Source organism: Anser cygnoides, chromosome 14, assembly GCF_040182565.1.
Source record: "Anser cygnoides isolate HZ-2024a breed goose chromosome 14, Taihu_goose_T2T_genome, whole genome shotgun sequence".
NCBI classification, from domain to species: Eukaryota; Metazoa; Chordata; class Aves; order Anseriformes; family Anatidae; genus Anser; species Anser cygnoides.
Window position 1 is genome coordinate 6,656,315 of NC_089886.1, and position 130,828 is coordinate 6,787,142.

At 41.0% G+C, this 130,828-nt stretch overlaps 1 protein-coding gene and 2 long non-coding RNA genes across 3 annotated transcripts; 1 reads left to right on the forward strand and 2 right to left on the reverse strand.

The window, feature by feature from the left end:
- Positions 1-9,140: 9,140 nt before the first annotated feature.
- On the reverse strand, positions 9,141-18,898 carry NMUR2 (neuromedin U receptor 2). The gene is made up of 4 exons (XM_013175748.3): positions 17,822-18,898; positions 12,706-12,790; positions 11,679-11,804; positions 9,141-10,740 (listed from the first exon to the last, which is right to left on the reverse strand). The coding sequence occupies exons 1-4, from the start codon at positions 18,539-18,541 to the stop codon at positions 10,481-10,483; spliced, it is 1,191 nt and encodes a 396-aa protein (XP_013031202.3). The 5' UTR covers positions 18,542-18,898; the 3' UTR covers positions 9,141-10,480.
- A 19,977-nt stretch (positions 18,899-38,875) lies between these two features.
- LOC136786399 (uncharacterized) lies at positions 38,876-44,317 on the reverse strand. Its single transcript, XR_010824948.1, has 3 exons — positions 43,655-44,317; positions 39,545-39,645; positions 38,876-39,011 (listed from the first exon to the last, which is right to left on the reverse strand). It is a non-coding gene; the product is annotated as an uncharacterized lncRNA (long non-coding RNA).
- Positions 44,318-53,570: 9,253 nt separating this feature from the next.
- LOC136786372 (uncharacterized) lies at positions 53,571-65,895 on the forward strand. Its single transcript, XR_010824878.1, has 3 exons — positions 53,571-53,621; positions 55,843-55,997; positions 63,850-65,895. It is a non-coding gene; the product is annotated as an uncharacterized lncRNA (long non-coding RNA).
- Positions 65,896-130,828: the final 64,933 nt, after the last annotated feature.

Sequence of the window (130,828 nt, forward strand, 5' to 3'; positions counted from 1 at the left end):
TTCCTCTTTGTTTTGTCAGTTGCTGCAACTTAATTAAACTTGGTGACAGCTTCTGGAAGAAAAGTGTTGAAACTCCCACCTGGACATCCGATCTAAAAGCCTATCAGTCCTTGATATCCAAAATACACTGGAAAGAAATGCAGTAACTTCATTGCCATACCCCAGAGATCAGTGGCACAAAATACTTGGCACGGATCTGGAGAAGTCTCTCACCTTGCCCATTATCTGTGAATGCAAATGGAAAAGAAAACGTGGCAAGTAGCACTTCATCCCCATGCGAGCAGAGGCTGCCCTGGTACCCAGAGAAACAACTGATAGGACTGAGAGCAATGTCTCCACTATGGAGGACAAAAGCTCGGTGCATACTCCAAGGTCTTCTCTCTACGGGCAGAGGGAAGGGAGCAATATTATATTTGGGGTGGCTGGCCAGAAGGTGGCCTGAGCTAGGTGGCACCCAGGTGCTTAGAAGTATTGAGGTTTATTGTACAGGAGTTTCCATGCAGAGTTTTCATTAATTAAGAACACGTGTATTTTTCAAAGAAACTCTGGGGGTCTGAGTATGCTGATAAGTTTCAAAGAGGAAATTTGAAGGGTAATTTGGAGGGTGACTGGCAAGACATGAGGCATTTAGAGAGATGAATTCCCAGGAAGGACTTTTAGAAAATACACTTGAGAATGAAAGAGTGATTCCACCAATCTGCTTCATGCATTTATTTAAATTTATGTTATAAAATGAAGAGCAGAAGAAAGCCAAAACTTGCACTGATGATTTTTCTTCTTTTTCCCAACCTTCCTTTATTTATTAAATTGCTCTGCGTATACCTTCCAAAGGACTTTTTTTTTTTTTCTTTCCCACCTCACTGTTTATTATGGCTTCATCAGCCTTGAAATGGGAGCTGCAGGCAGCTTGATAAATGGATTGAAAAGCTGCTTCTGCCAGAATCAAACAAAGAAACAAAACCCAAATACCCATAAAGCCTTCTGTTTTCACATTTCTAAAACAAGTACTATTTCCCTCTGAGCTTCATTAAAGAATGCACCCATATCCCTCAGTGTTTCAGCAAAGGGGATTCTTTATCCAGTTGTGTCCAGGGCAGACGTTCATTCCTGGGTCATGGCCAGGACTCAGCCTGCATCAATGAGAGAGGGAGACAGAGACAGTCTTAGGAAGGCTGAGCAAATTTTGACTTCAAAATGTACTTGGCAAATCAATGGAGCAAATCAGACAAGACATAAAAAGTTGGGTCCTGCTCATAAAGATCTGTCCTGCGTCTATACAGCTGTATTTTTCCTAGATGCTTTCTAAATTTTCTCTTTCTTTCCAATCCTTCTTTAAATATCCAGGGCTAAATATATCCCCGATTCAAACCTTTTGTCTTCTGCATGCTTCCACCAAGTTCCAACACTGGCCCAGCCTGCCAAAAGACCAGAGCTTCATCTACTACAAAATGGCAGAGGTTTGTGTTTCTTTCATTACTGCCTTCCTTTTACCTCTACATGCAAATTTGGTTAATATGCAAAGCAAATAATGTGAGAGCTGCTTTGGCCTAAGCTCACTGGTATGTAATTTGCCCATATGGATCACCCTGAGAACAGTGCATCCTACTCCCCTAACACAGCATGCAGCAAGACGGCAGCATCCAAGGGCTGATGCAAGGATACCTGATATAAAAATGGGCTCTGCCAAAGGCAACATTCTTGGTGTCTCTGTTGCCATCCATTGCTTCCCTGCCTTCTGACCGTCTGTGTCATCACTGGGCTGGTGAAGTCCCAGGCTGTTTAGGGTCACATCTTCCAAATAATGTTTCCAGTGCCATGGCCATGCTGTGGACTTATTATCAAATTATGGAAAGCCAATAATAACGAGTTGTTGCAGTGGCCCTACCCTGTCTCCTTTTTTTCCATGCACTCCAATCCCTCTCAAAAGCATTCTCGCTTCAGAAAGACCTTTGCTTGAGGTAGGAGGTGAGTGTGAGTGACGAGGGACGGAGAGACTGAGACAGCCTTTCTCTTGCTGGAAAGATGTGGCGTGCACAAGGCCGTGCAGACAGGAATACTAATGGGAACGAGAGGCAGGAGATCAGAAGGTACCTCGACCCTTGTGATTCTCCGGGTGTTTAGAATGCATGATTGCAGCTTGTTTAACACCAAAGGATAACTGATCAGTCACAGAGGAGGAAGCCGATGGTGGGGATCAATATTTCTATTGCTGTGCTGGAAAAGGAATGGCTCTCTATCTCTTACAGCAAAGCAGAAGAAATATGTGCTTAAGCCTTCTTATGGTTGTCCTTTTCGGGGCCAACAGAGGGTTTGTTCAATGCTGGCTGTCATTTCAGCCATGAGCTGCAGTGAATGAGTGTGGATGATGCGTATCCCTCACTCCAGATGTGGCCTGACGGGAGGCAAGGCAGGACAGCTCATCCTTGATTTAGAGAGGAAAAATAAATCACCGTGAAGGTGAAATAAGGAATATCTGGGCCCCAGACAGGTGGGTAGAACCAGAGGAGATCACAACTGAGCACTTCCATTTTCTATGTTGGCCATACCAATACATAGTTTTTATGTAAATCTAAGAGTTACTAATTCTTGGTAGAGACAGAGCTGAGTTTTCACAGGCATCTGTGGGATTCTGCAGTAAAAGCACAGATTCTTTTTTCAGATTGTTTTTTTTTTTTTTTAGGGGGGGGAGGAATCTGTTTTATCAAAGTGTTAAACTGGAGAAGTTTGTTTCCCATCAAATATTTGTTGAGCTGTTCTTGGACTGTCTAACAGCAGTGGGAGGAGGTGACTCTGTGAAGTAAGGACCCTGGGGTTCAGCATAAAAAGTCTTATTTACTGGCTCTGGCAAGGAACATAGTTTTGGAATAGGTATGGCTGGACTTGTACTTGTGTTGGTCCTGCATTAGTATCTCATCCACAGCATGCAACCTGTATGCAATAATGATGCCGCTGAGTTTATCCACTGGATACTTCTGACCATAAGGGGAAAAAATAATAATAATAAAAAAAATGGGATGGGTTCTCTCTTGAGGCATCGTTTGCACCTCACGCGTGGATCATTTAGGGTCCCGGTTGCTGGAAATCACAGGGCACCCCCTGCCTCACTCCCCGGGCAGGCTTTCACGGCACAAGAGTGACCTCCAGTGGGCACCGACTGGTGTCGTTGGCCTGTAGATCAGGGAACGGTGTGTACAAGTGCTCTTTGGAGGCTGCACATACAGATTTCAGAGCAGATATCTGCTCCTTGCCTTCTTCAGACCCTTCTGACCTAAAGGTCTTTGGCTGACCGACTGTGCAAGTAATTTGAGGCCATCCCAGACTGAGTACATCCAGTATTCAGACTCAATAGGACTGAGGTTTAACTCAGATTTGCACCCAGGGCAGATTCCAATTGGCACAGGCGTTGAAACTGGGCACTTCGTACCCATCAGAATGGAGCAGGAAGAGGTGGCAAGATTGCAGGGCCCTTGGTCCCTGCACGAGAGAAGCATTCGCCAGGCAGTTTGTGAAGTTGACTATCGTAGAGCTCAATGATTGTGATGAATTTTGGCAGGCTTCAAAATGGCTAGATGGAAAGCCCCACTTCCCAGCAGCTCAGAAGAAAGGCAGGAGCTGTGAGCAACGGGGAGAGGTCTCTGGAGGGAGCGGGACGGACCCATTTGAGCTGCTTTCCCAGAGCTTGCTTAGCATAGGCCAAGGCCCCCATTTGCTGCTGACTGGAGGGCTGTTTACCAAGTGCACCTCTGGTTTTGAGAGAGATGAAATCTGTGTGTAATTAAGTTAATTTGCGTTATACATGGGCAAAGATAATGGGCTGGAAATCACAAAGGAAGAGTAAGAAGGAGGCAAAGAGATTGCTAAGAAGCAGAATCTGTTTTACTAAGTTCCCCCCCAAAAAAAATCGAAGAAACCATTTTTAGGAGCTGGGTGGCTGAGTGATGGGTCAGACAAACCTCCAGCCTGGAAGTGATTGTTATACCAAGAGTTCAGGAGAATTAGAGAGATGGGGGGAGAGTCATCACTTGGGGAACTGAGAAAGACAAAAAGGAAGAGGAACATGATTTTGTTCATGGGTGATGGCTGTGACCAGTGCAGTTTACTGGCAGGACAGTGACTTTGGGATCAGCAGTGATGTCCTGAGCCAGACTTGCCTCCTGGTCTGAGGAAGCCCTGTGATGCCCTGAGCCTCCATTGAAAAGTGCTCAGAGACATACAAATAAGGAGCGAATAGCACCATGCCTTGCTTATCAGAGATCAGCAGCCGTCCCCTCCTGAAGCACAAAGCTTTTACCTTCTCCAGTATTTGACCCTGGTGAGAGTTCCCACTGGAGTCAAGCTCCAGGGTAAAGACTTAGTGCTGTTTCTCCTTGGCTTTTAGAAATGATATGAAAAACAGCACATTCAAGCCAAAAGGGGGAGGGAAAAGAGGACTGCAGAAGGGGCCAGAATACTTAACATTCAGCAAAGCATAAGTAAATAGACAAGTTATGATCAATGAGTTTGTCTGAATTTGACAGAGCTTTCCTGCAAACATGGGGGAGGGAAGGGGGGCGAAACATTCCCCGCCAGTGTGAGCTGTAATAAGGGACCTGCTGTTTTCTGATTCTCACTCTCTGTGAAAATTGAAAAGGTTAGCCAGGTAATTGAAATCGGGACTGGAATACAAATACGGTGTGAAAACCCTACAGCTGGCAAATAAAGTTGCAGGGGAAAGAGCCAATTCTCAGCAGAATATTTTAGCGGTAAAAAGATGGGGGCTGCATGGCTGGGGGGAGAGAAGGAGGTTTCTTCAACATACCTGCTCCCTGTGGAAGGGAAGAGAGGAGAAGAAATGAGACCTGGAGCAACCAGATGGAGGCCAACACTTGTACAAGTGCTCCTTGTTGTTAATGCAAGGGACACTGAAAAACTGGAGTGAGCTAAGGCTGAATCACGGATGGCAGTCACCGCTGCCACGCAGAGTACCAAAGTGGTCTTACATTTTTTTTTTTGTTTTGTCAGGCATTTTTGAATTTTGAAAATTTGTCAGGTGCTGTGTTAGGCCCAGCCTTGGGGACAATTTTTTGTTATATGCAGAGATTGAGCAGCACATGACTCAGCTCCTCGCCTCGGGGATGAGATGCATAGGCAAACGAGATGCAACTGGACTGATGTCAACTGCCTGGTCATCTTTGCCATCTGCAGGAACCCGGACTGATTTGTGTTACTTTGTGGTGGGAGCAGGGAGGTGGATGGTTACTGCAAAGCAGCTGGGGAATGGTTCCTTGCCACCCCAGCACGCGTTGTGTGTGCCTAAGTCCTGGTCCAAGGCCCTGCCCTTGCTGCTGTAATGGCAGTGTGTAAGTGTTGGTATTTCTGTGGGCTGTTTTCCTGCAGGAACGGGTGAATTGAGCTGGGAGGAAACATTGCAGGGCTTCGGGGAAGCGATGGAGAAGAATTCACATTCAGAGAAACCATCTGCCTGTAATATTTCCCACCAAGCCAACTAGCAGCAACTCCAGCATGTATGTGTTTAAATAAACAATAACTGTAACTCCAAGTTCCTGGACTGGTGTTTTATTTCCTTCCTCCCAGAAAGGCTGGGGAGTGCTTTTATTTCCCCAAACCGTGACGCTCTTCTGAGCTTTTGCTGCAGTTGCTCAACGCTGCCCAGCCCACCTGCACTGCAGTCAACAGCAGCCTGAAACGACTTCCCTTTGAAGCCTTTCCATGGAGTTTAGGTACCTATTTGTACATTCTGTGGCAGGCCAGATATATTTCCTGCCCTTGCCAGCTCCTACAGAAGTAAGGAGAGGAATGTGCAAGCTCGCACATGGGACAGTAGTTGCTTCTGGAACACTGTCTATTTTTTGGCATTTAAAAAACCCCTGCATTCATACCAGCAGAGCTGAACTAAGCCTGCAAACAGGGTTCTCTCCATCTCAGAGAGGATGTGGAGGATAGATCCAGCTCTTCATAAATCCTCAGCTTGCGAGAACATGGCTTGGGCATCCCAGAGGCATCAGCCCTCAATCAATGAATGACAAGGTAGGTGAGCCCCCTGAGGATGCTGGTCTCATCTGTCCCACTGCTTTGCCATGAGTTGGTTGTTAGCCATTTTTTTTGCTCATTTGGAGCACGATTTTCTTAGTGAGTCATTTCTAAGGGGATCTCTTGAGCCCTAAAGAAAGAATACAAATTGGAAGGGACTGAAAAACACCTGCTCTGCAGCCACCAAAACCAAGAACATACAGCATTTCAAGGTGATCTGCACCTAGCTGCCTGGCTTTGCTTTGCAAGACTAGAAAATATACATAAAAACTACCTACAAAACACTTAAGGTAGTTGGCTGAAATAGGTCAGATAAATTGATTTTAGCACAGCTTTTTTTCCTCCTTTGACTGTAAAGGGAATCCAGGCTTCCTCTGATGGAGCTCTTCGTGTAGTAGACATCTGGGTCTCTTCTGGAAAACCCATTTCTAGCCAAAAAAAAAAAAAAAAAAAGCAAAAGGCAATTCCTCTGGGAAGGAGCTGTGCTGCATCTCAGAGCATAGTATAAGCGGAGAAGATATGAAAAAGTTATTTGGACTTTTACAAGAAAGACGTCAGTGTCTCATTCATGAATTAGCTGTGCTGGTGGGAAGCAAATTACTTCAACAGTTCTCATACTCCTAAAACAAACATATCTTTAAAAATTAAATGGATTTAAGATAAGTTCCCTTAAAAACAACAGCTGCAACTTTCCAGTGCTGCACAAAGTCTAGACAGTAACAGCCAGTCTTCCACTTCTGATGGTAAATGAGTTGTGTCTGGGGCAACAGCAGGCTAGTGACTAGCCGAATGTGAAAGCAAAGGAAATGTGGAAGAAAATTAACAACCCTTGACTATACAGATGAAATTCTTACACTTGGGTCCATGCCTATTTTACACATAGTAAATTCTTTTATTATTATTATTATTATTATTTAATTCAGGCAAATTGGTCCTGAATTATGCACAAGATAGTCACTGTCTTTTTGTGGGGGAGTCCTCACAGTGCATGCTGGCCCCCAACAACCCAAAAAGTGTTTATTTTCCTGGACAGTGAAATCTGCAAGGCCCAAACTGGGGAATTCTCTGCAGAAGCTCTTTCAAACCTCTTTTATCCCCCAGCTCCCTCTGAAGGACTTTTGCCATCATTACATCAGCTTGGACCAAATTCTAAAACCAGATTTTAATTCTTGTGAGAATGTTGTTTAATTCATTGTCCTTTCCTATTTTTCCTCCTCAGTTAATTATAGAAAGTAAAACTCCGGATTATTTTTTCTATTTTTGTAACTATGATTTTCCCTAGTTTAATTTCCATCTGATACGGAAATGCTATGGCCCAGCAATTTGCTATATATTTGCTACTTTGTGGAAATCTCCATCTTTTGCTACTCATGTAAAATCAGAAGGAGAAACAAGAGACATAAGGACTGTTGGAGGATAGACTAGACATAGGAAGAGAGACTTCAGTAAGTTTATTTTCATGTTACACAGATGCATATAACCAACCCTGCAGCTGAAGTGTATGTTTAGTTTTCCTGACAAGCCATGGTTTAAACACTTGAAAACACGGCAGTTTCCAAAAACTCTTCATATAAAATTAACAGAATTGTCTTCTCACTGTCATGATGGTTTTTTTTCAGTACTGAACTTGTCATTAGATCTGAGTACCACTCATCAGCAATGCAGGCAATTCTTCTCTAAGAGCTTCCTTGCAACCCATTTCCAACTGTCCATGGTTTGTTCGCAGTGCTGGAGCAGTGCCCCTGCACTCTACAATTTCTTCTCACACACTCACATGTTTCCCAGAGCGAAAGCGAGACAGAAAAATAAATCAATAGATAATTCCACCTAGGAAGTCACGCCTGATTTCAAATAAATATATTTTCATCATACCAGACCACTTTGGGGGAAAAGTGAGTTGTTGGTCTTGACAATTTACCAGCATTTTTCAGCACTTGGCAATGAAAGCAACTAAATGTACAAATAGAGGAGTATCCTGGGCATTCATGACATATCTATCCATCTTCCCATTATTTTCGTGTTTGTGACCAGCTTCCAAAATTCAGACAGGTAAATAACAGAGCAGAGTGATAAATAACACACTCAAGCACTGACCTTTTGGGAAGAAAAGCCTCCAGTGGACATTGAATACACGTTAGGGACAAAGCGCATTGACTGCCCTTTAGGAATCCTCCCTCAGGAATGAGTTGGGTACTGAGCTGTGCTAGCTCAGGGCATTCAACCTCAAACCAGCACGCATTTTATTCACTGCCTTTATTTTATTTTTAAATAGAATTTAGCGGAATTTTGACATGTCAGTAACATCTTCAAACAATGTTTGGCTTGATGCAAGACTAAATGGTTTCAGTTTTGCTTTTGGTTTTTGGCCAAAAAAAGCTCAATAATCCGTGGTTACCGCTGTGACCTCTTTTGACTGATGCCAAATTAAATGTGCTAAAAACTCCTTATAGGACAAAAAGAAGTCTTTTATGCTAGTTTATTCAAAACTGAAGGTAAGTTCCTGACCATCTGATTCTCAGTATTTCTTTTTCAAAAATTTCCTCTCCATGCATATGTTTTATCCCCAATTCTTCCTCTTCCTCCCAGAGCCTTCTGTCTTACTTAGGAACAAAAGTGTGACCATTTTGTTTAAGATCAGACATTATCATCACCCTGCAGCTCCACATCCCAAGCTTGCCTTCAGGTCTGTGTGCTCACCTGCAGGTCAGAGATGCATTTAAGATAGAATCATAGAATCGCAGAGGGTGGCAGCACTCACGGACAGATCTGTGCCCCAGTACAGGTCACAATCTGGTCCTAAATGAGTAAGATGTATTCAAAGAGCCGCAGAACCTCGCAGAGGAATGTCTCTATCATATGGGGGGTGTGCATGTCAAACTAGACTCTCTCTTCTCTGGTTTGGGTGTCTAGGACAGCAGAGGGGAAGCTGTGTTTTCTGTGGCTCACAGCTGGGATGGGAGCAGAACCCTCTGGGGTCAGCCAGGGAGTTACAGGGGTGATGTACAGGGTGAGGGGGAAATCCCACAAAGCCTCTGCCCTGGTGGTCCCAGCCCCTCACTGGGAGCACCGCACCCTGAGCAAACTGGGAGAGCCAGGGCCTCAGCAGCATGCAGGCAGCCAGGCATGGCTGGGGGGAAAATGCTCCTTATGGGGTGGTAGAGAGAAAAATGATAATGCGAGACCGGTTACAGATGTAAATGCCACTGATATCACTGGAGTGTCCACATGGGGGTGGCAAAGTGTTTCAGCTATGTCTTCAGGGAGCAGGAGTTGTCTTTTCTCTCCAGGGCCCTGTGTGTATCTGCTACCTTCTCCTCGGTTGTTTCTCAAGAATGCAGCTGGTGAAATGGGTCTGGCAGAAGACAGGGGCTGAAATTCCCCTTGAGCTGCAGGAAAAGGGGACTCCAGCTATGAGACCTCCAGGTCTCACCTCACCCTGGAGACTCATCAGCCAGAAACACAAGAAACTGCTGCGAACTGCAGGGCAGGGGCATACAGGGACCTACCAGTACGTGGTCAGACTCAGCTCAGATAGATGGACAAAAATAAAATCATCTGATGCACAGGATAAACCAGCAGAGGCTGCAGACCTTTGAGGTTCCCTGGGAAGTTATCCTCTGCTAGCTTCATTTTGCACAAGGCAATATCCTCAGCCTCCAGTAATACAGACAGATTTGTGGCATGCACATGCCAGTTCAGTGCTTGTGAATATTGTCAGCCATAGTACAAGGAGGTACAGCAGAGACTTTGAGACTTTTTTGAAATAACCCACTAGAGGGCATTTTTTTGACAAAGCCGTGCAAGGCATCAGTCACCATCCTCCACCCCAACCCTTACCTAGCTCAGAAAGCAAAAGTTTGCTTTGTGTAACTTTTGGTTCCTCATTCTTCTGGCCTAGAAATAGTGACTGCTGGTGCTGGTGTCTGAGGTTTACCAGCTCAGCTCAGGGCTCATTCGTGTCCACTTGATCATATTGCCACGAGAGGTTTGCAACAGACACATCTCAAGATCACGGGCGAGAGAAATGAGAATGGCTTCCCTAAAGCCAGAAGTGGGCAGACAAGGCTTGTCCAGAAAGCTGCCCCAGTTCAAGTTGAGTAAAAACTGACGTTCAGGCTGGTGCACAAAAAGGCCATTTGGTAAGATTTGGATAAGCTGTGTCTCGTGTGCTGGCAGCATTGGGAGTGTGTGCTGCTTTTGTAAAGTAGGTCTCTGCTGGCAGAGCTTGCAGACAGTGAGCTGAGATTTCCAGCCCTCCTATTAGCTTGAGGGTAATACAATGCCTCACAATAACCTACTAATTACAGTCTCCTCATTCATTTATTCATTCATTCATTCTCTGAGACACAGTCTGTGAGCTCTTCTTTCTGAAATTGGTCTTTTAGGACTGTCTCCTCTTTTTATTTCCAGAATAAAAACTTCCCTCTCGCGTGGGTCACAGCGTGGCAAGTCACAGGCCGGTGGAGAGTTGAGAACTGCTGACAGAGGTCCTGTGGGTGCCAGGGACACTTGTGTCTTCAGCAGAGTCTGCGAGGTTGTGGTCCTCAATCACAAAGATGCTCTGCTGGGCAGGAATCTGGCTGGTGGGGTGCTTAGGGGCCCAGTGCCTGCAGCGAGGAGAGATGACGCTGAGAAAAGCCAGCCTGAAGCGCTGAGACAGCAGGTTGTAGATGATGGGGTTCACGGCAGAGCTCAGGTAGAAGAAAACACCTGGGAGAACAGGGGTGGGGGAAAGGAGAGAGAGACCTCGTTTGTGGGTGGAACAAAGCCAGAAGAGGAAAATCTCATCATTGCCAGTGCTGCTCCACCAGGCCTGGGCAACAGCGCATCAGGACAGCCAGCACCCAGGCGGAGGCAGAGGCACGTCTCGCCAAGGCCAGCTCAGGCCCTGCAGCTCTCAGGGAGGGGACAGAGGTAGGCAGCATCAGCTGCAGCCCGCTATCTCCAGCTGTTCAGGATCCAGCTCCTCTGAGCTGCACCGACCTGCCTCCAGCCCTCATCCCCCAGCGGGATTTGCACGGCTGGTGACCCATCAGAGCTGCCAGAAGATAACTTCCAGCCGAGGGAGCTAATTCCTTGCAACACCCCAGGACAATTGCACGAGATTGGAGCTGTCTGAGCTGCAGAATGGCCGTTTTCAGTGTTTTCCCGTGACATACTGAAAATAAGATTCCTCCTTGAAAAAACCCTCATTTGATGGTTGGCTGGGCCATAAATTCTTGGTTACATCACCCAGCTCTGGGTAGCAGGTAAGTCTGTTGCCTTACCATTCGATAAGGTTTCCTGTTAGCTTGAGAGCCCCTCTGGAGGATGATGCCTGCTGTTGTGTATTCATTAGAAACAGCTGAATGACAACAGCATTCATTTCTGAGCACTTCCAAGAAATAAAAACAGCTGGTAATGATACATAATATCCTTTCTTTTAATTTTCTTTCCTTAATGAATATTCACACAGCTGTACTGGACAACATCTTGAAAGTTGCAGAAATTTGCATCCAATCTGAGAAACAATTATCATCGCTGGCTACCAAACTCAAGAAACCTTTTATGCATGCCTCATGTCACCAAAAAATAGATGACTCCATCAGATAAAACACTCACAAATACATTTTTGCCATCCCCATGCAAGAGGAAGAAGAGAGCCTTACCTGACACCACGTGAATTAAGTTGAATATATTAGCCAGAGGCTCAGTCCATTCCACCACAAAGCTGAAGAAGAGCCGATCGATATGGAACGGGGCCCAGCAGACGGCAAAAACCATCACGAGGACAACTAGCGCAGAGAAAAGGGAGAAGAAAAACCAGTCAGCTGTGTAAGGACAGGGTTCACAGAGCAGAGCCAGTTCAGAAAGCTGGAGGAAACAGCATGAAAGAAAAAAGTTTGCTTCCATGCACAGCGAGGCCTCTGGTGACTCCATTAAGGACTCTTGCTAACCTGTTCCAGGTGGGTCCTGTGAACATCTGTGGTTGTGGTCATGGGGCACAGAAAATCAGGCTGATCTCAGAGCAGAGTTTCCTAGCTCAGAAGGTGACTTAAGCTGCCTAAAAGAATAATGCTGTTGGATGAAATATTGAAGGTGATTTACTTTTCCAGCATAAACATCATCTCGGTAACAAGGTTTACTTCGTCTTAAAGACAGCCCTAAATTTTGAAGTGTTGCAAGTGCTTTCAGGGTAGCTGCAGCACCAGCTCTCCAGAGTGCTGCATAACGAGCGAGTCTGCCTGGGTCCTACTTTTTCTTGGGAAGGTTTTCATGGTGAAGTCAGTAGCAGGTGACAAGCATGGCTTGACAGGACCTTCTTTTTCATGAGCAGAGCCTCTGGTGTGATGCATTACAAACACATGAAACGTAGCTCCTGGGAGCCAGGGCAGCACAAGAGACGTTGTTTTCACCCTGAGAAAGAGGGCAGCAAGAGCCAGTTTTGGAATGAGGGATAAAACTTAAGGTGGTGTGGTAAGGACAAAGATTTGCCTTTGAATCTTTTGACTGTCAGCTTTCACAGCTACTCCTAACTCCTGGATACAATGCTTGGACCTGGTCACTATTTCACTAAAGTGTTAGTTTAGGAATTAACTTCAAAAATATTTTTATATATACATTCCTCAACTATATGAGATTTACGCGCATGCTCTTGGCCATAGTAAACAGAACACAGAAGGCACCACTACTTACACAGCATCTTGGTGACTGATTTTCTGGATGGCCTCTGGACATTCACAGACATTTCCTCCACTTCCAGAGATTTGTCTCCTTTCAACTGGCAAAAGGAGGGAAGCAGAAGAAGAGCTTAGATAGGAGATGACAACTCCACCACACATGTTGCTTTTGATATAGCTGTAGTTTGAGTTTAAGAAGGCAAAATTTAAGGCAACTCAGGACTCATTGAAAGAAATCTTTGTTTAAAATTCAGTTTTAGTCTATACTGAGCATTGAAGCCTTACATTCATAACGATCAGCAGACTTATGTATCTGAGACTGCATACTAACAGCAAATTAAGATTTCCATTCCCCACTCGTCCTTTCTCAATGAGTCAATATTTGGTTCACAGTTTGTGTTCAATTTCAACATTATTTTGTCTTCTAGCAAAATATTGGTTGTTTTTTTATTTTCCTGAAAGGGTTCCCCACAATTAAGCAAAAAGCAATGATCCAAAAAAATACCCCAGAGAGGCCTTAGTGAAACACAGCTGTAATCACTGGAAAAAATTGTGTAGAGTTCAAGGGAGTTCGTTTCATGCCCTGAGTGTTTGGACTAATTGATATTCAGTCCATCTGATGAACAAAACCCATATATGCTCTATTGCAAACAGACAGTGCACATGATGTACACAGATTCAAACACACTATGCTCAAATACATTTATTTTATTTTATTTTATTTTATTTATTTATTTTTATTTTATTTTATTTTATTTTATTTTTTATTTTATTTATTTTATTTTATTTTATTATTTTATTCTTTTCTACCAGTTTTCCCTGGACTTCTAAAAAAAAAAAAAAATGCTTCCCCAATATGCTTAAGGTGAGAGCACTGATGCTTTGCTGATGAAGAGACCGTGCCAAGATAATCAGGACAAAAACACTTTTTTTGCTTTGATTATAAAAGGAGTCATCTATAGAGACTGCATAATTGCGTCCAGCTTCTTGAAGTGAGAACTGCTGATTATCCAACAACTTCAGAGTAATGCCTTTTTTAACAGAGAGAAATTGGAAAAAATCTTTAAATTACATGGGAAAGAATATCAGGAATAAGGGAAAAGATAAAAACTAATCTGGACTTGCAAAACTCTTATGAAAACATGCTAGTTGTACTATTTTCTTCCACATTTTGTACAGTGATTTTCCTGTTTTTTGATTAACTGTATATACATATATATATATATATATATATAGTTGTTGTTAAGTAATTGTAACCCTGATCAAAGAGACTTTCTTTCAGTGCTCTCTTTATTCAGAAAACCAATAAAGGAGAAACACATATAAATTGAATTATATTCAGTTATAGTGCATTTCAGCTTCCTGTGTTTTACATTATAACCTTTTGAGACTTTAAGTCATAGCCACTGTTGCTTAAGGAATAAAATCAGCTGATTTGTAACACGTCTAGTGATAAATATCTGCTCAGATTGATTAAAATCCTTAGCTTCCTTTCAGTGGTTTTCAGTCCCCACAGTAATTTATTCCAGGAATATTCCAAAGCCTCATTGAATACAGTTCTCTGATGCTGTAATAAAACTGAGACATGTATCTTTATTTTTTACCTTTCTCCTGTCATTTTGATGTTGTTTTAAGGTTCCTCTTTAGCCTCAAGCAATAACACATGGGGGTGTAACTGGTAAGAATAACTCAGCAATTGCAATTTGAGAAAATAATGAGTTATGGCGAAGAAAAAAGAAGAAGAAGAAGAAATGAGTTTATGACTAGGATTGTAGCTTCAGTCCATGCCAAGGGTATGACAGAAGAAGTCCTGCCAAGATAATGGTTTTACATCCCTGCAGATGCGTGAGACTAGATAGGATTGCCTGGAGATGAATGCTGCCCCTTCACTGCAAGAGAATTAAAAGTGTCTGAAGCAACAAGCTGAAAATTAGTTTTTTCCCCCACATCGTAATTAGCTACAGCGTTTCATGCTCGAAATCACAAGGCAGAGTGAAATTAGGGCCTCACCTATCCCCAGGCAAACACAGTGAGGCAACTCAGCAGAAGCAGGACAAACTTTCTCTGTAAGTTATGTGACCTGACACAAACAGTGATCAAATGTTTGCTCCAGCTGATGGAAAATTTGGTGTTTAAAATCCACATGGCTTGTGCAAAGGCATGCAAATCCCGAGTGATTTGGCCACTGCCACCCATCTGCTGAGCTGCCATTGCCGCACTCTTAGCTGTCCCCCTTGCAAAGGAAAAGGTGTCAGCGGGCACAAGGTGTGCAGAACGACCTCCATGGACAGAGGACAGACCCCTCCACAGCTGTGCTGGGCTCTGCATGAATTTGCCAAAGGCAGCCACTGTCCACAGCTGATCCTGGGTTTAACAACTGAGTATTTTATGGGGGCGTGAGAGGGAGGCAAGATAGAGTCTGATGAGAAAATCAAGATGAATTCTACACTCGAGTATAAGTTGTCTGAATTCAAAGACAGTTAACATAAAGTTTTTAATGTGCCCAATGTGTTACCCAGGGCAAGTGGCACCAAGGGAAGTGTTGGACTCAGGAAAACTTTGTCTAGGTGAGGTCAGTCTGGTTGCACCTGGTTACCTAGACCCCCTTCATAGATAACTTGTGTAGGTGGGATAAATAGGTCTTGGGCTCTCCACACTCTCCACTGACTGTAAAAAATCCTAGATAACTCTAATATGATTATTAGACTGCCAGAGATAGGCCCCCATTCCTGTCTCCTTTTAGAAGTCAGCTTGAAGGAAAGGGTCCAGGCCCCTGCCCCAAATCCTGCTGCAGCACAGACTGCTGCTCAGGCAATGCAAGCCCGTCTCCTCCATCAGCACCATTGGGATTAGCTTCTCCATGGAGCCACTTCCCCATGAGCTCACTGAAAAAGAAGAGCTGGCATATGACACATTTGTTGCCCTCTCATAGCTGCTTAACATGTCACGCATGCCTCCTTCTGTATTGCATCCTGAGGCGCTCACTCCTGAGCACTGGCAAAGCTTGAAAAAGAAACTTTGTCAAGAAAATTCCCTTTCTACAAAGCTTGCTAAAGGTCATGCCGCTGTTTGCCAAATTGGAGCTGTTGTACAACCTTTGGATCAACTCTGAGCTTTTGCACTACAGTCTAAGAGCAATACAGGGCACTCAGGAGATTCTGGAGTGTTGCTGAAGCTTCAGAGATTTCATCAACTGTGAGTAGATAAAAAGTGTCTTCTCTTGAAAATTATATACACACATCATTCTTCTATCATGTCTGTTGGAAACAAAAAAAAAAGAAAAAAGAAAAAAGAAAAAGAAAAAAGAAAAAAGAAAAAAGAGAAAGAAAAAGAAAAAGAGAAAGAAAAAGAGAAAGAGAAAAAGAAAGAGAAAGAAAAAGAGAAAGAGAAAGAGAAAGAAAGAAAAAGAAAAAGAAAAAGAAAAAGAAAAAGAAAAAGAAAAAGAAAAAGAAAAAGAAAAAGAAAAAGAAAAAGAAAAAGAAAAAGAAAAAGAAAAAGAAAAAGAAAAAGAAAAAGAAAAAGAAAAAGAAAAAGAAAAAGAAAAAAAGAAAAAGAAAAAGAAAAAAAGAAAAAGAAAAAGAAAAATAGAAAAAAAAGAAAAAGAAAATTGCCTAGCACGACTTGGAATGCAATGCAGGTATATCAGGGATGGGCACCGTTTAAATTTGGAAGTAGCAATTGGATATACAGAAAAGCAGAGGTATAAACAATAAGTATTGCCGACCTCAGGAAAGACAACTTAAACAAATCTGTGACTATACAGAAATTCCCAGGTAGCAGGCCTTGTTTGGCACCCAGCTTCTCTTCTGGGGTGGGGATTAAGAATTTCTTGTGCCACAAATAGAAGTTATAGCAGTTTTCATACTTCTTTTTATTTGTTTGGGGGTTCCTCTTTTTTTTTTTTTTCTTTTTTTTCTTTTTTTTTAAACAGCTACTAATTTCAGCACACACACACAGAGGTCTTATTTTGCAAAATTTTCATCAAAGAAACAATGAACCTATGCAAAAAGCCTGCAATAGCTACTGAACTGTGATATTGCAATAATTTAACCCATTCATTGCTTCAAAGATCTGTGTGCTATAGACTTCTGGAAGTTAATCCTTGTGGTTTTTCCCAAGTAGGGAAAAATTGTTTTTCTACAGTTTCAGATAACCGTAAATATCAGCCAGCACAACAAAATGATATATGAACTAACACAGAACTGGTTGAATTTCTTGCACGTTACTTGGTAAGTTAATCTGTTTCTCCAAGCATATTGCACCCCTTTCTTGCTCTATGATCACACACAGCTTTTTAAACTCTAAATTATATTCAGTGTAGTGAGATAGGCTTTATATTTTCAAAATGCACTTACTGTAAGAGAATTAAAAAGAAAACACCATGGACTCGCTATGATTTGCAGTGCATTGCTGGGCTACTTAGGTACGTAGGTTAATAATACCGTGATACTGTTTGTTTTATCCCTGTATTTAAATAATAATACTTGATAAAACTAGTCCCACTTTCTGAAGAGAGCACGAATGCGAACTCTAAGGTAGCATCAATCACTGGTGAAACTGTGCCTTAGTTACATAAAGAAAAGACTGCTGAAATTGCTAGCTGCAGCAATAAGGTAGCATTTCAGTTCATGACAGCTTTGTGAGTTTTAACAAGTGAATATTATCACCCTCTCCAGGGAAGGAGAAAAATAAAGCAGCGTAATAGAAACTCTGTAGTCACAAGAAGAGGGAAAACAGAAAATATACAAGATTCAATCAGCGGCCTACTCCTTTTATTCTTTTCACATTTTCCTTTTGGTCAATTTCTAGTCTCTACCACAAAGTTGTAAATCTCTGAGAGGCTGGAATCAATCTACAGAGTAGGATATTTAAGTAACGTTCAAATGCAAGCAGCAGTGATGGTAATTTTTTTAAAAAGATCAGGGTAAAGTATTGCAAGCCATAGCTACATTCATTTGAGAGTAGGATAACAGCAAAGAAGGGGTTAAATCCAATATTTCTAGGGTTTGAAATACTTTTGCTTTTTGGGGAAAACAGATGGACAAGAAAAAAAGGGAAATAATTTAAAAGACTCACACAAACACAGAAGCAAGAGGTAAAGAAACACTGAGCACAGTCAGAGCAGGACTTACTCTTAGCCCCATCAGATAGTACAGCACACTTATGACCCCCATGGGCAGCACATAGAAGAGAAAGGACGTGATCTGGACGATGCAGTTGTAGATCCACATGGGCATGACTACGGTGCAGGTAGCAGAGCCAGGGACCAGGGTGCCGTTGGGGAAATACTGCAGCATGATGCCGTGGGTGCCCGTGTTGGGGAGGGCAAAGAGGACAGAGAGGACCCAGAGCACCACGATGGTCCTCAGGGCACGCTTGCGGGTGCTCTTCAGCTTGGCACGGAAGGGATGGAGGATGGCAACGTATCTCTCCACGCTGACCGTGGTCACGCTGAGGATGGAGGCGAAGCACACTGTCTCAAAGAGCGCTGTCTTGAAATAGCAGCCAATGGGCCCGAACAAGAAGGGGTAGTTGCTCCACATCTCGTAGACTTCCAGGGGCATCCCGAAAAGCAGCACAAGCAGGTCTGAGACAGCGAGGCTGAAGAGGTAGTAATTGGTTGGTGTCTTCATGTTCCGGTGCTTAAGGATTACCAGGCAAACTAGGAAGTTACCTACCACCCCAACAACGAAGATCAAGGTGTACACCAAAGCCATGGGCAAGAAGAGGTGGCTCCTTTTGGGCCCACATAGGAAGGCTAAGTAATCCTCGGTGCTGTTCAGGTACCTCCTGAAGCGTTCTTCATGCAGAGCCAGGTGGTTAAACCAGGAGGTATTGCTGGTCCAGGCCATCACCGGACCTTCTGAAATGCTCCACCACTGCAAGCCAGTCTTCTTTGAGTTTCCCTGTGCTAGTTCACTCACTTTTTTTTGCAGGGGTGGGAGGGGAGAGGGGTTGTCTTGCCAGACCTAGATGCACAAAGCCACCGAGAGATGTGAGTGAGTGTGCTTGCCTGGCTTCGGTTGTGTGTTTGCCGTCGGAACAGCTGTTCCCCTGCGAGGAGTCCCTAAGCCAGAAAGCCCCTCCTTTCGCACATATTCATTGGCTCACTAAGTGCATTAGATTATAGAGTAAGAAAAGAGGTTCTGGCTACTTGCATCAGCTCCTGTAACAGATGCGCTCACAGAATAGGAAACGTGGGATTTGGAGAGCTGGGAATCTGAGATATAGGATGAGAAGCTTGCTGCAAGATGCTTGCATTTGTCAGAGGGTGGGAAATCAGACACACAAAAAAAATATATTAATACTACACAGTTATAATCCACAAGCAGGAAAAAAAATCCATCACAATTTTATTTTTCATATCCCTGCTTATTTTTATTCTCTGTTTTCTACGACAGCGAATACTTGGAAACAGAGTGATCTATAGAAAGCCAACCTGTTTTTGTAGTCATGCATGTGGAATTAGACAACTATACTGTTTCAACCTTTTTTAAAATATTGTATTTTTTTCTCCTGATACCTGACATAGGATTTTAACTGCTCTTCTTAGTGATATCAAAATATTTTTTCCCACTTCTGTTTTGTAAGGGAGCGTTGTGTCAAAGTACATACAAAATTTTCATTGAGGGTTGACAAAAGGGGCTGATTGGAGGTTTGAGAATACTGGAATCTGATCCCATGTTTTAGATAGCCTTGTCTGGAGAATTTTTCTGAAGACCATATTGTTTCAAAAACATATTCAGTGCCTCCAGGATTAAGTTTACATGAATTCTTATGAATACTTATTTCTACCTGAACGAAAACTATTCTGCAAATGTACTTTCTGAGCCAAAGAAGTGTATGATACAAGGACGATGGCTGTGTCACAATAGATCATTTATCTACTGATTAATTCTTGATTCTTTACTGAATTTCTCTAAAACAACAACTACAACAAAGTTTCAAAGTGCATGGGTGTCTTTTGAGAATCAGAAAGTTAAGCTCTTTGAAATCAAATAAGTGCAAAAGCTGGTGTAGTGTAGGGGACTTTGACTGTCAGCCTGATGTGCAATTTGCTCAGTACCTCTCACTAGTTCTCTCTTTTGAGTCCCTGCTCAGCTCCCCCTTGAATTGCTGTAAGATTTTACACTCCTAAACCAGGACTGTGTATTTTTAATCATCCAGAAGCAAAAGAACTGTCCTCTTGTCTGGCATCTCCTCCAAAATCCTGACAGAAGCAAGCTTTCTGAGGAAGATGGAAGCTACTCCACTCTAGGTGGCTTGACAGCAGAGCCCACAGAAAAACTCTTCTCTTCTGAAGACAGAAAAGTCTTCAGAATTTTAGTTGCCTTAGATCGTGCCTTCTTTGCTCCTTCCCTCTTTAATTTCTAGTTTAGTTGTAGTTCAATAACCTTGAAATAAATAAAAAAAAAGATACTGCTGTAGTAAACACAGATTGCCTCCAAAAATAGCAGCAGTAGGCAAAGAACAAGGGTCTGTTCCCACTGTGGCATATCCAACATGTGTAGCTCTGAGGATTTTTTGTTTTACTCCTGTGCATTCATTTAGAATATTAGCAGAATAATACGCCACATGAACTGTACTAAAAGACAGAAACATGTCTCCTGTGATAACTTTCAGACCTGCTGAAATTATCTCACACACAAACTGTCTCCGTCAGAAAGAATCCACTGATTTATTCCTGCATTGCACCGAAGCATTTTGTTTAGCAGAGTGCTAGGGTTTATTGGATCGTTGAGCTACAAGGGTGCTCCTTAGACCTGTTTCTCCCTTCCTTAGTGATGCAGCTGAACAAGGTTCCTTGCATTTCAACAACATCAGAATAATGTGAATTTGATTTTGAACTACTACTGGCACAAAAGGTAGGAACAGGGAAATCCTTAGGAGGGCGCCTGGTTGCGACAGGCACAGAGGGATAGGAGAGGATATCTATAAACCAAAGAATAATTCTAGCTCTGCATGACTGGAAATATTTTATTTTTACAAAGGAGATGGAATATAAAAATAGATTTTTCCTTTTGAAAGTATTTTTTTCTCTGTAAAGCATGCTTCATTGGTGCTTGCTGTTCTATACTCAAAGGAAGATGGCATGTTGTATGCTAGTCACAGAAATGTGCAGCTTAAAGTAATAATGATGTAATTGATGTAATGCAATATTTACATTAATGTAATGTTTTTTATGTAATATATTTACTTGCAGTGTACTATTTGGCAACATAAAAGCCAGACAAGTTTTTTTTGGCACGGTAAGTCCCAGTTCTAGTCTGAGTGTAGCATTATCTCCTTAGGGATTGCCTATGTCCTCATGCCTGGGGTATTTCTCTTGCCACATTTACTCAGTGGAGTCTTTCCCTTATCTGATGTAAGAGCACTACGGTGCATTGCTATATTCCATTAAGGGCAGTACAGTGCACATTTAAGAACAAGTAAATTCAAGTACCTTCATGTTTCCTAAAGCCCTTGTAGGAGCACTCATTACTGACTCTATATTAGGTCAGTAAATAGTGAGCAATTTTTTGTTTTAGGGAAAATTGAACACATTCATCAAAAGAGACAGAGAATGATAGAGGTAATCAAAAGTATAACAAATGTATAAATCCTCTGTGGGTCATGCTTACAGAGGGATATATTTTGAAGAAATATGGTCCATTATGATGGTCTAATCTGAATATTTGCTCATCTCAGAGCATAGAAATTTATTCATGCTAAACAAACACTTTTAGATATTTACATCTGTGTGGTGAGGCAGAGGTTCTTCATCCAGCTTCAAATGTTCTGGCAGTGGGATTGGAAATAATATAGTTGTGCTCCTGCCATGCTGTGCCACACTAATTAATTCTGCTGATTATCTGAGATGCAGTACTGCACTGATGTGCCTGGTTGGCATCCTGGGCCTAAACTGATCTCTCTGAGCAGCACTGGGATGTTGCTCAGGGTTTGCAAGAGAGATGCTCACTGTACACCCTTAGAAAGCCATTCTGCTTCAGTGAAAGGGTTTGAAGAGGTATGTATAGGGTTTGCCACAATCCTTGGCAAAACAGGTCCACTAATTCTTATTGTCAGCAATTACAGTCTAGCACTTCATTTCTGATTTCCATCTGCAGCCATCAGACTCTGTTGTTTCAGCAGTTTCACCCTCTCTCCAACTTGCAGGTACTGAAGGTAGATGCAGAATCTTGTAGAAATTCTGCCTGTGGGGACTGTTATCCAGCTGGCCTGAGCTGGTTTTCCCTAAATCCTTTCTCAGAGCCCTTAGAGCTGCACATGGAGCCACCGAGCTCTGTGCACTGCGAGTTTAAGCTCAGTCTCAGTCCTTTAAGAACTTGTACCAACTATCTCTGGCCCATAGGGATGCAAAGAAGATGATGCTAATTAGAGGGCACATTACTGGTAGGCAGAAATGTTAAGCTGTACTACGTTGAATATCTTAACACAATTGATAGAAAATTATCACTCGATTTCCCTTATAAATCACTGAATTATAATTAAAGTTCGTTGATTGACTCTTTTTTACTTTTTTCTTCTCTGAATTGTTTGGTTCACTGAATTAACAAGAGCGTGAGTCCATGTTTTTCTAAGTATTCAATACAACATTCAACATGCCACCAAATGCATAGATATACTCTGTATATTTTCTCCCCTGACAGGCTGGAGGAGGGAGCTGCGCTATAATAGTAGCTGGGTATGCAGCAGCCTTTCTATGCCTTATTGTAAGTCATTTTGCAATTATCTAGGCTCTTAGCAGTCAGCTTCTCCATGGCTGTGCATGATATCTGATAGTCCCCAGGATATCAATCAACACACACAAGAAGTGGATTTCGTGACTACAGTGGAAATAGTCAGGAGCACACCTCTTTGCCAGGAGCAGCTGGCAATCTACCTAGGCACTGCAGACACAGGCCACTTCAGCAGTAGAACCCATTTTACCTAACTTTTTGTCATTAAAAACAGCAAATGAGTCTATGCTAATTTTTTAGGCTTTTACTTTAGTCAATAATGGAAAGGAGAACTTCCAGAAAGTGATTTGTTCTAAACCAGAGCACAAGATAAGTAAGAGATGTGAAATGGAGGAGCTTGTTGTTTTCTGCTATTGTCTGCAGAGGGAAGGTGGATAATAAGGTTTAACAGCAAGATTATTAAAAGCCAAGATGAATTTAGACCCCATTTTTTGCAGTCTTATCCACTGTCCCTTGAGGACTGGCCTTTGCAGGGAACCATGTTCAGGGTTTGTCTTGGAGAAGGTGTTGGGGCAGCCAAAAACAGGGCCAGAGAGCAAGCCAGCAAGGGCAGCCCAGGGCTAACAACCACTCCCTGGTCCTCTCTTACCCGGCAGGATGGATGTACCTACTGAGATGACTTTCAGAAACTTACTGCTTTGTTAATGATAGAAATTAGTGGGAATGGTGCCCTTTTAGTAAGCATTTTGTGTGTTGTTGGCGTGTGTGCTCATGCTTTGAAGAGCCAGTGGGCAGCATGTATGAATTTAGTGCAGGCTTGATGGGCAGGTGAGCAGCAACAAGAGCTGAAAAAGAACACTGATGCAGAAAATCTTGTCGTACTGAGTGTGTCCATCATGGTGAAGTGACTCGGATTTATATGGGGAAAGATGAAAGGATTGTCATGGCAGAAAATGTATTGAAACTGCAAGCACAGTGCTGAATGACTCAGATTGACTGAGTCAGGAGGGATCTGATACTACAAGACTTATTTACGCAGGAAGAATCAGATTATTCAGCATCTCTGGCATTTTGCATCCTATTACAGTATTGATACTCCATTGCAGTTTCTTCTTCCTTTGATTTATACATTGCTTTGGAGAGCTCGACTCACTTGATTGTCTGACCCACAAAACACTTATCTAGTTTCTTTTTTTTTTTTTTTTCCATGATGTGATTCATCAGTATTATTTTTCAGCTCGCATCCATTTGGCTCTTCTTCACCTTGGGATTTGGGCAAAGATTTTTCTCCATTAAAGAAAAAAATCTACACTATATCATAGAGTCTGTATCAGTCATATGCACTGATGAGACAGAAGGAATCACAGTGATCAGTCTTATCACATTCAAAGAAATACAAAACATTGACGCATTGTATTATTGGAGTTTATAGAAAGTTTGCAATTTGTTACAGGAGAACTGAATCTGTCAATGAAAATGATAAATGGGTCACATGGGATTTATATAGCACCTGTTTTATATAAAGGAAATAGTAAAAGAAATGCTAAGAGAGTTATGGGTAACTGAACATTTCTTTGTTTCAGGATCGGTGTGGAGGTACACTTACTATAAGGATAATAAATTCTATCTGAAAAGTTTTTCTCCTATTAGAAAATTATATATACCTTCTATTTCCCTCTGAAATGCAGTGATGTGTAATTTTATACTCTAACAAACAGTTAGCTCAGAGCTGCTTACAAAATAATAATGGAATTTAGAGTAACTGGAAATGAAACCCCATTTTTTACTTTTCTTTCATTTTAGAAAGAGTGTGTTTAAACTATCTAGACATGCTAAATTTTCTTGGCTCCAGTAAAATTATTATTCTACTTCTCATTAAGGTGACTGTTTAGCTAAAGCACTTGTCGAGAGTTTCCATTCTCTTCCTCAGCTGCTGTTCAAATTGCTCCGTAAGTTAGGTTATTGTGATCGCCTGTCTTTGTGTCATATTGAGAATCAATACTATTTGGCTTGGAATTAATGAAAACATCTTTATGGAGAAGGATGTGCATAATTTGGAACATTAATATGCTGGCAGATGATGTTCTCTTCCTGCTCTTTTCTCCATTAACCTATCCCCACGAGCTGAATCTTGGCTTAGCTAAATACAGCGAGGGGTAGTACTGTTCTTCTGAATGTCTCCTGTTACAAGGTTAGAGGCAGAAAGAAATCTCTAGACACAACAGTGATGAAAAAGATACATGCCAGAGGGATAATTTACTACAGTCTTCAAATAACCTAATAGGCCTTAGGCATGCAAAGCAAACTGGGTCAACTTATTAAAAAGCTTGTTTCAAATTGCAGTGTACACCTCAAAAACATTTTGGGGGTTTGCAGTCCACTCAGTGGTGAGGCGATCCCAGGCAGACCTCCAAAATAAGGTAAAATAATCCATCTATGCCCTCTAGAGCTGAGGAGCAGAAGGATGGTCACAATGCAGTGAGAACAGCTCTCCAAGGCAGCACTGGGTGTGAGGCTGCTTGGCCTGAGCCCCTCTGTGACCCGGTGGTTTTGGGTTCAGCGGTTTTACTCGGCCAGTTCTCCTCTGCCAGGATTCAGTGCACTCTGTGAGTCAAGAGTCTTATTCCCAATGTTGAAGCTGAAGATGAGGCCCAGCAGCTTCCCACACAGACCCCCGCAAACAGACAAGGGAGGGAAGGCTTTGCCCTCTTCATTTCAGTTTGCATGAAAACTCTGTTTGGGCGCTTCCTTACGCCATGGCCCACCAAAGCCACAGCTGCCGCAGTGGAGCTCTCTGTGTCCTTCCCTGGTGCTAACTGTACGGTGGCTGTACAAATTTGGCTTAGTCCACCTCATTGGGAGACCAATTTAGCATCCAGACTGATAGATACTTTGCCTGGCCAAGCCACCTTCGTTATCTGTGCTCGTTTGCAAACGCTGATCCACAATTGGATCTGAGCTGACCCAGAACTCTATTGATTTGCTCTGACTGTACTAAATGCTAAACATATCTCTTATTGATGAACATCTGAACATGTTCTACAATACCTTTAATAAAACAAATTTCTGCTGCAGACAGAAGTGACTCAAATATGAGTCAAGCTATTATTCTTTCAATACAGCAAGCTGTATTTAAATTACAATAATATTAAATATGAAATGACATCAGAAATTAAGTAAGGAAAACACAGCTAGGGAGCCTGATGTTTTATTTTTCAATTGTTTTTAAATATCAGTGGCTAAAGATTAATATTGCTTGAAACAAGAAAAACAATCCAGCAAAAGATGAAGGAAGGAGATAAAATGGAGGAGGATAAGACCTAAAAACCTTGAAACAATAACCTTTTAGGAAGCTGAACAAAGAAAGACAGGGGGTTGGAAGTGAAAACAGAATGGCAAAATGAAATTAGGAGAAGGAAATGAACAGAGAAATACAGAAATACAGAAAAAGGAAAACATATAGGGGTAAAGACAGAGACAATGAAGAAGGAAGAGAAAAAGAAAGGAAGCAACAAGGAATTTGGAAATAAATAGGATATAGGGTCTTAGGTTAATGCAGCCCAGAAGTGACATCTGGATGCCTTTAGTCCAACCTGTTCAGAGCAGGGTCTGCTGTGCAGTCAGACTACTCAGTGCACCATGGGGTGACCTCCTCGGGGGTACTTCAGTGGCTGGCTCATGCTCTGACTGCTGCCTACCAGCACCCCCAGGTCCTTTTCAACAGAGCTGCTCCCCAGCCAGCTCTACTTTAATATGCATTGGTCTGCCTTCCCCAGCGTTCCCCTGAGTGGGAGCGGTTACTCCTAATATTTGAGGAATGGCTCTTTACCATTGCTATTTCCAAGATAACACTGTGTATAAACCTGATTAGTCCTACATTGTTATTCATTATTCTCTCTTCGGCTGTTTAAAATGATTCAATCATCCCAGAAGAGAAAGGAAACAGTACCCACAGTGCAGATTTATGTGGTGTCTGCGAGCCTGTCTCTCTGGTACTCATGAGACTTCAAACCTTAAAGGCTGTTCTGAGCTTCGGTTCCTAGCATTATGTTACCAGTAACAGAAGAGAAAGACTACAAAACAAATTTTTGCAGCACGGGGAATGTCCTACTTAAATCTACCTTGCCATTTCTCTGGAGGTTATAATGCACGATGAGTTGGTACTGGATAGTCTGCTGGCACTTATAAATGGACTATAGAAATCAGTCAGAACTTTTGCTCAAGGCATAAAGTTGTTCCAGGGTTAGACCTGAAGGTTTCCAGGCTCCTTGCTCCAAGCCCTGCTGATTGACCTTGCATTGCTACAGACCAGGTCAGTAAGCCTCCTAGGTTTTTAGGGTCTTTCCCCGTAGCCAAATGTTCCAGCACCACTGCAGTGGGGCCCTTCATTTCATCCAGAGGCTATGCTTGCTTTCTTTTGGTTGATGACCACAATCTTTTGAAATGCATGGCCTTAGCAAAACCTGTTAAACAGAAGTCTCAGAGCTGACAAGCAAGAGATTTAACACAAAACAGAACTGGAAGGGAAGACATACAGGTGATATTTGGCACATCTCTCATATTTGCTAATAGTTTTATTGGGTCCCTAGAATAGTGAAGATGATCAGTCAGGCTGACAGGACTGTATGTGCCTCCAAGCTAATGGAAACCCAGAGAATATGCTCATATTTGTTAAGGTACGATGTTTAAACGATAGCTAGCAGCCAGAGAGTAAGGAAGAAGAAGATCTACTCTTACTGGTTAGATGAAAAAAAGGTTCAAACCAGAACACAGGGCAGTAATTGGCACGTCTGTGGTTCCTTTTGAGAAACATTTATTCACAGACCTAAATGAGACTTCCTACAGTGAGTAAGCGATTCACACTCTGGCTTTGTGCTAAATAGCTACTTTTCAGATGAAGTGTACGGGCCTTGATTTTGTCTTCAAGATGTGAGAATCAAGGCCCGTGCATTTTGCCAGTGATTCTTTGAAAAGCATTCTACAGTGTAGTGTAGATGGTGCTTCCATCTGTTAAAAAGACTGTGTTCAGTGGGGAAAAAGCTCATCTTCCTAAGCATAACTATCCTTGCATCACTAAAAGATTTCCCATAAGATTTTGAAGTGCTTTATAGGTATGAGTGGCCCATACCATCAAAGCAAGATTGTTCCATTTTCCCAGAGAGATACAGAAAAAGTGTAAAGTTCTACGGAAATTGTAGAGATTTAAACTTTTTTGGCGTTAAACCCTGTTCTGTACCAGCCAGAGCTAACCCATTGGAGGAAGATCACAAGGCTTTTCTTACCTCTTTCTAGAAGAAACACTATCTTTCCTTCCATCCCTTTGGGAAAGTTGTGTAGATTCTGCTTTGAAAGACATCACATCTTTCTCTGACGACAATTGCAATAATGTCAAGAGCCCTGGAGTACTTTAAAGCCCATCTGAATCTGCTGTATGATATTTTGAATGTTTTTAGATTGCTACCAGATTTTGTACACATTAATTTGAAGGCTCTTTCTTCAGACCTTGTATATATTTATACTGAAGTGGGCACTTTTTTATGTGCTTTTGGCATTTTTAAAATACAGGCCATGGAAAGTGTTCTCTCACTGTTTCTTCACACTAAATAAAAGGCTGAAAACAGGCAATTACGCAGTTTCTGTACTCACAGCTATGCTGTTGTAAAAAAGAAGCTGATGTAGTTTTGTTATAGCTAGACTTCTAAGATATGAAGTCAACCATAAGTGGGCCCAAAAGCCCAGACTGAAAATTAAATATGCTTTTTAAAGGAAAAAGGTGATTTGAATAATGCTGCATTTCACTGCAAAGAGTGCCCAAATCTGAGGGATAAAAGGTTAAATATTGCGGAAACATGTGAAAGCACTTCCTAACGAGAAGAATAAAAAAACAACCAAACAAACAACCAAACAAAAAAATAGACAAACCCTAAGAACTGAGCAGCCAAAGGCTGCTTTTGAAACCATGTTGTTTTCTCATAGTACATACATTAATATTGGTGAATAGATGTTTACCAAGTTAGCTGGGGGGAAAAAAAAAAAAAGTTTCTAATTTTCCACTTTCACTTGCTATTAGGTTCAGATGTGCTCTACTTTATGCTGGAACTCTCAAGCTAGAGAGCAACAAAGCCACCTCAGACAGCTCCACCAAATGAACCTGAAGAGTTGCAGCAGGACAGTAAGGAACAGGAGACCCCTGGAGAAGAGTCCTCAGATATGGGGCCCATGCTGCAGCCCATCAAAGCTGTTTCCATTTCTAGCTTCAGTGGGACTGCGGTGAGAGCTGACTGGGCACAGAAGGGTATCCCTGACCCTTTCTGGTGAATAACACCAACCTCACACCGCGGTGAATACAAGTGCACATTGCTGGAGAGCGTGTTGCTATGGATTGCTGCATGTCTGTGCCACTCCTGAGCACAACTGGATTAATCAGTGGTAATACTTCATCCTTTTCAGTGCATGGAGACATTTCCTTTTTACCTGCTTTGTCTTCCTTTGCTGTTCTCTTGCCAAAACTTCATGGCAGCTTTCAAACTCCTTTGCTCCTGATCCTGTCCTCAGACAATTCATGTTGAACTAATTGGCCCTGCCACTAGTTGCTCCATCTTAAGCTCACAAATGGCCATGTAGAAGTTAAATAATGAAATCCTTGTTAAGAATCAAGTTTAGTTATAAGCTTTTGTTTAAAACCGGTTTTTTGGGTGAAGTTATGTTATGATGAAAACCCAGGGGTTTGCACCTTACAAGATTCTGCTGATTTTGATGAAACTCATCCCCTTGAGAAAAAATCTGAAAGTAAAATGTAATCTGCTTTGGAAATGTCAAAATAAAGTTTTAATATGAAAATATTCTTTGTGCTTTTTCATTTATATTAGTTTGAATATTTCTATATTATTTTGAGGTCTGTCATAAATACTGCTTGATAGGCTTTGTTAGGAACATGTCAAGATACAGTGTGAAATACAGACTGACATAACATGACATTTATATATTCCTTTACCTTTTAAAATAAGTTTTAACTACACTTCTGAGTAGAGACTGAACCAGAAAAGTAACACAAAGTCTGTCAGAGTGTTTCTCATTTGATCAAGAAGACAAGAGCATCACTGAAAGTATAACCCAGGGAATAGGTGTTGTCAGTAACCCAGTGATGGGCTTGGAATATTCCTAATTTGATACATTTTAGTAATATATAGAAAAAATATATTATTTAATAAAAATGAATGGATTTTTAGACGTTTTTCACTCAGCAAAAGATTTCAAGATTTCATCAATTCCTCCTAATTCAGAAAGAAAACAGGTCTTTAAGCATTAGTGTTTCCAGTGAACCCAAAGTGCTGACAAATTCTAATAACCATCCATTTTCTTTACTCAGATCGATTATGTGTGCATCTGACATCTGAAAAGTTCCACAGCCACCTTCGCAAATAGGATCCGGAGACTTTAGGTAGGCAAGATCACATTTACATACGGAGCAGACAAGCTTTGAAGGGGTGCAGCATCAGACACTTCATTTTCATGCAAAACAGAGAAGCTGTGAGGCAGGGCCTCAATTACGCACATAAGAGAGGGCAGGAAAGGCAAGTCTCGATTCAGAGATAACCTGTTAAATTGTTAACAAGATCTATTAGGAACTTTTATATGTGTGCACTTATACGTGTCTACATAGAGGGACAACCTCTCTATGAAGGGTAGATATGAAACTATATATTTTCTTTTGCATGGATTATCCTAGTTCTAAGCCCTCCATAAATGAAAAAAAATAAATATAAGATAACTTCAACAATATTGCAAGGAATATTAGTCTATATTTAGAAAGACAAACTGTCTCATAGTTCTGACACTTGTTTTAAAGCTATTATATGACTCTAAAACGGTTAAGATATTGGTGTTGTTTGAAACCAAACGCCTTTTATTTACTGTCTGCATTTCTATTACATTTTCAAGTGCATGAGATGACTGACGTATGAAGTTTTCTGGGGATTTATCTGCCCAGCTTTTATTGAACATAACTAGAGTTCTGAGGATTTTGTAAATAATGTTTGAAGCACAGTTTTTGCAGAGCTCACAATATCTACTACTTGAGATTGCAGTCTTAAACCTATTAAGTATGGGAAAGAAAAGCAATACTCTCTGATGTTGCTTGAAGTCATGTAAATACAAATACTTTCCCCCTTAATAGATTTTTCCAGCTCAGTGGGATCCTGGCTGAAAATTTTGGAATAGTTTTGCAGTTCTCTATAGGAAATAGCTGGGGATAGTATATCATAGTATCCCAAAGTAGTGAGGAGAAGGGAAGGGAAGGGAAGGGAAGGGAAGGGAAGGGAAGGGAAGGGAAGGGAAGGGAAGGGAAGGGAAGGGAAGGGAAGGGAAGGGAAGGGAAGGGAAGGGAAGGGAAGGGAAGGGAAGGGAAGGGAAGGGAAGGGAAGGGAAGGGAAGGGAAGGGAAGGGAAGGGAAGGGAAGGGAAGGGAAGGGAAGGGAAGGGAAGGGAAGGGAAGGGAAGGGAAGGGAAGGGAAGGGAAGGGAAGGGAAGGGAAGGGAAGGGAAGACACAATGCATTAGACTTCAGTAGGTAATTTATTCAATCCGTATTTTTCTCAGTAGAAAGAGAACGGTTATCAGAAAATGTCAAGTTGCTGTACTCAAAACCTTTCATGGGAATGCACTCATTTCAAATAATTATTGGGTGAAGATTTCTCTGTTTCAGGGTGGGGTTCCAAGAAGCACATTGAAGTACTTTGTTCCTTTCCAAGAACAGTCAACAGCCCAGTGCTCTGGGTATTACCCCAAGCTTATGAGAGATCATATTCAAATCCCCGTTCCTACACATTTTTGAAATTAATTCCACAGTAGCCAAAAGTCTGGCACTCCAACTCCTTCTGTGGTGAGCAGATTGAGACATCTGATCCAGAGCTGTCAGAGCAGAGCTTTGAGCCTGACCTGGATGTGCCATCATGCTGAGCGAGCACCTACCCAGGAGCGAGTACCCACACATATACATGTGTTTTCTCAAGGTAACATTCAGATAGTCTTTGTTTTAAATAAAACCAGATCCTAAAGTATTAATGTGGTAGCAGAGACATTTCTTCTCAATGTCTGAAAATTATTTCAGAAGGTAGCTAACATTCAGTGAAATTCTGGTGAGGATACATACCCACCAAACACAAGCAAATACAGAAAACGGAGATAGCTTTGAAATTTTTCCAAAGAGCAAGTAAAAACAATTTTTCCTCCTTTATTCTCCCTTATATGACAAACAAATGCCATTAATAATGACAAATGAAATGTAAAAACTTCTGTGACTTGCCTAGGGCTGGAAACCGGGTCAGTAATTCAACTACTATAAGAATACAATGTTTATGGTTCCCAGCTGCCTCTTTGCTTCCCTAGATTGCGTTATTTGTTTCCCTGGTATGCTGAAAATGCCCTAAAGTATAAAGAGGAACTTTTAAGAACTACATGTGATTACATAATGACAAAAATGGGATTGTTTGGAATAATTTTTAAATGACTAAATGAGCTATAGATAAAAATTATCTCCTAATTTTGCTGATAGAGTGTGATAGTTCAGAAACATACCTTCAGTAATGAAACTGCTGCAGCTTAGAACGGGAAAATGTAATCATTTTTGCAAAGATAAAGTTAGACAGTTTAAAGTAAATTAAAAAATCAGTGACATCTAATTTACTACTGCTTTACACACATGCAAACCAAATCATTAAAATGTATATACATATATATAATATATATATTGCGTATTTAGTTATATATTCAAGTAGTTTTATTTGGAAATTTAGCTTAAACAATGAAACGCATTAATACCTGATATCTATATACTTTTCAGCAGAGCTGTTCCCATTTTTGTAAGCACTTATTATCATAATAACTCTAATACAGCAGGAAAATAAAAGTCAAATTCAAAAAAATATACTTGCACATGTTTCAAGATGCTTGCTCACTTAAAAGTCAGGATTATATTTAAGACTCTTTTGTAATCTATGTATAGTTCAGGATGCAGGTTTCTAGAAAGAGAAAGAAAAAGCAAGAGAAGCCCAGCAAAAAGAAAGTGATAAATAACCAAACTTCTGCAGACCTGACTTTGATTTGTTTTTTCCTATAAGTATATTCAGGAGCTGATTACTTCTGCTTTCTCAGTGACAAGTACTTCAAGTGAATCTATTTATCTCCTTATTATAGCAGAACCAACAAAAACAAAAATCAAAGCCAAACAGGACTGTCTTTATGAATAATCACAACTGACTTAACTGCATTCTGAAAATGTTAGCAACAGGATAGGACATACAAAAGAGGCAGAAACAGTCACCAGAATGAAGAGTGCTGCACAAAATATTGATTATGTCCCCTTACAGATATGCATTCAGGACTAATAAATACGTAAGGATGGGAAAGTGAGTGGTGGAAGAAGAACGACATAATCAGGTGAAAAATTAATCCTGGGTAAACTGCCTAAACTAAAGCATCAGAAATCACAACCTTCTCACTGAAGAAGAGTAGGCAACCAGTCATAAAGATGAAAATCTCAGTTTTACAGTATTTGACAAAAACACTATTGATTTGCTATGAAAGCTACGAAAGTTGTGATATAGAGGTGTTAAGGCAGAAGGCATCCCTGATTTTCTGTGTGTGTGTGTTGAAGAGGAAGGGAATTTGTTTTTTCACTACCCACAGGTAACCAGAAATATTACAGGAAACTAAGGGGCTCTCACATCTGCAAAAAGAATGTCATTACATCTTCCTTCCACCTCTCTCTACCTATGCTATGTGCCTCCAACATCATTTGGCTCCCTTAGAGCACCTCCTTCCTCTCCAATCCTTGCTCATGTCCTGATTTCCCTTTGCTACTATCTTTTAATTCTCTCGGCCAAAATAGAAATCTTACTAACATCCTACCAACATAACTTGAATCCATACTCTCATGTCTCAGTGCAGGATACCCATCTTCTCAGCAGGGTAGGGAAGAAATGCAGAGAAAGCTCTGTTTAAACTCTGGGGGCACGAGGATGGCTGGATGCCCTGCTGCAGCCTTTTGCTGCTGCTCCAGTTGCTGAAATCTGCAGTAGTGCAGTGTCTGACTGCTCTGAAGCCATCCATTCCAGATTAACCTTTTTTTTCTGTGTTTGCCTGACATCTGCACAGCTTCTCTTTTTCAGGTGTTCCTAGAAATCAAATAACACCTGCCATACAAAGTATATTAAATAAATTTGCTATACCAACATTGATATTCATCTCCCATCAGCCTTGCCTGATGTATTTGTGTATGTTTGTGTCTGTGTGTGTAAATCATGCTATAAACCTGAGGGGATTAAAATGATCAATTTATTTCTTTTGACACCAGAGAAAATGGAGCTAAGGACTGAAGGTGCTGATCCATCAATGCTAAAAAATAATATTTGAACCCTTCTTCCTTCAGAGCTGACCTTTTCCTCACCTTCTGAGCACGCATCTCTCACTTGCTTGTTTTTCTGTAGATTCCTTCCATGATTTAATAGCTTTGACAGAAGAATACATGTAGTGTTTATTATCAAAATGTCTTGGAAATGCAGATCAGCATGCCCAGAGCAGAAGTAGTTTGTTTGCTACTTAATGGCAAAGTGGTCGAATTCTAAAAAGGGCACTGATGTTATTATTTAAAGACAAGAAGAAAATAGGCAGTAAAGAGAACCGACCTATTAGAAATTCAGTACTGTCTACAAGATAGTAATAACCTTCTGCCATGGTAGAGAAATAGAGGTAGTTAATGCCTTTAAACTCAGTTAGAAACAACATTCATTTCTTTCCTTTCTTGACACTGTTTGTCTCTGAAAAGGCAAAACAAGTGTCTGTAATTGTCAGCAAAATGCCATCTCAGCCTGGGTAATGTAGTGGTTCCTCAGCTTTTTGTAAAGAAAGGATTTCCCAAGTTTTCTGGAGAAGAATAAATAAATAAATAAAAATTGTGCTGCATGTATAGACATCATAATATGTTCCCCAAAGCAGGTTTCCCATGCTGTCCTCTCCAGGGGCAGGTCAGGCCATGGGCAGAGGCAGGATCATCACAGCCTAGACAGACCATGGTGTGACCTGGCTGGGTAGATGCTATTTGCTAGACAGATAAATAGAATATATAAATATAAATATAAATATAAATATATATAATCCTAAAAGGAAATATGAGAGCTTTTGAGAAATTAAATCTTTGCATGCATTTTGCCTAAAAGTTTTACTAGTTTCTTATTGCAGAAAGTACTCTTGGGATCTGTGCCTCAATCTCATACAATCTTACAAATAAGGACCATTGCTGTTCAGCAAATTTCTCCCTCTGGTGGAGATTGTGTTATAAACAGAAGATAATCTTTCTGTAGCCATAAAACTAAGGCTTGGAAATCCCATTGCTCGGACATGAGTTTCTCTGAATGAGCCACCCAGCATGAGGCTGTACACTTCACAACCCAGAAGCAGAGAGTTCTGCAGCTTCTGTGCATATAAACATTGTGAATATGCTTTCTTAATGATCTCCAAGAATGTAAGTCTTACCTTCCCACCCCAATTGGTGCTCCCCAAAAAAATAAAAATAAAAAGAGAAACTGTCTTTCTACTCAGAAGACAGGAACAATGCAAAACATTTCTCTTTCATCAAGGTCTCTTTAATTTTGTCTGGAGCAAAGTGATGTTCTACTTAGGTGTTGGGGCACAACTTCAATTCTACCACCTTGGGACAATTTAAACTACACGGAGGAGCAATGCAAGGACATGTTGCAGTGTCCAGAAGGGCTGATAACAACCTGAAGAGGGTAGCACAGCGAGGACTATGCCTAGGAGCCTGGTTAGCACTATGAGCCAGCTGCTCCTTCATGGCCATGATCTTTTTGATGGAGCAAGGTGCCTGCCCTGCTATGGTTCGTGGGATGTGTTTCAAAGTTGTCAATTGCTTGGCAGGATACATAGCTGCTATTTGGGCCATTTAGCAGACAGCTCATCATCCAGTATTTCAAAATGGGGCCATTTTGTAGGAGGCATTTGTGAAATAGCACATTTGTGCAATCAGAAGGAAATGGGGCTCATTTCAAATGTCCCCCTTCACTACAGCTCTCATCAGCATAGTAGCAGAGCAACTTGCAATCTTCAAGGCCAATAGGCAGGCATGTAGATTTTCCTAGTGAGGTATGCCAGAGGATGTGCTACAGCATCTCAGATGCCTTTGGCTTGCAACATTTATCCACACGTGCCCACAGTCGTGTTTCACAGAATGAAGGTTTCACTGCACATGCACAGATCCAGAAACCTCTCACAGTGCTTCCTGCTGGCAGAGGAGCTGCCTTGCTGCTGATAACTCCTTCCCACCCAGAAAGGAGCAGGGGGGTTTGGGACTAATGTTCTGGACATAGGTCCATTTTTTCAATATATTCCTAAGTGACAAGCACTGTGCACATCCCTATAAATGGTGGGGCTTTAGTAATTTCTTAACCTGCAGTATAAAATGGATTTTCATATAAAAATAAAAAAAAAAATAAAAAAAATCATTGTTACCACTTGTCATTACACGTATCATTTAACATCAGCTTCCGTCCCCAAACTGCAGCTAATTATAGAGATAAGGAAGAGGAAAAAGAAGGAAGAATAAAGACTACAGTCTTGAAGAAGAGTTTTCCAGCAATTCTTTAGAAGTAGAAATAAGGATGTCAGTTGCACAGTTTCGCCTTCTTTGAATTTTTTTGTCTAGGTGAGTTTAAGTAATCAACTCTCATAACATTCATAAACTCTCTGGGAATGAATTTCAGCCTTGTGAGTTCATACTGTGAGAAAAATACCATAAACAAGCTCCCAGGATAATGATTTGTTTCCACAGAGGGCCAGACCATGGGGAAATGTCATAAAATGAGATGAAGATGCGGCCTGGACTCTAACAGGCAGATAATTCTCCCAAATTGGCTCTCTGTGCCATCAAACAATAACTTCAGATGCTGTTCAAATATGACAGTATTGATCTGGCCAGTGCTAATCCCCCAAATCCGTTCTTCAATTGAATATTGCTTGACAGCTTAGTGGCTCCAAGTCATTTCTCGGCAAGGGAGACTCAACAAATGACTGTTTCATTGCAGCAAGGTAAAATATATTGAATTATTCATGGATTAGTCTATCTGAAACCCGCATGGCTGTGGCAGCCGCAGAGTGCCTGGAAGCCATCCCTACATCCATGCCTTCCCTTACACCCATGTGTCTCTCCCCTAGTGCCAGGCCAGTAACCGAGTCCCTGCCGTGGCAGCTCTGGGGAATGTTTGCATAGATAACCAGTAAACCCTGCCAATGGGGCAAGTGGGAATTATTCAGCTTGTCACCAGGACCAGAGTTACGCTGGGGCAGACTGGTGACCTGACAGAGCTCCTTGAGGGTGCTGCATAAGGGAAGGGACAAAACATCAGATCTGAGGTTCACCCCAGTGGGGAGGGTGCAGGGGAGCCAGCCAGCCTCCCCGCGAAACACACCAGGGTCTTCACACACTGCCACGTCCAGAGTGACAAGGGCACTGGGCGAGAGAGTCCAAAAAAACACAGATTAATGCTTGTGAACCTTCCACACCCAGCAAAAGGAGCAGTCCAGATCCACTGCAATGCAACTTTCATTAGTTTTGCTTTTCTTGGTGCTACCCTTTTTTCAAGGAATAGCACAGGTTTTTGGGGTTTATTGATTATTACTTTTATGGGAGAAAATATTTTTATTTGAATACTCCTGAAATGTTCAAATGACATTCGACAAATTCATTTAAGGTGGTGTTGCAATTCTGTACTTAAAGATGAATCATCATAGTTTATCATCAAGATAGTTTTAAGCAATAAAAATCTGTTTTTGTTACTTATTTTAATTTCTGGTGGGTCATTTGCAGTTCTACTATATTTCTTAAGAACTTTTCATCCAGTATCCTGCTAGCACACATGACAACTTGTAATGATTCGCAGAGGTGGATCTTTTATTCAAGGAGCTTTTTACCTTCCTGTGATATCCAAGAATTACTAGAGGGAAAAGAGATTTTAAAACTAGGGTTTTAAAAGTTATTCTCTTATTCCTGATTCAATAAACACATGATTTTATATTCATTTTGTGGGATATCTGTAGATTTATTTATTGAGCTGGTTGTTCTAAAGTGATTGTACAATCAAATTATCTTAACATGACAGCTGGGAGGGTTCTTCCAGTGAATTTGTATCCCACACAGCACTGAAAATGAAGGCTTTCCTAGGAATATTCACTCCACTTCATTTGAATTGCTTAAGTGCATTTCAATGGCCTTTCATTCCACTTAACCTCGCTCTATTATCAGTGTGTTAAGCTGCCTTCAAATGCAGCACTTAACCTCTTTGGGGTAGATTTCAATTAGAACCAGTATTGACCTTCTTCTGTAGTGACCACTGTGTTTTTGGAGCTGGTGCGATTCTTTTTATTGTTTTTATTGTAAATGAATGGATAAATTGCTAGGCAGGGAATATATTGTGTAATAATCTAACAAAGAAAGCCACTTAAATAGTAAGCACTACAAAATGCAGTTAGTTCTGATGTTTTTGTTCCATAGACAACCTGCAGCATACAAATATAGCAAGACCGAAGTATAATCATTGAACTAGAGATGGGTGGGAATGAGTCCATCTTACAAATAAGCAATGTTTGCCTAATATTTATCTCCCAAATATTTCTCATCTCTCTGACCTAAAGTATAATCAGGAATAGCTACCAGGAATAATTGCAACATTTACTTATTCTTAAAAACCTCCATTGCTGAAGTATCCCAAATGTTCCTCGTCTCAAGCTCGAATTTCCTTAATCGGACCTTTTTTCTTAATATCTCCATTATCTTAATATCTCCAATATCTCTTAATATCTCTTTGGCTTCCAATTAAGCCCCATATCTGTGAACATGGAGAAGTGCAGATCACTGCTCATGTGATGATAAGCTTCCATGCACATTGAGGCTTATCAGATTTTCCCTGTCACTTTCCTTTTGTGGAAGAAATAATTTAATTTCTGTCAACTTTCTGTTATAATGTGTCTTTCCCAAAACTCTATTATTTTTCATTTTATAGCCTTTAGCTGTTAATAGCTATTCTGTAATTATTACAATTTACTGACTGCTTCCTGGTAATCACCCCCTGATATATTAATAGAGGGCAGTTAAGTACACTCTTAATTAAAATTTTAATAATATTGCAGAAGACTTTTTGTGGACAGCAATATCAGAGTAGAAAGCATTGCAATTTCAGCCACTTTTTTTTTTTTTAGTGGTTTATGAATGAATTTTCATGCCTAAATATTAACCATGGAATGAATCTGATGTTATACAGTTAACAGGTTAAGGAATTCTGAGCTTAACAACAACACATACTGAAACAGAAAAAGCCTGGGAAGAGTGTAAGCTTTATCTCCTTGTACTGGAGTGGCAATTTTACCAAGCAACAAATTTATCTTGTAATTTCTAGATTGCCAGAAATTCTGAAAAGTGTTGGCTTCAGAATAGAAAAGAAGGAAAAATAAAATAGTTCTTTTTGTTGATCTGATCTAGTTACAGCCACACATAACCTTGGGGCTTAAGTGTTCTCTCTCACTTGAGGTCGACTTCATTTGGTAGGATAGCACACAAACCAACTCAAATCCAAGTGTCTGAAAAAAAAAAATAAAAATAAAAAGACAAAAATGATCAGAAGTCCTGGGGTTAGTCTTGTTATTTTTGTCTGATTTTAACTTGGATGGCTCTACTCAGCTCATTCCTCAAACATTATAGGAAGTCCTAAGAAGTAAAGGATTGGCTCTACAGTCATTGCAAGGACTTCTGTAGCCTTAATGACAAGGACCCTTGAGGAGAGGTAATGAGCTATAGGATTTTCTGATTAACCATTTATTACAGTGGAAACCCCAGGAAGAAAAATCCTTTTGTGATGGCAATGACTAAGGTGTAGGAATCAGTATGAAATTGTCACTTGTCTAGTAGGTACATAGATAATATTGTTCACTTTCACAGACTACCCAGAGATCATGGGATGGAGTTGGCATGAATGATGTCTACCCTCCCATTCATCATGGACATATCATTGAGAGTTTGGATACTTCCTTGTTTCCGTCTGTAATGCACAACAAAGAGTATCTATCAATCTCTGTATCCTGGCACTTCATTCTACAGAGGTAAGATAACTTACCTTAAAGAGGTAAGGATATTGGGGCCCTAGTGAAAGCATCGGTAACCGTCTTCAGTTTGTATTGCAAATCTTACTTGGTTCCCAAGAGCCTGGGATTCCACCTTAAAATTAAAAAAAAAAAAAAAAAAAAAAAAGAAAAGCCAGGGGAACAACAGTCTTTTTTTAGAGTTGAAAACATTTGTAAATTCCTGCAGAAGTCTTCTATCAAAATCTTTACGCACTACACCTTTCTGCAAACTGTGCTGCCTCAGCCTTTGGTTGAACCCTACTGACCTTTCCATTTATTAAGCTTCCCCGGAGAATTTCTCCAGGAGGAATAGCAGAGAAAAATACACGACTATTCCCTGACTGTCTTAAGATGAAAACAAAATGCGCCTTAAGCTGCAACTAAACGCATTATTTTAGAAACCACGCTGCAGCTTGACACTGGCAAACAGTTGAGAAGAAGTCCAGGCAACGACAGCCCTGCGGCGTGGGGCTGGGATCGGCCGGACCCGGCGGTAGCGCTCTGCTCTGCCAGCTGCATGGCGAGCACTGCGCTGGGCACTGAGCTGCATCACGCTGCTGGAACCGCACCAGAGCGAGCCTCGGGCAACCAAAGGAGAAATTAAGTGTTAATGAGCAGACTGTCCTGAATCACTGCTTCAAACAGACTGGAAATCTGGCCAGCCAGCCCTCCCGGGTGCACACAGCGGGGCGAGCAAGAGCGAGACGGAGATGCTTGTGGTGCAGGGAGGAACACCAAAAGGGCTGTAACGGGTTTTAGGGTGTCCTTTCCATCCTGGAATTCACTGTACAATTTTTAATGGCAAGGAAATTTTATTGAAAAAAAAAGCAAAATATTCCAGACAGTGAATTATTAGGGAAATATCTGTTAATTGTGCAGCCACTGCGAAATGGGTGTTTCCAGATGAGACAGTGCCCTACAGCCAACAGAGTGAGTCTGTTTATAGTGCAATTGCCATTTCAGGAAATGTTAGCTGGGCTGCTGCTGAGAAGTTCAGGCTTTTCTGTCAGCAAATCTTTTTTTCTCCCTGAACTTTGCTGTTGTACTAAATTGTGGTGCTGAATCTGAAGAAAATTCTCCTGGCATTACATATATGCATTGAAAATTTGTCTTCCACTCTGTAATTTCTTGATCAATCTATGGTAGTTCTGGCAGAAGGAAAACAGGATATCATAAAGCCACGGTGATTCAGAGTTAGTATACAGTGAACACAATTTCTTTTTCAAGTACAACACCCCCAGATTTACCATGCAACACAGGGTAGATTACTGCCTGAACTGCTAATAAACATTGCCCTATCACAAAGATAAATATCTACCATTAGAGCTAAATCATACAGCGTGTCTCGCTGAAAAAGTAATCCCATTAATCTAGCTGCTCTTCTCACCTTTAGTGGACATGCATACTAACAGACTAACAATTACCATTGCTTTAAAAGATGTACAAATATGGTTTTGTTTGCTTCAAACTGAAATATGTATTTTTTTTCTCACTAAAAACAACAACAACAAAAAAGAGTTTTTTTCTTATTTTCTAATTTTGAGATTTAGAAAACAAACAGTGGGAACTAAAGGCTAGACATCAGCTCAATTTCACAGCTAGTGGGAGCAGTTCTTTTCTTCAAGTCAATAACTCACCACAGAAGGCACTTTCTTATCCCAGCTCAATTCCCACATCTTCCTGAGCCATTCTGACCCAATGCCTCCTGCTTCCACAACCTTTGAAGTATTTCTTAATGAGGTTTTTCCAGCCTAACTTGCTGGAAGTCTCCCACTTTCCACAGACTATTGGAATATTATTTACAGTATGAGTAGGTAGATGCTCCCAACAATATAACCCTGTCGAGTAGATGTTTTCCTTCTTTGACTGTATAGACAAGAATTCTTTAGAAGGAAAAAATACATATACATTTATCTTTTTAAATTAATAAGTTAGGGAACAACCCCCCCCCCCCCCTTTTTTTTTAAGGTTTTCAAAACAGGTGTAAGGTTCTCCGTTTATCATAAAACAGCCCCCAGAATTTCAGATCTTCTTTTCCTTTCCAGAAAGAGCAAAAACAAACTCTGAGGCTATAGAGATGGACTTGTTCATGGTCAGGGATCTGGTAAAAACAGACCCATTCCTGAACGTCTAAAACAACATCCGCTTCTCTTTCCCCACTTTATTCTCACACCGATACAGAAGACTCATCTTTCTGTTTTTTCGTTTGTTTACTGTTTGTTGGTTTGTTTTCCAGAGCTTTCAGTCAGGCTGTTATTTCATCTTGCTTCTCACATCTCCTAGAGCTGAACATTTTGGGCCATAGAGATGCTGTCTCTTGGCCAGTTCAGACCTGAGCATGATTTTCTCCTGTTCTGGAACCTTACAGTCATTTTTACTTTATTCATTTTAAAACAAATGGACATTTGGCTTTCAAACTAAAATTTTCTAGCTCACATCTTTCTTAGCTAGGCAATATCAGCACAGAGTGATGACTATATTAGCAGCAAAGTAAACTCTGTATTTCTTAGAAGAAATACCTTCTTTTTAAGGTTTTCCCCTAAGACGCCAAAATTGCTGGTGGAGAAACACTTGAAAGATTTTCTGTTAGAAAAATGGAAATGGAAATTATTTGATGTCTTCATAAGTCACAAACCCATGACTGCAATGGGGCTGTTCATAACTTCTCAGCAAACCTCCTACATTTACCTTAGCACTGTGGATTATTTTTAGTGATGAAAGTGATGCAGAAAGGGACAGAAGATGCTGCCTGGGTTTTCTGCAAGCAAGAGATAAGTTCAGGTATTGTATTCACAGCATAGCTGAAATAAACCTTAATTTTCCAAAAAACCTAATCTTGCTAATTTCAGAGTATGAAGAATCACAACAGGTAGCTCAGCCAGTCTAGCTTGGTTCAACATAAGCATGGAAAACTGCAAACACATTCAACCCACATTGAAGAAAACAATTGCCTGAATTGTCTGGGGATACTCCGGGCTTTTCTTTCTCCTGCAGCAGTCTTGTGGGCTATCTGGGTTTTCTGATTGTTTCTCACCATTCCTGCTAAGACATTCGACTCTTACTCACTTCTTTTTGGATATCACTTGAAAAGTAGTAGCTTTTAAAAATTGTTTTTCAAGCCATTGCCTTTCTGCAAGGCAGAGAACAGCAAGGCTATTGTGCAGTGGTAATGCCATGGAGCAGATGGTGACATTGATGCCAGTTACTGAGAGGCACGAAGCTCTCAGTAACTCATATCTGTGGAGATGAGTGATTTTCTACACAAAAGAAAATCTCTATATATGATCTGTTATCCTTTGACTTGTGTATATTCTTTTAATTTTATCCCATATCCAACCCTTTTTCCTGTAGCTTCCTGAATCTTTTTGCAGTTATGAAATATTCATTTATATTGCCTTATGTCTGTCACTCATAGCTTTGTGCAGCTGGTTGGTGGAAGAAAACAAGCAAAAAGTATGGTACAGTGTATTTCAGTAACACTGACAGAAATGGTGCACAGGTGCCAGAGGGGCTGACTTAGGAAGGGCACCAAGAAACATCTGCCCCAACTCTTTCAGAAGCTGCTGCCCAGTACAAGGTGCTGCAGAAGTGAACATGCGATAATCCCTGAAACCCTCCCCAGGGAGAGGCTGGAGCCACTTGTGGTGACACATCTGGCTCTGCCTTCTCTCCTGGAAAGAGGTGGGAAGGCTGCTGTAAGGTGACAGGGCTCAGCTGTCAGAGCCCTAGTCCTGCTGTCAGTCTCGTTGCACCTCAGAAAGTGAAATGCCACGTGTGAGAAACTACCTGCAAGGTATGCGGAGCCAGACACACAAGGTGCTTTCCAATAAATTTAGCTTCAAGTCATGTATTTCCTTCAAGGGGACAGAAGGGCAGGCATGTTCAATAAAACCAACACCTTGCAAAAAAGCAAAAGCATTCTTGAACTAAATTTTAGACCAATTAAAAGGGTTTAACTAGACTGGAAATGAAACATTTCATTTCAAGGTGTTCAACCTTGAAATGTAATTAGAAATTTGAATGGAGAAGTCTGTTTTGGAACAAAATTAAAAGAAAACAAACAAACAAGCAAAGAAACAGAAACACAAGAAAATAAAACTCACAGCTTTTGATGTTGAAGCAAGACCCTGCCGTCTGCCAGTGAAACATCCTAGTCCTCTAATCTCTGACCACCAGGCAGCGAGGAGAGCTGGGTTACAGCATCCTAAAAATGGTGCGGAAAGATGTTCAGGCATGCTTAGGATGTTAAACCATGACAGAAATGAGTTCAGATCCTGATTCTTCAGTGTGAAGAAAAAACTGCAAATAAATAAGACCGAATACAAAAGTTAAACATACAAAGATTAGAAAGATTTTGCTGATACTAAGCAGTGAACCCACAGTGCATCCCGAGTAGCCAGGGTTTTCAGCAGAGATCACAGATGTATTTTCAGTGCCAGTAATGAGAAGCAACAGTTGGTTAAACAATATTAAGAACTTTCTTTTGATGTGTGAGTCAGCAAGGCATAGAGTATTAACCATGTATGATCCTCATGGGCTGGCTCTCGGCTTCATCTCTTGGCGGGGAGAATAAGAGAGCACATAATTGCTGGTCCCGGCAGGGAAGCAAAGCAAAAAAGAGCTGTAGCAGCAGCAGAGCTATAGGGGTCCCAAATGTATGAGCTACTGTGCATATACCTTCTCTGGGGGGAGCCTGCACAATCCTAGAGCATAAACAGCAACAGCTGTTTGTATCCTCATCCTGCTCCGGCTCAGAGGGAGGACTTGCTTATATCTAGGAGAAATATTGAAGAGTATCTATCCCATTTTTTACCAGATGTTTTCATGTTTTTAATATGCCAAGGTGGGGAAGGAAGGGGAAGCACAATTCTGTTTCAGCTTTTATAAAAACACATATATTACAAAACCTTTCAGGTTTCATTTAAAATTTTGGTGGGGAAAAATCATCTTGTAGAAAACAAAACCCACAAATATTGACAATCAGTACTTCCCAGAATTGACCAGGGAAGTTACAAAATCTATGAGGATCAAATGGGAAGATAGCACAGCGAATAATTTAGTTTGAAATTGAATTAACACAATATTCAATCGTATCAGGTCTCAGATGGAATATCAGACAGAAATCCATCCCAGGATATCTGAATCCTGACTTTACAACTGAAACCTTTATAGACCAAATTCAACAGTTTTATGCTATTTCCTGAACTTTTCCCCAAGAAGAAATGCAATATTTGGTTGGCACTGATAGCTGCCAGGGCTTAATTCTTGTCTTGCCCACACTACTTTAACAGAGACCAAAGTCTATGAATTAATTCACATTGCTCCCTCCACATTGCAGCCACTGTGTGCTCAGTTTCCTCTTCAGTGTTGTTTTGTGAAACAAATTTTATAACTCAATGTCTTGCTGCTGTCTGCGAATGCTTTCCCTTAGGCAATGCCCACTTGTGCTATTGTTCCTGTGCCTCCTTGAACAGGACAGCCATCACCAGTCTGTCCCATAACAACAGCCCAGAATAAAACCTACGCAAGAGGAGCCTTGAGTTGCCTGCAAGTTTCCAAGAGGAGCCGCTGGCAGTGCATCTTGGAGAGGAGAGGCATGGCTTGGGTTCCACCTGGTGGCCAGGAGATTGCCTGCGATAGCCACAGGCTCCGAAATGTCCACCTCGATGGCCACAAGGACTTGCACAGACATCCAAGGACCACAGGTCCAGCTCCAGCCATGAGGATATGAGTGACACCAAGGAGGTGAATGCCCCTGATGAGACCAGTGCTGGGCACTGCCAGTGCCTGAGCAGCTGCTGTCACTGCAGCTGGGAAAGGGAAACAGGTCCATCAGTTTTCTCCGGTTAGTCCATGGTGAGCAGCTCCAGCGAAGAGACAGTTGAGGGGTGTTTGTACCTTCTCTGTCTTTTAAGGTTTGTCAGAGGTTGTCTGGAAGGACGCAATCAAGGCAGCTTGCTCCTGCCAGTCTTGCATGGCTCCCTTGCCTTTACGAGGCACCTAAGCAGAGATCCCCTTTGCAGCACAGTGATATTCAGTGGCAACTCAGCAGGATGACCCCCGTACATCTTTCCAAAGCAGCAGTGGCTTCTCTGCTGGATACTTGCCCATCAGATCATTCCCAACAAGAAATCTGGCTGCAGCGGCTGGCTCCAAGGAGGGGCTGTGGGCTGTTCATTGACAAAACTGTTGAAACTTGTTAAAACGTGCACTTCTCCACAAAAGTAGATCCCCAGTGAATTATTGCCACAGGAAGATCTACCCTGTGGCAAGGCTTGCCTAGGATGCTTCTGCAAGAATTTCCTGTCAAAGAAAAGCAACCACCAGATGTCATTGCAGGATAAATTGTTTTAAATATTACTGTTCAAAGAGCACAAAATGATTTCACTGGTTTGCCAGCAATCCCATGCAAGGTATCACTGGGACCTCAGGAAATGCCTCTTTAATCACAACAAAGCTTCCAGGGACCCCTTGCATCTATTTAATTTGTGTAATACAACAAGAGCACTAAAAGGGGTCCAGACGTAATCCTGCTTTAGCACCTGGAAGGTGTTCTGGCATATGGTACTTCCCAAACATCTCCAGCTGTTCATTGCTACCCCCCAGCCATGTCCCACAGAATCAGAGATGAGGGACACGTACCGGATCTCCATCCCTCATATCCATGTTGTGGTACACCAACACAAAGCAGCCCCCAGTGGATGATAGACTCGAATACATTTGGCTCAAAATAGTGCACCTGAGCTCATGCTCCTTCCTGCTGACTCCAGCCGGGTGGATACTGGGCTGGTAACAGCAGCTTTCTGCACATGGTGCACCAGTGTTCAATCTTGGAGCGCCTCTGCTAAGACCTCTGCTGCTGCACTCTCTGTTTCTAGGCTGTGGTTTCCCCAGTAACACTGAGACCTGTAGGAAGTGAATGAGCATACATAATTATAAAACACAAAATGGGGAGCTTCTGTGCTTTGTAAGAGCTTTTTTGGCTTTGCTGGCAGTATTCCTCCTCCAAACGTGAGTGTGGATTACTGACCACCAGAGGTCCCTTCCAGCCAACATTTCTCTGGTTCTACTACTGAGAGAGTCTCAGTTTGTTTTTCCCTTTTGTTTGAGGGAAGGAACTGAGAAGCTGGACTATATATATATTTACTTATTTTGGCAGAGAATGAGAATTTTGGTATTTAAGATTTTATGTGTTGTATTTTGGATTCCTTTGCAGGTTAAACCCTGTTAACAAATAGAGTGTCAAAAACAGCAATTATCATTACTCACATCCAGCTACGTAAATGGATGGGGAAATGCTACTGAAGGTGTGTATGGCTGTCATGTCCAGCAATTTTCTGTGTGATGGTGGGATGAGATGAGGGAAGAAAATTTTCATAATTGTACTGAATTCACATGAAGAAAACAAAGGAACAGAAAATAAATTATTATTGGCATTGAGCTATTCTTATGGCTAAGCTTGGGGTTATGCCAGGCATAACACATGTAGGACTTCTGTTAGGTGTCACTCAAACAGATGCCAATTAGGCTGCATGTGTTAGACTTTCCTGTTTGGTTTTCACCCTTCAGACATAATTGAAGCACAGGGTTATCCTCTAGCCAATTCAGTTTTTCCTAATAACTAAAAATGCCTTCATTTTGAATGTTACAGGACACACTGTTTTGTCTCCCAGAAGATCTTCCACAATGTTCGGGACAAGCCCGTGGTTCTCTCTGAATCACTTTCTCACTTGGCGCATACAGAATTCAGTGGAGCTCTGCTGACATAAGCAGAGCATCTGTCTCTTGAACTCCAAAAGTAGACCTAATAGTGACGTGTTGTGCATGTGTTGATGTGTGTTGGTTCCTTTTATCAGGAGGCAATATGTTCTATACAATTCCTTCTTGCTGACAGTTCCCTTGCAGCTCATCACATCTTCTAGAGAACTAGGATGAGGGAATGGCACCTCTTCTGAAATTTCGCAGATGGTAGCATGCCATGACATCCAAAGAATAAAAATACGTTCTCTCCATTTGAGCTGCTTTGGATCTGGCCTGATCTTATGACATTCCTATTTGTATGCCCAAGGTGGAACCAGTTTAGAAACAAATATCATGATAAATGAATAATAGAGCCAAGATACAATTACACACACATTCAAAGAAAATTAGGATTGCAAAATTAAACACTACAAAATTAGGAAAGGTGGACCTAAATCAGCTCTTTTGGATCATACCGATGCAGATCATCCTTAATTGCATGATCACATACTGTTTCTTCCACTGTCTCATCAACTTACAGGATGGATGATGTTCACTTAGTAAGCAGCTGTTCCATATTTTGTTTTCTCTTTGTTTTTCAGAATGTTGCCCTGTATGTTATTTATTGCAATGCATTACTGACTTGTTCTGAGATGAAGATTATGCCTTTTTTTTTTTTTTTTTTTTCCTGGGATCATACAGGGAAATGACTCAGAAATCAAACAATCCTCACCTTCTTCCCTACCTTCCCTCTAAAAGTGAGTAATGTAACAACTTAAGTACCATGCTGTGAGACTGCACTCTCTCATGTTTCCCAATATTTTTCCAGTATTTCCTCATCTGTATATATCTTGATCTATATCTTGTCTCTTTGTTCAGCCTGTAAATGGCTTGGGATAAAGCATCCTTGTGCTTTCAGCTTGCTAAAACCAAACTACCCTACAGCAACATTTGGTTTTCTCATCTAACATGTATTTTTTCTACCTTCTTCCAGGACATTCTTGAGGTTTTTCAGCAAGCTCAGAGGAGCATAGAGTTGTCAGCAGGATATTACAGTGACAGATGATTTAGAAAACTCCAAGGCTGATCAGTTTTAATGGAGTCATGCTGAGGTGCAGCAAGCATGGTGAGCCCATATCGTTCCCGCATGAAATAGAATTTCTCAAAGGACACCACGGCAGAGCCCAGAATCCACAACCTTACAGACTGGAACTGTTTTCATCTTCTTCTGTCTCTGATTTCTGCAATCATTTTGTGTACCTAAATGGATTGTCCAAATTGGAAAAGACAGAAACAAACAAAACAAAACCGTTACGACCAACAATAAAACCCTACCCTCCTGTGAATAAGGAAGGTTGGGGAACAGAGATAACAAGTAGATAGACTATCCTGTGGCTCCCTTCTGTAAGGACACATTCACATAAAGTTGCTGTTCCAAACTAATTGCCTTTGCTGAATCATTCACAGAATCATGCAGGCCACAGACTGTAATTATCATGTCATAATTATCACTTCAATAGCACAAAGAGTGCACTCTTATCTGATATGATAAAATAGTTCAATTAATTTTAAACAGAAGGAAACACTAGTACATCCTTACAGCCTGGCCACAAAGACAAAGCAAGCTGTCAGCATTAGATTATTGATTTCATGTTCTCTCCTGGCTTTATTAATTTTCGTTCATGCATTACAGTCACCATTTTTCATGCACTTAATTTGGCATAATACAGATGAAAAAGAGTAAGATTAGATATAAATTGAGGAGAGAGACAGGAATAAAGGAAAGAGAGGTAAACTATGGTTAATATTTGCAGTGGAGGTACTGGTGATTTAAGCAAGCCAGAATCTGGTCCCACTGTGAACAAAAGGTTGCAGGGTGGAAAAGGGAGAGGAATTGCTTATTGCTGTCAGTGGCAGGGCTTCTGCTTCTCTTGACAAATCAAAAGAGGTAGCTGCAAAATTAAAGCTTATATCTGAAGCAAGGGAATTCTACAAAGGAATAGAACAAAAGTACCCGTTAATGACAATGCTTCCAAATTTTTCAGCTCGATAGTTTTCATAAGCAGTTTCCTTTGGGCTTGCTCCTGCTGTGTGCTTCGGGGGCAATTGCTGTGTAGCATGTCAGAGTAATTCTCTGTAATGTTACCTGATCAGTCAATAGTGCTGTGCTTTTAAACAACATGGTGAGCCGGGGAATCTCATAGGAAACCTAATGTACAAGGTTGTGGTAAACTAATTCTTTTAGCATCAGAAAACTTTCCAATGAGTGCATTGTGTTACCATGGTTGCAAGACATTTCACTATTCCAGAACTATCGCCTGTCAGCCCTGCTCGAGAAATAATAGAAAAGTCTGAAATAAATAGTTCAGAAAGAAATTGGGGTTAAAGAGTTAAGATTAGGGTTAAATTTAGGGTCAGTGATTCTCCTGTTTTCTAATGAGAAAGGCAGAAAAAGCCTTGTATAGGAGGGAAGCTGTATTTAAGGACCACAGCAAGCAGAAGACCCCAGGATGTACCTGCACTGCAGAGCCTGCAGCTCCGGGAGGGAAGGACCGTGCAGCTGTATCATGGGCTGCTTGTGTTCATGCTGTGCCAACACCAGGACTGCAATCACCTCGCTGGGTCCCTTTGGCAGCACAGAAGGTGTGGGAGGTGGTAGAGGACTGCTGTCTCCCCAGCCTCTAAAGCTGTAACTGGGGCTTCATAACAGCATGTGTTTGCATTGTGGGGCACCTTGGGTTTCTGCAAAACCCAAGGCCTGTGCTGGGCTGGAAGGTTCCAGGGGTTTATGAAAGGCTTCTTTTTAGGGTAGGTAGGAGATTTGAATTATATAAACCAAGGAAATTCCAGTGGTGACTGCACCCACGAGATGACATTCGACAGATCATAGCCAAATTACATGATAAGCAGGGATAAATAAGGTTTGATCACAAAATCAAAAGTTAGGTTCTGCCCTGAGTTTGCAGTTTCTTTTCTTAGGTATCTCAAAAGATGAGTCAAAACCATCTGAATGCCTTCGGCAGACTCTGCTAATCAGGGTCTCAGCAAGGCTTGGTACAATAAACTTCAAGACACCCAGCATTTCCTTCAAAGCATAATGAACTTTGCAGTGGCTTGTTGTCCCTCACTCTCCATCTCAGTGCCTCACAATCTCTACTGCAATTATCCTTACAGCATACCTTAGGTGGGCCTCTTTCTCACAACAGGTTGTACAGCGAATTAGTACAGCAATTAGGCTTTTCAGATACCCTAGTTAAACATCTAAAGTTTTCTTTGACATACCCAGGTCTGAATGATCTAAGTGAGCATACCTGAACTTCTGTAATGCAGAGACTTTACTTGAATTTCCCAAAGCTCTAGTAGTTTATTGTCATTTCCATCCTAGATGTGTACCTAAAGATCTGGCGCTGTTCAAAAATAAATGGATGAGTTATGCACTTCCCTTTGAAATCTGAACTAAATTTTGCGATGAGGCAGTCAACAAAATAAAAAAAGATTTATCTGAGATACCAGTCCCAGCTCTTTCTGCTGACGGAGACTCATGTCCTGCAGTATTACACACTTTGGCAGTAATTCCTCATCACTCTTCCCTTGAGGGGGAAGCTGACAAACAGCAAGGCCAAGAGCTGCCTTCAGCTAGAACACAAGCATGCGGTTTGAGGCTGCCACGGATGCCTGCCAGGCACATAGCCAATGGCGCTGAAGTTTGATGTGGCTGATTTTCAGATCATAAGAATTCTGTATTGCCAAAATGGTAAAAATAACACGGTGCCTTTTAGTTTGTACTGAGACTTCTGCAAATTTAGTTTATACGGAAATCTAATAGCAAGATTCAAGAAAACACACAATTCCAAAAGCAGCTTTGGGGTTCTGCCTTTTGGTCACCTCAAAAGCCAGGCTTTGCATCCAGTAGCTGGCTTCATGTTGCAAACCTTTTCCCTGTAATACAAGCTCTGAAAACTGAACTCTGCCCTCTATCAACTGACATCTTTTTTCGGCATGTCCCATATTAGAGGCAAAGAACAGGGGTTATATGGTGTAACAGCATCGTAGGACTGAACATAGTTCTTGAAGGAAAACAGAGCCAGTAGTGTTTGCCATCCTCCAGGGTGATGTCAAACAGGTATCCACAAATAAATCTATAAAATCTTTGTACACAGCACAAAGAGGGAATCATTGATTGTAGCTGCCTTTGACCAACTAGAGAATCAGATAGGTGCTACAAAGAGATAAGAGGACACTAGATTGTTTGTCAGTCTGGCCATGGAAAAATTTGCCTTAGCAAAATTTCTGGGCAGTCCGAGAAGACCCAGCTAGACTTCAGTCCCTCCTGATGTTCTCCACAGTATGACACTGCTTCCCGGGCTCTTTTGCAGACACTAACAGATCTGTGCTACAGACCAGTGAGTCTTCCCTTGTGGTAATGGCCAGACAACCACCAGCGAATACTGCTGTCAGAAACCACGAGGTAAGAAATTCTATACCACATAATACGTTATCTCTTCATCCACTCTTCTCGTGCTAGCTATATGCTCCACTAAAATGAGAAAGGAGCCTCCATGGAGCTGCTCCCTAACTGACCATCATTAAAGCAGGTACAAGGGAGCATTGATCGCTGGATCTGCTGGAGGAAAATAATCTACTAGGGGACAGATCTGGTGCTCTGTGCTAAACTAAACAATTTGTCTCTTGGTCTTGGACAGCCTTGAGGCTGACAACCACTAACTATGGCTGAACCACAACAGAGACCAAATAAATATTTTAGAATAAAGCCTAAGGATCCAGTTCAACAAAATAATTCAATGCATGTTTTAACCGTCGCATCAGGGTTCAGTAACAACAGCAGCTGACTCGTAGTGGTTTAAGCTAATTCACTTGTTCACCCATGTAAGGTAAGCTAAGGGTGCCCCTGCACCCAGGAGATGATAGCATTCAGCTCACCTGCAGCAGCTGGCTCACTGGATATACTGCAACATTAAATGAGTGTCCATATTCAGAAGAAAAAGCAATAGTGATGTCTGCTTCACTTTTTCTCTTTCTGGTCCATGCAATACAGAGTGCATTGTTTATTATTTTCTCCACATAGATGTCACACACCATGTGTTACCTGATTATCTCATACCCAGGGAAGTGGGTGACTCCTGATGCAAATTTTGATTACTGAGATTGCCTGCTTCTCAAAGACGACATCAAAAATAAGCAGAGAAATCTTAATCACATTATCAATTTGATCTAGTTCTAAGGACCTAGACAAAACCCAGTAGCTAAAAGCAGCAAGCAGAGATAATAAACAGAGTTTCTGCCTAGATGTAAGAATCCACCCAATCAATTACTCCTTGGCACATCACTGCTTAGGAGTGAACATCACTTAATTAATGTAGCAAGTGCAGTTACAAAGGAATTTATGTATTTATAGAAAAATGACATTTTTTTCTGAAAGTAAAGATGTAAAATGCATTAATGTATTTATGCATGCCTCACTTACATAAAAAGAGCTTAGCGTGCTAGTTGATGTTAATAGCAAAGCTTCCACTGACTACACTGATGCATAAATTTTTGACACATGTGCACAAGTCAGGTAGTGTATTTGCATACTAAGCAGGGAATTTGAGTTCTAGCTTTCTGGGGCAGAAACTGCTTCTGATTGCGTGTGATGCATAGCACAGGGAGGTTGACAGTGCTAATCGAAAGTTAACAAGCAGGAAGGATTTGTTCTTTGAAAGCTGAAATTTCCAAGTAATCCTTCACACCTAATCCAGCTTGAGCTAAGGAATGGGAGAAGAATTTCAACTGGACTTTTGTGACCTCTTCTAAAGATTGTCAGTCAAGTTTCTGCTCTCCCAGAGAGACAGGCATAGTTTTGGCCTGGTCAGTGACATAAATAAGGAGAGAATACTGCACAAAAGCAAACTGGAAAAAAAGTTTCATCGCATTTCTCTAAATTGACGTTTTTTTTTGGGGTGGCTGCCAGATGCATGCCAATGCCTCTCTCGTATTGTTTGGGATTTGCTGGTTTCAGCACTAAAGTGAACAGCAATGGAAGCTTTCAGTGTGTTTGAAGATTAATTTCACATAATCGCAACAAAGCTGAAGTCAACAAGCTGAATTTAATTACTACCCTGACAGCTGGGAGGCAATTAATGCCCTTAAACTTTCAAGCGCTCCCTCGCTTGTATTTTTCCCCTTGTCTTACTCCTACTAATTAGAAACATGCTTCAGGGTACAGCTGACCATGGTGTTAAATTACCACCTTGTCATCAGAACTACAAAAACCTCCCAGTTAGACATCACCTCTTTCACCAGATTGAGGATCAAGGCCATCTCTGAACAGTATGTATGAGCTGCAGAGTACTGCTAATGCTTTTCTGTTTTAGGGTATCTCCCAACATATTCATTCTCAGGGACCTATAACTAAAGGAATATCCCATTTTGACTGTGGTAGGGATATTTTTATCACCTTATATAAAGCATATAAAGAACTTTTCCTGTCGTGCTTAATATATCCCATCTTGTATGTGAAAGGAGTGGGGTTGCACATCTCTGGGGATAGTAAGCATAAAAAGTTTCCAGTTGTAATGGCATCATTAAGAGAGGGTTGCACACCACATACAGAATCAGGACCATTGCGCTTTACGCAAGAACTGGAACAAATATGCTGATTGAAAATACTGCCATTTGGAATTTCATCCCCAGATAAAGTTTCAGTGTATAGGTTCATTGCGAATCAGGCAAACATGAACTTCTCATAGGATCAGGGATTTTAGCGTGTGTTTTTGTATTTTCAGTATTACTAAAATTAAATTCCCAAACTAAATTAACAAAATTAAAATATTTTGTTTTATTGGATTGATGTAAATATCTCTCATTTCTGTCAACATTAAACAGCATTTTCCTGTTCCAACACCTTCACTAATGCACTTAAAGTTGTTTATCAGCTGATGACTGTGGTGCTATGTTGAGGACCACATAGAAGTCCACAATATACATCTGCATGTACATCCAGTACATCCTATTACAGAGCCCAAAGAGGGTTCAGAAACCAATCCCCCAACAAAACATATCCCCAATGACGCAATAAAACAATGCAGTGTATCACTTTATTGAAGAAGTTAAGAATATCACAGGTAGGCTGCTTCAGTTAAACATAATATTTTATTTTGATTTTCCTCCATGGAAAAAAGAATGATAGTTCCCCAAACAGTTATATTTGTGAAATTGTCGGATAGTGCAAAACCTGCGTTCTTAAGGGTTCAGATCAGAATACATTTGGCTTTTTTGAAAACACTACCTACATTGTACAAAGAGGTCAGTGGAGTTACTGCTGGGACTGGAAGCCCTTGTGGCTTCCTCCCTGGTTGTGTTCTTGCGCTTGCTAAGCCTTGCCACTGGCAAATCCCAGCTACTCCTGTGTGTGCTCAGTCTGACTGCTGTCAGCAGAACAGAATCTGGAAAAGAAACTCTGCCCAATAGTTTTGCTTTATGTCTACATTTCAGCGAGTACTGGCAATTAATGATCTGTTGGTAAATTAACACTGCACATGGCAATTGACTGTGGTAATGAAGTTATAGAGTCTTCTTTATGGTTTATTAGTACAATAATAACCCACACTCAGCATGTAATAATGGCACACAGTTAAATTAAAGACTTGCTGATGCCTTATAAACCATTTTGAGAAACATTCTTGTAGCAATCGGTAATAGTCTTCCCTGTGAGTGCAGGCAGGCTTTGCTCTGTATTCTGTGGATATGGTTTTGTCAATATATTTTTTCTATTACTCTTACATTACTAACAAAGCAGGTCAGATAGTGGAAAAACAAATTGACTGGAGCATTCACTTCAAGTTGAACTAATTTTTAAGTACTTTGTGTGAAAAATCAGTCTTGGCTCCTTCAGACTGCATCTATTTCTTTTGCTATTATGAAATACAACACTAGAGTTGTTCATCACTTTCCTCTCAGACAGAGTCACCAGCTGAATTTTACAGTGTTTCTCAACACTTGGCAACTTGAATTGCCTGTGCAGCTTTTTTTAAGATGAGCAGAGACTAAATCTATCCTCCGCAGTCAGCCAGGTGAAACATATTGTTGTGACCCAGGTGTTAAAACGAACTTCCCTCAATCTTTCTACTTCATATGTGTGAGGGAGATCCTCCCTGTTCAGAGGTGAGGCCTGATCCAGATTCCCTGCCTGTTCACTATCCGATGCCAGAAGTGGCAAGGCCTTCACGCTGGGCCTGAGCTCTCTGTCCTGTGCCAGCTCAAACCACCCAGCCGAGCCTGGCACCAAAGTACTTTCAGATCTGCTTTATAGCCCCTACTGTAATACAGGAGCATTATTTCTGTCTGTCTTCTGCAGGAATGGCAAGTGCTTTGCTTTATTCAGTGTTGCAATATAGGATTCACGCAGTGAATGATCGGGCTCTTAGAGGAGCCTGTAATGGCATCTGTACACCGAATTTAACAACTGACAAAGATATCTGGAACTCTCCAGACTTGTCTCTGCGGGAAGCCAAAGCAATGCTTAGGGAAGCTATTATCTGTTTCTTTCCAGAAAAGCTGCGTTTCCTTCCTCCAGCGCCCAGCGTGCAGTACTGGCCACTAGAGGACATCCCAGACCTGGGCAACTGCTGGCCCCATTCACAAAGCCACGCTGAGGCCAAGGTCCTAGTCTGCCTCGATTCAATATTAGAGCTGACTGGTTTTTGGGTGAGTTGATTTTTTCTCTTTTTGTCTGATAGGACGGGTATAGGAATATGGGAGGAAAATTGTCTTTTCCCTACTCTTTACCTGTCTTGTTTGCTTAAACTGAAAACTCATTAGGGAATGGCCAAGTCTGGTGTGAGGCTTGACTGTAGGCTGAGGTATTACCCCGATGTCTGATTCAAGATTTTCTCTTAGACAAAATACTGAGATGACACTGTAGTCAGTGTGCATAATGCACTGCCCCAACAGGAGCAAATAGTTTGTTACAGAGGAAACAATTTGGTTGCTGAAATGTTTGCTTGCAGTTCAAAAAGATGTCAGGTCATGCCCCTAAACTAAACAAAATGGCGTTCATTGTGCTGATGTAGGCATGCTCACAGGGGCCACACGGGGATTTCTGCGTCTTTCACCTGTGTTCATGAAAGAAACCCCTTGAAACTTTTTACTTTACCTTTTATAAACGCTAGACTACAGACCAGAACAGTGACCGCTGCCTTCTCCTAGAAGTCATCTGAGGAGGTGGCCAACCCATAAAAATATGATGTGACTTTGGGGATGTGCATAAAATTTCACTTTATTCAGTGCAAGGAGGCTGAATAGCGGCTCTGAGGAGCTCTCAAAACTTCTCTCCATTCACTGCAGTGGGACACTCATCTTCTTAAACTAAGGCTGCAGATACCTCACTCTACGCCCAGCCCAGTGTTTAGTGCGTTTTTTTTGTGTCTGCATGGAACAGACACGATCTAAAACTTCCTTTGTGATAAACATCTATAGCTCCTATATCACCTCCTGCTTGCCAGCTTTTGCAGATTCTTCATCAGGCAGTAGGTCTATTTTAATGCCAACTCTCCCTTTATTTTATCCCTTAGAAAGGCTTAATCGACATTATATAAGTTCCTTGCAGCAGAAAGCTTTTCTTCTTTTGAGCACTTTTGTAATATTACCGTCTTTAAGACTGCTCCCATTAAGGAGCTTAAAATCTTCCTGAGGTCTCCAGGTTAACCTCTTAAGACTGACAGCATTTTCTAGCCACTTCTGACACTATCATTTCCTTGAATTGCCAAATTCCCCTCTCTCCTCTGTTCATACATGCACTGCAAGAAGTTTCTCAAGCAATTTAGGAAATACTCGACAGGTTCTGCTGAAGCTGAATGTCCTAACGGGGGAATGGAGAAGTCAGCAGGGAAATGGAGAGCGTGCAGCTGCGTCCTGCTGTTGCAAGACAGTCTGCTCTAATTGTCATTCAGCTGCTCCTAGCTGGTCACTTCCATGCCCGGATTCAAAATGCTAATCCAGAGCTTCTCATTAATTAATGAGCTTTGCCCAGTGGGAATCTGCTTACTGGGGGGTATCTGTGCCTGAGATGAGCAGCTTCTCTAGAAATCTAATATCCTCAGCAGGAGATGCTCAGTAAACTCAGATGTGTGCACATGCACTAATTAACATGTAATAAATACACCTAGCAATGCCAGAGTTTAAAGACAGGCTCATAAATGCTGACTGGACTCAAGGAGCTGTAATGACTCCTAATGAGCAATTATGAGTGATGACTTCCTTTTTGTTTAGTGTTTTGGAAAATGCTTATCTAGTGACAGTGTGAAATAAAGACTTGCAGGAACAAATGGAGCAGCTCAGTCTATGGCTTCCCTCCATCTTATAAAGGGAATGATTTCTCTTGTAGCTATTTCACCAGGGCTCTTTGTGGCTTGTCCTTGCCCTGGCCCTTCTGGCTAATGGGACACTATTTCATTGGCCTGTTAGTCACCACTAGATAGCAACATCTTTCCTTCTTTTGCAGTATGGGAAGAATTTCAGCTGCATTTTGTTATGGTTCAAGTCATCCTCTCACTGCCCTAAGAAGTAATCCAAGCTTTTTCACTCTATTTCCATAGAAACCACTGTCACACTCTCTTTGACCTTTATAAAAACAAGAGGTTACTGATATTACTCTCTGTTCATTTCAGAAGAACACAAATATTCATACTAAAATAACACAGAAAGCATCTGTTCCTCCCCATTTTCAGAGCAGAGCCCTTGAGGTGTTCAGGGACATCAAACTGGAGAGCTGTGCAACTTCTGCTCAAAAAAAGGGAACATGGGCTGCATCCCAGGGCAGGCGGATGGATTAGAGGACCTCTTGGGATCCTTTTAATTTTAATCCATAGGGCCATAGCCAGAGCAGAACTGAATGTTCAGAGGGTGTGAATTTAGGGGGGCTGTGGGCTCAGGAATGCAGATTACATATATTTGTAACATGCTGCTTTGGAGATTAACTGTAAGGATTAAGTCTGGGACATTCAGATTCCAAAGCACAACTCTTTTGTTCGGGAAAAACAGACATCTGTATCTTCCATTTCTGTTTGAAGGCAGAAGGCAGCCAGCCCCACTTTTAACACAAGTTATGCAGTGGGCTGGAGACAGCTCAATGCTGATTTCAGAACTTCTATTATGTTTTAGATGAGGCAACTGAGAAGCCACTAAGGTTTTCTGGTTATTGATTGCCGTGCTTAAAATACAGTGACAGATGCTCAGTGCTAAGGCCTACTCCCTCCAATGAGATAGATAGAATGAAAAAAAATGTTTGGATGTTAAAAGGGTAACATCAGCAGCATCAGCACCTCTGAGAGATCTCAAATCTGAGCATGCAACTACCTATCGCTTTGTAAAACTTTGATCTGAAGCAACATGGGTAATAAGTGAAAACAAGCTGGCTTATTTTCATTGATCACATGCCAATAAATCCTCCTCCTGTCATCTCTGGACAATTTCATCTCCATCGCTCCCTTCTCTCTCAAACTGCTCAGACATCTTCATTGAAGAAAAAGAGAGAATGCATGACACATTGTGTTTGTAGGTTACCTTTGAATTCAGACTAATTTGCAACCTGATCACACAATTTCTGAAAAACCAACACATAACAGTGCTTGCTATTTTTTTTTCCAGTCTGCTATAATTTTTCAGAAAAGAGAATTTATCTAGACAGGAGTCTTCCCGACACTTTAGTACAGAGTTATGGGTTTACAACTCCTTGTACCAATCAAAATACGTGCTCTATATGTTCTGTTTGCCAAATTAGCCTTGTTAACACTTAATATTTTATTGAAATCACTGGATCACTATGGCAAGGGAAGTGTTTCATTCTGTTGGCTATGGTTTGGGTGATATGTGACTGAGACAACAGCCTCGTGGATGAATTTACTCCTTCCTAATATTGCCAACGCCTACTGTCCAGGAAAGTTTTTGTGCTAGAGAAAGAGCAGCTGTAGGTATTATGTCTAGCAAAAGCCAGGAAGTAGAACTGCTTTTCACGGTCCTTTTCTTTCATTGCAATCAAACTCTTCTGAGTCCTGTTGCAGACAGGAATGAAAACACATTTTCTTCTGACCAGCCTAATTCGCTATAGCAGCTCATGTTTAATTGGCTACAAATTAATAAAATAACTGCTATTTTCAAGAGACCAAATATCCACTGTCTCCAAAGGAAATATTTGGAAGGACACTTTCAGTTGTTCTAACACCAGCTTTTTTTTATTTCCACCAAAGTCCACTTCTCTTGTATGACTAATAGAAACAGAGGATGTGCAAGTACAGGATGAAAGGTCAGGCTCCAAACCTCAGCTACATCTTTATCAAGCAGAAGTAGTCTGTCATCTGTGCAGTGAGCACATCGTGGCCAAGTGACCTAAGCGCTCTGAGGGGCCCAGCAATCAGTCCAGCCACTGGGATATTTAAACTTTGGGTAATGATGCAAAGAGGCTTCATTTTCTTCCAGGAAGTTTTCCCAGCTTTTGATAGCAGTTATGAATCTTTGACTGCATCAACTATTTGCAGTCTGCCAGCAAAACCTCATAGACTGTGATTTTCATAAAGTTTCATCTCATAAGCATTACACAGGCTTATTTTGCAGTAAGAGAGATTCAGGTATGTACAAGAGAGGGGATACTGGTCTGTGCCAAACCAACTTTTAAAGGAGAAAGAACAAATGAACAGCTTGGAAGTCACTTCTCATCTCTAGGCAACTGAGACTCCCATAATGGCAGCTAGGCTCAGCTCAGACTGTAAATCAATTCTTGATTACCATATCCAGTGAGAGCATTACTACTTGGGTTACTGATGATGATAAAGTAGGTTGTTAACAATGAGCCTGGACAAAGCGAGTGATTTTAATAGTTGAAATGTTATCCTCTCTAAAGAAGTCATAATAATAATGCAATATTATTGAGCCTTTCTACTATGAAGGCATCTGTCTGCCTAAAACTGATAGGGCAGAGTGCATTTGAATTTCTTCTGCAGGAAAGAAATGATGAAGCTTTATAACTGCTCTCTCTCGCTCTCTCTTTTTTTTTTCTTTGTTTCCTGAACATGGCAATAACTATATTTAGTCTCTTCTTCTTTTTTTTTTCTTTTTTTAAAAAAAACTTGCTACACATCGGGACTCATTGCTACACAGGACAATACTGCCCTGCTGCTACGGATTTACTGTTTAAGTTAATACAAATGGGGGTAACCGTAAGTGCACACAGATATTTTCATATCAGAAATAATGGAAGAAGTAGCCTTAGCAAAGGCAGTTCTTTTTTTTTTCCTGCTTTGTGCTTCCTATCCATTCGTTTGTGAGAAATCGGCACCAGAATGTCCACACCAGAAGGTGTTAAGTGTTCCTACTGTAAACCAAGCACAGACATGTCCATCCATCAAAAAAGCACCAGAAACACTTCCTTTCCTTTCCAAAGGGGCAGAAAGTATGCAGCTTCCATAGATTTCAGTAGGATTCCTGAATGTTTAGCATGTCAGAAACAATGCAGAAAACACTGGTAAATATTGCTTATGCATATGGGTTACCTAACAGCACCTGAAATAGCACAACAGGTTTTCATAACCCTGACCTGAAACGACACTGCAAGATTTGATAACCCATGCTCTGAAGCACAGCAGCACTGATATTAATACATTTCTCAGACACAGGTTTTGGATGACTCAGGAGACTGAACACATCTAATCTCGAGGTCATTGGATTTAAATCCCAATGACTCCTGAATCTAATAACAGCACAAAATGTAGCTCTAACCATCCCAGGCAGGTTAATTTGGAGGGGACAATCTGCTTATCTGGCTTTCCACCCGCCCAAAGTATGTCTATTTATTTATTTATCTATTTATTTTTAATAATGTATGCTTTGTAGCCACAGACCTGCAGTATCAGAAACATGATTGAGCTATTCATGTGAGAACATGATTTAAATGCTGATTGGGCTGCACCCAGAAAGATATTGCCTGGATCTTTACAAATGAGAGGGCTAGTTAATGTTAATGCATGCAACTACTTATCCAGCCATCTAATTTGATCTGCTTTGGAACTTAACACAACCTCCATCATCAGACTGAGTGACTTTTGTTTAATCAACTCCTACTGCTTAATGAGTGGGGTGATCAGCATACAAGCAGGGGATTTGATGTGTAGTATGTCCAGTGTTAGTGGAGGACAACACCTAACAGAACTTCTCCTTCCTACTTTTCTCCATTTCCTAAAATGTGGGTTTTCCCATATGCTAAGCATAATCCCCGATCCACTATCAATTAGCTTGCTATTAGAAAATCATTATGGGATTGCTGTACCTAGTAACTCAAAGGAGCAGACCAAGCCTAGAATATGAACATACTTGGTTATAAAATATCTACCCCAGTCAGATGTCTCTGACTATCAAGATTTGAACAAATTCACCCATCTCTTCTGCAGGTATCTACTTTTCTCTGAACAACTATGTTATAGGAATGTGCTGCTAAATAAAACATCAGCATGCTTGCAGGAGTTGTTTCATGTTGCCCACTGCACAGAACTGTTCAGTAATCACCTGCATGATTAAGATTATGTGCAAGACAGAGTGACTTTTCTAAGTCATCAGTGCATACTGAGGATAGGGATAGCTGGATGGGTAGATGATACTGAACAGAATGAACTGAAGTAGGAGATATAGAAGACTCTTAAGTCCAGCCTGTTATTCTTCTGGTATCTAAATATTACCAAGAAGATGACTGAATCTCATTTACAAGCATAAATCATGTTTGGACAAACAAGCTCCCACCTCTGGAACCAATAATCAAATTGTGTTCTTTAAATATGAGTTATACTTAAAGCAGCCTTCTGAAAGAGTCCTGGTTTTGGAATATGAAATGCGGAGAGGTGTGAAATCCTTCAAAGTGGCCCTCAAGTCAACTGAAGTTGCAAGCGATCAGCCGGTGCTCAGCACATCCCAGCCTTATGTCTAATCTTGCTCTAAATTCAACTATTAACAACTCCGTTCACCAAAGAAATACCCATACCCCCTCCTATTCATGTCCTCTGAACGTGAATCGTAGTTGATCTTGTGTCAGCTAATTAGCAGTGTTCGTTAATCTCATATTCCAAACTGACTATGTTAAGAATATCCTGGATTATTGTTCGGTTTCATTTGTACCGGTAGTGCCACATTCTTCATTGTTGTTCTTAAACCCAGTGGGGTTCTCGTGATCTTTGTCTGTCTCCTGTGATTCCAGTATATCCCAGGACAGCTTTGACTACGATTGCTGGGCTCGTTTTACACAAATACTTTTAAAGAAAGGCTTTTCAAAACTGTTTTTTACATCAGGTACTGCCTAAATAACATGCTGTTTCCAAAGCCTGGAGGCAGCTGTTTGCATCTGAAGAAATGCTCTCAAAATGAGTTTGACAGCTTCACTTCTTGTGGAAGAAGTCACTCATGCAAAGTTATTCCTGCTCATGGATGCTTATCTTCCAAGTCCAGGGCAGAATTGACTTTGGACTCAGATTACCTTTCCTGCCAGGCCCGTGTCAATGCTTCTCCCACATGCCAGCCTTTTTGGAACTGCTTTTAGATTTCTTTAACTGAAGAGCATATTGTAAAGCTCTGTTATTGTTACTCTTCATTTCCCCTTCCTACACAGCATGAAATTCTATCACGCAATCAAGCAGCTAACCCCAGGACCACTATGTTTAATGCTCTCCTAATGCCTGCGAGTAGGAAGTATAAATGCTAGAAATTTATCTAGGTGCCATGTGGAATAAGTTTATCCATCTTTGGGGACAAATTATACCAGCTCTCCAAGAGCAGAAGAGACTGCGCAGCAGGGACACACAAGGGGAAACTTTGGCCAAAACCAGCACGATGCTCTGCACTACCTGAAACGCCCGTGCCAAACTGCTTTTATTCTAAAGCAGTATTGAAAAACCTCCCATGCAGTGAACTGCTCAATACTTCATTTATCTATTGCATCTTGCAAGGGTATAGGACTGAGTTAACTCTGCCAAGATTTTCAATACAGGAGGTTAATATAAACCCAAGGCATTTCTTCCAAGCCCTATTGTACTCAACAGCTAGAAATAACAGCTTGTCTGCTTCCTGTACAGTAGAAGCAAAGAAATAGTAGGGCCTTTAGAAGGAGAACCTAAATGCAAGCCAATCATCTTCCTCCTGGCTCCTGCTGGCTCTCGTCTCCAATTACAAAGGCATAATTCACTATCCAAGCTATTTCTACAGCATTTCAAACTGGGCACTGAAGTATCAAAAGTTATTGTTAGCCTGCTATGCTCAAGGGAAGTGAAATAAGGAGGAGATAATAGAAAGACAGAAATGACCCAGATCAGTGAGATATTCTTTATGGTTTATCACAAAGGAGTTTCCCAAGAGACCTTCATGTCATGCCCCATGCACACACACACAGCACAACCCAGAAAGATAATGAGGGAGGGAAAACTGCAGTTTGTATCAGTACGAGCACTGGTTTCTTTCATGACTTCTATTCCCATGAAAATATTTTCTCTCTGTATCTCTATGTGCATGGCCATACTTTCTCCTCTAGGTGACACTGTGTCTGCTTGGAATCCAGAGCTGGAATGGCAGGAGCCCTTCAGCACTGGAAAAGTCATGTGGAAGAAAATTGCACCAGCACCTGCATACACTATTCTTGTCTCCAGTGATTTCTGTACAATTCAGAGTTGCTTGCTTAAGGACTCAAAGCCACTGAATCTCAATACCTCAGCAGGAGCTGGTATTATACATGTGCAATCCGTGGTGTGAGCAAAGCTGCAGGAATGGTTTGTGTATGCATATGTCTATATATAGGTAGCTACCTCTTGGTTTGTCTGGCTCTGTTTACAAACATCACGAGGCCAAAGGCTGCAAAGCAATTTGCAGCCCTGGGCAAATCTGCTTTTCAGTGGATAAAATTCAGTGCAGGAGTGGGCTAATAGCACTGACAAGCTGGGAGAGTAAAACAGACTGACTGAGTCTAGACACTGCAAAGAGCCTGGCGCTTATAGTTTAAGCTGACTGCATGTGCTCTCTCCAGGGGAGAGAGATTTCCCTGGGGAGGAAGGTTTCAGAAGTTAGGCTTGCATCCGAAGTGCCCTGGAATGCCTCTGATTTCCCCAAGGCTACTCCCTAGTTGCTGTGAAGTAATTTGGATCAGTTTTAGACTCGTGACAGTTCAAATGTATAAATAGTACAAACAGATTAATTAGCAACAAAGCAGGAAATAAATGCAGATGGCTCTAAGGGAATTAACAGAAATGCTGCTCCTTTTAGTCTGTACCTCAAAAGTTGACAGCAGGACTCAGAAACTCATGACTTTTCTGAGAAAATAAAGACTAAATTTCTTCTCGTTCCACCAGTTTCAGGGTAAAATTTTGCCCTCTCTCCTGAATAAGATGGCTCCAAAGGATCAGGTCAAAATCTGGATGACAGGCACCTAATGCAAAGATATCCAGGTTTAGGGGTATTTTCCTGGGGGCACCATTAGCTACCCCTTGGTTAGAAATGTCTTGCAAAGAACACGGAGTAAAACAGACAGGGAGCAGCAGGTTAATGCACATGTCCAAGCTTCAAGTGCAGTTACTTCTCTTCAAAAATCTGGGAAGAGGAATCACTGGAAGCGGGGTGGAGAAGGTGAACTCTGAAGAAGGTTTCCTAATGACTCATCACCCCCAAGAGAAGAAAGACACAGCTTAAAATTGATCCCTTCCTTCTTTGTTTGTTTGGAAGATGGAAGAGCAGGATTTCTTAGCTTGCTCAGAGCATGGGCTGCCAGTTTCGCATTGCAGTGTCAGAAGGCCAATACCAGCCCAGGTCTCTACAAATTGACTCTCAATTTTACTCTGTGTAGTGAATAAACAAACCTTCCTCTGTAAGATTGAATTAATTTGGATTTATTTGCCTACGTATAGACATTGCATACGTTTTCATTTAGGCAGTTTGCACTGTCAAAGTGGCTCGTCTGGCTTAGCCTTCAATTTCTGCCCATGCAGGCAGAATTCAGAGTGGCTTTTGCAGGCTTTTTGACCATGGGAAGGACAAATCCAGCTCAATATCATCAGAGGAAAAGAAGTTAAATGAAGTTTCACTGAAGTACATGGAGTGGTTGCCATAGCAAAAGTGATGGAAGCCTCTTCATTTTAGCTGTAGAGAGCAGGGCTGACAAATGCATGTGGTACTATACTCTCTGGAACATTTCCGCAGCTGAGATGTACATCTCCTCTAATTTACGCTTTCCTGATCAAGAAATGAACTGAGAGAGAAAGGAAAAATTAAGGAAGAAAACTTTCCCCTTCTGAAAAGGGACACCAACCCTGCAGACCTCAGAGGAAGGCTGGTGAAAGGGAAGAGGCTGTGGATTCAAAGGGGAGAAGGTACAAGATGCCTCCCTCCAGCTGAGACCTGAGTGCAGTGACCCAGACAAATATTCTTTGTTTTGGCCACAGAATCCTATTGTTTGCCAATGGATATGTTGACCCAACCTCTCAGTGAATCTGTCTTTTTTTTCTTGCCTCAGTGAGCACAGAGATCCCAGGAGTGAATGTTGTTGATAATTTACAATTCTCCATTGAATGCTGAGTTTGTCCCACTAGGTCTTACTCCATTCTGATGTGTTTCTTTTGGCTTTAACTGATAACTCCAGGGAGGACTTAAGTACCTCATTTATTTCTGTCCCATGAGGGAAAAAAGATAACAGCAAAGAAAAAAAATCTTTTATTTTTAACGTTCAATTTTGATATTCCTTCACTTCCTCAAGGATTTTGTTTTCTCACATCACACCCCATCAAAGGCTCTGGTTTGTAAGTGAGTAATAGCTTGTTCTCTGTCCTCTCATCATCCACCCCCACAAATACTCCTGCCTGGCTCCCAGTGCCATACCATCCTCACGTCCATGAGTGGGTGTGCTAGAGCTTCTACATATCAATAGTAATTGGGAAAAAAAAACAAATCTGTGGTCTTGCCTGGGTCAGCGCCTGCTAGGGGAGCACCAGGAGTTTGTGGGAAGCATGCTGCAGATCATGCAGAAGGACAAAAAAAGAACTCCTAGGTCCCAGAGTACCAGCTACAGGTATCTATCACACAATACTTTTGCAAACCACTTAAGCTTCAGCTTATAGATTAATACTTATTTTATGTGTTCTCTCTATACCTAATGAATACTGCAGAGTGTTGTTGCCCTGGGAGAGCTTTCCAGTAAACAAACTTGCTGCAGCTGGTTTACAAGGCTAGCACATTCTGGGCTCTCAGTGAGGTTCCTATATTTTGGGGGAAAAGAAGTTGCAAGACTATCTGGAGCCAGGTCTCCTGTAAAGCCCTTTCTTTATAGCGTCCATCTAGCTTCCGTCAGTCCTTGCCTTTTAGCAACTCATCATTTGCTCTATAATCAATTTTAGCCTCTAAAATCTGCGTATGAGCTCCCATTCCATTTCAGCCCATCTCCATAGAAAACTGGTAACAAAGAGGTGGGCTTGAGCTTTCTTCTTTCCAAATCTTTCCTTCCCCACCACTGATTTATCTCTTGCCATTTTAATTCTGTTACTACAGCAACCTTGTATTTCTTGCTTTGGCGAAGTTGACATGTTAGCATGGGGACACACACAAGGCCTCTCTAATCAGCACTTATGTGGTCTAAAACATTTAGTTCATCTGCTCAGAAGACTTATTAAAATGTTCGACCCATCTGCTGTGGGAGGCTCAAGTGAAGCTGGAGCCAATATTTTCCCACTCGGTTTCCTGTCATGCAGCCTGACCAAAGCCTCTCATTTCAGCAACACACAGCAATGGTGTGCCTCTACCATAAGGCAGAACACTTGCTTGTATGTGGTCTTTGGACACACTTAAAAGAATGTCAGCTCAGTCTTCTGCAGCGACTGTTGGATAAAATGCTGGAGAAATCATTTGCCTTTCAGAGTGCTAAATGCTAGAAAAACCGTTTGACTGCAACACAAGAAATTCAGAGGAACATCGTTCAGGATGCTTCCTGCATCCTCAAATGCTCAAAGGGAGACAAAATGGATGGGACCAGCCCCAAGGTCCCAGTCCCTCCAAGGAACCATTTAACCTGGCTGACAATATGGCACTTCCTTTTCCTGCTTTTCAGCATCTCATCGCCTGGAGAGCTGTGCAGCTTGCTCTGTTCCATTTTGATCTACTCCGTTACTCTTGTCTTCCCCAGAGGGAACATCACAATTTCCTTTAACTCCCTCGCCATCCTCTGGTACCATTCAGGCTGCCTGAATGCGATCGGCTGACCTGCGTTACGTTGCCTAAGTCTACAGCTTTCCTGAGGGAGTTGGAGGCGGTGGTGATTTTGCAAGATGTATAGCTCCATCATCTGAGTAGTTATAGCCATATCCATATCTGTGGGAAGCCATATCTGTATCTATAAGAGTTCATTCACAAAAGCATTTGTCTCCTCTCCAGCCTGCTGTGAGTGCTGGACTGTTAACAAAATGTGAAGTTTTCTGTTATCTTTGCTCAGCAGTTCTGCAATCCTCCCCAGCCATGGCCATGGAATACATTAGGAAGCTGAAGGTAGTTCCATGCCTATTTGTCCTACAACTTCTCTGCCCTTGAAGGGAGTGGCAGCAAGTCGGAAACAGGAGATGGGAGGTGGAGGGAGGCTGTGTGGTGTAAATTTGGCCAGCAGAAGACGGATGAGTACAATTTACACGGGAAGCACAGCGTGAGGATGAACAGCAAACAAAAATACCTTCAGCCAACTGTCTGGGCAATCACTGTCAATTGACTGAGGCATCTCTGAGAGCAGGTTTAATCACGCAAAGCCCTGCTTGCTCATCTCAGCTAATGGAGCTGATGGGTGCTTGTAGTCAAATCCCCTTCACGATGATCCTGTTTAGAAACCAAGTTGCATGGAGGGAAACCTGTTAAATAGTCAGTTCATCTTCCCATTACTGGTGGAATTTACTTCTTTAAGTAGCTCTAGGGATTACTGAGGTATTAAGGAAAGTGCTGTGACATTGAATTGTATTTCCTCTGCAAGGGGATGGCAGTGTGTAGTTGTCCTCTGTGGAGATCATGACAAGGAGTCTGTGATTTTGTGAAGGGCTCTTTGTGTGTGTGTGTGTGTGATGCTGTTTTGCTTTAGTTTTATAATGAGGAAAGAAAATCCAGTCTCACTGTCTATATTAAGGCCTTTAAAAGTGTTTAAAAACACCAAGAAACCCTTTAAAATGCAGACCTCATACTAGAGATAAAGCATCTACCCAGAGAAGAGATGCTTTGATGCCTTAGATGTATTTGTTTGTTTGTTTTAGAGGGGAGAAAAGAATGGTATGTTTTACTGATACAGCTATTAACCATCAAGATTGCCCAAAGGCATCAGCAGGTTCATTTAAAATGTAAATGAGCCTTTCCGGCATTCAGTTGCTCAGATTCTACAGGCTGCTATTATGTGAAATTGGATGGGGCCTTCACATGGCACAGCTGAACAGTTAGGCTGGCCTCCCTCTTCCACCCAATTATGGCCAATGTGAATGGCCACTCCTGTGGGCCTGAGAGCTTCTCTCCAGATTAGGGGAGTTACTTTATTATAGGAGACAGGGACAATTAACTGAGACCCTGTGCTGCTACCGAATTGTCTCCTTGGGAAATACCACTTAGCATCGCAAACAGCAAGTGGGCATTTATTCATGTCCTTCCTACACCCTTTTGGGAAGGATCATTCTTTTGAATTAATGCTTGGAGACTACCAGCTAAAAACAAGCATAAACCACAAAATGCAATTGGACTAAGGAAGGCTTTCTCTTTTCATTCTTAAGCACAGCATGCCTTGAGCTTAAATGGGGCTGCATTCGCCAGTGAGATCCCTTCCCAAACAGCGCCCTGGTGAATCACTCGAAATAACAGCTGAAGGAATACTTTTGCCTTGGAGTGATTCTGCATCAGGGACACGTTAAAGATTTGCATTGTCACTTTGTAAAGTTCTGCAATATTTTTTGATCCATAAAAGAAGGCTTGGGAGGCACGTCTCCCACTTAATGGGCAAGTCACGCTGTGGTGGATCATCTTGGTCTCCCAGAGAACGTTGGTCCCAAACCAAGAATTCCACTGCGCAAAGGATGTCAGGGTTTTGCCACTGGGATTTGTGTTGATGTGGAACAAAACACAATACCATCACCACTGATTTGGAGCTTGGTGATGGCAGAAGTACCAACAAACGAACAAGTGACAAGTGAGCTGCTGCAGCAGAAGGCTCAGAGTAGCAAAGATGGTTTGTGGAAAGGAGGCAAAAGCAACCAGAGAGATGGCTGTGGAGAGGGGATCCTGTCTTGTATAGCCTGATCAGATTGGCCTTGAAAATCTCACTTGTTTAATAAACCGAAGTGTAAGAATGCATTTTGGTAAGTTAGGAACAATGATGTGCTTTTCATGATGATGGTGATCAGCATCGTGGAAATGCAGTTTTGCAGATGTCTCTAGACTGGAGAGTGTTCATCAGAGTTTCAAAGAGCTTGATTGTGCATGACTGTGCATGTGCACACACACGTGCACTCTGAAAGCTAAACTCATGGATGTGCTTAGCGGAAAAACTTTAATTACACATTTGATAACTTTGTTTAGAGTATTAAATAACCCTAAACTTTTCCATTTCCTTTTTTTGTATATGAGAAAATCACTGCATTTTTCAAAATGTGCTGAAACTAATTAAGTTTAACTGTTAAGTTCAGAAGAAAAGAAGCTTCTTATCTAGCAACAAGTTTCCCAACTGCACTGCATGTTGCATAAGCAGGGTGAAATAAATAATAACAAAAAAACTGGAAACACTAAAGGAGATCTTAATTTCTGTTTCTATATCAGCTCTTCCATTACTTCTGCATATTCTGGCTTGTACTGCAGCCTCTGGATAGGACTTTCCTGCCCCTATTAAACATAATCAAGCACTTGGGGAACTTATTTCCATGTATCTAAAACAGAACCATGATTTGCATGTAATTAAAAGAGAAAACTAACTTGAATCTTTTCCGTTGGTTTTGAATACACTGCTTCTAAATGGAGCTCACCATGCTCCTATAACAACAATGCGAGTTATCCTAACTGATGCAATATTAATCGTTTCATTTAAGATTTTTAATTAAATTAAGAAAAAAAAATCTCTTGGGGTACATTCAAAGCTTGAAGAGGTAAGAAAGCAGCATGATGAGTAAGAAAAATTAATTTCTCTTTCAGTGAGAGATTTTAAGGGAGGGAGAGAAGGACATTTGTTTTTGTCATTTACCAGGATCTTGAGCTAAGGTAGGTGCATTGCCATTTGCAAGCTCTGCTTTTTGCAGTATAGGCTGGGATGAAGTCATTCTGACGGTCAATTGTGCTTTAAAAGGTTACTGGAGCGCCACCATCATCCATGCAATGATATAATGACTTATTGTTATCAAAGTCTGCTACACAAGGAACAGAATAATCTAAGCTTCAGCATTCAATACAGACACGTTGCGTTCATTTGAGAAATAAATAAATACATGTGATACCAGCACTGCCTGAAGCTAAGCTGATCTTATCTCACAACATCAGCCTTGGGATTGCAGAACTGTCCCTGGCAGTGTTTTATGTCTCTGCTTTGCTGAATAGTGGAACAAAAAGAAGAAAATTTGTAGGAGTGAAGCTTATGGCAAAAGAACAGAGAGGATGCGTTACACACTTGCAAAAAAACGAGTCTGCCACAGCAGGGCAAAATGTGCTGAATTACACTTGAAATCCCCGCAGAACTTCTGCTACTCCACATTTCTATTATAAGCCCAGCTCTCCTTGAATTTCTTACCCTGAATTTTGTACCGATCCTAGGTAGGCGTCTAGACATTACAGCTCTTTATGCTGATGGGCTTATTGAAAATTGCCTTCCTCTAGCTTGCTCTTCTACGATTAAGTTAGGGAGGAAAATAGTAGGGGGCCTCCTGCAGAAAGTGCACAAGACACCCTTGAGTCCTGCCAAGAGGGTTGTCAGCCGTGCCCCGGTGTGGAGACCCTGCCTGACAGCCTGTCAGATGGGGATTTCCTCCTCGCAGGGAAATGAAAGGAAAACCTACACCAATGTGTGTAAACCATCTTCCACTCGTCTTCCACAGCTCTCTTCCACTGTAGGTTAAAGCAGGAAAGTTTTTTTTTTTAATTATTATTATTATTTTATTATTATTATTATTATTTATTTCAAGAGACAATGAAGTCAGCATTGGTTGGAGTATCTCTTTTTCTGACTTTGGACAAATCCATCTTTTCCCTGGTGTTCATGGGGAAGGCCAAAGTCTTCACGTACAAGGCACTGCATGGCATAACGCCTAGAGGCAAGTTCTGAGCATTGCTGCCTTTCGCATAACCCTCCTGATTTCTGAGGGCTTGCAGGGGATGTGAGGCGGCCTGCTTTATCCTGTCGCTGCTGTTCCTGCCTCTCTTCTTTGCCTGCACACCCGGAGAGGCTGCGAACTCTGCGGTGGGGGAACTGCGCAGAGCAGAGGGAGGCTGGGAGGTGCTGCCATCTCTCCCGGTGCTCCTATGGAAGGAAACCTACAACACGGCTGGATGCTTTTTAACAGGATGTCTTCCACTGCGTTCTCCTCATGGCATGGCTGACGTTTGATTTTATTAACAAAACAGAGAAACGAGTGCAGAATTAACAGCAGGGGAAAGATTAGATTGCTAGAGCATCCTTTGGTGGTAAGAGCACAGGTCCGGAGAACTGGGAGCTGGGCTCTGCTTTGCTGTATGGATGGGAATGGATCCCTCCTCATGTCTGCTTTCTAGCTTATACTGGCAGGGATTTTAACAGCCCCTCTGTAACGCCTGTGCTGATGTCTATACTCTAGGAACAGGCACCGAGATGTTGGGATAAGTAAGGCAGGGAGAGCACTGGTGACGTACCGAACCGAATTCCGCTCGTATTTCTCTGCAGTAAGTGGATTCCTATAAAGCTTAAATTATCGCCCTGCGTTTTATTCTTGCACCAACTTCTGGGGCAGCACGTACAGGAGGAATATGTTGCGGATGAGCCGCGGGCTGCCTTTGTCGCTTGGCTGGGGAGCCTGAGCCTTTGCCGGGAAATCACCAGATGGCGCTATGAGAAACGGTGCTCAAAGCGTTCCTTTTTTTTAGGCAGCTAAAGCTCGGAAAAAAAGGTTTATTTGTGAAATTGTGACTCAGTTCCTTCAGTGAGAAGTATTTGTATCAGCCAGAACTTGTTCTGTGGCTGAATAGAATAAATCCTCTAATTCAGGGCTAGTATTCAGAGCCTACCCGCGCAGGAGCCAAATGGAAAACACAGCGTTGTGTAATAAATCACCTGCAACAGGCAGGCAGGCAGCTTTTACTGTTCCCCTTAGTTTCATTCCAGTTTTAATCAATATTTGTTTGGATTTGTTAGGCTAAAAAATCCCGGGGTCTGTACTTGCTTCCCATCAAAGCACAATGGTTATTAAAGTGAATAAGAAGTTTGCCTGAGTGGGAACCATGTAATAAACGGAAGATTTGGAGATCTGAATTTATCACACTTCTGCACTGCTCTACAAACAGATTGACTTCCCCTTGCAACCCTTCTTGCAGAGAAGTTTGCTCATTTTGGAAGCTGGAGAAGTTCATTTTCAAGTAGGTTAAGCCAAAAGGTGCCAAAAATGCATTTTTCCCGCAGTCTATTATTGTATCTTACACTGTAAGTGAGAAGTAGCTTCACCAAGGAATTGATTTCTTGCAAAAGGAACTGAAGCCATGGCTGGAAGATGATTTTTATAACAGATGCAGCCCTTCAGCGGGGATTCTCAGCTTCTTTCACTGCTGGATAGAAGCAGGTCTTGAGTTCAATCCTTGTATTTAAATATTTCATTAAGGGCAGGCATGTTTCCTACTCGCATCTTAGGGCTCCAGCTTTCAATTTCTGGCTTATCCAAAATCAATCTTCTTTTTATTTTTAATTGAGCTCTTCTATTGTTTTCCATTTCACCTATCAACTTGCAGAAACATACAATACTGTAAGCCCTGATAACTGATCTGAAGGTTATTACACATCCTAGCATTCAAGCCACAGTTTCAGCTCTGTGGGAAACGCAAAAATTAAAACCAAATTCCTGTTATGGATGGAAGTTGTGTTACAGAAGGGACCCTTTGTTTCTCTAAGATTTGTAAACATCCATACGTGTATTTTGCAGTATGTAACACCTAGAGATACCTCATTTCCATTCAACTGCTGCACTTTTGTGTATATATCATAATATCATATATATGCAGAGAGAAACATCAGCTCAGGAGGTCTTTCTGGCCCTACCTCACAGGCCAGATGAACTATGTGGATACTCTCCTGACTTGATTCAGTTTTATGGCCCACCTGAAAATTCAGGAGAAAAATATTTGGTTTCAAGACAAGGCAAAGTGTTTAGTATCTATTTTTTTTTTACAACCAAGTAGAAAGATTTTCATCTTTTCAAGTCACTCCAAATTGAAAGGGAAGCCAAAACAAAATACCAGCCAAAAAGAATACCCCAGCAATCTGCTATGTTGTGCTCCATTTTTTTTAATTTTTTTTTTAATTCCCCCACGGGCTCTTTTAAAGGTCTAGTTTTCATTTTGTTCTGGAATGGAGATGAATACAGAAATCTCTTCCCACCCTCCCACAACCCCACCCGACACCCAAATTACTTTTTCACCTATTTTTATTTCTTTCACATTTGAGATAATTTCCCTGAAAAAAAAAAAAGTGGAAAGAAATAATTTCCCTCCCTCGCACACACTCCCCATTTTACATGCTGGATTGGCATTTGGCTCTAGGCATGAGTCAAGTTTTAGGTATGGACCAAGGGACATTTGTTACTACTACCTTGACCTCCCTCCTGTTAATTCATATCCGAAGAGAGCAGAAAAGTGCATTTCATGCTCTAGTCACTGCAATTCCATTTTGCCAGCAAAATAGTACTGGGCCATCCTTTTCCCCGAGAGAGCTTTTCCTTTGGTGTCTGTCATGCCTCATTACACTGAACAGCACACCTTATGCTAGAAAAATAACAAGCAGGAGAAACGGCAACAAAATGGGCACTGTCACTGCGAGGATCATAGCTCTATTGAAAAGCACTCGTCAGAATAGACGAACACATGTTTTGAATAACGAGTTTCAGTTTCACCTAGCCTTGCTCGTTGCTATTGATATTTGCTTGGGTCCTTTACATTATCTACTTGTTTGAAAAGTAGTAATGACGGAGAGAAGTGCAGGGAATGAGCAGGGTGAGCCTCAGTTGTACAGAGCCTGGAACATTCTTTGCTAAGCAGTGGACCGCAAACTCAGGGTGAATATGCAGCTGTAGGGCTGGGACATCTGCACCAAGAAAATGCATCCAGTCTGTCTTGCGAATTTCTTGTTGAAAGGCTTTAAGTGAGAAAAAAAAAAAAAAACAGAACTGATCCATGTAGAAATTCAAATAAAATCCTATGTTTGATACACTTCAGCATCTGAGAGTGGTCAAACCCTCCTGCAGTATTGGGAAAGCTCTGCTCAGTGAAACAGGGACGTGCAGCCTGGTGGAGCTGCGAGGCAGCAGCCGGGCACCAGGAGTGCATTCAGCACCTCCTGGAAGGAAAGGGCAGAGCTCTTCCTTCCCACAGATGTGCTCAGCCAGAGAAAAGCATTACACAAGCTGGCTTGATAGAAACTCAAGAGGATGGGCAGTTGTTTATTTGGTTCTGGTTAAAAAGTGACATAGATGGAAAGCCACCCAGAAATCCAGATCTGTCTGTATAAAGCTGCAAACTCTGAGTAACCTAGGAACCAGAAATGGTCATTGCTCAGCTATGGCCTTATCTTCCCTCCATGAATACACATACATGTGAACATTGAAAGACAGGAGGTGGCAGGGGAAAAAAAAAAAAGAAATAAGAAAAAAAAAAGAAAAGGGGGAAGGGAAAGGGAAAGGGAAGGAAAGGAAAGGGAAGGAAAGGAAGGGAAGGGAAGGGAAAGGAAGGGAAGGGAAGGAAAGGAAAGGAAAGGAAAGGAAAGGAAAGGAAAGGAAAGGAAAGGAAAGGAAAGGAAAGGAAAGGAAAGGAAAGGAAAGGAAAGGAAAGGAAAGGAAAGGAAAGGAAAGGAAAGGAAAGGAAAGGAAAGGAAAGGAAAGGAAAGGAAAGGAAAGGAAAGGAAAGGAAAGGAAAGGAAAGGAAGGGAAAGGAAAGGGAAAGGAAAAGGAAAGGAAAAGGAAAGGAAAAGGAAAGGAAAAGGAAAGGAAAAGGAAAGGAAAAGGAAAGGAAAAGGAAAGAAAAGGAAAGTTGGGAAATGCCTTTTTCTTTTAGCCATTTGGTCTTGGTCCAAATTAGCATAAAACTGGTGAAATTAACATTTTTAGGATCAGAGTGATCCTGAGAGCGATTAGCCAGGGAGGTTGGTCGTTGCAGAGCATCTGTGAGGTCCTGGGGGCTTCTGTTCACCCGGCTGTCGGATCAGCAGCATTTGCAGAGCTGCAGGCTGTCTTCCAGGGCAGCTCCTCCGTGAGACGTGGCTGAGTACCGGGGTCACTACATGCAGCCTGCGTCCAGAGCATCTGCAGGAATTCAGGAGGAACTTGGTAGAAGTTCCTGAGCTAAAACCCATCAAACTGCTCTTTTTGTTATTTTTTTGGATGAAACAGTTTTTTTGGAAAATCTATGGGCATGTTTACCTTGCCCCATGCTGTACCTGCCAGCTGCCTGCCCCCTCACTTCGCCTTGGCTGCCTTGGCTTTTGGGTTCTCTGCCTTTCTCCCTTAAAAGCCGGTTGCCTGGGAATTGTCAAGTATCAGAAATCTGACCTGTCCCCCCCGCCCCACCACCACCCCCAGTCAATAATCACATTAGCACATCTGTGTGACAGAAATAATAGCTTTTGTCTACCAAAGCTGCACAGTCCTGTTGCCAAGCAACTCGGTCCTGAGGCAACAAACCCGAGAGGAACGGGTGTGTGGGAGGACCGAGCCCAGCGCAGGAGCTGCTGCTTGTGCTGCTGGTAGCTATAATTGGGGGAAGCTTGCAATACGCTATTCCGCCAGAGATCTGGGATAACAGAGCCTGCCAGGCTCCGAAACTTTCAATTAGGTGGCTACAGACTGCGGCTGGTTCATCTTGTTTTGTTCTGGTCTTCCGGAAGGGCTTTGGGGATGCTGCGGAGAGCAGAGCCGCAGGTTGGGGTGGCTTGTACCAGTGATGCTAAGCCCGCTCCTGAGGAAAGATAAACGCAGCCAGTCTTTCCAACTGCGTGGCAGAGCACAGCCTAAACACGTTTGGTGGTCTGTCCTCCTCGGGGGCCGGGCCCTGATCCCTCTGCATCATCAGGGACTGCAGCAGCTCAGCTGCTCCGGGTTTGTGTGCCACTTTGGGCAAGGCGCGTGCCAGCCTGACAGGCACAGCATCGTGTGGTTAGAGGAGAGTATCCCACCTGATACCCAAACCCCTGATTTATCAAATGTAACCTCATTCATCCCAAAGGGAGAAATGTTCTTAAAATAATAAAGGCGCTTGAAATAAATGGGATGGGATTTTCAGTTGTATTTTCCCAGCTAAAAGAGAAAGGTAGCGTGACAAACCTTGGAGGGGGAAGTTCTCTTGGATGAAAAAGGGTTGCATCCTTAGGGACATCAAGGAAGACTGAATAATCCCCATCTGGAGGCTAGAAAGAGATTTAGTTCAAGGTCTAAACCACTCTCCTCTGTTACCATAAATGTACTGGTCCAATCCAGGCATTCTTAAATAGCCCTGTGGGTTGCAGCCAGAATGGACATTGCAGAGAAATTATAACCAAAAAGTGTCTAAAATACTTAAAAGGCAGAAACCAAAGTAACTGTTTGCACAGGGAAAAATGAAACCAGAAGCAAACTAGAGCACTGGAGCTTGTCTTTAGAAAATATCCTGAGGAGAACATTGGCAGTACCTAACTCGAGGGTCCACTTTTGGTCATTCCATTTATACTAAGTGTCCTATCCACTTTCCTTTCATGCAATCCTTTATCAGATCTAGATGTGGACAAGAATTAAGGTATATATATAGTTACTGCAAACACTCAGTCCTCCTGCTAGGATATGGCTATGCTGCCAGTACTTTGCTTTTCAGTGCACAACATCCAGGTTCTCTCTCCTGTACAAGGGTTCAGTCCACAAACCAGGTGCACTTCCAGCAATTCTGGGTGCTCTGCTGGCTCTGCCAGAAGGAAACCTAGTATTTTCTAACCTAGGGTATGACCCTGGACAGTGGTTTAGTCACCACCGGCCCTTCTGGTGGTTTATATTGGTATGTGGTAAATCCGATTTCAGCTGCTGACTATATACATGTGTGCACACATTCTGAGTATAAGGATTCAAAAGAACCTCCTGGTCGCAACCTCACTGAGTGGAAGCTTTCCAGTGATGTAAATGACCTGAAATTAATAGCAATTAAATTCCAAAATGCCTTAGTAAGGTCCTTACTGCACCACAACAGCCAGGTACTAAGGAGTCCCTGTGCTTACACGGATATTCGTCAGATAAGGGCTGCAGGAAAAAAGTTGAGCAATTCCTTGAATAAATTATTTAGCGGTTGTTATTCAAGCTTCTCCACTTACATGTAAGTCGCTGTATCCAACTGGGTAAAGAGCCATTTTCATAACCTGTCTTTTACTATAAAGCATCTTTGATACTTTCCACAGAGACATTTGTAGTTTGTGTAGGATGGCATAAGTGTGCAACCCCGTGTCAGAAAGCTTTTACTTCCACATGAATATTTGTTTCGCTGGTGTTTGATGGTTGAATGGTTGAATGTACCGCATTCTGGATCCTGGATTTCTTACAAGTTGTCTCCTGCTCTATGGCAGCATCTAAGCTTGTTTCTTGTTCTAGACCCACATACCAACAAAGGAGAAATTAAACCTTGGATATTAAGCAAGTGAACAGTATATTAACAGTATATTAAGTGTGAACATTACCACATTACATTCATATCTTGCATGGCACAGTTGCAACTGGCCATAAATCTGTGCCTGTTTTCCTTTTGGCTTTCCTGTAGACTTTGGTTTGTGGTCTGAAACACAGGTAAGAAAGGAGGCCTTATTCTTTTAAAAACACAACGCTTCAAAGGGTAGAGAATAATTAAATCCTGTCAAAAAGGACAAAGAAGGAGGGGTTGTGCCCAAGTTCCATAGGAGGTAGGAGACAGACTTTTACCTTGAGAAATTAAAGAGTATAGCTGATGGCACAAGCAACCTAGGATTTGCAGTCTCTTTGGGGGAAAAAAAAAAAAAGTAACTCTTTAGACTGTTCATCTGTCATAGTACCAGTTAATATAGGTGGAAAATAAATAATAATAATAAATAATAATAAAAAGAGAATATCAGGAAGCAGAGAGAGATGGCACTTCTTGGACACAAAACTTCAGAGAGACAGAGGTAGAATTTCTGCTCTGGCAAGCTACTTCTCACTCGTGGTTTAGGGGAACCAGAATTTGGGTATGTTGGCTCAAACAAATAATAATAGCAGCCTGGAGAGACCTGAACAGTAGCAACTGGAGCAACACAGAATTGACTCCAAGAGCAGTCGAGGTAAGTCCTGTACGCTCTGCAGACAGTGAATAGGGAAAGGCTCTGCTTTGAAATCTGTGCTTTCCCCAGCACTCCTGGTTACCTGGAGGGTGATGGCACATGCTGGGATCGGTGTTGGGCAGCAGGTAGACCGGGGATGGCTGTGACTTTGATAACCGCTCATCTTCTGAGCAGGACAAAGGAAGATCTTTGTAGATGGCTCTGTGGTATGCGTGTTTGGGACTCTGGCCTGTTAAGAGGTATCACAGGATGCTGATACCTGCCCAGACCTCTTTAACTTCTCCACGCTTCCAAAGAAGGAGATGGAAAGGAAGCCAAAGTTAGGGGTCAGGGTAACTGCTCAGCAAGGAATCTTCGAAACACTCCAAAATCTTTCAAAAATGTTTAATGGAATAGCTCTGTTCCATACCAACTACTATTTGCTCTTTCCTCAGCCTGGAAAAAAAGACATGCACACAGAGAGCACTCAGTTGAAATCACATGCCTCTAGGTCTTGTTATAATAGCGTGTAGTTATTTGTTAGCTTGAAATGCTTCTCCACTGCAATGGGGGGCTTTACTGCAGCATCTAATTTAATCTTTCAATGAATATATTCCCTTGAATACAGTGTATTTTGTTTGACAGTTCTTAAACGCTTGGATGAATCTAAACATCGAACAACTGGAGTACACACATTATTTTTCTGCAGATTCATTTAGCAATTCAAGCTAACAGCCAGATTATTAATAATGAGCTAAATAAGACACTTTTCTAAGGGTCGATGGGCATTTGAAGTCTGAAAAAGAAAATATGATATTTGCTTCTCGGCTTCCCTCTGGGACAGCATTTGAAAAGTACTCAGATATCCCTCTAGGAAAGACTATTTTTTCTCATGGTTATACTTACAGTGAAGAAAGGGGACAAACTAATTGCAAGGGAGAAATGCGAAAGTGATGCTGCTAACTTTCCTAATGTATGTTTTGCAAAGGCGCAGGGTTATTGTTATGCCAGAATTTTGGCTGATAAAACAGCAAAGCTTCCCAGCCTCTTGGCTGCATTCCTTTAAAAAACATCAGCAGCTCTGCAGTATCTTGCAGATGTAACAATTGGCGACCAGCTCATCCAGATGTACCTAAATTAGCTTCACAGATTAGCGTTATAGCTCAGCTACTAGTGACAGCCTGAAAAAAGAATATAATTTTGTCTTATGGCTCAACTTTTTCTGTTCGTAGAAGTTATGATTGGTCTAACCTTCCCATTCCCACAGCTCATAGGAGCTCTGCCTATATTGAAGCCTATATTACTGTGCCCCAGTTACGGAAGAAGATGGTCTCTCCTTAAATGTTTCTATTCTGATTAAAAAAAAAAAAAGCAACTGTTTATCTGTCATTGCATCAGTTAATATAGGTGGAAAATAATGAACAAGACACTGAATTCACAAACCCTTCTGCAAGATCAAAGCACACTTCAAGATAAGAGCAAGAGCAATTGCTCTGAGTAATTCGGTTGTGTTTGATGCTTGCAGAATCTGAGCAAGATGGACAGTTCAAATGTGTGTGTCAGGGGCAGCACAGATGTCTTGGGTGCAGACAGACATGTAGCACCCCTCAGCTACTGAAAGGTGACAATCGGAGTTAGAAAATGGGAAAAAATATGTCTTATACAGCTAACAGTTGTATATGATTGTGAGTCTACAATTATTAATGGCCAGAGAGCTGTGACTTTTAGAAGAAAGCAAATAAACACAGTAGCCCCCCAGATTTGCTGGTGGTCCAAAGAGCCAGGGACAGGCAGTCTGCCAGGCTGAGAGCCCAGATTGCCCGGACTTGGCATGCCCTGCCAAGCAATGCCAGAAGTGTTTGAGTTCTCTGGGTATTTTCATTTTCTTTCCACCCAGAAATTCCCTCTGGTTGGAATTAGAGGATTTTATTTTTACCTTTGTGCAGTAGGTCAGACACGGAAAAGGGGGATTGGAAATTCCTGGCCAGACCCATTGCACACGTTGTGGGAAATGGACAGCAAGTCTGAAAGCTCCTGGTCTGGTTGGGTTTTAGGGCATGTGCAGAGATCAGCTGTGATCTCTGCTCAGCAGGGATCCACTACACATGAGCAGCTCTGTACATGAGGATGTGAACTGAGCAAATGCATCTCTGTTTATATTAAAACCTTTGCACTTTTTAAAGTTTAAGACCCAGTTAGCCACCGTAGGAAAGTCCTAGCACCTCATACCAGCCAACACACACAGACAGAGCTCTCTTTGCCTCTGTCTCTCCCACGCTAATAGTCTTTCACACCCACATTCATACCAACACGGGAAGGGATGGTTCACATGCACAGTCGTCTCCAAACAGCATCCTTTGTTAACTAGCAAAGCTTCTCTTCGCCCTGCTTTTATTTGATAGCCTCGTCAGGAGAGTTTGCACCTGTCCTCTCACACTCATTTGCTCTTTGTTTTTTCTGAAGGTTTCTACTTTTAGGACATGATGAGCAGAGGGTTTCATTCAGTATTGGCTAGGAAAAAAACAACAATCTTGTCTAAAACAAAGCTACTAACAAAGCAGAAAGAGAGCAAAACAGAGCAACGGAAAGAGAAATAGATAGTGTGCCTGCAGGGAAAGTAGCTTAGGGAGAAATGTAGGAGGAATACTGATTCCAGACTTGCGACAGCTCTATTTTTCATAAAGATAATAATAAAGAATAATATGGTGTAATTAGGGCAAAAAAATCATACAAATTTTTTGAGTGCTTGTCTGCAGTTTTCGCTGAAAGGGAAAGAAACAATGGGGCTGAACTGCTCCTCCTTGGCTGAGCACAGAGACACATTTCCCCAGACTCACCTAAAGGATCTCCTTGTTGAAAGTTAGATTAGGGATTGGAATTTGAAGAGCTTTTTTTTTTTATTATTGTTATTATTATTTATTTTTAATCTTTATAAAGGCCCCCAAACCAGATGTAAGAGGCTGTCATGTGTGTACTGACCAGCGCACCACCGCAAAGACATGCCCACTTGGGGACTGAAAACCTAGGGCATACAATCTGTATTGCTCCCGGAACTACTCCGAACACTGGAAACTGGCATTTCTGCACCATCTTTTCACCCTCGTGGTGAAATATTTTCCTGTCTTCTGTGTACATGCAAATGGGTTGGGGAGCCCCTTTGCCCTCCCATTGCTGTGGGTTCTGCTCCTTGCATTCTTCCAAAAGCACACACACAATGCTGTAAATGCCTTCAGCAGCCAATATGACACAAGAGCAAATTCCCATGTTTAAAGAGAGAAGGATCCAGTTCATATGCTGTTCTTACACTGGGATGGGAAGGGAACTATAACTGATTAAGGGCGGTTGGTACTGGATTGAAAAGCTTTCCAGAGAACCATGCAGTACAGACCCGCTTTGATCTCATTCAGGTACTGAACAACCAATTGTCACCAAATTGGATTTATTCGTCACCGTTTCCTATCCTCTGTTGAAAATTACTTTCACTTTAATTTTCTACACGGTTTTCTTAAATAAGGACATCAGTCTCCCTGAAAGAAAATCTTTGATTCCAAGTTCACAGAGTTGGTTTCTAGCATGTGTATAGCAATGGTTTTGTTGAAAATAAGACTGTTTTCAGAGTCCTTTAGCATCAGAAAAGGACATTTTTCCCATAGTCCAAGATACTGTCAAGCTAGATAGGTAGATTACTACTAGGTAATCCCTTCGCTAGGGATGTGGCTGTAAACCCCATTGAATAATAAGTGGTGATGTTCTAGAGGCTATCAAAAGGCTAGTAAGCAATGAGGATTTTGTATCCAAATGCTGACTATTTGCTACTTGTCCTGAAATCACCTTACTGGCAGGCCACTATAGACAGTACAAGTTACAAGATTCAGACATAAATGAAAAGGCACATGGGTAAGATACATTTAAGAGATTTTCCTCCTTTGGTGTCATCCAGCTAACCATCTCCCAAGATGCTTATGCTGCCTTGCAGCTGGGATCCAGGACAAAAGCAAAAGTTTCACTATGAAATCAGCCTTCACTGAGGAGGATGCTGTTTTGTCCCTACCTTATTGTTGTACACGCAAACTCTGGGGTCATTATATCATTTTCAGCCATTCTCCCCAAGGGTTTCTTGTGAGTTACCATTTGATCAGGGGTCACATTTTAACACTATCCCCATAAGACTTCTGACTGCATCTGTCTGCTTAGAAACAGCGATGTTCTTTGAACACGACTAGGGAGAATTATCTGATCTAGGACTTGCTAAGGACTGTTTAAGTATTTAATTGTAAGCACACGTTAACCCATTGTGAAGTAAATGCACTTTTATCTGGGAGAGGAATATTTAAACCTCACTGCGTTGCTTTTTTATAGTGGAAAAATATAACTTATGTAAGATAGCAATGATTCCTTAAGCAAGTTCAGAAAGAGGAATAATGTATGCTATTCATTGCTAGGTTTTGATTGTGATGAGACAGAACTGTTTTGGGATAGGTTTGTGAAAAAATATGCTGCAACTATGGCTTTGGGAGATACCTTGATGGAAGTTCATATTTCCTTTAATTTAAAAAACTGAAAAGTTGCTTAGGACTTCATCTGGTCATTAGTAACATAATCTCACATGAATAAATAAATGCTATGTAACAACATTTATGTAGAGAAGCAAATGAAAAGTAATGGAGTATTTGTTCTCAACGATTGTCTAACTTAGCTGGCATTCATGTTTCTAGGAATCCACACAAAAGCACCAGATGAGGAAAAGGTATGAAATGTTTCTGATTTAAATAATTTAGTAAAATGACATCTTTCTTACCAGCCAGATTGTTTTGAAATTAAATTGTGGCCTATGTTTTGAGGCAGTTTCAGACTTGATCGTACTTCTTGGTCTTAAAATCTATAAACTGAAATTGTTATATCTCCATGACTTCATTTCTTTAACAACAATTGCATGATTATTGACTGCTGAATTTGAAAGTTTCAAAAGTCCCCCAAGAGCCTCAAATCTTTTATGTGTATGGATCTGTACAGGAACCCTGCCCAGGGGCATTTGCAGGAAACAATCTTTCATTGTCGCTTTGCAGATGATGAATGATGGAAGAGAGAGATTAAGTGCCTTCTAGTGAGAACAAATCTTTTGCAGAGCCAGCACTGAACTCACATTATTTGATTCCCTTTTCAGCACCCAAGCTATGAGATCATTCTGCTCCTGTACTGACATTAAGGAAATAACCATAAGTGGGACCATGTCAAGACTGCAAATTTTTCATGTTCTGACGATCACCTGGAGGTGAATGCAGTGGCCTTGCTTTGGTATTCCTTCCTTCTTGTCCATTTTGGAAAGTGTGTAAGAATTAATCAATTAATCAATTCTAAAGTTTAATCAAGGGCTTAAGTTGTAATCAATTGGCAGCCCAGTGCAACACAAGGATATTTGCCTGGTTTGTTGCCTGCCCCTCCGAGCTTAATTAGCAATTATCTCTGCTGGGTGACCCCTTGATCCTGTACAGTTTAGCTGAAGGATAAATATATCCAAGTGGTAATTTCACCTTTTGCCTCCCCATTTAGTATTATTCTAAACTGTTTATTAAATTTCCAGCCTCTCCAGAGCTTGCAGGATGGGAAATCTTTAGTAAAACCTGCAATTACTGTAATGAGAGGATATAATGGAGTTATCATTAAAGAAGAGGAATTCTTTCCTTATTTTCCTCTCTCCCCTTACTTAGAACCATCTTTTTTAGTTCTCCTCAAACAGAGAAGCATCAACATTTCTAGTAGAACCCACCAAGAAAAATCTGTGGTGACTTCTTCAGCAACCTAATTCCTCATAGTTTTGCAAAGGCGGTTCTCAACTTCCTTATCTTACCTTTGTGTTACCAGGTGATCATACTCACAGCAGAAGTCAGGGCACATAGATGTAAAACATGTTCTTTTAGCATATTTAAGTATTGCATATTTATTTAATTAAAAATCCTATTTTCCCATCTCTCTCTGAAGGATCTCTGTAGTGGAAAATAGCTTATCAGAAGCTGAAAGTGTATCACTCAGATAATCAGCCTTAATTTGAGACAGATAAACTAGAAACAGCCACAAAACACTGAACATTTTCTAAAATGTGGAGACCACATTGTAGCATTAGATGAGGACTCTGATATTTGTGTAATTATTTGCAAAGGCTAATATAAACACAGTAAAAGGAACAACAACAACAAAAAAAAACGTTCCCACGATGTTGGCAGATTCTGTTAGAGAGTTCTTTTTACAGTAGAAGCTGAATGCTCTTCCCAAACATCGATATCAGTGGTTTAGCAACCTCTACACTTGTATCTTCACAAACTCAGCCTACTCTTATGATGAAAAGTAAAAATAAAAATCCAGCTTTATTAGTTCTCTGCACAGAGATTTGAATAACTGATAAGCTAAAACCAAAGGTCCTGCCAAAAGAACTCAGCTGACTGTCTCAACATGATATTATCATGTCTAGTATCAAGACTACTCCATTATAGCTGAACTGTCTCTGCAGAAAATATGTACAAGGTCCCGAAGTCAGCTTCCAAGGCATCTCATCTGGGTTTGTAAAAGTTGGTTGCAAAGACAATCTCCCCAGGGTTACAGATTTGACCTTCTCCCCCCTCTCTCTTCTCAGGAATGGAAGTGGAGGCCAGGATTGCTTATGCATATAGGGCAATGTGAGGTCACAGCATCATTGGAGGTGTTTGAAGATAAATAGCAGTAATACCGCAGGCGTATAAAACTGTCAAAAACAATATTCCCATTGGACAAGTGGATAAAATACTGGCTTTGCACAGTGCAATATCCCTGGGAGAAGGTCCCTAAATTATTCCTCGGGGTATCTTTTTGCTACAAAGGCATGATGGATGTCCATGCATTAACAGTGCTACCTCAAAGCTACCAGAAGTGTTGACACAGATGAAACATTTTGATGAAGTGCTTCAGTTCAGTTTTATATATTAAAAACTGTATTGGATGGAGAAGCAGAGGCTCTCAATGAAAGTCTCACCTTTGCTCCATTTTTATTTGTATTCTCACAAAGTAGCAAAAATAGAATAAAACAACTGGAAAGACAAGACTGATTTCAATATTCTTATGCTCACTGGAGGCAGGGCCTTCTCTGGGTGGCCATAGATCCATCCACTTCTAGGGGTATGTACCAATTTAAGTAACTATCATGTGATGCACTCTCGAGGTCTAAATTACTCCACCCATAATAGACCGTGTGTTTGTGCAGCACCTAGCACAGTAGGTGCTGGTCCATGTGTAGGTCTCGTAAGTGAATAGATAGTTGTGTGAGACTCCTACTGAATAAATAAAGATGACTCCTCTACTTTTTTTTTTTTTTTTCCCCTATGGTTGTGGTATGACAGCCTAGGAGAAAGATGTCCAAGCTTGCTAATTGGGAGTGGTTGTTGTTGATTCTTCGTTTGCTTCAGAAATTACTGAAGCACTAATGAAGAGCTTGTGAAGGACTGTTGATTTGCAGAGTTTGGGGAACTGAACCACAGAACATTATACAGGTCAGAGAACTGGTATTTGCTAATATCTGTTGTCTTTGACAAGATTGTTGTGTGAGGTTTACAGAGGGTATTTGCTGCTAATTATTGTTAATTTAACAAGAGCAGATGAAATGCCCCAGTGCAGCACAAATTAATATCTAGGGTAATAGCTGCAATGAGGATATAAAGCAACATTCAACACCTTCAAACAAGGCTGTATTTTCTGACTTCTGACTTTCAAGGAACTGGTTATACTTTGTTTTGATAGCATTGCGTGAGCTGGTTTGTCTCTGGGGCTCCTGTCTGGATGAGCTGACAGCAGTCCCATTTCACTCCAAGGCTATCACAGGTGAAAGCAGGTGTCGCTTCTCCTCTTTGAATTCTACTTTTGCAATAGTTATCTCAAAGCAAAAGTTCTAATGATAACAGAATAAACTTCCTTACCATCTATGTCTCCAATGAAATGGCTTGTGTGTCCCTAGAGGCAGGAAGGATGGCTGGATCTTTCTCTCAATTATTTTTCTAGTCTATTAAATTGTCTAAACTCCAGTTTCTCAAAAATATATAAATAAAATAAAACCCAGAGAGAGTAAATGAAAATTGAGGCCTCTGCTCATCTCATCCAGCATCATGGTTTATCATCCCCAGGAGATGTCTTCAGAAGCGTGCTTTTATGACCATGAGAGAAAATAATGATGCACTGAGAAAACTTACAAATGCACAGCCCCATTGCACACAAAATAGATCCCTAAGTGATTTATCATTACCATTTGCAAAATAAATAGGGGTAGGAGAAAGGGAAGAGGTGTCTCTGTTTAATTTTGTGTCTTGACACAGCAAAGAGAAGCTACGACTGAGGGTGAAGAAAAGGGATAAAGGCAGGGGCAGGAACGATGAAGCAACTTAGTCTCCTTACAAATGATATATCACATCTGAGGACTGCTCTTGTTCAGCTAACCAACTGAAAGAAAGTGTGTTTTCGATGTATAATGATGTAAACATATAGTTTAGATATCCCAGACTGAATCCTCTTTAGCTTACTGCCAGAGCTTTGAAAAATACCCGTCTGTGTCTGAAGCTTTGAGAGCAGACAGGATAGCACCCTGTTATACACAGGCCATTTCAAACACTGTGGATCATATATGTTATTTATGTAGCCACCTTTTGGAATATATATATACTTGCCCATTATTAGTGAGATTTGTTTTCCCAGCTCTGGTTCTCAGTGACTTTATGGAAAAGAAGGCAAAGGGACAAGGTACTGTTATGTGTAGCTTGCCTTACGTAGCAAGATTTTTTGCTATTTTTTGTCTTTATCCCTTCAGACACTCAGCTCATGGACTTATGTATCCTATAAGGTCCCAATGGTCAGCAAAGGTTTTCCACCCCACTGTAGATCTGCAAGCTTTTTCAGATTCCTATCAATATCTATTGAATTTAAAGAGTAGTTTTATTTAGACAGATCAAGTGAGCACACAGAGATGAGGTTGAATATGTGGCACAAGCCCTTGGAGAAGCACTGCCATGAGTGCGCTCTGTGCTTAGGAATGCAAGGTACACAAAAAAGATGGGTCCTATTGCTGTTGGTAATCGCTACAAGCACAGCCTATATGCCTGTGCAAAATACTATATATATTCTGAAGGAACAAATGATGCATTTACAGGGTCATGGCTAAACACAGAAATGCTAATTGTGGGTTAGTTGTCCTACACCTCCATCATACTCTGTTCACTTACCAGTGTATCCTTGCATGTCATGAGGATATCTCTGCTCCTTCATAATGCGTGGGCACGGGAAATGGATCGCAGCATGGCTCAGATAAGATTCCTGCTGATCCCTTCTACCTCCGCTTTCTACCGTGTGCTTTGCTGGGAAGCTGACTCATTAAATAAGGGGCAGAAAGCAGCAATTTACTGTTCTGAACTTGTCCCCACCTTCTTGACAAACACCTGTGAAGTTACATCTCGCACCGTCTCACACAGATGACTTGCGGGCCATCTCCCTCACCTGCACAATGCCAGGTTGACAACTCTATCACACACTGAAATGAGATGATTGGAAAACCGTATCTTCAGCTAGTCTGTCCCATGGGTTCAAGAATCGGATTATATTTTCATAGCTTTGAAATAAAATACCGTATGCAGCTTGCAAAGCAAATAATGCTGAAATAATCAGGCACTTTTTAATCAATCATTTCACTGAGGAGGATGGTGGTTTAGCTTAAAAATGTTCAAGAGTGATATGGCATGAGTAAATACATGCACAGAAACAGTTCATTTATTTTGGTTTTCCATTCCCCTCAACATGTTGTTGCTGTTTATACTCAACACAAATCAATTTAAGAGGAGCTGGGGGAATTGGAAAGGGTCATATACCCATCTGTCTTCCATTGCATTCATTGAATGGGTTGGACCTTGTGTTTTAGCTCTGCTCAGTGGGAGGGATGGGGAAGCTTTTTCCACTCTGGTTAACTAAAGGAGCTCTCAGCCTTCCCCTACAGACCACCTGCTGCTCAGCCTTGCCCCAACAGTATCCTGGGCAATTAGAATATTCTCACCCCATCTCTGAGCAGTCAGCAGTAAGTGCTTAGGGGAAGGAGAACGGTAAAGATGGAGTGATGTTTTCTGAGATAAACTCTCCAGCTCCTCACAGTCTGTGATTTATGAACTTCTAGAGCCTGAGGGTGGACCTAGACCATAGTCTAGATGTCACCAACACAGTCTAATATTCGCCAGGGGCAGCAAATTGTCCAGCATGTCCGATTTCACTTCCTAAGACCTGCACTTAAGTAGGCCATGCTTAGAGGAAAGATGTGCCTTAAGCGTGTATTCATATTTGCGTGGGGAGAGGAGAGCTCATATGGCCCTAGAGTATCATGCTGGCAGATAGGAACAAGCCTTGTTTGTTAGAGCAGCCTGATTTTTTTGTCTCAGCAGGTCCCACTTGGCCTCTTGGGTGAAATCTCAGCAGATGACACCAGTCACCAACACAGCATTTCTCCCATCAGTCTGTCTGGACCCAGTGCTAAATTCAAATGCCTATACTTTTAGCTGAATCTCAGGGAGATCACTGAAGGACAAACAACACAGAGAACTTTGAAGTGTACTATGAAATCCAGAAGGCTGAGATTTAAACAATACCTCTTTTTCAGCAGCAGCCTCAGGAGAGGTGGCCTTGCTCTAAAGAGACCAAAGTAGAAAAAAAAGAGGCTGGGGATGAACTTATTTCCTAGAACTGAATTGTCACTCACAGCCTGAACTTCTGGGCCTCTCTCCCTCCTCCCTCACACGGGGAAGGCTTTGCTCGAGGAAGCAATCTGCACATATGCGGATTTGCCATCTTTGTCTTCCAACATGTAAGAGACGAAAAAATGATTAAAAGCAGGGTTTCGTCTCTGCTTATTAACAAAAAATGATGTGGTTTTCAATTATGAATCCCTTTAAGTGTAATTAAGTATATTGAGAGAGTGACTATTGCAAGAAATCAGCAACTTGGGATGCCATGCCATACCACTATTCAGCAAAAACATTTTCAGGTCTTTCTTCTCCTACAGTATTAACACTGAAGACATGAAGATGAGGATGATTCTTCTTTAGGACCTAGTAAGTGAATCCTCAGTCATGAGTTCATTGGAGCTGAAGTGTTTGGTCTACTGTCTGGGGATTTGATCCAAGCACGGAGAAGGAAGAGAGGAAGAAAATGTTGTCAAGAAATTTTTGGAATGGTGACACTAATCCTGCTAATCTGTCTCTGCAGAGTCACACAGCCTATTTATGGCCTGAACTTCTCAGCAGCTTCAGAGACAAGTGAAAAACACTTGTAAAAATGTTTCTAATAAACCCAGACACTACCTCAAAACAGAAAAAGTAGTACTCGGTCCTTTACAAGTTATGGGTTTAAAATCACATGCCTTGTTCTTCACTTAAATGATGAATGAGGGTTGTAACCAACACTGCTGTTTAGGGACAGCTTCCTTCAGAATCCAAGAGCCTCTTCACCCTGGTTTCCCAGTTTAGAAGGACAGGAAAATGTGAAAACACCTTCATTCTGGCACCATTGTCCATAAGAACCGATGCAGAGATGTTCCCATGATCTGCTAGAGCAGAAATGCAGCAGGGCATCACTGTGTGGGACAGGAGCAGGACAGCAGCCAGACTGACAGCAGTGAGGACACTTAACACCCTGGAGGAGGGGACCAGAAAGTCAGGGGCATTTCTGTCCATGCAAATACTCCACGCCTGGCTGGAAAAGGCCCTGAATTGCCCTTTTCTCTGTCTAGAAAAGGCCTAGGAACTTTGTCAGGAGACCTAACTTTGAATTTAGCCCTGCTTTGAGTGAGGCCTTGACCAGATGACCTCTAGACATCCTCTTCAACCTAAATTATTCTGTGATCCTATGAATCCAGGCAAGGTCGGCAGCAAAGCTACTTTCTATTTCTGTACTTCTGTTTCCCTCTCTGGCATTAGCTGGTCTATTCTGCTTGGTACAGGACGTCTCTCACTGTCCACCTCTATCATGTCTGACATAATGAATGTCTGACACCTTGACCATACCCTCAAGGTGCTGTAACATCTTTTATATTCCTATGAAAACCAAAGGAATTTCTCAGTTCATGCACAGTTTGCGTCATAAATCTGAACTGATCTCAACAAAACAATGAAACCGAATATTAACATGTATGCTCAATTTTTTCCCTTCTTTTGTTGTAGAAAAATATCCGGTAATCTACACTCAGACAAAAGGATGGAAAATTCTTCATCTCGGAAACCAGCATGGTGGTACCTACAGAAGCACATTAGATATGACAAGGATGCACAACATGAAGAGACAACTCATTTTCAGAGACTGCAGCATGAGGAGCTCCGTTGAGGTTTCTTGGAGCAGGTTTGGCACATTCTCCTAAATCGGTCATGGCTCCAGCACTCCCAAGCGTGCATCTGTCACGGTCCTCCCGTGCCAGTAACACGTTTACACGGGGTGTTGATTGCACCTGCATGTTTTCCTGCAACAAGAAAAACTGTACGTTTTAAGTGGCTTTTCACTTTCTCAGTGTTTCAAAGAACACGGGGATAAAATTATAATAATAATAATAATAATACAAGAGATCCAGAACCAGGTTGGCAAACATAATCACAAGGTATATTAAAAAGTTAAACATAGCTCGGCGCTTTGAAAACCAGGCACCGCGGGAAGCCGAGGATGTGTTGTCCCTTGGCTTTATGTCACTTTTTAAAAGGAACGCTGTAATTGAGTAATCAGCTTGCTGGTTGTCATGGCAATTGCTGCCGGCTGCTGCGGGGAATCGGCCTCCGCGCTTTGTCTGCGCCGTGCTGGGGGCAGCCACCCACCGCCGCTCCCCCCGGGGTCGCTGCCGCTTGGAGCCCGAGCGCTCGCCGCTCTCGCAGCCGGAGCCCGTGGCTTGGCATCGAGGGGAATAAATAGAGAGAGCATGGGGAGGCCGTGGCCCGGAGGAGGATTTGAGTCAAAAGCCGATGGCATCTTCCGCTGTTGGTCGTCAACTTGGGGCGTGCTGTTAGGCGTTTAGCAGATGGCCGCGCTAGGGGGGTTTGGAGCTCGTGCTAGTGGGGGGCTTGGGGGGTCAATTCCAGATCTAAGCACAGTGTGGAAAGGGAAAAGTATGTACAGGATGCATACTGGGAAAGCTGTTTGTCAGCGGCCTTTGCCTGGTGATTAAAGTCAAGTCACGCTGATCTGCATTTAAACTGTTAACCGAAGGGCGGGCCTGCTAGCACCAGGACATGTGTGTACGGATGAAAGAAGGAAAACACATTAAGTTGAGGTTTCTGAAATGCACAAAGGGAAACAGCTCCTTTTATCCACGGCCGGAACTTCACCTGCTGTTTCTCCTGGGGAATCCTCTCATTGGGAGTTTGAGACAAGTCTTTTTAAAAGTGAAATGACTGTTTTTTTCCTGAGAGAAAGGCACAAGAGACTGAATCACATGGTAAATAGATCTGTTCAAGTGAGAATAACTCAAAATCTTCCATTTTGCTGGCTCCCCCTATCCCTAGCTGCTACATTTGCATGCCTACCCCGCTGTGGACCTGGAGCTATCACCCCCCCAGTGCACTGTAAGATCTCCGCACAGCGCTCCATTGCACAGGGTGCAACACCCCAGTTCCCCACATTTTGAACAGGAGAAAATGTTTAATTCCTCTTGCCGACTGAGGTCACAGGAGGTGTTTAGAAATGAAGTACTGCACTGGGGAGTGTTACCACTTCAGCATCTTGTGCCTGTACTCAGACTACCCCTGGCATGAGTATTGCTGCTGTTGCTGCACTGAACACAGCCAGGAGCTCCCCTACGCCAGTAATTTGCCTCAAGGTGGTAGTTAAAGTTAGGCTTTTCTAAGCATACCTTCTGTACTAGGTGGGAAGAGCAGCCTGTGGAAGAGATGTGCCCTTCATACCTGTCCCCTTCTAACATGACTGCCGTGGTGCAGATAGTCCAGACCCATGTGCTAATATATCCAGTGCTACCTTAGCTCCCACATGTGATGAAACACACCCCTTGGTCACAAAGCGGCACATTCAAATTTTCAACATGGAGTCTACAACAAAGGCTGCTCAAGAATCATCCATTGGAGCAAGCCGGAGCAGTGCAGAGCCGCTGGGAGCAGAGCTATGATGGCAATATTCCAAATATTCAGAAGTTCCTGACCAGAGGGCACCTCTGGAGCCACATCCTTAGAACAATATTCTAGCTCCATTTCTCTGTGCAAGCATCTGTTGAGTTTTTGGCCTTAGGTCCTTACCTGCAAACTAAGTATCTTCTTGATAGGAAAATAGATAATTTATCTTGATAGGAAAACAGTTAATGCATTTAGATTTATCTTGCTTCAGGCACTGCAATATTGTGGTTCTGACATACACAGAGAATCAAGGCAAAAACCAAAGTTTTTTAAACACAGATTAGCCAAGCCTTGGTGATAATTACAATGCTACCACTCCACAAAAGCTTTCAACCAAACAAACAAAAATCCCAGCACTCCAAAGTTTGTATTAAAAAGAACCAAGCACTTATTACCTGTCCTACTAAACAAACAAGCAAACAATCTAAGAGGGACCAGCATGTTCTTCCTCAAATTCAGGTTCTTTTCAAGATTTGATTTTATTCAGAAGTGTGACATCTTAAAATTTGATAAATAAGGCCTAAAGTAATTGACAAATGAAATGATTGATGTCTCTCCAACACTCTAAAGGATTTCTCCTTAATATGTCTGATGGCATCTTAAATTAATATTGTTTCATTTGTTTTCTGTCTTCTGCATGTCAACACTCTTCTGGAAATTAGTTCTCATTACTTAGCTCCTTCTATAAGAGCCAGCAGAGACCGTATGATGCACTGTTGCTTTGCAGAGTTTACATAACTATTACTTTTTTTCCTCCTCCATTTTTTTAAGGGTAAAATGGAGTGTGTTAAAAGCTATCTGAACTTCAGAGACATCTGCCAGCGCAGCACAAGAGAGTGAATATTAAGGCTGATCAAATTTAAGTACACCGTAATTCTTGACAGAGTCCTTTAAAACCTGGTCTCTGCATAGTGCAAATGTTCTGCCATTTGTAATAATCATTCTCCCTTTTCTTCTCTAAGTTTAACTTACTTTGTTTTGCACTCTGTAATGTCCTTAGCAGAATATGCCATGCTTGCTTCTATCTAGCAAGTTGGAACAGTGATAGCAATTTTAATTAATCACTGTAAGGTTCTATTTTGTATGAAGAAGGCTCAGCCTCTTTGACCCACTAATTAAATTGTGGAATTTACAGTTCCTTGAAAATGTTGAAGAAGCAAAAGATTAGACAGATCTGAGCTTTATTTGAAATGGAAATTGAGACACATTGGAGTGCAGATAGGGAAGAGAGAAGTGACATGTTAAAAAAGGCTTCCAGTTCAACAGCCATCCACTAAGCCAAACCAACTCAGAGCACAAATTTTCCGTGACAAAAATAATACAGCAGCAAGAGTCAATGGGTTAGATTTTTAGGGCTAAATCAGCCAAATTCCTTTAATCCCAGCAGAAACTCTAGCTTCCACAGCAAGAATTTGGTTACCATATTTGTTGTGAGTGAAACAATCTGAATTATTCCTCTTCGTTAATGAATTAAATCCCAACATGTTTAGGCAATGCCCTGGAGAAGGCCAACTGATCAAAAAGCTAGAGCAAAGAATTCAGGTGCCTCTGGCCCCAGCTGAGCTCCTGGCTCGCAGTGTGTCTGCAGGCGAGTCACCCGCATGCCTTGTGCTGCAAACGAAACTGCAGAAGTGGGTGTAAGCACCAGGCTCTTATTGTAATTCAAAAACTCTCTCAGTTCTGGGGTAGGAAAAGTAAATATTTTATTGAAAAAGTAGTTGCTTATAATGTTAAATTCATTGATAAGGAGGCTCAGATTCTTTTAAATTCTTTCTGTTGGTTCCTAGCATAAGAATCAGTTTAGTAAAACCACTAGGTATTTCTTCTGGGAAATTCTCATGGAATATAGTAGAGAATTGTATATATATTTCTCTATTCTGTCTTGTAAAATTGAATTCATTAACACGAGGATATGCTGCAGATCCCACTCCAACAAAAAAATGGAAGTCTGACTTGGGTAAAGCACAGTAGCAACAGATAGACAGTTAAAATCACCGTTACTTGTTTACATTCTCAAAGCTTTAAATAGCTCCATAATAAATGCACCATAGACATGGAGTAAAAGATGCTACCAGTCTCAAAGCCCCTCAGCATTGACACTTCTTTGCTCCAGAAAATGTCTGAAGTCTGAATTCAGTTAATGTATTTGGTGGGTATATAGCTTGTGCCTGGCTCTGAGGTGGGTTGGAAGGAAGGATCCGGGAGATCTGGGATATCAGGGAAAGGGGTACGGACACAGGGTTTGTTGTGTGAAACAAACAACTCCAATGGTGTGATTTTGGCTTTCCATTGACTCCCTTAATCTTTAGGGCTACTATCAAGAAAAATATGCTTAAGTATGGCTGTATGTTCATGACATTTAATACTTTTTTTCTTTCTTCCAAAACACCAAGAGAGATGGGTGCTCAAACTGCAGTTGAGAAATTTACAATCTGCAAAAGTAATTTCTTCACAAATCATTACCAATCATTAATGATCATTAAATCATTACCAGTATTTAATATTCATCTACTTGCTTTTCACCTCCCCAGACTGTCCATGCTTCTCAAATTAATTTCTCTCAGTCACAGGTATGTACCCTCCTACTCCGATTCCTGGTATTCCCTATCCCATCCTCTATGCTGAACAGCTATTCCAGGGCATGCATATATTTCCTTTGGGCCAGCGTCCAGACAGATTAGACATAGAAATATTCAGCTTTGTACCGATTGGAGATTCAAACTGCATACACATTGCAAAAATCACTCAAGAAACCTGATTTGGTGTATGGATTAGAAATGATTAGAGTGAAATTCTGTTCTGCATGATTAGATATTTGTTTTCTTAACATCTTCCCTAAATAATATGATATTTCTCTTCCTCAGACAGTGATGTTTCCAGGATTTTTTTCAGCCAGTCATTATGTCTAGGACAAGTATTTGGCCTCCTTACCCTTGGCATGATAGTATTAACAATCCTTACAAAAACGTTTATCCACATCTTAAGCCTTCTTGGCGGTATTAAATCATCTACCATCCCACGTATACAAGCTGGCTGATGGATGTATGCAAATGCCTAGTGCCAGGGAAAGACTTTTTAATATACAGTCCCAGTAAATTACTGAGATTATTACAAGAGGAGAGAAGGCACGATAAGTCATTCTGTTGTTGACTATATATTCCCAAGACACAATGGTGATAGACAGGCAGACAGGCAGATAGATAGGTGTTTGGGATACCTGTCTGTCTGAGAATCTCAAATATAAATAATGTTCTATGTTATCCAATTATTTGCTTTGTAGCTTCTCAAGCTGTATGAGCAGTGCCCTCTTGCTAAGTCTTTTGGGTTTCTTATTTAGGTGAATAAAGAAGTAAACCTTTCCATTTCGACTTCCTTTGAACACAAAGATCCCAGAAGTGAGTGTCATACAGGGAGGGAAGCATTCAGTAGCTGTGCACAGCCCTTTGCTGTGGCTGTGGCATTCACTGGGAAGAACAGAGGTGTCCCTGCTCTGAAGGGCTGATAAATCCAAGCCGCGGGTGCAGCGCAGGAGCCCTGAGACAGGTCCCACCGCGGGGTTCGCCCCTGTGGCCCCATGAATCGCTTCCCGCTGATCACAGCGACGGTTCCAGCTGGAAAAGGGGCAGCAGGTGGCGCTCAGGAATGCACGGAACAGCTCCGGGCTCGGGGAGAGGAAGCGAGAGCTCCCCAGGGCTGCTGCTGCTCCCTGCGCATCTGGAGCCGCAGCCGCACCGGGGGCGGTGGGAAGCAGGCAGCCGACTGCACCTTTCGGGGGCTCCTGAGCTACGAGCGGAGCTATGAAAAGAAGGAGAGAAAGGCAGGGGATAGCGTAGGAGAAACCCCAGATCCCATTTGGAAGTGTGTTTCAGTTTGAGCTCTGGCGTGGTAAGAAGTTTGGAAAAAAAAAAAAAAAAATCCTACGGAAGGGATGTAATTTGGTAGTAGGTTCTAGGAGCTTTTAGAAAACTACATGATTTAATTTCTACAAAACCTCACCGATCTCTGCACTTTTTGAATTTCTCCATAGGGAAAATAATTCCGTGACTGATCTGAAAAATATGTTCCCAGACTTGTGGCAGAGAGGGACAAGTTAATTAATTTTCAATACTCAATACCTTCATTTTCACTCAGTTTATTTTATTATCATTATTATTTTGCATTCAGTGGAGATTTATTTATTTTTCAAACCACTCAAGATGTTTTTCTGCTGTTATTTTTATTTCATTACCGGACTTCTGAACCAATATTGAGGCACTTATAGGAGAAGATTTATGGATCTGAAAACAGAAGGTTTGCTGTCAATTGGGCTTGCTTTGCAAGCAGAGACCTGTACCTGAACAGGTCAGCAGAATGGATGGCTTAAAAGGAAGAAAAATACATTGATTTTGAAAACAAAAAGGAAAGTGAGATGAGGGGAGATGGCATGCGTCTGATTTCTACAATTAGAAGCTGACTGTGCTCTGCATTTCAAGCAGATTAATGTCTTCTTTTTCTTCTTTAACAACAACAAAAAATCTATTTAGTAACAGTATTAGATATTATACTGGGACTTTTTTTATTTTCTTACTTTTTTTTTGTCATGAAGTGTGTTTTATAAAGCCGAATGAAATCTCTTAAGTGACTATCAGAACTTGGCCCCGTATGCACAACAGTAATACAAATCCTTCGCATTTATACAGCTTTTGACATGTCAAAGCTTTCTGCAAACATTAAATACACAGCCGCAGGAGAGCTTTCCGCGCCACGTATGTGAAGACCATCGCTCCCCCCGTTTCGGAGCTATCTGGCAGCCTTTTCCCAACGCTCGTGTTTACTGGTGCCAGGCTGCAGGCAGCTGGGCCAGGCTGTGGGCAGGGACGGGTGCTGTGAGAAGGGGCTTCTCAGCAGAGCATGGCACAACTGCTGGCCGTGCACCATCCCAGGGCAGATGGCATGGCTGGCTGGCATCCTGAGCTTTGTCTATGCAAACCTGAGCTACTGGCTTCCAGGAGCTGTCTAAAACCTCCTACATTTGTATGTTGACAAATCTTATTTATCCCTGCAACACATGAAATGGGGGCTCCCTTGAATTGGCCTGTGGGTTTGGCATCGGTCCGGGGTTCCTGCCAAGGAGCAAAAATTCAGTAGAAATGAAGACTGCATCTCGAGCCCTGGCCATATGTGAGGTTTTCTCCCCATGGCGTACCAGCTGCTGGCAATACCTGTGGCCCCAGCTGCAATTAGGATGTGCAAGGATGGCGTGTTTGGCCTCGATACTGCTACTGAAACCCAGTGCTAGCACAGTCCTGCTGTCAGGGCTCATTGTCTACTTCAGAGATATCTGGGGGCAAAAGGCAGTTAAAATAAATAAGACAACTGGAGAAGAGCTTAGATGAATATTTCAGGAAGCCATCTGTGCTGAGACAGCTATGACCGAGACCAGGCATTGGAGACAAAGAGCGAAAGGCAAAGCAGCTCTGTGTCTAGTAAGGAGAAGTTATTGCTAAGCAGTCCTCTGTTTGGGTGCCACTTCTTGGAAATTTAAATATAATTCTTCCAAAACAAGAGCCCTGTAATGTCCTTTTCTTTAGGCATATTCTTCCGAAGGTCAAGCTCAAGACAACAATTTTCTGCTTGTACTTGCGCTGATTCAAAGGAGAATTTGGAGTATCAGTTGCAAGCCCTGGGGCTTACACTCAGGAGAGCCTTAGTAAAGGTTATCACAGAGAGCCTCCAAAGTGGTGGTCTGGAGTTGGCACGTTCCATGGAAACTTCCAAAAACCTTGCTCTTCTTTTGTGGAGCAGGGTTCATGTTGCAAAACATCTGCCTCACCCTGTAGTATGAGGTCTGTTACTACAATGTAAGATCAAGTAACAGCTTAACAGCATATACCAATGAGGAAAAAATAAAAAGGCAAAAAAAAAAAAAAAAAAGCTGCTTATGTGCTTGTCACAATGTGTTAAACAATTTTTCAAGGAAAGGCTTTATTGCTGGGGTGACCTGCCACCTTGTAAGAAAAAGAAATTCCAAGAGAGGAAACATACGCTTAAGATTTCTGTTGTCAGTATTAATAAGACCACACATAGAGCAGTATCTTTCTAAGAGCAAGAAACAACAATATAGCTGCAAAGATGTTCATCCTCAGATTAGGGTGAAAGGGTTTTCCCTTGTGCCTTCACATTTCTTATTCAATGACAATGTTTTTTGCAGTTATCTGGCTCTTGGAAAGGGTCTCCCACATATCCAATTTACTATCACCATCTTTAGTGATGTTTATTATTTTATTTTATTTTATTTTATTTTATTTTATTTTATTTTATTTTATTTTATTTTATTTTATTTTATTTTATTTTATTTTATAGAAGGAAGTGGACCTTCAAAAAACTAAAGGCACAGCAAATAACATTCTTTTTGGTTCCTTGTGGTGATAACATAACAGGGTTTGTTTTAAGCCTGATTTTCCATACATCTGTATCTTTCACATGTGCCTCTGTGTGCTCACATGTACAGTTCTGTTAGAGATTATACTGCATGAGTTCTCAGGAGGTGAAAGAAAACCTCTTATTTATTTCTGCTTGCTTGCTAACCTTTTAAATCAGAAGAGATCGCTTAATGACAGCATCAGGCTTAAAAGCACTACTCATTCTGCTCCCACCAGTTTGAGTCACGGCCGGACTTACTCAAACCTTTCAGGAAGACAGGAGGAGTTTCCTGGGGTATGTTGATCCCCAGCTTTTTTAATGAAGATGTTAAAAGAAACAAAACAGAACAAGATCTCTTGATGCTTTGGGTTTGTCTCAACCTGAGCTTTGGTGAGTAGCACAGTACCTCTGTGTTGTCTGAGCATGGTTTCTTCCAGAAGAGGCTGAGCGCAACATTTTCAGATGTATTTAAATGATTTAAAAACGTAACTGTGAAGGTCAGGCTGTGCTGAAGAGCAGCTGATGCATGGTGCAGAATTAACTAGGCAAATATTAAACTAACAAGTTTGGGTACCAGCAGCAGCCTGGATGCAGCAGCAGTGATTAGAGCAGGCTGTGAAGCCCACGAACGAGGCAGGGTAAATCGGCTGCCTGCTGAGTTTCATGCTGCTGGAGCTCGACTGACCCCACTCCTGGAGCTAGGCATCGTATGTTCACACATATCATTGGTGCCTCAGATAACCAACCTCCCTGAGAAGCACCATTACATGAAAATGCTCAGATAACCCTCAGGAAAATGGTGGAAAAGATCTTGGGAAGGGAGAGCCATTGCAGGAAAACAGCAGCAGAGATGGTAGGTAAAGGTTTCTGGGATAAATCTGCCCCTGTCTTAAATACCCATGCACATAACCCACACCATATACTTGTGAAAATACAGGCAGCTAATAAAATTGTCTCCTGTGTATCTCCAGCACGTTGCAACCCCTTCTGTGATATTGTACTGTCAGTGCTTAAGGTAATATTTTCAAGAGAATTTCCGTCTTTGTGGTGTTTGCAGAAATCTCTGCAGGCATTTGGTTTAAAGAATATAGGGTATGAAGTAACTTCATGTGAGGTGTTGCTATTTCGTTTAGTGTTATTTAATTGCCTTTACTTAGTTTATCCCCATCTTTTTCTATTCTCGTGCCTCAGGTCCAATTTCCATTATGTTTTCACTTCCTGTGAATTTAATTACAAGTCACCTGTCTTGGAAATTTCCCTATAGATTGAGACTTTGTATTCCTCTCTACGTCTTCTATTATCTAAATAAAAACAATTAGTATGTGAAAATCAATCTTCTTTGATACTGAAACCTCAATTTCAAGCAAATATTTCAAACGTACGTAAGCTGTTCCATGCCCATAACTTTCCATTGGTACTTATACAAGAAAAGGTTTTCTATTACTTCATATTTGGACTCCTCTTTTTTTTCATTCTCAGAGGGGTCTGCCATATGAGTAACATTACTAGTGTGCAGAAGGAGCAGTTTATTTTTCCCCCCATCATTTTACATGTCAATTGTTAGACTTACAACAGCAAAATCCACATGGCAACTGGGTGCCATTAATTTTTAAAGTCTGACCCCATGTCTTTCGCATCTAAATTCTACTGTCAGGTTTCATTGCAGGAATTCTTCAGGAAAATGGTCTGTTTTGTTATCTTTAAATCTCATTCCTTAGCTGGTGTTTTTTTTTTTCTTCTTTTTTTTTTTTTCTCTTTTGAGTTATGTTTTAAACTTCATGCTGCGTTTTCTTGCTCAAATGCAATAAAACAGGTTAAAAAATATAACTTGTACCTACCAACACACTAATTTTATTTCCATCCACATTTCAAAAAAGCAAATTCATTTTCAGACAGAAAATATCTATGATGTAATTTTTTATTAAGCTGTAGGTAATATGCTTTAGGCTTTGTCAGGGCTGCTGAAAAGATAAACCTATTCTGAAACATTAATCTTTACTTTTGATGCGCAAAATATTCTGTATTCATAAATTTCTAGACACTGATGAAAATTGGAGCAGGAAAGGGAAAGAAGAGTGAAGAGCAACATTTTCTAGGTTACCAGATAATGAAAGATTATTCTTAAGTTTTATTGGAAGGTGGCTTCCATAGGAAGGGAAGGTACTGGACTTGCTGACACCTTGTTGCAGCAAGATTTCTTTTCCCAAGTAGCACATGTCCACCTCCAACGCATGGGAGCCATTCCGAAGACCTTCTCCCCTGGGGTTCAGTGCCGGTGCTCTCCTCCTTGCTGGATCCTGGGGCAGTGAGTCCCCTGGAAGTCACCTGGACCTCTGAGGAGCTCAGCAATGATGGGGAGCAGCGATGATGGTGCTAGTCCGGCTGCTGGGGTTGGAAGGGGCTAACATGGCACAGAGCTGAGGCACATCTGTAGCCCCTACTCGTCCTGAGTCCTGTTACAATAAGATGAGCATCTGTACAAAATAATAACATAAATGTTTAGTCATCTTAAATATAAAAATCAGTTCCTTCTCTCCTGTTATTCTACCCACCATCCAAAAAAAAAAGTAAAATATTATTGTATTTCATTTTTATTTTTACTTTCTGAAGAGTAATGCATTTCCATGAAAAGGATTAAATCTCTCAAAGTTAGGTAATAAAACTGAAGCTGTAATGAAACACACTGGATATACAGGGAGATATTTCATTTAGGCAATGGAATAAAAATCTAGTTACATTCCTGATCAGAATAATTCATGACCAAAATACCTCATCCTATTTTTAATTGTCCTTGTTTATCAAATAAAAGTTATAGATGGTTTGGCTAAATCATTGCCTGTCAAGCTGGGGTTGTGAATAGCTCGGGGAATCTCAAGGGACACTTCCAGGTTTTAGGACAATTCATTTATTTATTTGACTATACTAATAAAACATATATCCAGAGATTTACATTCTTATTTTACTATTTAAAATGTATGAACCATATAGAAATGACAGCAAGGAGCAGCAGGAAGGAGCTTGTGCAGAAGCCCTGTAAAATATTTCTTTTTTTTTCCTAACAAGACTTGGGGAGAAAAAATAAAAAGACTTTTCCTTAAAATTCTAGGGATGAATAGAATAGTTACATAATTGAGATCTATTCCTGCTTTTTGAAAAATATCTGAAGTGCTTGATTAAACCAAGAATCGAAACATCATGGCACATTTAATCTGATTTGCTAATAATGGTTGCTGTAAATACATTGTATTTAGTGACCTGACACGATATACTTGTTTGTACACTGAAACATGGGAAAGATACAGCTTGCACATTTCAGAGAAGCACTAAAATACAAAAGGAGAACCACAAAACAAAGTGCAGTGGGAAAGCTATTGTCGTTTATAATGTGCTTTTCAAACCAGCATAGTTACATTCACCCTAAGAAAACGTTCTTGCCTTAAACCAGGAAAGCTTGCACTAGAAAGGGGTGTTATTAGCTTGTTACTAAAACCCAAAGGTTTTGGATTTTTTCCCTGTACCTGTGCTGAAAGAGACACTTTTATATCAGAAACAGTAACGGAAGATTTTGTAGATTCTTCCCCCCCAATAACTTGTGATATTCTAGCAGTTTTATGAACTCTCTAAGTAACTGCATCTCCATATTCCTCAACGGTTATACCTCTCTGGCTGCCAACCAAACATAACTTTCCCAGATGTGCTCCAAGCATGACTCTTGTTACTAGCAAAGCACACAGCAGAACAACCTGAGATTAGGTCAGATTTGCTTTGCAGCTGCTCCTTCCCCAGGAGGGTTCATTTCCCCTCACCTTTACTACAAGCACCATACTTCCTTTTTCCGTGGTTAGCTTTTCACTCATATTAGTGGGAAGCATTCCACATTCACTCAGCCACCAGCCTACTTTCCAAATCTCCTCGTCTGTTCCTACCAACAGCTGCAGTTCAAGTCCAAATTCACCACTCAGGTGAAATAGTTCAATGAGTAATTAGTTCAGTTATTCATTAGTGAATTAGTTCAATACATAATGAGAGAAGACATCCAGCAAACAGGTCCAAACAACTTAAGTCATCAGTTCTTTCATAGACATATAATTACTTCCTTGGATGTCAGATCATGTATTTTCCTATTGATTATTCTACCATTTATCTATCAAAAGTATCTGAATTAGTTACTTATCTATGCCAGGTACGCATATAAGCCCCAATCATCACCATGCTATTTTATCTGATATCTTTCAATCTGTATGTTTCATCTCCATTGTCCTTTTTTTTTTTTTAAAGTCCTTTTAAAACTGAAGAGAACCTGCTCCTCAGTTTGCTAACTTATCCATCACATTTTTAAATGCTCCATCACTTTAGCTGCATAATTAGAATAATAAGACACTGTTCTTCAAGCCTGCATGGCATTGATTTAACCTACAGGTATAATCAATGTAGTCTTTCTCTGGCCTTAAACCCTACGAGTGAGTAAGTGTTACCTGTAATAAATTACAGATTTACCTCAGCATACAAGGCCTCACGTAAAAGCCAACGGAAGAAGGGAAATCTTACTCTGTAACTCAAGCATCTTTGAACCAGAAACATTGTTCACTCTGCAAATATATGTTACTGAAATGTTATGTATATCTACTATAGAGATATAAGAAAAAAATCTTGGTATTTGGTGTGTCAGAAACCGATGCTTACCTGCACAAACATAATGATTTTAGTGTAGCTACTACAGGGGGAAATTGTACTATTAACCTTGGCATGTGGACTGTACTCATTTATCTGGCCAAATCTGGAGGGAAAAAAAAAAAAAGGCCATCAAAGAGACTCTGCTGATGAATGAAAGTTTTCTATTCCTGCTCTTCCACAAGATATTTCTTTTGCAGCTGGACTGTTGCAAAAGATTTGTCATAAAATTTGCGAGCCACTTCCATCTAGTTGTGGTGATGAGAGTACATTTGCTCTTCATTATCCAATACATCTTAAATTGCTTCCTGCTCTTGGTAGCACTGATGGACCATTGTTCACAACCCTATTGTTGTGTATAAGCTGTCAGCATGAATAGTGAGAAACTCACAATGGGACACCGAAGTTGTTCTCTTCCTAACTAAAAACAAAAAAAAACAAAAAAACAACAACAACAAAAAAAAAAGCAGCGCGAAGTAGCAGCAAAGATTTGAGCAGAGTAATCATTTCAGATGCTAAACATCTTGCCAAACATCTGTTTATCTCAGACTGTGAATGAAAGCAGGCGGAGGTTTGCACAAGGAATGGCTATGCCGCTGAGCAAGAAAAGCCAACACACCAAGGCAAAGCAAACGCAAAGCTGCTGCCACTTGCCGAGCTGAATCAAGCCCATGTAATCTTATTGGTAAGCTTTTCCAAAGACGAGTTTGTCAGATGAACTGAAGTTAGTGATGACAGAGGTGGAGGAACAATATCTGGTGAACATAAGGATGTATCCAAAATTAATATGGTTAGGGACGGGAGTTCAGCAGGAGCAAAGAAGAGTTGTATTCCAACATAATACTCTGTGAGAAGAGAAAAACACCCTTTTCACGTAATGCTAGATATAAAAATATGAAAAGCAGAGAAAATCATTAAACAGCTACTATCTGTTTCCTAATATCTAGTGACTTCAAATGTTTAAGGGCCTTTTTCTGAATAGGGAATGTAAAATAATGTAAAATAAAATAAGTACAGGAATGCAGTTGATTTTGATTGCAGTTTCACACACACACAACAAAGATATCTGTAGCTTTCCACCTTCTGAAGTCATATGAATGACAAGATAAAAATGTTTTTAGTTTATTAATTCAGTTATACTTCCTTTTTCTAAGGAGCTGAGCTTAGCAAAGAGGATAATAATTACCCTTTAAAAATGGAAGCATTCAAAAACAGCAAAATACAAACAAAAGTACAATATGATTGCCGAGACAAAGATAGTGAGAAAAAGACTATAAAAGAAAATGGGAATTCATGATGAAGAGGTTCACTGAGCTATCTCCAGCTCTGTTATCAGTGGTGAACGATCAGTCAGATGCACTCCGTGGCATCTGTCATTGCAAATGGATTCCAGGGAGTTTTATAAAAACTACAGCCTGCCTGCATAACCGGCCAGTGCCTCGGCTGACCTCAGCGTGGTTATATTGCTGGGGGCTATATAGCCAAATTAAACTCCCAAGGTTTAAGCTGAGGCTAACCAGCAGAGCCGTTCCTGGCCCTGGAGATGGATGAGACATTTTGTTACTTATGTCTGGGAGGTGGCCAAGTGCCAGAATAAGCTTTTTACAGCTGCTGTAGCCTCACCTCATTCATACAAAGGGTTTCAGATATTGCCGTGATGTTCAAGCAGTTTGGCTTGCTGTGCAGATGGATTGCAACAGGCCAGAAAATCTGCTCTCCTCATGCAGTGCATTTGACTTTTCACTTAGGGTGCTCAAAATCACGCACGCAATTGCCCTGGCTTAAAATTGCTTTCATTATTGCCTCATCACAATTTGCTTTCTGGTTACCACTGTTAAGTTTCCAACCAAAAGTCAAAACCTTCTGTGAAAGGCAACTTGTTTCCAGGAGAAACGTTGCTTACTGGTCCTCAAACCCCAGAAAGTGTGGAGGAGGCTGGAAGGGCTGGTTCCCCCCACTGGGGTTGCTCTTTTGGGGGTTTCTGGTGCCCTGGGCAGGTTGGGCTCCTGCACCCCAGCTACTGGTCCCTACATTCGGAGACCTTCAAATGTCCCTTTCATTATCCTATGATCATTTTATTTTTACTTCTTCAGCCCTACTTATAGAAAGATTGTCACAGAAATGCTCCAAAAGTGAAGTCAGCAATGTTAAAAATGCACAGCAGCACTGCAAGTATTTCAGCTCAGAAGGATTATCTCATGGCCACATGCGATAATTCCGAACAAAAGCTTTGTTGACACCTTTGTCATCTCCACAGGCATCAGAAGCTCAAGAGATTAAGAAAATTTAGTCAAAGTTTTCTAGATTTTAAACTCAGAACTTTAAAGACGTGGAGATTTAGATAGCCATTGGAAAGCTCAAATGGTCACCTGGAAATGAAGACAGGTTCATGAGTTCCCATATTTCTTACAGAACTTGGTTTTGTAGTTGCTGATGCCTATAAAATGCTAAGTAAATGAAATATTCCTCCTGCACTATTTGGGACTGTGGGTTTTTACCTATATTCTGGTGACTCTTTGAAATCCCTCTTCTAATTCTGATGGCATGCAAGCAGTAAATCAGCAGGAACATATCTATTGTCACCTAGATGTGGCCTAGAGCCACAATATAGCAGTTCATGCCTTTTTTATGAAGCTTTTAGCAGTCTGCAAGTTAAATCAGAAAAAGCTGAGGATCACTAATTTCAAACCTCTGACAAATTTATGAGACACAAACTCACTAAGTAAAGCTGCATATCAAGAAAAGGCAAAAGCCTTGTTCCAGATTTGGACAAGTTAGTAAAACACTCAGAACTGGCAGAGCCAGACCTTCTTGGCTAGCTGTCCTACCCTGTCACACCAGCTCTGGGCCCTTTTTGCTAGCTGAATATCTGTTACCCCCTCTTATAATTAATTCTGAATTTTAAACTCTGTTCAAACAATGCAAATAGTCATAATCCATGCTTCTCCAACGGCAAAGTGTACACAAGATGAGCTGTTTAGCCAGCGGAATGGAGAAAGGAAAAAAAAAAAAAAAGGAAAAAGCCACACAAAAAATGGTGTTTTGTTTTCTACATCCATCCAGGTTTCAACGTGCAGCAGAGAAGGTGACTTTCAGATTCCAGGAAAAATATTTGAACACCTCAAAGTGACTCTGTATCTCTTTCTTCACAGTGAACTCCAAGTTAGAGCTTATGATAACTTAGAATTAAGCTAACCTCCACGGAGGTGCTGACGGTAGACGCCCAGCTGTATTTCTCTAGGGACTTTATAGAAAGACAGTTGCATTGTGCTACCCCAGGGCACAGTGCTGTGCAGACAGGATGCTTTCTTCTGCCCACTTGCAATGTTTTAACAAGCTAGGAGGAAGGCAGATGGATGGACAACTTGCCTGGGTTATTGTTTATCTCACAGAAAGATAATACTGCAGTTCGTCATCCTTGCTTACTACTGCCTTTGCATTGTGAGCTCCATCTCCTGAATACTTCCCTGCTCTTACAATAACTGGAACAGTGAGCAGCAGCTCCTCTCTCCCTGGACTTAATTCTTTCCACCTCAGTTTCCCAAATAACATTTCCTTTGTCCACCATTTCCTGCAAGGAATATTTGTCTGGAAATGCCATAAGCTAAAGGGATGAGGGAAGCATGACCAAACAGAGAAAGAAAAAACAGAAATGATGACTGACTTGCTGTGTCCCACAAGAGCCCAGCTCCCAGGGAAAACAAGCACCAGGTCCTGAGATACCTGCAGTGTGCAGGGACACCTGGGTGCACTGATGTAGGAAGGAGCAACTGGGACAAGGCCAGTGGAAACCTCCGAGTAGCAGAGCCATCGGCAGCCTGAGCGATACCTGGGACTACTGCTCCGTTTGTGCAGCACGTGGCTGGACTCTCAGTGCCAAGAAATTAAAAACCAATCAGCTTTATTGGCGTGTCTCTGCCAGGGCAATTAGCACTCATTTCTGACAGCATATGCCCATGCACTGTGCTGGCTCACAGGAGCGCATCCCTCCTAGCCCAGGCTTTGTGCTGGGCACAGCAGCAGAGGTGGCTGCTGCTTCTGGGAGCCCCTCTTAGGCCCCCTATTTCTGCAAAGCCATAGGAGCAATGAGCTGAGAAGCAGCTCCAGCATCCTCCATCCTAGTGGATGAAGAGTAAAACACCCTCGTCATTAGTTCCCCTTGGATCTGTAAAATCAGAAGCATTAAAATGCTTGCCTCTTCAGCTGAGAAATAAATCTCAAATGAAGTGATGCACATTTGAGAGAAAGATGTAGAAGATCCCTGTTTGCAGGCTGCAAGAGGTTTCCCTGATGCTTTAATTAAGTGTGTATATTTGGGAGCACTAAATAAGTAAATTAAAGCTTAGATATTAGTTCTTTGAGAGGAGCTGTGTTTTTATATCTTGATTCTGCATTTATAATTACATAGATCACATCAAAACAACATGTATTTAAATCAGACTCTACTTCTAAATATACCTAACCTCTACACATAAAAATTCCCAGCAGGTGCCTTGTTAAACAATAAGGAACATAGGAGGCAGATTGCTGTTATGAAGCCTTCGGTGAAAACTAACTCTAATTGTGTGCTTGCATTTCTTTATCAGTTGTAATAGTAAATCTCTGTGGTACAAAAAGAGACTTTTACACTTCAAGCTAGGAGGCTAAGTAGTGTGATTTCAAGATACCATCTGCCTTAGTATTTAGGGCCTAAAAGCTCAAAGTATTAATATTTGATTCTGTGAGCACCATAGTATCTTCGAGAATATAAGCCTAGTCCCAAAGACTTCAAATAGCATTTTTTTTCTTTTCTTTCCATGCACCAAATTCAAATGAAAACAAAACAGCCACTATCCAGGATGAAATAGCTGCCCTCCCCTGCTCCCCAGTCTCCCCAAACAAACATACAAAATACAGTAAGTGTATTGGACAGAATCTAAATATTATCCTGTGGAAAAGATAATACCCTGGTATTAATATTTATTTTATTTAAAGATTTTAAAATTAAAATTTAAAAGCCTTTCTATTTAGCTTCAGTATTCTTTCTCCTTTTAGCACAGCATTTAACAAATCTGGTAGGAATTTTCAAATGCAGATGCTAACTCTATTTACAAGTAGAGTCTGACAAATACATGAACCTCTGAATCCTTGGCTGGCCCACACCATAATTTGATTAGTAGCCTGAAGCTACACAGGTACTTGCACTGGTTTGTAAATAGCTTGTGGATTTTTCTTGGAATACAAGTTCTGCTTTTTCATTCCTCCATACCTGAACAATTCAACCCCTATAGTAAACAAGGCTGAACAACAAAACATTTTAGTCTTGCTAACATGCAGACAACTTAAAATCAATTTCTTTTAAATAATAATAGTATATATTTTTTCTAAAATAAGCTAAACTGTAAATCCCTGCAAAAGTTAGCTGCCTTTTATTTACCTAATCAGTTACAGCCATCTACAAAAAGACATCACTACCCTCCCAAATCACCTAAAAAATCCTTTAACTAGCCACAATGCCTTTTAGATCAGGAAATTAGGTCTGAAATTTGAAGTGAGGCCTGTGGCCTCTTGGGAAATGTAGTTTATTAAGGGAGCACCCATCTTGTTGCAGGCTTCTTCTCGTCAGTAAGGAAATTAAAGGAGATATTTTTACTACGAGTTTACTTTTATTTACATTTTAATTCTGCATGGCAGGTCTTTAAGCGGTCTCTTTTTAGATATGACTTGACTGAGCCCTTTTCTAATTGAAGAGAAAATTTGAATTCCTAGGGAGGAGATTATGGGTAATCTGCTACTTTAAAAAGGCATGAGCGAGCACTTTTTTGGTTTAATTTAATAGGGGTTGCATGGTGAGCTCTTGAGAGAAAGAAAAAATGCTGATGGTATTGAGGTTAGAAAAATTGATGTTTTTATCATATCAGAGAGTACAGATAGAGTCCTTTGTCAGGGTCTTCTTTGAGCTGGGCACTCTAGATGTAAGAAATCCAGACAAGAACAGATTTTGGCCAAAGTAGGGGGAGTAGCATAACCTCTAGCAAAGGTAGAACAAATGCTGCTCAGGTGAGCGAGAGGGTAATTTCCTTTAAAAAAAAAAAAAAAAACTTCTCAAGCTATTCAGTATGTTTTCTGAATCTTTTTTAACAGGTCCAAAGCATTAGATCTGCAAATGTTTTCTCTGTAGCTACATAATTCCCTTATAGAAAAGGTAAGTTTTTGGGCTGTGGTTGATCTTCCTTAGCTGTCCTTGTTCTGACCTTCACTTATCCATTGCAAAAGTCCATTTATCGGCCCTTGTTGCTGAAGCTCAAGGGGTACGCGTGCTCCTGCCTCACCTGAAAATACCTAGGGTGTCTTTGGTGTTAATAAGGTCTCATTAATTTCTCAGCTAACCTTGATTATCTACAGAGGCAGAAGATTAGCACCTTTGGAAACAGAGTGTGGGGGTGTTTCCTTTGCTCAGGAATTTGACTGTATTGACTCTGCTGAGGAGCAATTAAGTATGAGAAATCTTGTTTGATCAACATCTCTTCCATTTTGAGAGGTGCAAAAGAGGTTTGAACTCTGTATTATGTGACAGACAGCTTAACTGGTTTCCCTTCATCCCAGTTTAAATGCAATGATGGTCTAGGCAGAGCCTTCAGTAGGTGTAATGGAAAAAGACCTCTTGCTTGCTTCTCTCCATATTGGCCCAAGATACTACAGGGTTAAAGGCAAAAAATAAATAAATAGTGTCATCAAGGTATACGTGTGCCTGAGGTAGGGATGAAGGCAGTCTCCATGTTGTCCGCTCTTGCCTCCATGGTTCAATTCAATTTTTAAGCAGGAAAGTCCCAAAGCTCTTTGCATCTCATTTCTTTTTCCTCAGTCTTTTTTCAGCTTTTAATTGTTGCTGAATGGGGAAAAAGAGCATGGGTATGGGGCACACAAATCAAATGGTTGTCCTAATTCTACCCCCTCCTTGCAGCACCTTCTGGGAGGCTGAATGAACAGCCCCACCTGGTAGTCTCATTTATTAGAAAACATTAATGAGTGTGTTCAATCTCAAGTGAAGACCCTGTTGTGCATAGGTCAGCTGCATTTGAAACCTAAGGAGACCTAGGGAACTGTTTTACTGCAGGATATTAATTAGTTTTATTGAAAGCAGCAGCAGTTTAAAAACATAACAAAAATACTTTTTCTATGGCTGTTCTGTTAAGAATACAAACTCCCAACTAGTGACTGTGCGGGAGGGAGGAGAGCAAAAAGATAAGTGCTTGATTGTAAAAGACGGAAAAGTATTACCATGGGCATTTAACAACTTATTATAATAGCCAATGATATCATCTTGATTTCACAGTGAAACTCAATTTTAAGTGTCAGCAAAGCATTCTTAAACTGCTGAGCAGATGTCAGCTGCATATCTGCCATGTCAGTGATCAGGAAAGATGTTTTTCATGAGCAGTGGCAGAGTCATTGCAAGGAATGTTATTTTTTTCATATACTTTGCGATGAATTTGGAGGGTTGCAAGGCTTAAAAAATAAGTAATTCCTAATCTCTGCAAGTCATGGATTCTGTCCATTTATGTGATTTTATACAGAATGTTTTCTGCAGCTATTAAGAGGCAAGTGAAAAGCCTAGAAGAAGCTAGGATAAGGGGCTTTTGGAGAATATTTTAGGCAGGGCTGGTATTTCAGTTCATTATTTTCAAACTAACTTCTCCTACTGCAAATCTTTACAGTCTTTGTAGAGTCTGGGTAAATTCCTAAAACTATTCCATAAAATACTTGCTCAGCCTTTTTTAAAATGAATTCAGTTCTGCACCTGAGCATCCTGCTTCGACTTCCTCTTGGCTGTACTGTGACTGGAGTTTTTACTGACACACAGTTCTTGAAAGCACAGCTTAAATCCTGCGTGAATAATGATACTAGAAAGGAGTTTCGCCCACCTCACTTTCACTAGATGTATATTGTTGCTGGAAGCTAGATAAGGCTGTGAAACATCTAGCATAAGATTGGTGGTACATTATGAAAGATATTGTTGGTATTACAAACTGGGGAGGGGGGAACATTGAGCATTAAAATTGGGAGTATCAAGTGCTAATCAGACAAGCTGCCCACTACCAAATGGCTGAACATGAATAGACTGTGCACAGTTATAAATCACATAAAACCTACTGTTTTCAAACTAGTTTTCCAGGCTTGCAATATGTGGCCAGCCATATATTTTCTGTGTTTAATTTTCCCTGAAGTAGGGGACTTGCACAGTATCCTCATATCTCACTTGTAGCTATTTTTCCAGAGTCCAGTGCTGGACTTTCAATTCCACTTCTTCCACTGGAGTTAGATACATTAAAGCTCTAAAAATTTGTTGATCCTCAAGTGAGTGAGGATGGGGCCATGAGTTCTGCCATGATACACCTTGGTTCAGCTCGATTCTGCTTTGAACTTTAAAGCCTGTGAACCTTGCTATAAATCTGCTCTCTATAGACCAAGTTAGATACTGCTTCCCTGTGTCTAAAATAAGAATACCTGAGGTTTGAATGAATAGTGGAGGTGCTTAACTGGGCAGTGAGATCCCAGCAAATGTGGACAAACACAGGTTAGATTTTTCAAAGGAGCTCAAAACTCCATATACACCCTGTGCTCAGAAAATCTGTCCAGTATTTTAAGTATTTCCAGCCTTTTCTGTGCCTGTGAAATTCTATGCTTTTTCAGTAAATGCTTGCAATGCTGTTTTGTGGGATTTCAAAGCACAAAGTTTTTAACTTCAACTTATCCAAGAGTTTGCAGTGTGCAGAGAGGTTGCAGCCCCTAGACACTGAAGCAGACAGAGCATTTTTAGCTGTGCTTTGCCAGTGTCTCATCAGGATCAGTAATTTAACTGCAAAAGATTTCTCAGTATTTTAAGACTAGATTAAATTGCTCCCATTTTAAGGTTAAGAGTAGTGCTTCCTTCATTTTTCAAATTTAGGTTTTCACCCTGGAGAATACAAACTAAATGGCAAAATGCTGATTCTCAATTCCAGTGCAATAAACAAAGAGCACTAGGTAGAGCAGCACCAAGTATGACATGACAGCATGCACAATGAGGGGAGAAAAGAATTCTCTGATATTTCATTAGCTATAAATAATGCAGATGAATATTTGGATGGCAAGAGATGAAACTAGGTGATTTATTCCTCTTTTTTCCCAAGAGGATAGATTTATAGTGACTGCTGTGAAAGGATCTGTAAGTGGCTGGGCATGTCAAATGGAGGTCAAGATGGATAGTGGAGGGGTGCAGTCACCTGTGGTATTATTTTTTGGCCATGACTGGATGAGGAGGTAGAATGAATATGTGGTCCTACTGAAACCTGCCTCTGTGTCTGAGTTGCCATTTTATACAGCAGCCAGGTACCCTTCACAAAGGTCATGAGCAATGGCATCCTTGTTGTTCTTCTGATCTCTTTGGACAGAAGATGCAAGTTTTGCATATGAATTGGATGCTGGTTCCAGCATCTTCACCACAGGGTGTGCTTCGAGCAGGGCTTCTTGAAGTGCGAGTAGCCATTTCCCATTCATCAGCCTGATTTTTGTTCATGGAAATGAGCAGGAGCTGTAAATTCAATCTCACTTCCTGAAATTCAGCTTTCTAGAGATGCTCCCCCGGTCCCAGCATCAGAAGAAATCCAAGAGCACCAGTTCTCTAGCCTTGTCTTACAGTTGCCGCTGTCTAAAAAGATCCTGCGGTGCCCAGGAAAACACTCTTCCCACTGTTAATCTTTTCCCTGCTATTTATCAAGCCTTGCTGGCCGTAGAGTTCAGAGCGATGCATTGCATAACATCAGACAACTTTCTGTAATGTTTGCTGCTTTTGGAAACTGCTTCCTCAGTAAGAATGAGTCAAAAACATACTAATTTGTCTCACAGCTCCTTGCTCGGCTTTGAGTTTTTTCTTGCAGTTGCAGAATCTCAGACTGGTTGAGTAGTTTTCTTTGCCGAATGAATGCGGAGTCCAGTCCTTCCTGAGTTTGCTCACACAGAAGTGCCAGGACACGAGAGAGAAGCCCTCTTGCACTCTGGAAATGAAAGTACTCCTGTGCCTGCCTCTTGCTAGACAGGACCACTGTCAAGAGATTAGCAAGCACTAACTTCTCCCACTTCAATATTTTATAGGTAATTCACATCTCTAAGAGGTATGTTGCATCACCTAGTTCACGGCTCCATTTCCATAACAGCAAGTAACCATAGTTCGTTCTTTTCAGTATCAAATACTTTTAATTATCAAACCAGAATGACAGAATGGTTTGGGTCAGAGGGGACCTTAAAGACTACCTGCTTCCAACCCCCTGCCATGGGCCGGGACACTTCCCACAAGATCAGGTTGCCCAGGGCCCCATCCAGCCTGGACTTAAGTACTTCAGGGATAGGGCATCCAGTTTCTGTGGCTTAAATGCTTAGCTTCTTCTGCCCCACCAGTAAGTTATTTTTTTTTTAAACCTAGTTAGCAATTTATTTTACTTAACAGCTTTCTCAGCTCTTTTGCTTTAAACAAACTTTTATCTTTTGATGAGTCCTTTAGCATAAGAGTCCTTTAGAATAAAATACTGCCATTACTGCTGGACTTCTTGCAATTTTTCCTCACACAGTAGGAAACTAGTTGATGTCTCTGAACAAGACGCTGGAGCAGATCACCTAAATAACGGGCTAGCACAGACCTTATTCCAGTTGCCCAAATTTTGTGAGTTTTGAGGTAACTGGACATATTGCTCTGAGCTTCTGCATGCTGCTGGACATTACTATTGCTGGGAGCCCTACAGCTTTCTCCCCTGATGAAAGAAGGGCTGGAAGGGATGTCGGGAAGGTAATACAAGCCCATCTTCCTGCTCTGAAGCAGAAACTGCTCCTCCTGAGCAATTGCTGCTGGATATTGGTCTAATCAGTACTTATAAATCTCTAAAAGAGTGATTTTTGCAAACTTCCTAGCTAGCCTATGCCAGCAGTTTCACTTGTAGTCATTAAATAATTAGTACGCTTGCTTTAATTTGAATGAATCAGGCTTTCTTTCATCCAGTGATTCTTTCTGTGCGTCTGATATGTTGGATAATCATTTACCACTTGATATCTTCTTCTGAATATATTTATGCATTGTAGCCAAGCCACTTCTGGGTAACCTAAATAGATTTTGATAAGCTAAACAGTCTTTTTGCTGATGCTGATCCTACAGATTAGACCTGAATTATAATGGTATCATTCTGATCAGCCCATGAGGAAGAAAAGACAACTTTTTTTTTTTTTCCCAAAGACAGAGTCAAATGTGGCATTGAACATTGAGTTATTGCTATATCAACCAATATTCTGGGGACATAGTGTTTTCTAGGCTTTTTATAGCTGCCTTTAAAAAATAATAATAATAATAAACAACCTCTACCTCTTTGTTTTGGCCTGAGATTGGTAAAAGAATTGCTTTTACTTGACCCTAATGGCATATCCTACCCAGCTCAGCTGACAAGTTATTTCATGGCAGAACAGTTTTTATTCTTAAACACACCATGAAAAGAACGTGACTTTAGACACTTTCTTAGTCAGATTTCTGTGTCTATATAGCATAGGTCCATGTCTTCCTGGCACACTAGGAAGGTGATCTGTCATGGCGTCTTTTTTGAATTACTACATAAGTTAGACAGTCTCTCAAGGTTTTCCATTTGAAATGCCTGAAATCTGATTTTGCAAATTTGTTGCATTGCAACTCTGGTTGCAAAGGTAATCTCTTGTGAAGCATGTGTAATCTCATGAAATTTGTGTATAACTGAACAAATACCTTGTGCTTTTCTTAGAAGGAAAAGATTTTTATTATTTTTTTAAATCACTACTGGTTGCATTGATTTCAGTTTGTAAAGAGAATTATAGTACTTATTTCAAACTTAAATTTTCATTTTCCCTTTTGCATAACCATCAGATTATCATCATCAGTATTATGAGAAATTGAGTGAATAGAATGTTTGCAACAGAGACCCACCCTGAATATTTTATGATTAAAAGATGTCCTAAAACAAAAGAAATTACTTCCATGGGGTGATGTATTTCAATAGTTTTAAATAATTGCAGTTACTATGTGACACTGCTGTTGATTGCTGTAATGGGTCAGCATTCAACTTACAATAACACTGAAAAAAATAAGCTTCAATTATAATTCCAATCTACAACCCACTTCAAATAATTCAAATATTTCCCTCGACTTGAGTGGACTTTACTGTGCAAACAAGCTCCATCCTAATCACCTAGGAGCTATCACTGCTGAGTTCTGCAGGCACAGGCAGAATAATCTAGTTTTCTTGCACCGTTTTTTTTTTTCTTTTTCTTGCAGTTCCTGTCCAAAGCATTGTCTGGGCTGTTCACAGAATGGGGTATATACCCAAAATGCAGGTCACAATAGGGTCTGCAGTACTGAAGACTCAGGAGACTGATGCAGCCAGTGTGCTCATTTCTCCCAAACACAAAACATCTTGTACGTTCTTCAGTTGGCCATTTGTGTAGTAGCACTTCATTCTAGTGGTAGTGACATTACTGAGAGTGAGATGAGTTAGAAATGACTCCAGAGATCATTATAATCTCCATGCAAGAGGAAAGAAGGAAGACTTATTTGGCAAGCTAGAATTGCTCAACACCAGGGGAATTGCATAAACCGAATAAAAACAAATCTACCAGGGTGAATTCCCGAGTAGACCACCAAGTAAACTCTTTGGCCAGAAACATAAGATCTTCAGTAAACTGTCCCATCCCTGTTTTCACCACACTCCTAATACACAGACTTACTGTATGCTCGAATACTATGCACCATTCCTTAGATTTCAAGCTAATGGAAAAATCTGTTTTATATTGTTGTTAGGGTGCGTGTAACTTCAGCTAAATGCTGGGAAAGTGCAGGAGATCAATAGGGTTCTATTTTGCATAAAATTAGCAGTGTGGAATTTAAGTGACTGCTTTCTGTACACAATTTAATTATTGGAAGCATGACCCCCTTTGAAATTGAGCCCAGGAAATGCGTTTCTCTGTAAATGAACAGGCATTCTATTATAGTGTAATGCACTGGAAAAGACTCCAATAAAATCGACTTTCACCCTAATTTCTGGTTTCTTAGAGTAGTTCCTGTAAGTGAGGAGCACTGGAAATCCTCTTCCAGTAAACTTTGGATTGAATATTGAATACAGTACCCTCGGGATATTCTTCTTCTCCATATTGTACCATCCCCTCACAATCATTCAAAGGAACTGGCAGTTTTGCTTTGCTTTGCAGAAATCTCGTGTGCTTTATAGGAAAAAAAAATAAAAATGAAGGAAACATACCTGTGTGGTCAGGAGAAAATGTCATTAACTGTACTATTGTTTCAGTTTACTTCCATTTTTCCATTAGAGAAATGAATGCTCCACTTCAAGTAAATTTCCAGATTCAAACAGGGAATCATGATTTAGTTAACATAATCTATTCTCTGTCTGTATCTTGCTCCTTTGTTTTTCAAGGACTCCATCAGGGCTTGGAGGACTTCATAGTTTTGTTGTTTGTTTTTATCTTTTTGGAATCTATAACTCTTTATTCAATACTTTCTTTTAAGAATGAGTAACTTTTAGTTCTCTTTTTTCCCCCATTCTTTCTTTTTGCATTCTGAACCTGTCATTATATACGATCGATGTGTGTGCATTTGAGTTATCCATGAAATCAAAAAGCTATTGAAGTCAAAAAAGGAAAATTCCATCACAGAAGATGGTTAATCTTGATCTTTATCGCACTGATGGTACATACTTTATGGGTTGCTTTTAAAACATTCCCATGAACGGTGGTGGAGGCTCTGCCTCTTCCCAGCCTTTAGATCTGTTAATACAGTCCCAGATGTTGTTAACACCTTTCTGTTATACTTTCCTGACATGATGTGGGATGTAAAATAATATGTATGGTAATAACTGGTATCCTAGCCTGAAAATCATGGTGACTATAGTGTGTTGTGCTCATTCTAGGACCTAAGAGCACCTGAGTTGCATATTTTAGGTGGTGATATTGGTTAGAGGCTTCTGCCAAGAACAGCCTTTGTCCAAATGAAAGAAAGATGTAGATGAAGCTCTTATGATCCAGTGAAATCGCAATGCAGAAAATGTCTCCTTTTAGTGATATGATTAAAGCTCAAAATATTCTAGAGATTTGCAAATGAAGAACAACAAAAACAAATGACTACTCATTTCTAGCTGAATTGTCAAATTCCCTTGGGTTTACAGAAGCAGAATACAAATTTCTGACATACTCTCTTCCTCTTCCATTAGTTTTTTTTTTTTTTTTTTTTTTTTTAATTTCCTAAAATAGAAAAGGCAGAGGCATATGACAACTTTTAGAATATATGTTTAGACTACATCTTCTGGAGCATTTTAGCTAAACCTGGACAAAAAAAAACATTTTCTCTGAAGGAGTGAAATTATGAGTTAAGTGAAAGAATTTGGATCAATACAAGATGAATGTTTGGTCTGGACTTTCTTTTTTTTCTTTTTTTTTTTTTTTTTTTTTTCCCTCCTAAAAGAAATAAATCAGAACTCACAGAATGACTGGCTGGTACATGAGAAGAAATAAGCCTAGCATTCAAGGGACTGTCTTGAGTTCCCTGCTGTGATTTTACTCTTTTGAAAAAGTCTAACTCTCAGCATCTATGGGCTTGGGCTTCTCATTTGCCAAGTGTCAACAGCAATTTCCAGGGTGTGGCAAGGATGTATACGCTGTGGATTCTGGCATGTTTAGCTTTTATGGAAGCTGCAAGTAAGGAAGGTTACAGATATTCAAACACTTCAGTGATGTGTTCATGCACTCTTCCTACTTAACACACCCTTCATTAACTGTCTTGCACTTTCTGTGCTTTAGTGCCCCTCTAATTTTATTTCCTCTCTGTGCAAGCAGCAGATATGCTATGAAGAAACATGGTTGTTTTTCGTATGAGGCTCTAGCTGCCATGCTAATACAGCCATTTTAAAAGTGTTATCTACTCAGCAAAGGCAGGAGTGCTTTTCAGTGAGACTTCAAACAGCATCATAAACTGTTTTTCTCACAACAAGACCTCTTCTACCTTTTGAAACTTTTGCTAAGGATTTTCTGCATTTGTATTTCCAGATGTCCTTGAAGGAAAAGGAGGGAGGTAATGGTTTGCTGTAGCAAACTGTTTGGAATAAACTTTTCAAATTTTTCTGCAAATGCTTGAATTAGCTACCTCAAAGGAACCTCCCACAACAAGAAATCTTTATTCTTTGTCCTCTCTTCTCCTTTGCCAATAAGGAGGAGGGAAAGGAAAAAGGCAGTATAAAACCCTAATTTTCTTTCTCAAATGTATAGGGCCCAACAGGATTGCCAGAAGTCTTTAAGTGTCTGAGCCTTTTGATATTCAAAAACTCTCATCACAAAAAAAAGTTAAGAATTTTTGACATTGACAGCTAACGGATAAAAATATTCAAAATAATAAGTGTGTAGAAACTATGAAGCTTCACAAAGACCTTTCCATAGCTCTGAGGGCTCTGGAAACCTTTGGAGGAAAAGCTCAGAAGAGCTTGTGGCTAAATTTGCATCTTCTGTTTCTTGCAGCTACTAGGAATGAGATTCTGGATTAGAGACTAGCACTGCGTTGAGATAGTAAATCTTTAAGCTTGTGATTCAGGAGTGAAAATGAAATAATCAAAGGTAATAGACTGAGAAAGAGGGGCTAAATCTTTTATGGTTTAATGTAATAGCACTTAGTGCCAGAAAGTCACTCGTCCTTATTGGAAATTATGAATAAACCTATACCATTCATCTGCATTTCATGGTGTAAAAGCAATGATGTTTATTTGGATAGAGCAAATAAAACCATGAGACCTCAGACCAGGTGCTGGAGAAGGGAAACCATTTTCTTTTGCAAAGCAACTTTGCTTCCAGCTACTGTAAGAAGGTTTTACAGAGAGGTGCCAGTCCTGTGGTGTAGATCAGACACAACAGAACAACTATGCGAAGTCCTCTGCTGGCTCCCCTCACTTCCCTATGTTTGGTGGCTCGGAGCCTGCTCTGTATACCCCCTTTTCTGGTGTGTTGTTTGTTTGTCCGGGGGGAGATTGGATTGTCTGTGACTGGAGAAAAATGGGAGTGTGTTTACCTGCATTTCAGTCGCATGACATCTGTGTTTCCTGTTGCTCAATGAGAGGGTAGAGCTGTTCATTACCAGCTTTGCAGTCTGCTTATATCAGAATTTCATTTACTATTGGCTTGACACTTTTAAATTGCACTATGTATGAATTTTGGAGATTTACTCCTTATGTGAAGCTATGATTAGGGAGGGCATTTTAGAATATAAGATGCATCAGAAAAATATTGTTGTTCTGGAGGCACAAGAGAAGTGCTCCATTTTCAAACCTGGTGTGATATAGGATGACAGTATAATAAGAGACCTTCTTTGTATGATTTCATTGTGAGCTCTCAGAAAACACATTTCATTTCCCAAACCTCTCAAAAGCTCTGCAAACACCTGTCACTGGAGAATAGGCCAGCTTAGTTCTGCTGCCGTTATCCCAGCCTCGGAGGGTGCTTAGCAGGAGAACAGAATGCATTGCTATCCATCTCCCCTCCACTGGATAGCAGCTTTGCTCAGTTAATTATTTTTGGTACAGTTGCCCCAGAGAATGCTTTAACTATGAGGTTTTATCCAGCTGTGTCAGGATAACAAACAAAGAAATAAATAAAAGTCAGAAACAGTGAATATGAAGGAACTGACTTGTGAAAGAACTCTTCTAACTGTGTTCATTGCTGACAGTTGCATTTCACAATGTTTCCTTGGTTTTATGGCTAAGTGTGTATCTGCTGACTGTAGAAAGGCCTGATTTGCGTTTTCCCAAAGGTCTCTTACAATGCCTATTGCACCTCATCATCCCTTGGCTCTTGCGGCTTGTAGAAAACAGCTTCTACAAGAAATGCTCTGGGTTTCGAGAAATGACTCTTGCAGCAGGCACTTGCCAAAAAATGCATTGGAAAGAGTCACTTGCTGTGTACAAATAAAGCCAGTGGATTAGGGCTTGTATCCCTCTTCAGCAAATATCTCCCTGGGTATGAAATCAGGTTAAATCCAGTTTAGCCTCCAAGATGTATTCCTGGATGACATAGCCCATAAGGATGGCGTGTAACTAATAAATTAGCTGCAACGAGAATAGTAGATCCTAATATTTGTGCTTGTTTGCCAGTGTTAGGTAGATATCTTTTTAGATATCTGCAGTGGGAAATGGGTGTATTTGTGAATGCAAATTGAGAGGTCTGCAGATTTGAGACATTATTTTGTAAAATAATTTAAAATAGCATATTGTTGGGCAGTGAGCAGTTGGTAGTTGTTAAACTCTTAGGATCAGATTACTGCTATAGGAGAGATGGAAAATGCACTGTTCTGAGTACATATCTGGCAGCTTTTGCTTGTTTTCAAATTCTTGGTAATGAGAGAGAGGAAAAAACAAAACAAACAAACAAAAAAACCACCAACAAAAACATCTACTGTGAATTACCAAGGAATTGACACTGACTCTTGTTTTTCCTCAAAATGCACACTGCGTGTTGATCTTCTGTTCATTGCAGATATGAGTTTGTATGTTCAACAGTCTGTGATTGACCAGTAACTGCCATGCCTCTGGTTAACAAAGAGAGGCAAGAGGTGTTTTTTACATCAAAACCTTGCTTGGTTTGATGCTGAAGATGGCCCCCAAATTTGTTCAGACCTCCAGATTGGAAAGGCTCTCCTCCTTGCTGAAGGGTGATGCATTTGAGTCCCCGATTATGTTCTGTATCATTCTAGCCCATGAGACAAGATTTCTAAAATAGTTTCAGGAGATCAATGACTGCACAGGAAGAAAGAGACACTGGCTCCATGGGAAGGTAGAAGATAAATGGAGAAGGTAGGAGTAAGTGCAGAAGGTAGGTGTGAAGCCACATGGTTAATTTGCTTGAGCTAATTGATTTCTTAAGATACATTTCAGCTTGTAGAAGGATTTATGTGAGAGGAGGCACTACAAAAGGTGACTTAAGATATGGCCTTGAAACAGATGGAGAAATGCAGAGACTGAAAAGTGGAATGGGAAGGAGGAGGTGGCAGATTACATTGCCATTAGTTCAGACTGTCTCCCCAGGAGAGAGGATGTGTGCATGTAATCCAATAATCCACGTGTCTTGGTTGTATGTCTCCATGAATAATGCACTAAAAATAGGAGTCTGCTGTAGCCTTCACTTTGAGAGTTTAGTTCTTAATTCCTATGTAGAGGTCCACGCGTTCAGTTCTGGGGACCGATCATTCAGACATGTCACTAGCATCTGAGAGAAGACAGGCACAGTGTTTGGAGGAATTTTTTCATTCTCCCTTTTCCCATTTTCCTCCAAGATTTTTTTTTTTTTTAAATCTGAATTAAAGTTTTGTTTAAAATACTTGATGCTAACTTTGGCAGATTTAAGGCTTTGCTTTACTTGAGAGTCCAAGTCAAAAGATGCTTTGGTGGTGTTTTTATAACAACTCTATCATCAAAGTGAAATTTTGCTGACAAATTGTTTGCTGCACGTCTGTGAAGTCTAATAGGTGTGTTTTTCCTTCTTTACCTGGGAGATTCCTGTCTGTGCAGAACACTGGCAAATAGCTGTTCTGAGCAAGACCCTGTATTTATACTTTTTGCTTCAGAATGTGCCCTCTCCATCTCCTCTCAGTCCTGCAGTTGGAGCTAAGAGGAGGGAAAAGCATTTTTTGCCTCTCAGTGTTCCAGGCCATCAAACTGCTATTGATCAGAACAGCGCTTTCAGTTTTTATCCTAGACGTTTGATAATTCCCTGTGGGTTTAACCCCAATTCCAAATTGCCATATAGCAATAGAGAGCAGCAGCATTTTCTCAGACCTATTCCTAATCTGCTCCCCCCCGCCCTCCCGACCCTGATCTTTATTGATGTGAGAGTATATTTCACTGTCATCTCAAACGGAGATGATTAAGTCTCTCAATCTTTAGTCTAAAGGAACTGATATGAACTACCCTGACAGGACAATGTCTTCCCTCTTCATCTCTCCTGCATTTCTAAAGATGCCTGAAGTGAGCTGATAAATGGGATTTCAGAAGCTGGGAGAAGCCAGTCAGCAAAGCCTGTCACGAATCTCAAAGGTTGCGAAGATGCTGACTCCTGGAAAAGTTTTACAGACCTTGGATGACTAAGCAAGCTTCATTAACTCAGATTTGACTAATTGCTCGTTTAAGAAAAACAAATAGAAACATAGAGAAGCTTGGAGCCAACAAGCCAAGCACTGTGAACATGATTTAGTGAAAATTACTTGTAAGCTTGTTTTGAGGCATGCATGTGACCCTTTGCTGCTGTTCTTGTCTTTCTTCCTACTGCATTCATGTGAATACTGAAGGCTGGCGTATTGGACATTATTTTTTGCAGCAATTCTTTTGTTATCCACTGATTGCATGCTGTTTCACCTTTTGTCACTGTCATATTTTGACCATTTCAGTAAAAAAAAAGAATGCAACAGAAAAGTCTTATACCTCACTTGAGTTTGCAAATAATCTGAAGGTTGAAAATCAGGCAGTCAGTATAATCCCACTGCAGTCTAATTTTCTATTTGCTGCTTATCCTCCATCAGTAGCATAAATCCTCCATGTGTTTTTTTCTCACCTCTCATTTTTGCCATCCCTAATTTTCTTCTAGCCTGTATTATTAGCCTAGCAGTTTCCAGAAGGCTTGAATCTAGTTTTGATTCAGTCACTGACTTGACCAGAAGTATTGCTTGTTTTACATTTCGCTTATTGACATGCTTTGTCTTGAAAATTTAGTTTATAGGTTTAGTTGGGCTGGGAATTTGTTACCATTCTCTGTTCACAGTTTTTATACCGTGCTTTGCTGAGGCCCTCATTCTGCCCACAACCTTAAAGTACTACAGTAATATATCTCACAGAATAAATAAATAAATAAATAAATAAATAATCATGTGGGTTACTTAGTGAATGAAAAACAACAAATTCACTGTAGTTACATTTAGCAAATGAGCAAGTAATGGAAAAAAGAAAAAGAAAAAAAGAAAAACAGGAGACTATATTCATCTGGTAATTTATTCACGATGAGTAATTTGACATTGTCTCGCACACCAGCTTGACTGTCAGGAGCGCTCAGATGGTTTTCTAATGAACTTGTTTGAAAGGTGCTTTATTTAAAGAAAGGCGATTCTTCATGGGCAAGCATCGCTTTGCAAGGGGAAAATAAACATGACACTTAACATCATTAGTGTGTTATTATTTGTGTTCCTATGGGCAGCAGAAGGCATCCTATTTTGGTCTTTACCCACGTGCCCTGTGTGACCAAGTGTCTGGTTTCATTTTTCTTCACATGAGAAAAGATTCCAGCTGAAAAACTGCTGACTGTTGGCTTTATGATTTCCCCCTAACGTTACAGAAAAGCTGTGGTTATGTGCACACGTTAATAGCCTGAAAGGAGGAACTTTTTTGTCGGTGTGTGCCCAGTCCTGTTAGTGGCACAAATGCAGCTGTGAATACCTGAGACCTCATCTTTTGCACAAGGATAGAGGTAAAGTTTTTGGGGTGGTGTGTGGCTTGGGGGCCCTGGTGCAGGTTGTCTAACTGTCAAAAAAGGCAAAACAAAAAGTAAACTCACATAGTGTGTCGGGGCATGGCTGTTTACCTTACCCTTTCCTCAGCTTTGTGTCACCCTTCTCACAGTGGCAAGAAGCTGCTCTTAGTAAGTAGAAGTAGTAAATAGGCTTTTATTTTTTTTTTTTAGTACTTACCCATTCATCGTGACTGTGTTGGCTGGGATAGGGCTTTGCAAGTTCACTTGCAGAATAAATATCAGTTGTTTTTTTTCTCATCTCACAATGCTGGCATCTCAGGGGGCTGCTGATGGCTGGAGGATTTCTGTCAGTGTTTGGGAGGGGAGTATCTCTACTTTTCCCCTATATTAAGGATATTTGTGTAGAATCTTCCTCCATAGCCTTTGCAGCCAGGGCCTACGTGTTCACGAGAACTTGTTGCTAGCTGCCCAAAGCAACAGCATCCTGATTTCTGTCATATCCTGGTGTGACTTTGGTATACATAATTGTCTCTGGGGATGAGCTTGTCTAATATCAATTTCTAGGCTCTTTGTGGAGTCCTTGTACGTCTCACAATGATGGATATACAATTAATAGATGTTTCGACTTGTGAGATGGATGATTTTGCGGTGGCCTTGTACACAACCCATGTGCACTTATCACATGGCTCCATCCCATGGAGTATCGCCAGGGTCCTTCAGAATGCTTTGGTGCATGCTCCTTGAGACATCGCAGCAAAGCTGGGCTTAATGGCTGGCACACATCCTAAATACTTCTGTGTCCCTTCTTGCTCACCTCTTGAAGTGCAATAGCATCAAGCCCTCTGATGAATCTCATTTAGAAGAACAAGCCTGATTTCAGTTAACACCTAGCATTTTTTCTAAGTGGTTTGCTTTTGAGTGTTGTAAATGTCTGTTAATACATTTCCAGAGATACTTTTTTTCCACATGCAAAGCTACAGGTTAAGGAGATGAAGTTTGGTAATTTGATTTCAGTGTGAATTAAGCCTTTAAATACATATTCAGGATCAGGGAATTGGTCTTTATGCAGTAGATATCAAGAGCTAAATTCTTATTTTTTTTTTAAGCTGGGAAATAGAATTGTTGCTTTGCCAGTTCTAGACATAATTTCCTTTTAAACATCTCCACAGGCTTAAGTGAGACAACAGACATAAATCACTTTGTATATGTTGGCAATTTCCTTATTTTTAGAGGCAGTGCTTATACTGTGGATTGCTTGTATTTTCATTAAATATATTATTATTATTATTATTTTAATACTCACCCTGAATCCTTTTCATGGCTCTGGATCGTCTTTTACAGTCTCTGTTCTGTCAACAGCAAAAACCAAGCTGTTGCTCTGATCTTGTTGTGGAGTCCTTAATGCTGCTGTGCACCTGTCTGCATGCTTTTATGTTGTGCTCCTCCTAATGAAGTCCAACGGCTGCCAAGGCAGTGGAGGAGGGAGAACGGTTCCGTTTGACACCAGCATGTTGAACCATTTGTTCAAAACTACAACTCCTTTAATAGTGCATGCTGCATCTTAATAGAGAGCCTTGTTGAAGTTAATTATTTCTGTTGGCATACCCCAGCACTCAAGATGTTCTAGAGTGAATCACGATGGTACCTCTCCTAGATTTGATATAATTTATTAAAAGCTACACTCATTTGAAGGTGAAATGTTGGCAACAACCTTTAATTTAAATCCTGCGAGGATTTTGTCAGTTCTATATGCTGCGTGGCAGGAAAAATTATACTTGGCAGGGGGAAGGGAAAATGAAATAACTTGTTGTTGTCATAGGAAGCCTATCATTGGGAATAGGGAGAAATAGCTGGGCTGGGATGAGAATCCACGGCGTTGCTTATGGCTATGGTGTCTGCCTTAAAAAGTTGGATAACTCAGAATTACTTAAATGGGTCTCAAATTCATAAAGATCTCTGAAAAACTCTAGCAAAACCAGGTTTCTGCACAGCACAGTAGCAAGTGAAAATTAAGTTATCTTAATGTAGTGAGATTCATACTGGAAAGAACAATTTATTAAATGGAGGAAACAGCATGCAGTCCTACAGATTAGTGGTGTATTTAAGATGTAGATTTTTATTGGATCTTACTATTCACAAAAACCTGAAAAATGATCTGGAGGGGGGAATGATGGGAAAAGCAAGGAAAAAAAAATCAGTGAAATGGTTCTAAAGTTTATTTTACCTTGTCTGTAGCAATATATTTTGCCTGATTTTAACTTCAGAAAGCAGTGAACAGCCCGAGCTGAAACTTCATGTAAAAGCTGAACTGTAGCAGAGAATTTGTCCCAATGGTTGTCTGATGATTGAAAATGAAGTTTTATCAGCAAAAAATGTCAGTCAACCTTATCTTTACATGGCATTGCTAACTTCCCCTACACTAAAGACAGTTGTAGTTGGATTTAGTTCTCCAATTACCAAAAAAAAAAAAAAAAAAGTGCAAAGGGTTCTTGAGGAAGTATGCTAAAATATAGAAAAGACCAACAAAATGGTGATTTACACAGCTCAAATTTAAAATGTTTGCCGCTTTGCACTTAGCTGGGTCCCAGCTGGCTTGAAGAAAGTCACATTCCTCTTGACAAGACAGTCCAAAATGACAGTGTTACAGGGGATGCCATCTTCCCCTCATCCAAATAAAAGCAATCAATTATTAATGAAAAAAAAAATACTGAAAGGCTAAAGTGCCAGAAAGGAAAGAGACGTGGTTTCATTTTTGCTTTCTTGTTCCCGTAAGATGCATCAACTGACATTCACGCCATAACATACACCCCTAATAAGAGCATTAATAGCAGCAATACATCTTGTTGCATACAGTACCTATAAGTGGATGACATTCTTGGAGCTTCACAGTGAAATATAATGATTTAAAAGGCTATAGTTCCTACAAGATTAAAACAAGGGACAATTAAAAGTAATTCAATACACAAATAAAATCAGTGTGCCATTAAGGTAATCTTTCTGAAATATATTAAAAAAGCCCACAAGTATAATAATAATGAAATATGAATCTATTTATTTTTGTAGCTCTTTGCAGATTTGCCACCCAAATCAGAGCTAATCATATGAAAATATATGTCAGCTCTAATCCTGTTTTCCACTTAAACATATAAACAAATGGAAAGGAGTTCCTACTGCGGTGATGTATATGTCAGGGAGTTGAATGTTAATTTTAAGCATGATGCAATTTAAAACTCAGAGACTCCTTTAATTTCCATAGCCCTCGTTCTGCAACTGGTGAAGCAAGACAGGGGAAGGGAGGGAGCAGATTTCCACCTGATTTTCTCCATGTGCTTGAAGACGAGGAGTTTCTGCTAACTGCTGCCAGGCCAGGAGCTGGGACTGCCCAAGCCACTGACACCCAGTGGTCCCAGACAGGCAAACCAGCACCAGAACCCAAGCAAGTCTCCAGGTAAGCAGCAGCTTCCCCAAGCAGTCTGCAATCTTGAGTATTTTTTCATGGAGAAGGCACCTCCCTGGATCCTTGCTGACTTCAGAGGATGTGTTTAGATCTGCTGGTCTAAAAGCAAAAAAGCTGGAGAATTTTTTTATACCCAAAGTTAGGTCGGGTAGTCGCTGTTACAGCATTGTAAGGCTCAACAATTAGTCTGATGGCATTAATAAGAAGCACAAAGCTCGTAGCATTTTAGCTTTCAGGCAAATAATTACTTTCCTTGTGCTGGAAGTTGATGATAACTGCAGGCGTGCTTTAGAATTGTTTTTCATTTTTTTTAAAGGAAAACTATTTTTAAAGGATTTTATTCATATAGGCCATGGAAATTAGCTTTGTCTGGAGTGGTCAGATTAACTATTTTAAGATGATTTGTTTGCAATGAGTGCAAATACTCATTGTCTGTGTTTAATTGTATTTTAAGATCATCACATTAGTAATTGACTCTGACATCTTGTCTAGATCTTTCTACTAATTCTCAGGCTTTCATTAGAAAAATAAAACTCAAGCTTGGCTGTCATCTCTGAACTCACAGAATGCTTGCAAATTAGCACTACAGGAATATCAGCTTGAGAAATCAATATCTGCAAAGTATTTGTTTGTACAACTCTGCATACTTTAAAAACAAACCAAAACGACAAACCACCTGGGCACTGGCTTTGTCCCTGTGGGTTAGTAATCTCTGTGTTTCCCCTAGTTTTATCAGCTTATTTTTGTGCAGGCTCCGCAGCAAGGAACAGAGGATGTGCTCTGGGTGCTCATTCCAGGTGTGCTCTGTGCTTCTCACGGTTTGGTTTTTGTTGGTTCCAGCCACCAAAACCAATTCCAGCAGAGAAGCAATACCTAGCAAAGTTTCTGAGAAGTGCTAATGGATAGAAATCTTGAAAAAAAATTATTAAAGCAGCTGTTTTGTCATATTTTCTAGCTCCTTAATTACTAGGAACATTTGCAGTTGCACTCCATTACCTTGTGTCTCCAAATTTCCCACATCTAATTGTGCTGTTCCCGAATAAAAGGCAGTGAAACTCAGAGTGGACTTAAAGTGCTTTTGGTCCCCCCTTTTTTTTTCCCCATCGTGGAACAGCACTGTTATCTCCCAGTCCTGTCACACTGTCAAAATATGTCTCCAAGTGAGCAAAGTACATCCAGACTGGGGAAGTATCAGTGCTTCTTCCTTGCTTTTCTTCAGAGATGATGAATATCCTGTGGAAATTACAAGTTCTTAACTGTTGCATGGCAAGAGCTAAATGCAGGCAAGCAGTGAGTGTTGGTCTCCAAAAATAGCTGGCCCCGTGTCCTAACATATGTACGATCTGCTAGTGAGTGTAAACCATGTTCCTGGGAAGCTGTGAGCTTTACTGGATTTGGGGTACTCTAAAGTTAGATATAAATCAATTCAAGATCGTTACTAGTAGCAATATGGTAAGAGCAGAGCATAGTGTAGGCAAAATATTGGTGTTAATCCAGATTTTGGGCTGCACTTTGTGGCCTGCCCCGAAGCCTGGTTGTTCTGGGTGCTTTGCTGGATTTTTCACTCTGTTACAGCCGCAAGAGGTGCAGGTGCTGTCTGTATAACAGCATAGACGTGCTTTTATGCTCTAAGCATCCATGCTGTATTTTAAATGCTTTAGCTGTTGCATTTGAACTTAATGAGATGGGTACTGTGCATCTACCCAATGTCAATTGATCGCAGAAAGAGCATTCAGTCCAAGTTTAATTAGCATGTAACTGATAAGTCCAATTACTCTATAATGATTTGGAAATTACATGAACTACATATTTTGTGGTTGTGGCCTTATATAAAACACAAAAGTTGTGAGGAAATTTTATATTTAATGAACACTTTAAAAAAAAAAAAAGCCATTCTGGGTTTAATCAGATATCAATTAGTTGGAAGAGGGAAATCTTAAATTAACATGTATTAAGTGTTAATTGGCAGCAGCCTCCCCATTGAGTGAAGTGTGGTGTGCAAGCCCATTACCAGCACGGTGTGCAGCGTGGCACAGAATGCAGTCCATACAATGCCTCTTATTGTGCCGAATTTGTGTAAGAAATTCAATTATTCCCTAATGCTGGGGGTGGATCTGATACATAATTAATTCTGGCTTGTTTTAAAAGATGCCTACATAATTAGCAATGCATGGAATATATTATCTCTGACATATTTTTAAAACCTTAGTAGTTACCCTTTGAAACTAGCCCTTGCTCTTTAATTAACAGATAACGTATTGCAATATTAAATTTGAGACGTTGCCATTTTGGCAGCACTTGAAGTGATGTTATTCATTATGGTTGCCATGGAGCACGCTTCTTTAATTTGTGATCATGTGTCCTTATTGATGGAAGAATATCTTGGGGACAGCACCCACAGTGTTACTTCAGAAATGCTGGTTTTTATATTTAACTACTTGCTCTGTAAATCAGAGTAATGTGGGCAGTGGGAGTATTTTTACCGTGTGTCTCTGGTGCTGCATGGTTATTTCCCTATGAACTGTGCAAGAAATTCTTAAATCCCTGGTGTTAGAGGGGGAACTTTTGAGCAGGCATTGGAGGACAATCGACCAGTGTTTAAATAAGTTAGCAGTGGGGGAAAATAAAAAATAAGGATGTATAGGTTAGGTGCTTTCACTGAATTGGCATCTGAAGGAATATGTCTTTTTTTCCATTGAGCTCTGCAGGGATGCTAGTTAGACTGGTCATTCAGCTTAGATGTTAAATTGGCTAAAGTTAGGGGTTGTTAACAATGACAGCGTGTACTTGGAATTGGCTATATATCAGTGTAACCTAGAAG

Coding starts and splice junctions, on each gene's coding strand:
- NMUR2 (XM_013175748.3), bottom strand. CDS start 18,541: ATGGCCTGGACCAGCAATACCTCCTGGTTTAACCACCTGGCTCTGCAT. Junction 11,805..12,705: donor ATCAGTCACCAAGATGCTGT/GTAAGTAGTGGT, acceptor TCTCTGCGCTAG/TTGTCCTCGTGATGGTTTTT. Junction 10,741..11,678: donor CTTAATTCACGTGGTGTCAG/GTAAGGCTCTCT, acceptor CTGTTCTCCCAG/GTGTTTTCTTCTACCTGAGC.